The 132,994-nt window shown below is 38.3% G+C and overlaps 2 protein-coding genes across 2 annotated transcripts; one reads left to right on the top strand and one right to left on the bottom strand.

Moving 5' to 3' along the window:
- Positions 1 to 52,545: 52,545 nt before the first annotated feature.
- Positions 52,546 to 66,826, bottom strand: EXD1 (exonuclease 3'-5' domain containing 1). The gene is made up of 11 exons (XM_044662198.1): positions 66,694 to 66,826; positions 63,079 to 63,147; positions 60,161 to 60,215; positions 59,204 to 59,337; positions 58,513 to 58,571; positions 57,135 to 57,221; positions 55,709 to 55,813; positions 55,524 to 55,604; positions 54,501 to 54,644; positions 53,801 to 53,992; positions 52,546 to 53,093 (listed from the first exon to the last, which is right to left on the bottom strand). Exons 1-11 carry the CDS (start codon positions 66,824 to 66,826, stop codon positions 52,578 to 52,580), a joined length of 1,575 nt encoding a protein of 524 aa, XP_044518133.1. The 3' UTR covers positions 52,546 to 52,577.
- A 2,993-nt stretch (positions 66,827 to 69,819) lies between these two features.
- CHP1 (calcineurin like EF-hand protein 1) lies at positions 69,820 to 121,298 on the top strand. Its single transcript, XM_044665119.1, has 7 exons — positions 69,820 to 70,016; positions 80,254 to 80,326; positions 98,355 to 98,435; positions 103,007 to 103,134; positions 112,115 to 112,176; positions 118,937 to 119,059; positions 119,336 to 121,298. The coding sequence occupies exons 1-7, from the start codon at positions 69,950 to 69,952 to the stop codon at positions 119,387 to 119,389; spliced, it is 588 nt and encodes a 195-aa protein (XP_044521054.1). The 5' UTR covers positions 69,820 to 69,949; the 3' UTR covers positions 119,390 to 121,298.
- Positions 121,299 to 132,994: the final 11,696 nt, after the last annotated feature.

The following is a 132,994-nucleotide window of genomic DNA, read 5'->3' as shown; positions in this document are numbered from 1 at the left end:
CTCCAGGAAGTGATGCAGAGTGAAAGGAGCAGAGCCAGAAGAACATTGTACACAGAGACTGATATACTATGGTAAAATCAAATGTAATGGGCTCCTGTACCAGCAGCACTGCAATGACACAAGACAGCTCTGAGGGATTTATGGTAAAGATGCTACCCACATTCAGAGGAAGGACTGCAGGAGAGGAAACATATAAGATAAACAATTGCTTGAATGCATGGGCTGAGGCGGACATGAATGGGAAATAGACACATGTTACAACCAGTGGAAATGTGCGTTGGCCATTGGTGGGGGGAAAGCGGGGGGTGAAGGGGAAAGTAGGGGCATAAAGTATGTAAACAGATTAAAAACGAATATTAATAAATGTCTAATAAAAAAATAAAATAAAATAAAATTTAATACAGAAAAAAAAAGTGAATCATCTATTTTCTTATTGGTTCCTTTTTTTGAAATTGCTTTTAGTTGGGCTTGTGAATTCTTGCCAAACATTATGATCTTTCTCAGAAAAGCAAAGAGTCATGTCATTGATCTTTAAAAGTGCTGGGAGCCATTAAATCGATGCTGTCTGACATGGTCACAGGTGGAATTCTGGCCCACAGGAAGGATGTTAAACACCCACTCAAACTCCCCTGTGTGACTCTTCTCTTACTAACACTCCTTGTTATTGGAATTGTTATGATCAATATCCCTACTCAACCCCAGCTATTACTGGGGCCTCTATAGATTCCCAGGAAAATCCCACTCTTACATGTAATGATACAAAAATTCTCCTAAAAGTCACTTCATAAGGTTTCAAAACCCCAACAAAACTGTACTTAGATTTTTGACTCCCATGTACAAGAGCTTGCATAATAGAAGGCCAGAACTGTTTCCAAGCCTCCTTGATCCCTGAGCAAGAATGCTAAAATAGGGAGGACAATGGATGAAATATAGAAAAATTGCCTTCTTGAGAAGGCTGATACATCCCATTACAGCGGACTGTTTTATTAACTCCATAGCCTAGAGAACATGTCAAACTTGTCAAACATGTCAAACATTGAAAAATGTTGAAAAATGAAAGGCTGTTATTGGAATAATATTTGGACCAGGTTATGGTAATTGCATCTTTTGAAGTCTGATTAATTGTGTAATTGGTTAGTGTAACAAATAACTATTCATTAATTGTGTAATGGTTTAGAATAAAGAATAACCATTCCTAGTTTAATTAGTAAAATGTAATGAACCATTATTCTTGGCTGAAACACATGTCTTATACCTCACAGATGTGTGGAGAAGTAATCTTGGGTCCAGTTACCCCCGTGACGAAGAACACAAACATTTTCTGCAAAGCTTTGCATCTTTTGTTTAAATTAAAGAATATAGGGTAATTATAGATTGCCAATCAAACAACTTTGTATTTAGTAAAAGTTAATGTATGACTTATTCCATTATCTACAAGGAAAGATGTATGTTGAAAATGAAACTACCTGCCAAAAATGTGTGTAGCCAATAGGTGTATAAAAATAAAGTCAGCCCAAGCCTGAGCAGAGCAGTCTTCCTGCTTTGCCTGGTAGCAGGTTAAAGCGTTAACTGTCTCTCATTTTCCTTCTCTTTTCGTTGATGCTGTCATCCTCCAAGGGCCTTCTGGCCCTGTGGGAGCTGGTCTCCTGCATAAAAGATCATGGAGCACCATTTTAGAATAGGGCAAATAACCCGTTTTCAAAAAATAGAAAAGAACAGAATCTGTAAACTGTAAACCAAAAAGTTTGACTTTAGTTCCTGAAAACATTCTAGAGGCAAAAGTATTAAACCCAATGCCTCTAGATTCAAATAGACCACAAAATTCCTGAATGGGTTCAATCAGATTAAAATGTAATTGGGAAATATTTAAATAAATCAGCATATAGTACAACATAATATACATAATGTTAATTCATGATTTTCTAAGTAATTATGTTTCTATTTGAATTTAACACCATTGTTCTAGAATACATTATTAAAGAGTTAGGTAATGTGGGAATTTATTTTGCTGGGTTATATATATATATATATTTATCACATGTTTTGTTATTTTTTTCTTAATGGTGGGTGGAAATGGGAAGAAGAACAAATTGATTCTTGTTAATCAAACAAGATAAAACAATTTTTAAAAGAGAGATGGCCAATGAACATCTACAAAAGGAAGGCATGATAACAAAAGAGTTAACATAGCATCATCAAGATCACCCAATTCTTATCCCTTTTTATTTCTCAGAATTACTAAATGGATAGATTAGGAAATTGTAGATAAAACTGGCCTAGACTATTACAAAGCATTTGCTAAAATTTCTTATGTAATTCTTGGGGGGGGGGGGAAATGAAAGTTTGCATGGCAAATGAGTGATCTAGTGCAGGGGCCCAAGGCATGCCCCACCCCCAGTGGATATATGTTCACCCAAATAAAGGATATGAAGATGGGTTGCATCTCACCCTCCCTATGATAGCTTTTCTTGAAAACAACTATACTACCTCCTTTCTCCAACACAACTATGCTACCTCCTTTACCTCCTTAACTTGAAGGAACTCTGGCTGGGACCCTGAGACTTTGGTGAGTGAAAAAGGCTGATTGACTACCTTAGCTTCCCTGTAGGTACTAGCCTTCAGAAGGCTCCCTTAATTGGGAGAAGCCCTCATGGCTAAACCCCTTGTTAATCGACTTTTAGGCTTTCCGGCTGGACCTCTGGAGCCCTGCCAGAGTAAAGCCCAGACTTGAATACAAATCTGGTTCATTAAGTAAGATATCTTACTCTATCCTCTTGTCATCTCTCTACTTTCACTCTCTCCTATATTTTGTAAATAAATTACTAAAATCATTTTAGGAATTGATAACCACACCTTTAAATATTAATATCCAACCAAAAACCCCTTTTTCCATCTTACACTTTTTTCCATATTAGGCCACATGATTTATTCAGTAGTGTTTATGTTCCCAAATTATAATTTATGTCTATCCATAAGACTACAAAAGTTACCATTACAATTATCTGTACTTATAAAAAATACCAACTTTTTTTTTTGCTGTTATATATACTCATTAACACTAGTCTGTGACAAGTTAACTTAACACTCTGCAACACTACCTACTACCTCTAAGGTTCAATGGCTGTGCATATGGTCCCTCTGGGTGGTTATAACCTGCCCATGACCTATACACCACAGTAACTATGCCAAGATTTCTCCATCATCACCCTCGCTCCAGTGTCTCTATAACCTGCTTCTAAGATCACATGATTGCAGTAGGCACCCCTACTATTTCAGTTTTTTTCTAGGATAGAATATGTTGCATAGGATGAGCAAGAAATGATGGGTCATGGTCTATAGAACAGATGATACACAGTTTTGGTGTCCTATCCTCTCTTCCCCATCCCATATATCAAATCATTTGCTAAATCCCATCATGTCTATCTCACACTCATCCATTTTGTTCTCATGGTCACCACCTTATTCATCTCTTACCTGGACTATTGCAATAGCCTCTGAATTAGACTCCCCTTAATATACTTCAAGCTATCCTGACATAGCTGCCAACTTGGCATTCCTAAAATGTAGGTCTGCCCATGTCACATCTAACTCAACAAACTCCAGTGACTCGCTGTTGGTTCTAGAATCAAATATTATTTCGTCTTTATCTCATCCTTTTTTAATCTCTATTTTTGTGTATATTTTACAATGTGTATAATTAACTTGTATATATAATTTTTAAATATAGCTATATTGGAAATGTTTACTCAAAAATGGTTTACTCATTGGAGGTGCAAATTTGGAGATGATTCTCCTAGATAATACCTACAGTTAGGTAGATTTGGAATATTGACTGCTGATCTGAAAGAGTAATCATTAATGATTTGATCTCACCTAGAAAGTGTTTCTTTAGTAGAGTGCACCGGAAATCTATATTTGACCTTGTGCTGTTTAACATTTTTCTTAGTGATTTTGAGAAAGGCATAGATGGCAGAATTATCAAACGAAATTAGAAGAGTTAACTGAATTTTCATGACAAAGACTACTTTTTTTAACCTTTATTTACTATTTTAGAATAGATATCAAAAGCAGTATGGGCTAGGCAATTGGGATTCAGTGATTTGCCCAGGGTCACAGTTAGGAAGTATCTGAGGCCAAATTTGAACCCAGGTCTTCCTGACTCCAGACTGGACACTTTCCACTGAGCCATCTATCTGACCACTGAAATCTCCTTTCAAAAAGATTTTGTCAGGCTAATATATTAGTCTACATTTTAAAAAAATGACACTTGGGAGAAGTGCAGTTGTATTAAAAAAACTTTACAAGTACAATGTGGTGAGACATGAATTAATTAAGAGATTAATTAATCTACATGTTAATTATGCAATTATAAACTTTACACAAAATAGAGGTTCATCTGAAAAATATCTGGGGAATTTAGTGTGGACTACAAACCCAATATGAGTTGATAATAATGTGCTATGGAAGCCAGGAAAGGAAATTTTATTTTACGCTTCATTGTGTATGGCACCCAGGACTAGGAAGGCGATTGTCTTGCTGTACTCTGCCTTTGTCAAACTCCAACTACTGTAGTGTGTTCCATTCTAGGTGTTTCATTTGAGGAAGAATATTGGTAAATTGAAGTGAAGCCAGAAGAGATATGATAATGAAGGTCTTCAAGTTCATGTTTTACCCAAGTACAATAAAGTAACTGAGGATGTTTAGTCTAGCTAAGAGAAGATCTAGGAAGAATGAGGTAGCTATCACAAGTAAGGGTTGTCATGTGAAAGTGGGATTAGATTCATTCAGACTTTGGGAAGAAAAACAAAGAGCAATGGGCAGAAGTTGCAAGAAGGCAATTTTAAGCTTGATATAAGAAGAAAATTCATGACAGAACTCTCCAAACGTAGAATGGACCATCACAGATCTGTACAAGACACAAGGGAAACAACTGCAAAATTGAGACAGTCTCTGCTTTGAGCTTATATTCTATCCAAAACTATACATACACATATGAGTAAATGCAAAGTATAAAGAAGATGAACAAAGTAATTTTGAGAATCACTAACAATGAGATAAAGCAGGAAAGGCCTTTTGAAAGTGGGATCTTCCTGTTTGAGGAAGTTGGGATTACAAGAGAAAAAAGACGTAAGGGAGAACCATTCTAGGTATGAGGCACAGCTTTTGCGATGGTACAGTGGAGAGAGCTTGAATGTCATCAAAGGTGAGTTGAAGATGATTCCTTACTTGCAAACCTGCATGGCAGAAAGAATGATTTCTTCACCCAAAATAGGGAACTTAGTAAGAATTTTTGCTTTAGGAAGAAAGGTAATGAGTTTAGTTTGGGCTATATTAAATTTGGGATACCCATAGAAAATTCAGGCTATGATGTCCAACATAGCAGTTGTACATGCAAGACTAGTGTTCTGTGGAGAGATGAATTGTGGATATGTAGACTTGGAATGAGATTACAGAGAGAGAGACAGCACAGAGAACGGAGAAAGAAAAGGAGAGGGTTCAAGACAGAGCCCTAGAGTGCACACATTCATCGCAGTTGAGAGATGGATATTGATCCAGCAAGGGAGACTGAGAATGATCAGACTGGAAAGAAAAAACTTGTGAGAGGACAGTGTAATGTTTTAAATTAATATATAATAATTATTATATTTTTACAGTTTATTAATAATAACTAAAGTAAAAAAAAACTAGCTAAACAAGCTGTGGTCACAAGAGAAGAGAGAGAGAGAGAGAGAGAGAGAGAGAGAGAGAGAGGCAGAGTTAGAGCCAACTATATACAAAACATGACCACGCAACATGGTGGAGAGATTAAAAGGAATTTTGGGAAACACTAAAGGAATTCTAGGGAATGTAATTCAAAGGTATCAAAATTCTCTAATTATACATTCCTGACTATGATCCTTTTGGGAGACCAGTCTCCCCAAAGGGATCATTTTAAATATAACCAACTTATAAATTGCAATAATTTGTGGATAACAGGAAAAGAGAACAAAACCAATGATTGCTACATTGACAAAAGGTCAATTTGGGGGCAGTCCTCTTTGGCAGAAGAGAACACATTCAAAACAAAGCATTCAACCCCCCATAGTTCAATTTAATACATCCCAAAGTTCACTCTGGATCTTCTGGTGCCGTGTATGGTTTCTGCAGACATCTTTGTGGCACCTTCTCCAAAAAGTTTGCCTTCTGGATTCAGGGAGGTAGCAAGTTTCTTATCCTAAAATTACTCTCAAAATAACTTAAATTTTGCATTATAGGATAATAATATATTCCCCCTGAGGTGGATAGTGACAAATACAAGGATCACTCAGGGATGCATGGCTGAATTATGAGGTATATGAATCAATTGGCAAGAGAAATAAAAAATTAAAAAAATCCAAATAAAAGAGAAAAAAATAGCTTGTGGATGAAATATAAAATATCTAAGCCTTATGTCTAAAAAAATCTAAGTAAAGGGAAAATAAACTTATAACAGGTCATTGAATCAAGACCCTATTAAAGTGATTTATGTAATAATGCACTTACCCATTCATTAGCCAGGACTACAATAAGTTTGCCACACAATGAAAGACAGAAAAGGGACTAGATTTCAGCAGCAAATTGGAAATAGCATTTCCTGGTCTGACTTTACTTTATCTCTCAGGGATACTGGAGCCAGGATGGCAGCCAAAGTGAGGTGCTTGCTAGAGTTCAAGGAAGTCCGGTCTCTGACATATGTCAAAACAGCCACAACCTGAAGCCCCAAACAAGTTCAAGTCCTCTTGTCTTGACTCAAAATTTTATCAATCCCACTAATTTGGTCTCTTTGACCTTGTGCTCGATTGGTTCTATACAGGTTAGCTTTATGCCTCTTTGGCACTGTGCAGTGGCTCTTTTTATATTCCTTTCTCCTGGAATCAGACAGAATCATTAAGCAAAGTTCCATAATTTTTTAAAACAATCAAAGGCATTAATTCTATAGTCTAAAGCTTTTTGGGTATCCAGAGATATTAGGGTTGATGTACATTTTTAAACTTACCCTAATGCAAAATCAAAAAAAAATTTTAATACTAGTAATATGTGCTTCAAAGTCCAAAAAAGGAGAGAAAAAATAAAACTCAAATATTGTATTGCACATACCAGGAAGAAAATAAGAAAAATGTTTTAAAAACAAAAAATATATAGCTTACAATCAGTGACACAATGTGTCAGCCAAGGAAAGGTAGAATACAAAGGTTTCTCATCCAAAAATGAGATCCATTTCCTTTTTAACTTGGCCATGGATCCACAATGTGAGCGCAAATGATTTTCACAAAGTAACAGCTTTATAAAACAGTAGTACAGTAAATAATGCACATTCAAAGAAAGTACCAAAATTCCTAATAGCCCAGTTAATGATAATAGCAAACAAAACCATTATCATATAGGATTCACATGAGTCTCTATATAGCCACTTGTATATGACATTTTAAAAAACCTATGAACTGATGGACACTTGTTACAAGTTCTACAGGTCTAGCAAATATATTTTTAACAAAGTCTCTTACTGCCATTATTTCCAAATTTGGCAGAAGAACCTAGAAAAAAACAAATCTCCATACTGCTGATTTTGGGGTCTAAAACCATCACCAAGAATGTAGATTGTTCTGGTGGAAGTAGATTAAACTGAAGAGTTAAAATATCATGCAGGAAGCTGTTTTTGGCTTCATGCTTTATATATAAAACTCTTTGGCAGGAACTTCTATTTTGTTCTCTACCTTTAATTCAACATTCTTTATTATGTATATGTCATTCCAGAAGCTCCTAGATATCTAAAAAATCATTTCTGAAAACCCCTTAAAATCAATTAAGATATTTAGCACATTACATTCTCCAAAGCTTGTATATAATTGTAACCAATTTTGATGGAGTTCATCCATCATCATCTATGTGACAATTAACAAAAGCAAAATGAAAGAAAAGGCTATATAAGCAACATGTGACCTTGTTGGAGCTGGTGACAAAGCTAGCATACATAAGAACTTCTGGTTTTGCCACTTAAAAAGGATTTTGCGTAAGGTGTTTTGGGGCTTTTACAGTGATATGTACTTCAGTATAGTCATAGGGAAAAGGTATAAATAAAGATCATGTAACAGAATATATCTAATAGCCAAAAATGCAGTAGTTTAAAATGATTAAGTGTAACAAAGTTATTGATTAGATTAATATATATGAACTTAAAAATAAAATTAAATCTTAAAACAAATAATCAGCAAAATACAATAAGCATGACATTGAAATCAAAAGTCCTTCTTTCCAATTCCAATAGCATTGTTACATAAGATTTCTTCACTATATTTTGAGGGAAACAAACTCAAACAGTTAACATCAATAAATTTCCAGATCTCTTTTAAGATTCCTTCCCTTCCCCCTTATTTATCATCCATTTGCATTTCTTTTATCAGGGCACTGCCGTTCCTCATACCCTCATAGGGCATAGTGTGGACAACCTCTATATGGGATGAGTTGCAGAGTCTGGGCAGGCCAAAATGCCAAACGTGTGAATCTCACCTCTGAATCTTGGGATTATTCAAGCTAGGAACAAGGACCAGTGCATCCAGGAACAGTAATAGGAAAAGACACTCCAAAACTTTGAACTGCTTGAGATAGGTAATACACTGCTCTTTCATAGAGTGAGACATGCTTTTTAACTAGTTTACTCCTTAAATAAAGCTAGTTCAATGGTAAAACAAAAGATAATTTACTTGAAGGCAAAGAGAGAGGAAAAAACCTTTTGGGAGTTTCCCCGTCTCCCTAGGGCAAAACTTCATGGGAGAACAATAGCATATTTGCATATGAAACTGGCTTTTCTTAGTGGTTTTGGGTCTGAGGAAAAAAGCCAAAAGGCAGAGATGAAATCCCAAAACCTCTGACTTCAAACCAACTGATTTGGGCAATCTGTCCTCCTTGTGAAAAAAACCTTCAGTAGGAACCCAAAGTCAGCTTAAAAAGAAAAATTCTGCTTGAAAACTAGAAGGGGGTGGAGCTGAATAGTGTGGGTTTTTTTTGTTTTGTTTTGTTTTCTGTTCCACACTGTGTTCCCCTTCTGAAAATGACTAGGATAGGCTGGAAAATCCATGTTGGGGGTTTAGAGGGGGGAGGTGACTGCAGTTGCAAGAGAAGAGAGAGAGAGGTTGAGTTATAGTCAACTATAAACGTGACCACGCAACATGATGGAAAGATTAAAAGGAATCTTGGGAAATACCAAAGGGATTAGGGATCTCATCCTTCCATGGGAAAAAAGCAGTATGGACAACAGGAGGGTCTGGTCCAGGAGAGTTGTGCGAATGCACTCAGAGAGAGGGCTACCTTGCTCTCCTCTTGATGTGGGCCATGGCAACAGTGGCAACAGTCAGAGGTGGCAAGAGAAAATGCAGTTGAGCTGGGAGAGCACAGGGCACGTGGCTTGCAGAATTTATCTAGACTATTCTTTTCTCAAAGGCTTAGAAATTTTTTTTTAGAATTCTATCCCTTCTGGTTTGCCAAAAATGCAAAGATTAAAATTAATATTGAATAATTAAGTAATATATTTTTTAAAGTGTATTAATAATGACTAAAATAAAAAAGCTAGCTAACCAAGTCTCGGTTGCGAGAGATGAGAGAGAGGCATAGTTATAACTAACTATATACAAAGCATGATCATACAACATGGTGGAGAGATTAAAAGGAATTTTGGGAAATACCAAAGGAATTCAGTAGTTCAAAGGTACAAAATTCTCTAATTACACAACAGTGTAAGGAAAATTTAAGGATGGAATGTCATTCATCAAGATGATGAGAAAAGGCTATTAGATTTAACAATAAAGAATTGGTGAACTTAGAAAAAGAAATTTCAGTCAAGGATAAGAGATAAAAGACTTTTAAAAGGTCTGGAGTGGGAAATATGAAAAGGGAAGCAGAATTGATAGCTTTTTTCTAGGGACAAACGGGTGTGAAAGGAAGGAGAGATTCATAGAAATAGTTTGAAAGTATGTTAGAATCATGCAAAATTTTTTAAAGGATGGTGAAGATCTGGAAATATCTGTAGGCAACAGGAAGGGAGTGAGAGATTGGAAATTAGAAGGTATGATCCAATGGGAAATTCCTGATAAGGTTTGGATAATGCAGAGGCAGGGAATTTATAGAAGTATTTATACTGAAAGGAATCCCTCATGGTTCTAGCTATAATAATGCTGCTGTCTGAACCAGGCCAGTGGAACTATATGCAATACAGCCCAATAGTGACTGGTGTTTGAGGCCAGCCAGCAGAACTCCTTTATTTATAACAACTATAAGCTCTAGATTCCATCCTATAGGTTATCTAAATAAAAGGTACTATCGTAGTTGGTTTTATAAAGCTTCCATTTTTCTCATATAGATAGTTGCATGTCAGAAAAGTTTCTGGGGCTTCCTTCTGCTACTGGAAATGTTAGCTCTTTAATTAATCTTTATCACCTTTACTATAGTTATTTTGGATACCATGTTATAGTTTTCATGTATTAGTACTTAAGATTCAAACTCATATCTTTAGGTGACCAAGCAGAGATAAGATGAAGGGCAATTGGCAATGCAAAGGAAAGCACCAACTCATTTACTGAAAAAAGAACAAGAATCTTATACTCTTCCTTTCCTTTCCAACCCCTCTTCATGATCTATCCATCAAAGGCTGGAATTTGTTTTGCTTATTATTTACTTCCTCTTACATCTATCCTCTTTCTCATTTTCCTCTTCTAATTCCATTTCCCTAAGGACAATATATTTCTAGACCAGGCTTTGTATTTGCCTCATTTTTTCTTTTTTTCAGTGAATGAGTGAAGCAGGTTGAATAGCAGAAGGAGTTCAAGTATATATCATAGTACTGAATACATTCCTTTTTCACCATCCTCTTCTTACTCCAAAATAGGAAAGGGAGCAAAGAAGGAAAAAACATTAGAGAACAGAATGGATGAAAACACACAATTAAGAATTACTCTAAATGTGAATAAGTGGAGCAGCTGGGTAGCTCAGTGGATTGAGAGCCAGGCCTAGAGATGGGAGGTCCTAGGTTCAAATCCGGCCTCAGCCACTTCCCAGCTGTGTGACCCTGGGCAAGTCACTTGATCCCCATTGCCTAGCCCTTGCCACTCTTCTGCCTTGGAACCAATACACAGTATTGGTTCCAAGACAGAAGGTAAGGGTTTAATTAAACAAATAAATAAATAAATGTGAATAAGATGCATAAGAAACAGAAGAAGATAAAAGGATGGATTAAAAAGCTAAATCTTGATAGTATGTTATTTACATGAAATGCTTAAAATATAAATATGCATTAAAAGTTATGCTGAAGCATAACTGAAGCAAAATCTATACTTCAGTTGCAATAAAAAAGGCAGGAATAATAATCATGGCTTTGGACAAGGTAAAAGCAAAATAGACTTGATTGAGATGAACACAGAAGCTGTACTATGCTTAAACACATTGGATAATGATTTAATATCAATGCTTAACATATATGCAATAAAAGACATAGCATCTAAATACTTAAAGGAAAAATTAAAGGAGTTAAAGAGAGAAATAAATAGTTAACATTATAATAGTAGGGGATATCAGAGTTCTACTTTGAGACTTAGACAAATTAAAAAAGTTAAGGACTGGAATAGAATTTAAAAAAAGATATCATAGATCTGTGGCAAATAACAGGAATAGGAGTATGTGCATGTATTATATGTATACATTTCACATATTCCTGGCACCTTTAAAAAAATTGATCAGGTACTAGAGACCCAAAGGCCTTATAAATTCAGAAAAGCAAAAATATTAAACACATACTTTAATGACCACAATGGTCTAAAAATTCTATACAGTAAATAGTCATTGAAAAAAGAATTAAAATTAATTGGAGGGACAACTGGGTAGCTCAGTGGATTAAGAGCCAAACCTATAGACAGGAAGTCCTAGGTTCAAACCTGGCTTCAGACACTTCCTAGCTTTGTGACCCTTGGCAAGTCACTTAACCCCCATTGTCTAACCCTTACTGCTCTTTTGACTTGCAACCAACACACAGTATTGATTCTAAGACAGAAAGTAAGGGTTTATTAAAAAAATAATAATAAAAAATTGGAGACTAACTCCATCTGAAAGAAGGTAGTTCAAAGAATAAATCATTGAAACAAGATAATTTCATCAAAGATGCTGATGAAAATGCAATAACACATCAAAACTTTTGAGATGCCATCAAAGCAGTCCTTAGGGGAATATTTATATCTCTAAACAATTTAATAAGAAAAGAGAGAGTGAACAGATCAATGAACTAGGCACTATTTTTAAAAAGACAACATTTTATATATTCTAAGTACAACTAATTCCAATATTACATAAAATATTTTCAATAATAAATAAAGAAGGAATTCTTTTAACTTCTTTCTCTAGTAGAAATGTGGTCTTGATATCTAAACTAGGGAAAGAAAACAGAAAAAACTACAGAATATTGAACTAAAAAATTTTTTAATAAAATATAAAACAGGCTACAAAAATAGATTTGAGAAGTTTGGGTATATATCAGAGTTCAGGTTTGATCTAATATAAGGAAGATCATAAACAAAATAAATTGTTAATAATGCAAGTTAAAATGATATGATTATATCAATACATGCTGTAAAGGCTTTCATTAAAATTCAATACTCATTCTATTCGAATGCTAAAAACAATAAGAATAGACCTTTCTTCATATAGTAAATAATCTCTATTATATACCTATATGTATTAGAGAAAAGTTTAGAAGCCTTTCCAATAAGGCCAGGGATAAAGCAAGGATTTTTATTACTAGCACTACTCCTTAATAAGGTGTAAGAAATTCTAATGAGTAACAAGATAAGAAAAGGAAATTTAGGAAATAAGTATAGAAAAAAAAGTAATTGCTTTTTACAGATGATATGATAATGAACTTAGGTCACTTTAGAGAGCCAACTAAAAATTATAAAAATAACCAGCAAAATTGAAGGGAATACAATAAATACACATAATCTTCAGTATTCCTATATATTACATAAACAAAAAAACTAACAGGAAGAGAGAGAAATTCCATTTAAAATAGTTGCAGTATGTGTAAACTGTATGGGAATATATCTGCCAAGATTCATTCATGTACAATGTAATAATTAAAATTAAACTTATGAGGCTGATAGTAGCTTTATAACTTTATTAAATCAAAGTAATAGGAGTATTAAAGAGAGGGAAAGGTAGGAAAGAGGTAGAGAGGTACTTAGCTTACTAATCTATTGGCCTCCATAATGGGCCTGTGGCTAACTTCAACAATGGTTCCTCCAGCCTCCACACTCCAGCAAGGAGAGCCTTACTTCCTTCTGGATCTCCCCTTATAAGCAGTTTCTCCACCCAATAGCTCTCACATGTCACATCTCAGGAACCAACTATAGTTTCATTATTTGTCTGGACTACCCAGAGGGGCAGTTCCTGTGGAATTAGTTTCCTGTCACCTTTGTTCCTTGGTTCTTTAACTTCCTTTCTCTGAGGACCTATCTATACCTAAATTTATTCAGTGATCTTTGACCTTCAGGTCACTGAGAGATGACATTAAACAAAGCGACATAATGGAAAGAGAAATTCTCTTCCAACAACTATATAAATTCAGCTTCAAAATATCATTTGTAGAAATAGATCTAAAAAATTGGAGAACCATTAATTGTTCAAGGATAGGTCAAGTCAATGTAATGAAAATTTCAATACGACTAAATTTATTTGTTCAGTGTTATACTAAACAACTGCCAAAATATTTTATAGAACTAGAAAAAATAATAAAATTGATACAGAGGAACAAAAGATCAAGAATCTAAAGTGTAATAATGGAAAAAAGTAAGAAGAAAGGAGGTGATGGGATAGTATATTAGGACTAGACCTCAACTATACTACAAATTAGCAACCATCAAAGTGATTTGATATTACTTTTAAAAACAGGTTGATCAGTGGAACAGATTAGATATACAACATACAGAAAACACAATGTTTTAACAAACACAAAGATCCCATTTACAAGGGGAAGAACTTTAGTATTTAGCAGAAATGGCAAGGGAAATTGACAGTAATCTGGCAGAAATTATATTTAGACCAATAAGACACAAAATAAAATGAGATCTCCAAATGAAAATATGATGTCTATGAAAGGTCACATCATAAAAAAACCCAGAGGAACAAGGATATTATCTTTTAAATCTACGGAGAGGGTAACAGCTCATGACTATATAAGTAATAGAGAAGATCACAAAATAAAATGGACAGTTTAGTCTATAAAATTAAAAAGGTTTTACACAAACTTAATTGAGTTTTAAAATTATAAGGGAGGAGCAGCTAGGTGGCTCAGTGGATAGAGAGACGTATAGAGAAAGGAGGTCTAGGTCAAATCTGATCTCAAACACTTCCTAGTAGCATGACCCTGGGCAAATCACTTAATCCCAATTGCCTAGACCATATCATTCTTCTGCCTTGAAACTGATACTTAGTTTTTATTTTAAGACTGAAGGTAAGAAGTTTGTTTTTTGTTTTTTGTTTTTAATGATAAGAGAAATAACTGGGGGGAAAATCTTTGCAACAAATTTCTTTGGTTCAAATTTGTAAAACTAAGAGCCATTTCCCAATAAGTAAATGGTCAAAGGATATGAGCAAGTAGTTTTCAAAGGAAAAAAAATCCAATCTATCAACAGCCATATGAAAAATGTTCTAAATAATTAATAATTAAAGAAATACTAATTAAAGCAGTTGAGATTCTCACACTCATCAAAGATGACAAGAGGAAAATGACAAATATTGAAAGGCCTATAGGAAAACAGGTATCCTAATCACTATTGGTGATGCTATGGATTTGTTCAATTATTCGTGAAAGCAAATTAGAATTATGCTTTAGTTACTAAATTATGCATACTTTTTAACTTAACTACTCCATAGATAAGCTTATATCCTAAAGAAAGCGATGAAAGAAGAAAACTATATATTCATAAATATTTGTAACAGCTCTTCTCATGGTGACCAGAATTGGAAGTGGTGCTTATCAGTTGGGGAATGGCTAAGTAAATTATGGAATATGAATGAAATAAGATATTGGGCCATCTGGAATGATAAAATGGACAATCACAGAGAAACCTTGGAAGAACTCTAAACTGGTGCAGAGCAATGTGAGCAGAATAAGGGAACAATTTTTATATTAACATTATGAAGAAAAATAATGAAAGACTTTTGAAAGACTTTATCACTCTGATCAACACAATAATAATCCAAAAGTGCAAAACAAAAACAGGGAAACATGTCACTTACCTCTTTCCAAAAAAGTGAAATCCTTAAAATACAAAAAGATATATCAATTTATTTTTTCAGACTTAGATCATGTGGGAATTCATTTTACAAGACTATATAAATGGGTATTGAGCTATTTTTTGTACAGGAGTGGGGAGGAACAGGCCAATTAAAAAACTGAAACTTGAAAGATAAAAATTTTTAAAAGAATGATTTAAATTATGGCCTATAAATGAAATGGAATATTATTATACCACAAGAAATTATGAATATGATAAGTTAATAGAAGCATAAGACTTATATGAACTTATTTGAAGTTACATATGTATCATAAAAATATATGCACATCTGCAATAATATAAATGGAAAAGAGACAAAGAAATGCCAGAAGAGATTCTTAATTTGTGGTGATAGTTGGAAAGAAGAGATACCCATCAATCAGAGCATGCAGCAAGTTATGGTGTAAGAATTTGATGGAATGCTATTGTGCTATAAGTAATGATGAAGGTAATATTTTCAGAAAAACCTGGGAAGATTTGTATGAACTGATGCAGTAAAGTGAGTAGAACCATAAAAACAATTAATACATTAATACCAATATTGTAAAGATAATCAACTTTTGTTTCATATGATTGCAATGGATTACTATTGTTCTGAAGGAAATTTTAGGGGTAGAGGTCAGAAAAACATGGCAATATATGAACTGATGAAAAGTGAAGTGAGAAATATATGACCTGAACTGATGAAAAGTGAAGTGAGGAGAACCAGGAGTTCATTGTGCATGGTAAGAACAATGTTGGAATAATGATCAACTGTGAAAGACTCATCTTTTCTGATCAATACAATGTTCCAAGACATTTCCAAAAGATTCATAATGAAAAATGCTATCCACCTCCACAGAGAGAACCAATGAACTCTAAGTGCAAATTGAAATATTATTTTCTCACTTTATTTTTCTTGCTTTTAAAAAATTATGGCTAATATGAACATGCTTTATACAATTTCACATATATATCATATTGCTTACTTCCTCAGTGGGAGGAGAAGGAAGTGGAAGGGAGGAAGAGTTTGAAACTCAAAATTTAAAAGAAAAGAATGCTAAAAAAATGTTTTTAAAGATAAGCAACTTTGAAAGACTTAGTAATCTCATCAACACAATGACCCACCACAATTCCAAAGGAATAATGATGAGACATGCTATATACTTTCACCTAAAGAACTGATGGACTCAAAATGTAGACTGAAGCATTATTTTTTTCTCTTTCTTTTTCTTGCCTTTTTTTGGCATTGCTAATATGGGAATTTGTTTTGCATGACTATACATATTCGTGATAAGGTTTGTTTTTCTTACCTTCTCAGTGAATGGAAAGGGGGTTTTTAGAGAGACTTTGGAACTCAAAATAAATACAATTTAATTTTTAAAATAACATTATTTGATATGTGGGACGGTTTTCAGGGGACAGAGAAGAATGCTAGGAGAAATATTAGTGATGTTAACCATATATATATTTTTGTTTGTTTGTTTGTTTGTTAAAAAATATCAGGCCAACCCCAGATCTTAGGGACACACCAATGGAAATGTCCTTCAAATCTGATATTAAAGTATTAATAACTTTTTCTTATTTCTGGATCACACAATCACTTCCAAATCTATCCAATAATACAACTATTGAGTCCACAGTTTTCCATTTTTTCATACAAAAATAGCATGAGATTCTTCCTCAAATCTTTGGTAATCAAAAATACAGAGGAATATAATTCTGAGATATCATCTCATCCCTTTAAATATAGCAAAAAAGAGTTAAAAATTAAAAAATTGAACATTGGCTAATATGTAAATAAATAGGCAAGCTATCATACTGCAGATATTTTGAGGAAAATATGACAATCTACAAGAACTATAAAACTGTTTAAACCTTTGACTCAGTGTGCCCAATTTTAGGACATCTACTATAATTATAATATTGAAATAAAATTTAAAAGCCTCTAAAAATAATCACAGCAGCTTGTTTATAAATTTTTATTAATGCATTTTACATCATATGCATTTTCAAGTATATCTATCTTGTTTCTCCTATCCAGCTAGTCCTTGTACAAATACTAAAAAAGAAGGGGAAGGGGAGAATTTGATCAAAACCAAAGAACATATCAACTGTTTGAAGGTATGTGCAATAATCTACATCCATAGTCCCCCAGCTTCTCAGTGATGAGAGGAAGGAGCATTTTCTTAACCATTTTATGGAGCCAAATTTGGTCACTATAATAATAGCATTCAATTTGATCTATTATTCTTTCCATTTACATTGTAATCATTCTGTATATTGTTTTCCTGGTTCTGTGTACTTCGTTCTACATTAGTTCATGTATTCCGATGCTTTGATCTCTTCATATTAATCATTTATTTTGCCAGAGCAATATTTGAATATTTTCATGTACCATAATTTGTTTAACCATTCTCCAGTTGATGACATCTACTTTGTTTCCAATTCTTTGCTAACAAAAATAAAAAGAATTCCAATTAATATTTTAGTAAATATGAAAATTTCTTACTTTTGACCTCTTTGACATACCCAACAATGAGATCTCAGGGTCAAAGGATATGGACATTTTAGTCACTTTAAAAAACTGAAGTCCAAATTGTTTCCCAGAATGGCTGGATGAACTCATAGCTCCACCTTATGGAACCTTGTATATTCACCATATATATCTTCTTGAAGATTGTCTAACATTGATTATTTCTACCTTTTGTCATCTTTGTCAGTTTGCTGGGTGGGAGATAAAATATTAGAATTGTCTTAATTTGCATTTCCCTTTATACTCATTTGAAGCAATATTTCATATGGTTTTAATAGTTTATAATTCTTTTGAGAGCATTTTTTTCATATCCTTTAATCACATCCATTGGGGACAGTTCTCAGTCTACTAAACATGTTATTTTCCTATAAATCCTGAATATTAATTCCTTATTAGAGGTGTTCAATGATAAGACTTCTCTCTCCCCCAATTTGGTTGTTTCCTTTCTTATTATTAATAGGGACATTATGGAAATGGGATTTTAGGAATAAAAAGAATAAGAAGATAGTTATTGTTTATTCTCACAGAAAAGGTCATAAATGGGAAAAGGGACTAAAACAATGTCAAGCCAGAGATGGAGTGATTTTTTCTATTCTAGAGAATTCTTACACCAGAAGGATATGATACTGTGATATACTAGACAGTTGCCCCAATTAGAAAATGAGCCACCTGGTCTTTGTATATATCACCTGAACAGAAGGTAAGATCTGAACTGATGATATTTATTTAACTTTAAGAATTATTTACATTTTATAGATTTTGCTACTAATAGCAATGCAATGATCCAGGACAATCCTGAAGGACTTATAAAAAAGAATGCTATCCACATCAAGAGAAAGAACTGTGGGAGTAGAAATGCAGAAGTAAAACAAATGATTTGTCACTTGCTTATATGGGTATAGGATTTAGAGTTTGGAATTTTAAAAGATTATTTAAAAATGAATAATATAGAAATAGGCATCAAGTGATAACACACGTACAACCCAGTGGAATTGCTTGTCAGTTCTGGGAGTGGGGAGGGAAGAGGGGAGGGAAAGAACATGAATCATGTAACCATGGAAAAATATTTTAAAATAAATAAATAAAATTTAAAAAATAATTATTTACACTTCATACCAAAGACTATTTTAAAAAACTTAACATGAGATTAAAGGAGATTGCCTAATGGATAGTCAACTGATTTAAGTTTCTCTGAAGAATAAGCTTCTCTAGGATTAGTAATGGAACTAATTTTATCTAATATGTCCATAATTCATCCATAAATGGATGTCCACAAACATTTCTAAAATTACAGATGATACAAAACCCTTCTTCTGGGTTATAAAATGCCGCATTCCTTTTACATTCTTGTCTTCATACTTCACTGGTCAACCTTAGGAATTTCATTCAATTGTAATTAAAATTGTAAGAGCTTAAATGAAGGCAGGTATAAAGACTGCTTCAAAAGTGATGGCCTCTGAAGTTATTGACATAACGCAAGATAATTATTTAGAATTACTAGAGACTTTTCACTGAAAACATAAAACCAATGTATTGCTTTAGTTTTAAAGAAAAAGTGCTAGACATTTCCTGCCAGAAGGGAAGCAGGAAGGGGGCCAGAGGCTGGCCACTCTGCTCTTCTCAAAGAAGGAACCAGCCTAGAATTATGTCTGTTCTCTTAAAGTGTTTGTCTAGGGGGGCAAACTATTTTAATGGGGAAGAGAGCTCTTAAGCTTTGCATGGAAGGCTCAACTCCCCACACCCCACTCTCCATCAAATATCAATTCCACAATGAACATGTGTTGTAAATAGCAAAGAAATCAATTTTTCCAAGTTGATAGCAAAATAAAAACCAGAGAATGCATACATATGAGAATATATACCAGATGATAAAGCGAGATCTCAACTCAACCAAGAAAGAGAATCCCAGATTCTTCCCAGAATCTCTCTCCCTTCTGCAACTGGAAAAGAAGTTGGAATGGCAATCTTTCAGAAGTGGAAGTCAGAAGGATACTATATTTCTCTCTCCCCAATACTGGGCCCACCCCTCACACAGACACCAAGCATTGTTCTCCAGCAATAAGTAAATTCATACCAATTGGCTTTGGGACTCATCCTGCATTCATTGACGAACCAGAAAGTTTTCTCAATGGTTAATTTCCAATTAAACAATATTCATCTTTTCATAAATTTCTATTAAAGATATATATGTATGTATTTCTTTGCTTTTTCTTGAAGAGATCTATAGTCCTGCTATATCCATATGTACTACATTATTTTATGGTGACATGAATTAGGCTATGATTAATTGCATAATTCATTCCCCACCCCCAACCCCCCACCCCCGTGTACCAAGATAAGCAGCTATGTTTATTTATTCCCTTTTGTTTATCTTATTGCAAATTTGAAATTACTGTATTACCACACTCACCTAGAAGGCATTACGAATTAATTTCGAAAGTGGGATTTCACAAGATGTTTAATCAAATGCTTTTCTGATATCTCAATCTAGAATATCTAGCATTTCTCTTCTGCCCACTGTTCCTGGAATTCTTAAACCAAAAACTCCCCAGAAAACCAATCAAATCAGTCTGGCAAGGGTTGCTATTTATATAATTTATCACTACTGCTCAAGGATTCCTTCAACCCCCAGAGGTTTTTAGATTTTTCTTTTTAAATATTTATTCCATTATTTTAATCAATGTTGAAATCTTGGAGAGTGGTGGTTTCCAAGAAACTTTTCAATTGAGTGTGTTTATTTTATTTCCTCTTCCTTCTTTGACTAACCAAATGTCCAGTATTTATTCAGCACCTTCTGTATACAGAGGAAAACTGACTATGCCATAATTTTCTGAGTTTTTTTAGATGAGTAGCACTATTAGTAATTAATATTTTGAATTCCTTAGGTTTCTACCAATAACTATTTATGAAGGATATTTATGGCTCCCATCCCATTATGACTAGACCTGATTTTTCTTGCCAAAAGATAAAATGTAAACATATATTCAGTGCCTTAGCTGTTTGTTTTCAATTTCCTGATTCCAACTTGACAGTCTTGTTTCTTGTAATCTCCTGGACATATTTATAAAAACCTTCTCTCTTCTCGTCAGAATGACTTCATTTGAACTATTTTCTCTAGAAATATTTTCTCCAAATATCTGTTTCTTTCAATAGTCTCATATTTTCATTCTAACTTTCTCTTATGAATTTTTTTAGTACCTTCCACATACTAGATGGAAAGCACTAATTACAAAATATAAATATCATGCTGGATCAGACCAATGGTCTATGGAGTATGGAACTTTGAAAGATACAATGAGAGATACTTGTGGAGAATAGAACCATTTCCCTCTATAGCACCATCATTTCCAGAGATCAGAAGTATATTCTAAATTAATCATTGTTCAGTTCTGTGTACCACATATAAAGAACTACATGTTTGCAAAGCCATCAAGATCTAGACAGGTGACAGATCTAGAAATCATATATTTGACAAAAGATGTTTGTCCTGGAGAGAAACCTGAAAAGGGAACATTATAACTGTTCCAATGCATTTAAAGAACTGTCATGTGGAATAAAACAATAGATTTATGTTCCTTTCTAACAATAGAACTATTTTTTAAGGGAACCAGTTGCATTAAAGAATAAAGAGCTTTTCCAGATATAAGAAATTGACCAAGAACCATCCTCTAATAGAAAAATGATCATAGTATATAGTTTTCATAAGAAGTGCAAACTATTAACAACTATAAGAAAAAATGCTCCAAATCACTAATAAGAGAAAGAAAAACTAATTGAAAAGATGATAAAAAGAAATAGTATTGGAGGGGGTAGAGTATAACAACTTGCTTATGGAGTTCTATATTGGTACAACCATTCTGGAAAACAAATTAGAATTAAACGAGACAAGTATGTTTTGTTTGAAGAGAAGATTCTGTGAAGGAAGTGACTGCTGTGAAAAACATTAGGCAGCAATAACAATTTTCAAAAATAAAATACTAGTTAAAAAAGTAGTGAAATCACAGTTTCTAGAAGTATTTAAGCAGAAGTCAGATGACCAGTTTTCAGTGATGTTGTAAAAAGAATGCTTTACATTGAGTTAGAAGTTATATTAGAGAACTCCTTATGCTCACTCTTAACTCTCAAATGATATAATTAACAAGTACTCCACATTAATTCAGGTATATCCAATTGATGATAAGAAAAAATAAAGGCAGAAAAATACATAAAACAAAACATTTAATTACACATTAAATTTGTGCCATTTCCCCAAGCAATGTAAAGCTTGTGTGTGTGTATGTATGTGTATAAATTGTTTATAGAAAATTTATTAAAGTTTATAAATTTTTTGAAAATTTATAAAAAATTTATACAAAAAAATTTGATACAAAGATTTCTTTCCATTTGACCATTTCCCTTCTTATACAAGGTGTGTTAATTTCACCAATAAAAAAGTTTATTGGTTTCATATAACCATTTATTTCATTTTTTTATAATTACCTCTATTGCTTGTTTGGTTAAAAATACATATGCAACCTGTTGCTGTGAGAAGTATATGTTCCACGTCTCTTCTAATTTTTTAATTTTAAGGTCTCATATCCTTTAAGAATATATTATGAAGTTCCCCAATTGATAAATGGATAAGAGACATGAATAGGCAATTTTCAGGTAAAGAAATCAAAAGTCAATAAGCACATGAGAAAGTGCTCCAAATCTCTAATAATTAGAGAAATGCAAATCAAAACAACTCTGAGGTATCACCTCACACCTAGCAGATTGGCTAAAATGAAAGAAGAGGAGACTAATGAATGCTGGAGGGGATGTGGCAAAACTGGGACATTAATGCATTGCTGGTGGAGTTGTGAAATGATCCAACCATTCTGGATGGCAATTTGGAACTATGCTCAAAGGGCTATAAAAGAATGCCTGCCCTTTGATCCAGCCATATCATTGTTGGGTTTGTACCCCAAAGAGATCATAGATAAACAGACTTGTACAAAAATATTTATAGCTGTGCTTTTTGTGGTGGCAAAAAAACTGGAAAAGGAGGGTATGTCCTTCAGTTGGGGAATGGCTGAACAAATTGTGGTATATGCTGGTGATGGAATACTATTGTGCTCAAAGGAATAATAAACTGGAGGAATTCCATGTGAACTGGAAAGACCTCCAGGAATTGATGCAGAGCGAAAGGAGCAGAGCCAGAAGAACATTGTACACAGAGAACAATACACTGTGGTAAAATCGAATGTAATGGACTTCTGTACTAGAAGCAATGCAATGATCCAGGATAATTCTGAGGGATTTATGGAAAAGAACGCTACTCACATTCAGAGGAAGAACTGCAGGAGTGGAAACACAGAAGAAAAGCAGCTGCTTGAACACATGGGTTGAGGCAGACATAATTGGGGATTTTGATTCGAAACTACCACACCAATGCAATGATCAACAATTTGGAAATAGGTTTTGATCAATGACACATGTTAAAACCAGTGGAAATGTGCATTGGCCAGGGGTGGGGGTAGGGCGAGGGGTGAAGGGGAAAGTAGGAGCATGAATCATGAATATTAATAAATGTTTAAAAAAAAGAATATATTATGAAGGAGGCAGCTAGGTGGCTCAGTGGATTAAGAACCAGACATAGATGGGAGATCCTAGGTTCAAATCTGACCTCATACACTTCCTAGCTGAGTGACTCTATGCAAGTCACTTAACTCCATTGCCTAGCCCTTACTACAATACATAGTATTGATTCTAAGGTGGAAGGTAAGGGTTTAAAAAATAATAATATATTATGGAATCTAGTGTAACATGTTGGTCTAAGCCTAATTTCTGCCAGATTGCTTTCCTATTTCCTCAGTAGTTTGTTGTTTTGGGTTTTTTTGCTTTTGTTTTATCAAATAAGAAGTTTTTTCCTCAGTAATTTTTGTCTTCCACTTTATCAAACACTGAGTCATTGGGTTCCATTGTTTCTGATTCTCCTTCATCTAATCTGTTCTTTGATGTATATCTTCATTTTTTAGTTAAATCAAATAATTTTGATGATTACTGCTTTATTACTATAATTTAAGGTCTGTAACATTGGGAGAATATTTTTTTTTGTTTTGTTTTTTTTTGGGGGGGGGAGAATATTTTTTGTAAAAGAGTTCCCTTGGGTAATGGTGGGAAAGCATTTGTTTCAAAAGCTAACATATCAAATTTCCAAAAAACAATAAATTTAAATGCCCATCTAATCTTTTTGCATTTGGAGTTTCTATTTGTGAATGAATGAATTAAAAAAAACAACTAAGTGCAGTAGATAGAGAGCCAAGCCTGGAAACAGGAGGTCCAGGGTTTAAATGTAGCCTCAGACACTTCCTAGATGGGCAAGTCACTTGGCCCCAATTGTCTAGCCCTTCTTGTTCTTCTTTTTTGGAACCAATACTTGGTATCAATTTTAAGACAGAAGGTAAAGGTTGTTGTTTTTTTTTTTAAGAAATAAGAAAGGAAGGAAGGAAGGAAGAAAAAAAGCTAAATATTGGGAATGCAAATGGAAAAAAAGCAGAACAATTCCTGCCCTCAAGTGCACATTCTAATGAAGAAAAACAGCTTATTTAGGAGGTTGCAGCTACAAATAAGACGGAAAGACCTCATGGTACCTAGGGTCCTTTGCAGCTCCAGATGCTGACCAATTTTCTTTTTTCCCTTTTGTTTTTGTTTTTTCATTTGTTTGAGTCAACCATTCATTTTTTTGTTATTTTCACTGATAAACCCATATCCATTTCTTAGGTTGAACCATTTGACAATGCCTGTGGCGACTTTGAAAACTGTTTTCAAGTATTTTAGCAGTTGTATCACCCACCCAGGCAACTTCCAGTTTTCCTCTCCACAAAGGTTGATTCCCTTGATGGTGGCTATGGAGGCAACTATAGGCACATGCTGAAAACCCTTCACTGGTTGGAATAGAAAACTAGGATCGTAAATTTAGAGTTGGAAGGGACCTTGTTGCTATTGTTCAGTCATTTCAGTTGTGTTCACCTCTTGGTGGCCCTTTTAGGGGTTTTCTTTGCAGAGATACTGAAGTGGTTTGCTATTTCCTTCTTTAGTTCAATTTACAGATAAGAACTGAGACAAAGAGAGTTAAGTGACTTACCAACTTCACTTAACTAGTAAATTTGCAAGCCTGGATTTGGACTTGTGAAAATAAGTTTTCCTGATTCCAAGCCCAGTGCTTCATCCACAGCACCATTATCTGCCCTCAGGAAAAGTGACCAACCCAAGGAAACACTTCACAATCAAAATGAAGTACAAATAAAGCAATTTCACAGCAAGTTTCAGGCACTGGGACCTTATAGTAGGAGGCCTCTGTAGAGCAGTTAAGATATGGTGGCCCTCTGTTCAAAGAGTTTTATAAAACTTCAAAGTTATATAATTACTACTATAATTATGACTTCTTAAGGTTGGGTTACAAACAAAAAATTGCCTTATAAACAATAACTGCATTCACTATCCCAAATATAGGTTATACTTATGCTCTGGTAGAGTACATTGATTAAGTTTTGAAGGCATATTGAATTTTATAAATTTTTTATCATATGTATTCTTGATTTATAACTTTAAAATCATGGATTTGGGGGTTAGTATATTCATTCTAATTTTTTTTTACTTTTTTGACTTAAAAAGGAAAATGGAGGCCTCCAATTTATTTAACCCTAATCAATTTTGTACTTTGAACTGGCTTCTTAAAAAGCAAAGTATGGCTATTCTCCAGGCAAGTTTCACAACAAAGGCAATTTCTTCCGCTTAATTCCCAGATTACTGGAATTTGCTGTTTTGGCCATTCCTTAGAAATATTTTTAATAGATTTTTTTCCATTACAAGACTCTCATTTAAGAGACTCAGAACTTGGATATCAGGTGATTTTTAATTTGCAAAGAAGAATGCACTTAAGGGGAATTTGAGAAATCCAGAATAAAAGAGGAAGTATCTTCCATGAGTCAGGGATGCCACTAGTATACCAGATTTAATTTTAAAAGTTTGGGCATGTCATATCTGAGTACATTTTGGATACTTGTCCAGTCCTTCTAGCAGTTCAGTCAGTTTCATGAAGAAACAATACATGACAGCAGAATCAGTTCTAATCCTACTAATTCCATTCATTTAGTGTCTTCTCAGTCCTTATCTTTCTTGAGCTCTCTGCAGCTTTTGACACTGTTGATCACTCTCTTCTGCAAATTCTCTTCTTCCTAGGTTTTCATGACATTGCTCTCTCTTGGTACTCCTGGTTGTCTAACCAGTCCTCCATCTCCTTTTCTGGATCTTCATTCAGGTCACACCAACTAACCCAAGGCTCATGAGCTTCTCTTTTCTCTTTATCATTTGATATTTATCAGTCTCACTTTTACTTAGTGACCTCATCAGCTCCAATGGAGTCAACTATCATCTCTATGAAGATTCTCAGATTTATCAGGCAAGCCCTAACCTCTCTCTTGACCTCATCTCACATCTCCAACTGCCCCCATTAGACACATTTTAAATTCAAGATAGCCAAACTAATCTTTGCACTCAAATCTTTTTTCCTAATTTCCCTATAAAAGGTACTCCCACCATCCTAAAAGTCATCCAGACTCCCAATCTAGGTATCATCCTCAATTGCTCACTTTCCTTTACCCCATAGATTCAATCTATTATCAAGCCTTAACCTTCATAATATCTTGCCCACATGTCCCCTTCTTTCTTCTGACAAAGCAGCTACTCTGGTTCATATACACATCACTTCACACCTAAATTATTACTGTAGTCTGTGATCAGTCTCACTCCCTTAAGTTTCTACCCCTCCTCCAGCCTATCCTCCATTCAGCTCTCTAAGTGTAGACCTAACCATGTCATTTCTCTATTCAGTGAATTGCAATAACTCCCCATTTCCCCTTGGATCAATTATAAAGTCCTCTGATTCGGTCTTAAAATTTCAAAACCTTATTCCTTCCTACCTTTTCTGTCCTCTTACATATCACTCCCTACCACATACTCTGTGAGACATTGCCTATCTCTGGACAAATTCACAGGCTGTCTCCCATGTCTGAAATCTTCCCCTTCTATATATCCACCTCTCATGTATCTGGTTTCCTTAAAATCTTAGCTAAAATCCCACCATCTGCAAAAGAACCTTTCTTCATTCCTTTCAGTGCTATTGCTTCCCATTATGATTATCTCCAATTTATCCTAGATGTACCTTATTTTCTGTAACTGGATTCAGATTTACCCTTTTACCCTAGCTTTGTGACCTTGGGAAGTCACTTAACCCCGCTTGCCTAGCCTTTGCCCTTCTGTCTTAGATTTGTTATTAAGAATTTTTTTTTAAAAATCTATTGAGGTAATACTTTCCCCTTTGGTGAACATTGATCCCTCAATTACTCTTCATCTCCATAAAGAGTAAAGTGGACAGATGCTTGAGAGAAGAGATAGCCTATTTTTCTGCTTCCAACTTAGAGTCAGAAAACGTGCATTTTCAGATTCTCATCAGGGACAGAAACACTGGGAAGAAATCCACTTGCAGAGGGAAAAGGTCCTTGATCACATCCCCAAGCCCATAAACATTAGAGAATTGGGGGTATTACCCTTTTGGTGAGATTTGGGACTCCCTGTACTGGTTATACTAAGCTGTCTTGACCCCAGTGGGACAGTTCATATCCTCTGTGTATTGTATGATATATTTCCATCTGTATATGTTCTTAAATTTATCTTCTGTTTACTCAGATAAATGGGTTTATTTTCTATTTCACTACATGAGTTCTTATTGGTAGGGAGTCAAGCCTTGCATACATAGCTTAGAGCACTCGTTCCCCATTAAGGAGTAGTGACCAGGAGCTCAGCTGTAGCCTACATTTTCCTCTCCACTAACCACTTAGAGGAAGTGATATAATTCTATCCCAGGACCCTTTCTCGAAGAACAGAATGGCCAGCTTCTGACCCCAACCTCTTTCTTCCCCTCCTGACAGGAATCAAGACTCCTGAAGAAAGGTGGCCAGAGGAGACTCTAAAAGATAGCACTTCATGTCTAATTGTGGAGCACATCTAGCCAGACACACTTATGTGGACATACATGTTACACAGGTACATACACATCCCCGCATGGATGATTTGCACTTTGCCTATCCCTATTGGATGGTGAGCTCCTTGAAGACAGGGATTGTTTTTGCTTTTTGTGTGTGTTCTTACCACTTAACACATTGCCTGGCACATAGGAGGTGCTTAAATGCTTATTGACTTCATATTCTTTGACAAATTCCCTAAAAGTGTTAAGGGTCCCCAGGCAAATCTGAAATCCATTAGGAAAGTTAATGTTCCCACAGGTCTTAACTTGCAAACTTAGAGTTAAAGTTCATATGACTCAAGAAATAATTAGTGTTCACTATTCTGGATCCTTCAGTAAATAGACTTACCTTCTATGGGAGGAGTGGGAGAAGAAAAAGATTTACACACTGAATAAGGAGAAAAGGATAGTGTAGGTGATTTGGGAACAGGGAAAGGGATGTATGAACGTAAGAGACTGAAAATGGAAAGAAAGAATTTGGAAGAAATTAAGGAAAATTCAAAGAACATTTTACATGTTTAGTTCCTGCTTCTGGTTTCTGAGAAAAGGTTCGAGAAGTAAATAGGACCAGCAAAGATCAAATTTAAGGAGAAATACTTAAGAAGAAAAAGGAGAAGGTAGCTGGCAAAACAAGGTCCAGATTCTGCTTCTAGGCCTTTGAAAGGAGATTGCATGAAGAATAAGATCAAGAGGATTAAACAGAATGAGGACCTAAAGACAAAGACTCAAGAAGACAAAGAAAGGGATACGTAGGTGGTTCAGTGGAAAGAGTGCCAAGACTAGAGAAAGGAGGTGCTGGGTTCAAATTTGACCTCAGACACTTCCTAGCTGTGCAAGTCACCTGACCCCAGGTGACTAGTCCTCACGGCTTTTCTATCTTAGAACCTATATTTAGTATCTATTATAGGACAAAAGGTGAGGATTAAAAGAGAGGAGGGAGGGAAAGAGAGAGAGAGAGAGAGAGAGAGAGAGAGAGAGAGAGAGAGAGAGAGAGAGAGAGAGAGAGAGAAGGCAACTAAAATGGAAAAAAACTGCAGGGAAAAACAAATCTGTGGAATAGATTGGTGGATAAAGTCAATTAGACAAATGGATAAAAGGTTTGTGCCAGGTGGGTTAGGAAAGCAGAGTGTCAGTATGGACTTGATGTTGAAACTACAATAACAACAAAGGATGGGGCTACCAAGTTAACTCTGTAAAGAATTTCTGGAGGTTTTTAGAGATAAAGGATAATTATCAGTGGACGTAGTTCAGATGAGCCACATCAGTAACTTGATTGAAGTAAAAAACCAAGACTGAAAATATTAGTCAGTATCAAATAGGGTTAATTTTGCAGTGACTTTCATTGAGCATGTGATATTTTTGTTTCTGTCCCCATCAAGCAACTATTTTCTGTGTTTCATATGTAGGCTGCTTTCCCTCTTTATTTTTTATTTTATTTTTGTTTTTTAGAATATTTTTCCATGGTTACATGATTCATGTTTTTTTCCTCCCCTCCTCAGAGCCAACGTGCAATTCCACTGGGTTTTATGTGTATCATTGATCAAGACCTATTTCCATATATTTTTTTTAAACCCTTACCTTCCGTCTTGGAGTCAATACTATGTATTGGCTCCAGTGCAGAAGAGTGGTAAGGGCTAGGCAATGGGGATTAAGTGACTTGCCCAGAGTCACACAGCTAGGAAGTGTCTGAGGCCGGATTTGAACTTAGGACCTCCCATCTCTAGGCCTGACTCTCAATCCACTGAGTTACCCAGTTGCCCCTCTTTGCCTTCTCTTTAAAGAGCCTTGGAGCCTTTGTATTGACTACTTTGAATTGACTCCAAGAGGAAGGTAAGGGATTAAAAATTAAATAAATAAATAATAAAGAGAAAGCAAAGGAACTCCATGAAAGTCTCTCCACCATTCCAACTAAGCACCTATTTGAAATGTTCCTAAGGGAAATAGAATCAGGCATTTAGTAGGGGAAAAAAAGTTAGCAATACACTTAAAGCTAATAAAAGACTCTGAAGAGCTTGTTCTCCAAGGAATAATATGGTAAAGCCACAAAAATTATCAGCTGAGAGATCATCCAGTAATGATCAGAGATCAAAGGAAAGAATACTGGTGGTTTGTGATTGCCTGCTCACGGGTCCTAAGAAAGTGTTTTGTTATCCTGATAAGGATAGGTTTTTTGTGTTTCTGGAGTCTCAGACATATCAGAGAACCTCTAAAGATGCATCAAATAAATAATTACACTCCTGGTAGGTCTGAATGTAAAAAAATGATGTTGCCAGGAGGAATTTAAAAAGTATGGCTGAAGATTAAGTTTTGGGGCAAGATAAGTTTGGGGCAAGAAACCAATGACAACCTGTGTTCTCACTGTTGCCACTTGAAGGCAAAACACACAGAACAGAAAAATAGATTTGGAAAGTAAACAATTAGCTAAGAAAGTAGTTTCCAAGAATGCCATTTTGACTTGTGGGTCATAGCTTTAAATATAAGAATGAAAATTCCTAGTCAGAGATTAATCCACCTAACAAAGATGGGTAAGAACAATTTGTTGAATGTCTTGGAAATTTAGTCACAAGAAATTTAAGCTAGAAGGGATGGAGAGAAAGAAAATTACCAATTTATATCCAACAAACTGGATACCATAGAGCAGGGGTTGGCAACCTTTTTGGCCGTGAGAGCCATAAATGCCACATTTTTTAAAATGTAATTTCGTGAGAGCCATACAGTGCTCACAGTGCGCGCTCCTGTAACAGCGTCTGAAAAAAAAATTGACTTTATGGCTCCTGCAGAAAAAGCCATATCTGGCCCTCAAAAGAGCCAAATGTGGCTTAAGAGCCATACGTTGCTGACCCCTGCCATAGAGAGTAACTACGACGAAAAAAGAACAGCATTTAAGATAGCCAGAAGTTTATAGGAGACACAATTCAAGAAAGGAACTAGTAGTAAAACCAAGGGCAGCTAGATGGCGGAGTAGATAGAGTAATGGGTCTGGAGTTAAGAAGACCTGAGTTCAAATCTATCATCATCTACTCACTGTTTGACCTTGGGAAAGTCATTTAACCCCTATTTGCCTCAGTTCCTATTTGTAAAATGGAGATATAATGGAGAAGGAAATAGCAAGTCATTCCCATATCTTTGCCAAGAAAACCTCATGGTTATATCCATGGGCTCATAGAGAGTCAGACTGGACTGAATACCTGAACAATAGTAAAACACATGGTCTCAAAAGTTTATTAGGCAATAAACAAGAACTAAAGGCCCTAATAGGAGACAAATTTAACCCCTGGGATGAGATATAGAAGCCTATGGCTCTAGATGAGTAGACCATATTCTAAATAAATAGGATATCTAGGGGGCAGCTAGATGGATAGAGAACAAGGCCCGTAGACTTGAGGGCCTTGTGTTCAAATCTGGTCTCAGACACTTCCTAGCTTTGTGACCTTGGGTAAGTAACTTTCCCCCCATTGCTAGCCCTTATTGCTCTTCTGCCTTAAAACCAACATACAGTATCAACAAATTTCCACATAAATTTTCCAAGGTTATATGATTCAAATTGTCTCCCTCCCCTCTCTAAGAGTGGACAAGCAATTCAATCTGGATCATATATGCATTATCACACAAAACATTTTCATATCATTAATTTTTGTAAGTGAATAGTCTTATAAAACCAAAGCCCCAAAACATAGACCCAAGTGAACAAGTGATAAATCATATGCTTTCATCTGCATCTGTTTTCACAAGTCCCCCAGAATTGTCCTGGATCATTGTACTGCTGTTAGTAGCAAAATATATCACATTTGATTATTCCACAGTATTGCAATTACCGTGTACAATATTTTCCTGGTTCTGCTTATTTCACTCCATATCAGTTCATAAAGGTCTTTCCAGCTCTTTCCAAAATCATCCTGTTCATCATTCTTTATAGCACAATAGTATTCCATCATCACCATATACCACGATTTATTCAGCCATTCCCCAGTTGAGAGATATCAATTTAGTTTCCAATTCTTTGCCACCACAAAAAGAGCAGCTATAAATATTTTTGTACAAACAAGGTTCCTTCCCATTTTTTAAAAATCTCTTTGGGATTCAGACCTAGTAGTGGTATTACTGAATCAAAAGGTATGCATTGTCTTATAGTCCTTCAGGCATAATTCCAATTTGCCTTCCAGAATGGTTGGATCAATTCACAACTCCACCAGTGTAATGGAGGGTTGCAGCAAAAGCTCTTGCTTTTGCAAACCAACTGTAGCAGCCCTGACAGTTGGAAAGAATGGAATGTTGACCCAGGCCTCAAGGGCAAAACCTTTGGACCCTAGGAGTATAAATATTCCTGCAGAACCAACTAGGGGGCCTTTTGCTTTTGGGGCATCTGGGGCTTTGTCTGGTTTCCTTTGACCTCTCCCTTGATATCCTGCTATTCCCTGGTTTTCCCCATTGGGCCCTGGGAGGAGGGTATTTTGGTGGGTGGAAATCGTGGAAATTAGCTTCTGTAGGCAGGCAGGTTCAATCTAAAATCAAGCCATCACCTCATCTAGTGATCTGCTAAACCTTATTATCTCAGGGCAGTAAAATTATCCCTGACTGAGGGAGCCGGCCTCCCTCAGTCTGACCCCGCCTTCTGTGACCTTCCCCAGCACTAGCTTCTCCCTTAGCAGCAGTTATCAGACCTCAACCCCCTTTCCCCTCAGCTTACCCTTGGCAATAATAAACCCCTTTGGTTTTATTCAAAGAGCTTCTGGTGAATCATTGTACTGAGCACTAGTAGGGCAAAGGCTGAAGAAGAAAAGGAATTACTTTCTTTTATTTCTTGAGGGCTAAACCAGGCATCCATCTTGGGCAGAAAGTGGCCAGCATTCCTCTTCCTGTACGCTGGGATTTGTTCTCTGGAAGGGAGGGGTTCTTTACTCCTCCCCTCAAGGGAGCTTAGAATAACAGCAGGAGGCTGAATAAAACCTTCAGCCAGGCTTCTCACAATTTCTGGCTGACCTAAGTTGCTCTGTATTAAGAGATAGCCTTCCTTGCCTGAAGAACCAATTGATACCACCCAGAGTGCTCTCAAATATAAGTCTCATTGATTAGCAGCCCTATATACTTCCCTTTTATTCCATAACACCAGCAATGCATTAGTGTTCCAATTTTGCCACATCCCCTCCAACATTTATTGCAGGAGTAGAACTCCCACAGGTCCAGGTATCTAGGAGGTGGGACGGCATGGGCGATTAAGACAAATGAGAGACAGTCAGTGTTTCAGCCAGGCAGGCATCTTGAATACTGCTCTGGTCAGCCTTTGGGCTGTGTTTCTTTTATACTTTTTTCTTCAAGATTACATATATGTTGTTATGATTTTCATTCTCACCATACATCTTTTCTTAGAGATAATGGATTAAGTCATACATTAACCTACTGAATTACAAAATCATTTGATTGACATTTCTTAATTATTCTATATTCTTTGATTATACAAAGGATGCAAAAGCTTGGTAAGAAATGTTCATCATGGAATAACTGGGTTGGAAATCGTATTTTCCATCCATCCATTAAGTGCAATTCATGTATTACAGCCTTAGTACAATAGTTAGATACATTTTGACCAATCAAGTCAGGGATGATTATTCTTTGCTCTTACATAATTAATCAAGCAATGATTTACTGTACTAGCAGATTTCAAAAGATACAATAACTCTAACCTGGTTCAAGAATTGTTTCAGTACCAGTCTTTCATTTTTCAATATTTTTCAAAGGTGAGTTGATGTTTTGGCTAGCCTATAGGGTTATCAAAACAATCCAGTAGGGAGAGGTGTACTTGCTTTCCCAGGTTCCCATATTTCATCCATTGTGCTTTTAAGTTAACATTCTGGATTAGAGATCAGAAAGGGGGGAGACTTGGAGATTGTTCTGGCCTCTTTTTGAAGGCACATGTGTATGGGAATGAGAGATCTAAGTTAGGATTTTTAAATCTTTAACATTAACTCACTATCTGCTGGTTTGTTATGAAGTGATTTTAGGGGAATTTCTATATTATTACATGTAAAGGTGGGACTTTCCTAAGAGTTTGTAGGGGGCTCTAATAATAGCCTATAGCAGTGATGGGCAAACTATGGCCCGTGGGCCAGATGCGGCCCACTGAAATGTTCTATCCAGCCACTCGACATTATTCCTAATCTTACAGATACAATGAGTAGGATACAATACAATGAAATTTCAAAAGAGTTGCCTTAGAAATAGACTGACAGATGAGCATTTCCTTTTCTTTGGCCCTCTCTTTAAAAAGTTTGCCCATCACTGGCCTATAGTATTTTTCTATATTTCCCTGGGGATATTGATCACAATGATTTCAATAATAAGGAGTGTTAGTAAGAGATGAGTCACACAGAGGGGTCTGAGTGAGGGGTTTCCATTCTCCCTGGAATCTACTGTCAGTTCCAGGATCCCCCCTGCAACTTTGTCATTCAAGAAGGGTTTAACAGCCCTGGCAATCTATCATTTTCTTTTACTGTCAAATTGGTCAATCTGATAGGTATGAGGTGATACTTCAGAGTTGTTTTAATTTGCATTTCTCTAAATTGATAGCTTTGATTTCTTCAAGTGAAAACTATTTATTCATATGCCTTTGACCATTTGTCAATTGGGGAATGACCTGGATTCTTACAAGTTTGACTTAGTTCTTTTTATATTTGAGAAATGAGACCTTTATCAGAGAAATTTGTTATAAAATCTTTTCCCCAGTTTGTTGTTTCCCTTCTAATCTTGGTTGCTTTGGTTTTGTTTTTTACAAACCCTTTTTAATTTAATATGATCAAAATTCTATCCATATCAAAAGAAAGAAATCTCTATTGGGGACTTATGAGAAAACCAAAACCCCACATCCAATACCCATATAAACAAGTGAAAAATAAAATGTTTTCCTTCTGCATTTCAATTCCCACAGTTCTTTCTTTCTATGTGAATAGAATTCTTTCTCATAAGTCCCCAATAGAGATTTCCTTTAAAATAACTGCAGACAACATAAAATATCTGAGAGTCTACCTGCCAAGACAAACCCAGAGATTATATTCATGATGAAAAATGCTATCCACCCTCAGCCAAAGAGCAGATGAACTCTGAATGCAGACTGAGGCAAACTTTTTTTTAACTTTATTTCTCTCTCTGTGTGTGTAAATAGGTTTTGCATGACTTCACATGTATAATTGATATCATACTGCCTGCTTTTTTTGAGGGGTGGAGTAAAGACAGGAAGAAGAGAACTTGGAGCACTCAAAATGTTAGAAAAATGTATGTTAAATGCTTTTTACATGTAATTGGGAAATATTTAATGAAATAATATATTTTTTAAATTAAAAAACTAGAAGAAGGGGGCAACTGGGTGGCTCAGTGGATTGAGAGTCAGATCCAGAAATGGGAGGTCCTGGGTTCAAATCTGGCCTCTGACACTTCCTAGCTGTGTGACCCTGGACAAGTCACTTGACACCCCCCCCCCCATTGCCTAGCTCTTCTACCTTAGAACCAATACACAGAATTGATTCTAAGATGGAAGGTAAGACTTTTAAAACAAAAAACTAGAAGTAAAGCGGATGGGAGCTATACTATGTATTAAGAAGTTATCATGATTGGAGGAAATCCAAGAAGAGGAATAAAGTCTTATAGAGAGCACTTAGGTGAAGATTAATAGAGATAAAATAAAGTGAAATGATTTCATCTTTGGAATATACTATAGACCACCTGGACAGAAAGAGAAAAGAGATGAGGAATTTAGGAAACATCTCAACCCTGAGAGGCTTGATATGGGAGCGATAGACTTCAGTAATCGATGTTGAATTTGGATTGCTGGATTGTAGCATTTAGAGATGCTGGAGCTCATCTCACTCTTTGCCCACAGTGGGGCAGGTTGCAATTTCTTGACTAGAATTCTCAATACTTTCATCCTTCAAGAAGTAGAAGAATCGAGGAAATTTTATTCTGGATCTGATTCTCACTAACTTGGAGGAACTAACCACAGGGTGAAAATGATGGAAGTTAGTTAAAGAGAGTGATTGGTACTTCCTAGACAGAGGACCCTGGCTTGATTTTTCAGAAAGCAGATTTCAAAAGGTTCAGAGGAAGGATAGGTTAGATCCTTGTAGTGAAATGACATCTTAGAGAATGGTCCCATGACCCCATGCAAATAGAAGTATGTACATAGAGAGTAATGATGTGTGTAAAAAACTGTTATAGTAGTATACTAGAGTGTATTACAGTGATGGGGGGACCCTGCGTGATGCCCAAGGTAGGATTAGCCAACATTCCAGCCAGGGCAGGCTGCCAAGCGTGAAGCGTGAAGGCCTCACAAGAGACATCCTGCTAGAGTAGTTGAAGCCTAGAGGCCCAAAAAAGAAGCACCCCTCTAATGTAACAGCCTACTGGGCCCAAACTGCAGCTTAAGACTGATGCATGCACCCCACAAAATATACTAATGAGGCAACTCTAAGGTGGCACCAATAAGGGATGCACCACCACTAGGATTCCTTCCAGGTCAAAGGTATAAAAGTTGGCACTGGTGCTCCAGAGCATTTGAGCACTTGAAACACCTGTGCTCTGCCATCTAGCCATCTAGTGCTCCCAAAGGTACCAGATTGCAAGTTGTCTATGTTCTCATCGTTGTACTGTTCAGCAAAGTGTGAGAACATTGCAGCTCCGTCACATCTATCTATTGGCAAACCTTCCTGGCAAGAATCTAGAGAAATGGGGCTTCATTTGCCCCTGCCTGGCAGTACACCCTTCCCTCACAGGCTCTGCCTTCCTTAGCTTATGAGCCAGATACTCAGGCTGGGACTGGGCAGCAGCAGACCCTGTGCCCTTCAGGACAGGAATTTCTTCAGAGCTAGGAGGGTCACCAAATAGCCGGCTCAGAAGCCAGGATTCTCTATGGGCAGCTTCTCTAAGCAAGAGGGCCAGAGGAGTGATACAAGGACTGGGACAGGTCTTGAAAAAGCCAAGAAGCCCATCGAGACATTTGGAGCCCCTCCACATAAGGTTTCTACACCTTCCAAGTTCCAAGAGTTGTCCCTAATGTTGCTAGAGGCCAAGGGAGGAGAAGGCACTGACACAGCAGTGAGAGGAAGATTGAGGCTAAAGATTGTCTTGCAGCAAGATGAGAGTCCCCATGGCACCTAGGATACCCCAGAAGAATCCAGGGGCAGGGCCTGAGTAGCTCAGGGACCAGATGGTGAAGAGCTGAAGTTGCTTAGGGAAGTGAGATGAGAGAGTCAAGGGCACCATCTCAGCGAGCAGGTAAAGCCAAGTATTCACAGGCCTCTGGAAGGGAGGATTCAAGGACCAACTAAGGGCACCCAACAGGCAGCCAGCAAAGTCATTGTTTGCAGGTCTTGGGCTCCTCAAGTTGATTCCCTTTTTAGAGGGGGTAAAGCCATGTGTCTATGCCAGCTTGAAGAAGCAAGCTGGGGTGTGAGAGAAGAGAGAAGATAAAAGGGAGCAAAGACATTTGCCACTGGGTGTAGAGAGCCATAAACAAACAATTTGATCTGTAATTCATATCAGATCCAACTATAATTGATGATTATAACCAATTTTAACTTTTTTCATTATTCAAAGTTTTCCTGTCTAATAAATCATGTTATTTTGAAGAGAAGGGGATATGTCAGGAGCTATTAAGAGAAATTAGAATCTCAAGTAGATATTTTTATCTGGACCCCCCTCAAAAGATCAATACAGACTGGCAGAGCTGTGTATTGCTTTCTCCCTATCACGTCGAGAAATTGGAATGGGATATCTAAGATAAAAATCTGAGATTCCTCTTTTGATTCCTTTCATAATTCTCACCTTCCTTCAAAATGCATTATAGTCTTATTGAAAAAGCTTTGGGCTCTCAGCACTCCAGCAGGAGGGGGGCTAACTCTGTTCCCCTTTGCCCAAGAATACAGATGGCTGGCATGGCCAAGGTCGAACCCATGGCAGGGCATTTTGCCCAGAATTAAAGTAAAATAATGAGGCTCAAAAAATTGTTTAATACCATCAAGGCTGAGAAAATGCTGGGGCTTTCCGGCCTAAGGAGATGTCCCAGGCTCCACTTAAAGATAACACATGTAGTTGATAGTTTAGCATAGGTTTTTTTATCTACACCTGGAGGCTTCTAAGGCTTTTGTTTTGACTATAGTAAAAATCTTGCTCTCTGTAACTGTGGGAAACTTTCTTGGGTTTTTGGAGGAAAGGGATCTTTAATTTCCTTTATAATAAGTGGCTACTTCAGTATTTTTTGGAGTACTATAAGCTAACAAGCCATGCTTCCAATCTGTTTCATTCTTTGCGTCCGAAGACCACCCTAGGCCACTCAGATTAGTCTGTGGTTATAGAGCAGGATCTCTATAACTGGGGACACCTCTAGAGGTAGCATAGACTCCTGGAGAGAAGTATCAGTAGCCACCTTTAGGTGGCTTTAGGCAGCTGGGCTAGCAAAGACTCTAGGGCCAAGTAGCCCAGAGAGAGGCCATGTGGTAGAGACCCCATCACGCTCTGCGAGGGGGCCAGCATTAGTATGGTGTCTACCCTGGAGAAGGAAGAAATGTAGGATAGGTTTAGGAGAGGGCAGTGTCCATGATGAGGCCTGCTGATGCCTCTGTGGCTCTTCTTATTTGTGCTGGTGCCCCATGAAAAGCCTCCATCCCTGGGGTAGCTCTTTCCCAGACCCTGGTCCACACTCACCAAAAGCCTTCTGAAGAGTGTGTTATTGGAACTATTGGGGTCCTTGAACTACATTTCCCATGAGCCCACTGGCTCTCTGTCGTTATGCAATGACAGACAGAGGGATAAAACTGAGGGACTGGAGTTTTATTTCCTCTTTGCTACCTATCCGGGCATGGTGAGAGCTGGGAACAGAGGGGCTTTTGAACTGCCCAAGCTAGCATGGCATGTGGCTTTTTCTAGTGGTTACTAATAAACCTTAGAAAAACCATAATGCTTTTAAAGTTATCATTTTTATATTAATTTTATTTTTTACAAGAGGCCAGCTCGAGAGCACTGTACTCCCCAGAAAGCCGTAGCCAGGTTGGACAAGGGCAGGAACCTGAAGATGAGTTGGCAGCTGCCACCACTCCTGCCCAGGTTGCCAGGGCCCAATAGTCTCACCACAGGAGTCAGTCCCACCCCATCACCTCTAGGATGGTTCAGAAATAGAGGATTGAGAAGGAAGAAGGGAAAGGAAGAGAGACAAAATTAGATCAAAAACAGACCAGAAGATTCAAACTATTCTAAAAGACCTCCAACAATAGGCAGAGGAAAAGGCAGCCACATGGGTACATAACCTGTTTGACAGGTGAGGGTCTAAACCTCACAGCCAGGGAAATTACAGCAATTAACCTCCATCTGTGGGGATGAAGAGGTCACCCCTCAGCTCAAAAGTCTGGAAGAGTTGGTACAGCTGGGTGGCTCAGTGGATTGAGAGCCAGGCCTAGAGATGTGAGGTCCTGGGTTCAGATCTGACCTCAGAGACTTCCTAGTTGTGTGACCCTGGGCAAGTCACTTAATCCCCATTGCCTAGCCCTTACAGCTCTTCTGCCAAGGCACCGATACTCAGAATCAAGATGGAAAGTGAGGGTTCCAAATTTTTTTCTCTTTTTAAATCTGGAAGAGCTCCTCTCAACATGAGGCCCCAAATAAGGGGGGAAATCCCAGCATAGCCCCCCAAAGGATAGCTAATGTGAGATACCCATGCTCTGCCATCTGCCATGCTCCCAATGGCATGGAAAGTGCATTATCTAGGATCTTGCTGTTGTAACAGTGTCCAATAAAGTGTGTGAGCATTTGCAACTCTGTCATCTTTGTCTACTGGGGAACATTCTTGGTGTAAATCCAAAGAACTAGGGTTTTGCTCACCTTTGCCCTGACAGGGATTTCCTTGAGGCCTTCCCTTTGCTTGGGAAAAAAGAAAGACCATGACAGAAACCCGTGGCCTTCTGGGTAGTGACTGCCTGACAACCAGCAACATGATAGTATAATCCCAGGCACTCCAATTTACAGGAAGCATGAGAAGCCTTAAATCAAATTTTGAAGACACAAAAGGAAATTATTTCAATGAGAAAAATGAACAAGGGTTGCTGAATGAACTTATTCATTTGGAAGTCATCAACCAAATTTTTATCGTTATTTTTCATTTATTTTTAAACTCTTATTTTCTGTCTTAGTAACAGCTACAAGACAGAAGGTAAGGGCTAGGCAAACCAGTTAAAATGACCTGCCCAGGATCACACACCTAAGAAGTGTCTGAGGGCAGACTTGAACCCGGGTCTTACTAACTCCACACCTGGTGCTCTATCCACTGAGCCATCTGGCTACCTTATTTTTTTTTTTCAAACAAATTTTAAAAAGTCATATACAAGGGGCAGCAGGGTGACACAGTGGATTGAGAACCAGGTCCAAAGATGGGAGGTTCAAATATGAACTCAAGACATTTCCTAGCTGTGTGACTCTGGGCAAATCACTTAAGCCTCATTGCCTAGCTCTCACCACTCTTCTGCCATCAAACCAAAACCCAGTATTGATTCTAAAATGGAAGGTAAGGTTTTTTTTTTCTTTTCTATTTAAATAAAAAAAGAAAATATGTTTGTAAGAAGTCAGCATGGCTTCACTGAAGACCGGTCATGTCAGACTTTTAGTTTGGGTTATTTTATAAGATTAGTAAAAGATTTTAGCAAATCTTTGGACAAATTATTGTATACTATTCTTGTGGAGAAGATGGATAAATGGACTAGAAAATAATACAAACTGATTCAAAACAAGTTGGATGTTCAGACCAGAGTAGTCCTTAAAAATAAAAAATTCAATATCAATGTGACAGGAAGTCCAAGTAGGATATCTTAGGGAGGAATCTGTGCTTGGCCCTGTGCTGCTTTAACCATTTTATCAGTGACTTAAATAAGGGCATGGATGCCATCCTTATCAGATTTGCAAAGGACACGAAGCTAGAAGAGATAGCTAAGCTTACTGTCTGAGAGTCAAGATTCAGAAAGATCCTGAATGGCTGATACTGGACTAATTCTATTAAGGTGAAATTCAGGCAGGAAAAATGTAAAGTCACATGGGTACAAAAATATCCGTCACAAGTACAAGATTGGGCAGCGGGAAGGGGGGAAAGGCTAAACAACAATTCTGGAAAAAAAAAAAACCTGGGAGTTTTAGTGGACTGTAAGCCCAATATGAGTCAGCAGTTAGATGTGGCAGCCAAAATAGTTAATGCTACATTCGGAAAGATAGAGTTTCCAAGAATAGGGATGTGATAAACCTACTGAGCTCACTGAATGAGAGGTTTTATTAAACACTTAGTATGTTCCAGGTATCGTGTTTTTTGTTTTTCTTTGTTGTTGTTGTTTTTACCTTACCCTCCATATTAGAATCAATAGTGTGTACTAGTTCCAAGGCAGAAGAGCAGTAAGGGCTAGGCATTTTGGGTTAAGTGACTTGCCCAGGGCCACACAGCTAGGAAGTGTCTGAGGTCAGATTTGAAACCAGGACCTCCTATCTCTAGGCCTGGCTCTCAATCCATTGAGCCACCCAGCTGCCCTTCCCAGGTACTGTGTTAATCTGTAGAAATACAAATACAAATGCATGAAGGTCCCTGCCTTCAAGGAACTTGTATTCTAGTAAGGGAAGTCTTCACATATAAGGAATGAAGAGCAGGAAGGGTGTTTTGATCTGAGAAGACACAGAGCTGTTAAGTGAAGACAAAGGACAATTGTCTTTTCAGGAATGGCAGTGTAGATTTAATTACTGAACCCAGTTCTACACATTGAAAGGAGGAGGGAGAAGAAAGGGGCACTCAAAGGGACATGGCATGAAGATAGCTAGAAAGTAAAAATAGAAAAAAAAAATTTTTTTAACTCTTAGCTTGTCTTAGAATCAACACTATGTATTGGTTCCCAGGTAGAAGGATGGTAATGGCTAGGCAATGACAGTTAAGTAACTTGCCCAGGGTCACACAATTAGAAAGTATCCGAGTTCACATTTGAACCCAAGACCTTCCCTCCCCAGGTCTGGCTCTGTCTACTGAGCTACCTAGCTGCCCCTTGAATTTCCTTTCCTTGAAGGTTTATAAGCAGGAAACAGATTATTATTTCTGTTACATTATAAATATTCCTTTCTAGTATTGATTGGACTAGATAGCTACTGGGGTCTCTCCCAATTTAGAATTTAAGACCAGACCAGTTTGAGTTTTACTTCATGATATTTTTGAAAGTATTGAAAAACATAGGGGTCATTAACTTTTTTTTATGTGTGTCTTGGATGGTTTGCGCAGTCTAGTAAAGACTATGTTGTTGTTGTTATTGTTGTTTACCAATTACATGTAATAACAAATTTCCACACAAGTTTTCCTAAATGATATGATCTAACTTATCTCCCTTCTCTTCCCCATCCCAGTGCTGGCAGACAAATTTATCTGGGTTATACATGTATTATTGTGCAAAACATATTTCCATATTGTTCATTTTTGTGAGTAATCTTATAAAACCCAAGCCCCAAGACATAAACCCAAATAAGCAATTGAAAAATCATCTGCTTTCATCTGCATTCTGACTCCAACAGTTCTTCCTCTGGAAGTGGAGAGCATCCTTTGTCATAAGTCCCTCAAAATTGTCCTGTATCATTGTATTGCTAATAATAGCTAAGTCTATATCACAGCTGATCATCCACAATATTGCTGTTACTGTGTACAATGTTGTCTCGGTTCTGCTTATTTCACTCTGCATCAGTTCATGTAGGTCCTCCTAGCTCTTTCTAAAATCATCCTGTTCATCATTTCTTATAGCATAATAATATTCCATCTCCATCATATGCCACAATTTATTCAGCCATTCTCCAATCAATGGACATCCCTTCAACTTCCAATTCTTTGCCACCACAAAAAGAGCAGCTATACATATTTTTGTACAAGTAGGTCCTTTCCCCTTTTTTATTTTCTTTCTGGGATACAGACCTAGTAGTGGTGTTACTGGATCAAAGGGTAGGCATTGTTTTATAACCCTTTGGGCATAATTCCAAATTGCCCTCCAAAAAGGCTGGATCAGTTCACAGCTCCACCAGCAATGCATTAGTGTCCCCATTTTGCTCCATTCCCTCCAACATTTATCACTTTCCTTAACTGTCAGACTGGCTAATCTGATAGGTGTGGGATGGTACCTCAGATTTGGTTTTAATTTGTGTTTGTTTAATCAAGAAGGATTTTTAGAACTTTTTTTCATATGATTATTGATGGCTTTGATTTCTTCTTCTGAAAACTGCTTATTCTTATCCTCTGACCATTTAAGACTATATTTTTAAATGCATAAAATAAAATGCAATCAGATCACAATGGAACCAATTATATTGAGATACATTTTTCAGAATAGTAAAAGAAACAAGATCATAAGCCTCAGATGAAGAAACCCTGGTCTGGATCATCAGATGCTGTTCTACAAAGAATGTTTCCTTCCTTAGTATTTTTCTTCTTGCTTTTTAAACCTTTACTTTCCATATTAGAATCAATACTATGTATTGGTTTTAAGGCAGAAGAACCATAAGGACTAGGCAACTGGGTTCATGTGATTTGCCCAGGGTCACACAACTAAGAAATGTCTGAGGCTACATTTGAACCTAGGACCTCCTGTTTCCAGGCCTGGTTCTCTATCCAGTGAGCTAGCCTAGCTGCTCCCTTACCTTTTCTAGTTTTTGAAGTGCTACAGTAGTCACCTGCTTTATGGAGAATTTACTATTTAAGGGGAAAAGAGGAAGTTTAAATTTTAAATAATGTCTCTATTATTAGAACTCTAAAGTAATTAAACAAAGAACTTCTGCCTCACCACTTGGATAAGGTCAAGGTTTTTGTTCTCTTTTTCTGATTCCACTTTACCCACATTATCAGATTTAAGGGACGTAAGACTAAGTACACTATGATGTCAATTACATTGCCATCATTCTTTTAACACTTCTTTGTGTAGAGAAATTTCATACTTAAAGGAAACTTTCCAGATTTCTGGATTTAAGAATTAGGGTTTTGAAATTTACACTACCCATTAAGTTTTTAACTTCTCCCTAATAATGCCCAGCTCTGCCCTTTATAGCTTCACTCATAGACATCATCAGCAGAGGAACCCTCTCCTGGTGAAAAGGAAGATTCATAGCTCTCCCAGAAAGGCTAATGACAGTCCAAGCCAAGATATTTGAGAAATATAAAACACTAGGGCCTCTTAAACTGAGCTCCTTTTAATTTAAGATTATTTTTTTTTCTTTTGGGGCACATTTCTGAAATGAATCCTTTCTGCATAATTTGTATACTTAGTACAATGGTTTCATATTAATTTTCAAAATCTCTAGAAATAGTTCTGTGAAAATGCATCTTAAAGCTTTTAGCATAAAGGTAGATGTTGTGGATAATTATTCTCTGTACAAATAATATCTTATTGTAGTCTTTTAAGGGTTCTAGTTACCAAAGAAACAATAATGATCATTATTCTATGATTCCAGTAAATGTATATAGATTCTAGAGTCCAAATAAACTAATGTATCAAAACAAACACAAAACTACAATACATATAATCAAACCATTTTTAGGAGCCCAAGAGAGATTAAAAGATATGTATATTAATTAGGGAAAAAATGCTATCTGGTTTAATTAACAATATAAAAAAAGGAAAAATTTTCTGAGGCTTGGTGATACATTTTATTTTATTTTAAACCCCTTGCCTTCCATCTTAGAATCAATACTGTGTATTGGTTCCAAATGTAAGAGATAGGCAATGGGGATTAAATGACTTGCCTAGGGTCACAAAGCTAAAAGATGTCTGAGGGTAGATTTGAACCCAGGCCCTCGCATCTCTAGGCTTGATTCTCAAATCAGTGAGTCACCTAGCTACCCTGGAGTGATACATTTTAAATGAGGCTAATCCCTAGTAAATTTGGGATATTTTTGTTGTCAGAATGATTTTCTTCTGAGACATTTCAAGTCATTAAGAAACGATATGGTACTAAGATTATCTACCATGACACTCCTGGGACCACAAAAGGAAAAGGCTGCAGGCCAGGAACCAAAGTTTGGCTGGAAAGAAAAAACACAGCCGTAAGTCAGGCAATCTAGAGCTAAAGTCTAGACCGTGGGCCCCAAAAGACAAAGAGCCGGTTCTATGGAAGTCTATGAAACAAGGAGGCACAATCAAGTATTATCTACAGTATTCATGGGAAAAGTGCTTGACTGAGTGAGATCTAATTTCTAGACCCAACTCTACTACTGGCTAGTAGTATAACTTAGAATAAGTCACTTTCCTACCCTCAGTTTCATCTCTTCAGTGACATCTCACATGATCTTGTGAACGGGAATTCTTTATTCTCTTTGTCTATTTTAAGGGGAATGCCCCCTAATTGGCATTTTGTCAATGCATCCATCAATCATTTTTGCTCTCTCTCTCTCTCTCTTCTATTTCCCTCTTATCTCTAATTATTGTAGTTTCCTCTTAGAAAGTGCAATATTGTATGCACCTATAGCTAGAAGACCTTTAGAGGTATAAGCTGGTTATGTTAAATGATTCACTGGGGAGACTAGCCTCCCAAAGAATCACGGGGGGGATTGTGAACAGAAATTCTTTATTCTTTCTGTCTATTTTGAGTTAATCAACCAAAAACTTAAACACCTCTAATTAACACTAAGTAAGGGAGTTCCCAAGTTTTTGGTTGATTAATTTAAAATAGACAAAGAAAATAAAGAATTCCCTTTCATAATCTCTATGAGAGATCACAATTAAAAAAAAAGAAACTAAAACAAGTTTATTTACTCTATTAAGGCTCATTAAAGTAGTCTCTGAGTTCAAAGAATAGCTTAATGAATGCCATGTATCCAGGGCTAGGGAAGTGGGCAGAGGGAGGGTAACCCAAATACCAAGGGAGAGGCTGATGGCTAAAAGGGAAGCACTAGCTTTTCACCTTCCTGTAAAGAACTAGGGATATAGCTCTAGAGTGAAGGATAGGGGCAAACAGAAGAGGACAGGCCCCAGAGAGGCCTCAAGATATTGAAAAGATCAGAGGAGACATGACTTATGCAGAAAAGTCTTTGGTCATCAATGGGAGTTCACTGGAGTAAGGGTTGCTGGAAGCACACATTCCCTGAGAAAAGGGTGTGTGGGGCATTTTTCTTTCCATGTTTAAATAAAAATAAATGTATCCTGCAGTCCCCTCCCCCGCCCCCCCCAAAAAATTGGGCCTTTGGTCCAAAAAATCTAAGGCCCAAGAAGGTGTGAAACCCCCTGCCCCAAGGATAGATAAATTCTGTTTTCTGGAACAGGACCCAAGTAATTCTAGGCCTCTATGAACTGTTAGGTACTATTGTTCTCTGGGTATATTATGATCTTAGAGGTTAAAGCCATTTAAGAGAATATGCCCCAGAAGAATTTGCCACCTACTTTTACTGGAAGGCAGGAGAAGGGGACCTTTCCTTTTGGAAAGATTCCTTTCTTAGATTCAGTGAGGTAGGAAGATCTCTATAAGAACACAGGCCAAAACCAATCCAGAGGAAGTCAGGCTAAAATGATCAGAAGCCCCAGAGACTAAACAAAGGCAACACAACAAACTGGGAGTCTTGGCTTTACATTCAGGGAAATAAAAAATCAGGGTCTAGAGCAAGAAGACTGAGAAACCCACAGCACCCTGGCAGCAAGAATGGAGCATGAACATGAGCAATATGGAAATAGTCATTGCATGAAAATACTGGTATAACCTATATCACACTATTTACCACCTTGGGTGGGAGGGGGGCAAAGGGAAGGAGAAAGGGAGAAAATCTGAATCCTAAAATTTCAGAAAACAATTGCCAAAAATTGTTTCTACGTGTAACTGAAAAAATTAATTAAAAAAAAAATAACAGAGCATGAAAGTCAAATGGGCTTTCTCTGTGGCAAGAATTCCTTATAGATTTCCTGCTCAGGAACAAAACCATTCTAAGAGTCAAGGGGCCTGAGTCTGAAGGTAGAAGGGAAGCCCATTTGACTTTAGTAAGGAATGAAGACATACATAAAAAGCTGTTTTCAGATGTACAGTCAGGAATATATATGGTCATCTAAAAGTTTCATTCACAATAGTCTTTTTAAAAATATTTTAATTTTTTTACCAATTACAAGTATTAACAAATTTCCACATGAGTTTCCTAAGTTACATGATTGAACTTATTTCCCTTCCTTTCTTCCTCTCTGTGCTGACAAGTGATTCTATCTGTATTATCATGCAAAACACTTCCAGTGTTCATTTTTGTAAGTGAATAATCTTATAAAACCAAAACCCTAAAATATAAATCCAAATGAACAATTGAAAAATCGTAAGCTTTCTCTGCATTCCAACTCCAACAGTTCTTTTTCTGGAGGTGGATAGTATTCTTTGTCATGAGTCCCTCAGAACTGTCTTGGATCATTGTATTGTTAGTCTATCACAGTCAATCATTCCACAATATTGAAGTTACTAGATATTATGTTCTGCTGGTTTTGCTTATTTCACTCTGCATCAGTTCATGTAGGTCCCTCTGATTCTTTCTGAAATCATCCTGTTCATCACTCCTTACAGTACAATAGTATTCCATCACTATCATATAACACAATTTATTCAGCCATTCCCCAATTGATGGGCATCCCTTCAATTTCCAATTCTTTGCCACTACAAAAAGAGCAGCTATACATATTTTTGTACAAGTAGGTCCTTTCCCCTTTTTATTTTCTCTTTCTGGGATATAGACTTAGTAGTGGTTTTATTGAATCAAAGGGTATACATTGTTTTATAACCCTTTGGGCATAATTCCAAAATTACCCTCCAGAAAGGTTGGATCAGTTCACAGCTCCACCAGCATTGTATTAATGTCCCAATTTTGCCACATCTCCAACATTTATCATTTTCCTTTATTATCATATTGGTCAATCTGCTAGGTGTGAGGTGATACCTCAGGCTTTTTAATTTACATTTCTTTAATGAAAAGGGATTTAGGATATTTTTTCATATTATTGATAGCTTTGATTTCTTCATCTAAAAACTGTTTATTCATATCCTTTGACCATTTGTCAATTGGGGAATGACCTGGATTCTTACAAATTTGACTTAGTTCTTTATGTATTTGAGAAATGAGACCTTTGTCAGAGATATTTGTTATGAAAATGGTTTCCCAGTTTGTTGTTTCCCTTCTAACTTTGGTTATATTGGTTTTGTTTGTATAAAAAAATTTTAAATATAATCAAAATTATTCATTTTACATCTTACAATGTTCTCTATCTCGTTTGGTAATAAATTCTTCCCTTCTCCACAGATCTGATAGGTAAACTGTTCTATGCTCCCCTATTTTACTTATAATATCACCCATTAACCAACAATTTGGAAATTGGTCTTGATCAAGGACACATGACAAAACTAGTGGAAATGTGCATCGGCCATGGGTGGGGGGAGTGCGGGGGGCAAAGGGAAAAGGAGGAGCATGAATCATGTAACCATGTTAAAAATGAATATTAATAAATGTTTGAAAAAAAATATCATCACCCTTTATTTGAAACCATATACCCATTTTGACCTTATTTTGGTAGAGGGTATGAGATATTGATCTTTATCTAATTTTTGTCATACTGGTTTCCAATTTTTATATCAGTTTTTGTCAGATAGTGAGTTCTCTTCCCAAAAGCTGGGATCTTTGGGTTTATCAAACAAAAAAGGTCATTTACTCCTAGGCTATTCCACTGATCCACCCTTGTATCTCTTAGCCAATACCAGATTGTTTTGATGATCACTGCTTTATAATATAGTTTAAGATTTGGTACTGCTAGGCCACCATCCCTCACACAACAGATAAGTCTTTTGCTAAAGGTCTGTTGAAAAGGATATGATTACTAAGAATTGCATGTGTTCCTGTGGGAATAGTTTACAACATACTACAATTGAGATCGGTGACATTAGCAAAGGTTGTATTAATTAAAACTTGACTTGTTCCCCTCCCCCTGACTGTAATTCATTTTGTTGGAACTTCAAAAAGCCCAGGATTACTGAAATTTTGATTTTTTAATTTTTAACTGGAAAGGCAAACAGCAAGTATGAGCAAGCTATGACATATGACTGATGCAGGACTGCAACACAGAAGTAAAGGGCCTCATCATGGGGCATGGACATCAAGAAGAAAAGATGAGCTGGGGGGGCAGCTGGGTAGCTCAATGGAGTGAGAGTCAGGCCTAGAGACAGGAGGTCCTAGGTTCAAACCCGGCCTCAGCCACTTCCCAGCTGTGTGACCCTGGGCAAGTCACTTGACCCCCATTGCCCACCCTTACCAATCTTCCACATATGAGACAATACACCGAAGTACAAGGGTTTAAAAAAAAAAAAAAGAAAAGAAAAGATGAGCTGGATCCCATGGCAAGAATGAAAAGTGAATCATGCAGTTTCAGAGCTCCATTGACCTCTTTTGATTTGGGGGGAAGCCAAGGAAGACTCCCTCTGGGTGGATCCTGGGTCCAACTCTAAGGAGCACAGTGCACAGGATGAGGAAGCACAAGATAGCCTGTGATAGGCTTCGCCAAGGGGAGCTCCTGCATCAAAAAGATCATAGGTCTGTTTGTCTAGAACCCTACAGTCCTGCTCTCTTCTCTATCTGCATCAGATGCATGGAGAAGGTCTGTGATTGGAATGTTCCTAATGAAAATCAGACAGGACAATTTATAAAGCAGAAGGGCAAAGACTAGGCAAAGGTTAGGTGACTTGCCCAGGTCACACAGCAGGAAGTGTCTCATGCCAGATTTTTACCCTGGCCCTCCTGACTTCAGGTATGGAGCCACCTAGCTGCCCCTCCCACTTCATTCTAGAATAACCTTTACTTGACCCTGCCATCCCCATAAAGCAATTATCCTTTCTTACTCTCTCTCATCATGTAGCTATGAACCCAGTTCAGGTTCCCATCTTGTTTTACTGGACTATTGCAAAAATCTCAGGATTTGTCTCCTGGCTCCCACTCTCTCCCCATTTCAATCCATTCTCCACAATCTGCCAAATTAATATCCCTAAAGTATGTGTCTGATCACATAATTTTCTTTTTTTATAAATTTATTTAATTTAGAATATTTTTCCATGGTTACACGATTCATGTTCTTCCTCTCTCCCTTCCCGTAGCCAATGAGCAATTCCATTGGATTTTACATGTTTCATTGATCAAGACCTGTTTCCACATTATTAATATTTGCATCAGAGTGATCATTTCGAGTCTACATCCCCAATCATATCCCCATTGAACCATGTTCACATAATTTTCTTAAAAGACCCTTATTGTCTCTATGATTTAAAACAAAAACCAAAAAAACAAAACAAAACAACCAACTCTCAGTCATTTAAAAGTCTCTAGATATTTCTGGCCAACATCAAGTTTTCACACTTCTAGGCCTTATCCTCTGTTTTCCAATGAAATCAGCCTCCTTGTTCCCTGAACAAGACCACAGGCCACCTCTCTCTGTTTGCACAGACTGCTTCTCAGGCCTGGGACTGCTCTTCCTCCTCATCCTACCTGGGAAACTCAGCCTTTTCTGACCTCTCCCAGCCCTCCAGCCATTAGGCCTAGCCACAATGTTAAATACTTTGTACAAAGTATATATTCATTTGTATATGTTGTAATACCTCCCCCTGCCTCCCGGTAGAACATAAACTTCCCAAAGGCAGAGATTGTTTTGTTTTTATTTATATCCCCAGGGCAGGTTGTCTAGCATGTAGTAGGAACTTAATAAACTTACTGACTTGAATAAAGGATGGCTCTTTTATTTGTTATATTACATACATTTTACTCATCCATTCAGTTTTAAAGCCTTGTCAGTGCTACATCTATAACATCATCCATTTGTCCCCTCTTCCACTTCCCTTATCACAGTTTGGATTCCTATCACCTCTAAACTGAACTATACTAAATTTCTTTAGGTATGTCCTACATGTATCTATTTTTGAAATAAGTTTTTATACATCTTTTGATTCACACCATCTGCTTTTTTCCATTACATTCCTACTCCCTTCCTCTCCCAGAGAGTCATGTCTTTTGTTATGATAGAATTATAAAAAGATATTATGTAAAACTAAAAAGACTTTTGTAATAACAAAACTAAGGACACAAATTAGGAGGTTATAAGAAGAGTATAAGAAGAAAATCAGAAGGACTGGGGGAAAAATTCTTTGCATAAAATACCTCCTAAAAGAATAAGATATTCCATTCCCCCAAAACTAAAAACTCAGAGGATACAAATTAACAGTCCTCAAGATAAAAAATGTAAACTAGGAACAACCATATGAAATGCTCCAAACCACTAGTAACAGAAATGTTAACCAAAACGATTGTGAAGTTTTACCTCACAGGAAACAAACTGGCAAAGATAACAAAAAACAGGAATAATCACTATTGTAGGGCTTGTTGAAAGAAAGGCACAAGGATGTTCCATGGGTGGGATGTGAATCAGTCTGATTATTCTGGAAAGCAATTTGGAATTATTTACTAGTGACTAAATTGTCCTTGGTCTTCCCAGGTGTCATCAAAGGCAAGTGCCCTAACTATATGCCTTCTGCTCCAATCACTGGAGTGGGTATGAGATACACAAAGTACTTTTCAAAATACCATGTTCTAAAGATACCTGGCTGGATTATTTCATAAAAATCAAATCCTGAAAATCCTGATCCCCATAGCAAACTTTTTGAGAACATTCAGTACTAAAATAAGCTTATTAATCTTTAATAAACAAAATTTTGGAAAAAAATTTTAAATGCCAAACTGCACAGACCCAATAAGCAAATGCTCAGCATCTAAGGAAGTACCAGAGTCCAAGCATGAGGACTTTGCCTAAGGGTCTAAAGGAAAAACCATCCTGTAGATTTATGTAACAAAAACAATTAGTCAAATCCTTCTGGTAAACTATTTTCACAGTGTATTCCTTCAAGAATAGGGATAAATGAATCAAGTACAAAGAAACTAAAATAATTTCCTTGGCAGGAAAAAAACTTGAAATCTAACTCACTAACACTTGTTTATGGCACAAAATAGACAAGTCATTCAAAACAAAGTAGAAAAACCAGGTTAAAAACGACAAAGGTTACAATATGCCAATAGCAAAGTGCTCTAGGAAGTAAATGTAACTAAAATGAAAATTTACCACCTCTCTCAAAACCTACTACAAGGATAGAGACAACTTTCTGATAATAAACATAAATTTTTCTCTCTCCAGACATTTTCATATGCAATAAGAAATAATAATTATTCCTGCCACTGGGAACCTTGCCATGTAATGATATATATGAGTATGTATTTGCTTTTCCATTATTTAACATGCCTGTTTTCCACCCTCATCAAAAACAAAAACTAAGGAGTAGGAAGCAAGGAAGAATGAAGAGAGAAAAATATCACCTAAGAGTTGTTAATTACGTACACTGGGGAAAAGAAAGTCTGTCTTCATTTGCAAAACTAGGAAGATGGTAAACTCTGGCTAGTAGAAAGACTAACCCCAGATCCACTGCTGAGGTGAGAGCCAGTTTCCAGGTTTGCAGAGCAGCCACTTACAAGAAGGTTTCATACATGGATTTATCAGGCTTCTCTTAAAGTGGGACAAGGAAACTACAGATCTCTCTAAAAGCTGAAAGGAATCTCTTGGAAGGATCAGTATCCTACAGAAGTGAAAGATATAGTCATTTTGTTTTTTTTACATTCTCAATCATCTTCCTTTCCCCCCATCAATAGCAGCTCAATTTTCTCTTGCAAGGACAGGCTAGATGGAGTCTGTTTTGGTGTATCAGTTTGTTCCTTCCGGGTTCCTTTGATATCCTTTGACCCCTTCAGGCCAAAACAACTGGGCCCAGCCTTAGTGGCAGAGTCACCCGTTTCTGGCTCCTCTGAGGAAGATGAATGTTGATGTTTCATCCTCACCTGTTTAGTGTCATATTTTGCTTCTTGTTTTTGCAAAGACCTATCTTCCTGAGCCTGCTGAGGTTTGAGATAGCCTAAATCCAAAGCTTTGGGAAGCATGGTTCCTTCAAAGGGCAGAGAACCTCTAGAGCTCTTTGGCTTCCCTTCCTCCTCCACTGCCTTTTCCTTGGGATAGATGAGCTGGGATCTAATTAGAAGCCCCTCTGCATTTGTCTCATAATCTTTCATGGCCCGTTCTCTTCGAAGTCTCTGGAAGTCCATCAGCTGACGCAACTCCTCTGGCAGCTCCATGCATGATGGCTAAGGAGAGAGAGTGAAACATTCCTGCTTGGTCAAAACTCTTGAATACTTGAAATCATCTACTTGTAAGCAATTGCCTCTCTTAAATGATGTTAACACAGTGTCCTCTGGTGGTACCATCTAGTAATGAGGATGGAAAAAATTAATAGATTCATCCAAAAATTAAGATAAGAGCTGGTATGGTATGAGTATGTATGTATATGGTATAGTATATGGTAGCAAATAATTCCAGGATGTGGCCTCAATGAGAGTATTTGTCCCCCATGCAATGCCATCAATATAAAGGTTGCTATAGCCAGTAGGGAACAGCTCAATGTAATGATAAGAATACTGGCCATGGAGGCAGGAAACTGATGCTCAATTTCTGGTGCTGACTCTTACTGTGTGATAAAGGACCAGTCTTTTATTCTCTCTCTTAATTTCCTCTTCTGAAAATGGAGATAATATTTGCACTACAAGTCTCACAAGATTATTGTAAGGAAAGAACTGGGGTTAAGTGACTTGCCCGGGTTCACAAAGCTAGGAAATGTCTGAGGCCAGATTTGAACCCAGATCATCCTGACTCCAGGCCAAGCACTCTGTAAATTAAAGTGCTCTATAAATGCTGATTTAGTAAACCTCTCATGTAGTCGGTCCCACTGTTTTCCTTAAAAAATGAAGACTACTAAGGTCTTTTGTCATCTATTCATAAGCAAAACTGTGCCTACCTCTGTGCCTCCTAATAGATCTCCAGACCCTTCCCGATAGGTATTTAAGTATGCATCCACCAAGGTAGTCAGGTCAGACATCATCTCATCCAGAAGTAACAAACGAAGGGGCAGCAAGTATGTTGTCTCCAGGGCTAGCACTTTCAGTAAGGAAGGTGGAAGAGGTCGAACAAACCATATTTCAGGATTCTCCTATAGCCACCAAAACAATGTCTTGAATTATAAGCAAATATTTAGGGCTAATATCTTACTTTTGTCCATGTTTCCTTTTCTAAACAGGGTAGCAGTTTTATAATTTATTAGTCTATGCTTCTTTGATAATTTTGTCAACAATTTCTGAATATCTGCTTATAGGGAAGTATACCATACTTTGTGTCCTCAAATTTCTTAAGAGGAGAGACTTCTTCACTCAGAGCTGGGCCCAGGAAAGATAACTAAATAAACCAGACTTATTAGCAGTAGACTTCCCCACTAGCTGAAGAAATGATCAGAGAACACCTCTTCAGAAATTCAATAAGACTGGTCTTAGCAAGATTACAAATAAATCTTTTCCCAAGTAGGAAAATTAAGGATTTGTATCATTCACACTTTCAGCTTACATTTAGCCTCTTCCCTATATAATAGGCTGATCACCTAGTTCAGCAAATACTGGAAAAAGCAGTACCATCCAGAATATTCTATTAAAGCCTTTATTAATCACCTGAACCATCTTTTGCTTGTCATCTAGGAAGGAGACACATTTAGGGGACATTTTAAGGTGTCGAATTAAACTCTCCTGCAAGGTGCTGATGCAATGTGGAAGAAAGCCACCTGTTTCCATGGAAAACTGAAGGACATCAGCCACCTGTTATATTAAAAAAACAAAAATAAAAAAAATCCAAAAGTATTTGTGCAGTGTGGAAACATTGTAAAACAGAATTACAAAAACACAGTAATGGAGTTAATGGTTATGTGAGCTGGTGCAAATCATTTATCCTCTTTGGGCCTCAGTTTTATCATCTGTAAAATGGCAAGTTCTGACTAGTTGGATACTATAAGGTCCCTTCCAGCTCCAAGTGTATGATCCTAATTTTATTCCATCACGGCATAGCTGGTCTATACCTTGTATTCATGTAATACTCTCTCCAAAAACTATCTAGGTCACGCATGGGCTGAGGAGGACATGATTGGGGATGTTGACTCAAAACTACCACACCAATGCAACTAACAACAATTTGGAAATAGGTCTTGAACAAGGACACATGTTAAAACCAGTGGAAATGTGCATCGGCTATGGGTGGGGGGAGAGCGGGGGGTGAAGGGGAAAGTAGGAGCATGAATCATGTAACCATGTTAAAAATGAATATTAATAAATGATTAAAAAATTTTTAAAAACTATCTAGGTCACAATTATCTTTGCCTAATACTTCTTGTTCTTCCGCTGTTTTCTATGGATACAAAACAACAAAAACCACATATTCCAATATACTTCTATATGCCAGAGGAGGTATACAGTGAAATAGGGGCAAGAGTAATGAACTGAAGAATACAAAGGCCTGTACTGGGGTTCTGGATCTGACACTTACTATGAGGGTAATCTCAGGCAAATAAATTCCCCTGCTGGGCCCGAGTCTTACCTGTGCAATAAGGACAGTGCGAGTACACTGGTTACCTCCTAGGGTGGTGGAAAAATGTTTTGTATATGATAACACTACATAAAGCCAGCTAGTATTACTGTACACACCTGAGTATCAAAAACATTTGAAAGAACAATTCCATACTGGTGAGAAAGGCAGTCAGAGAGCCAACGGCAATCATGAATGACCTGAAGAACCAGAAAACAAAGTGATTAGGACCCAATTGCCACTACAAATATTTTCAGAATCCTTATCTTCATTCTACATTATCAGGAGTGGTACTTCTACTCACCTTCAAAATCTTTCTATCTTCTAACACCATCTGAAGTCCATTATTGAAAGCTCGACTTCCCAGAAGAAAAATGTCAAATAAGTAAACTCGACTACTTGTTGCCACCTATTAAAAAAACCATCCAGGCACACAGACCCCAATAATGAGAGAAGTTGTGGAGGAAAGCTTTCAAGGATTAAATAATGGGGAGATTGTGGTAAATTGTTTGACATCCATGCTTTTGTGCTATGGAATATGTTTATAAAGATTTTCAGGGGGCAGCTAGGTGGCTAAGTGATTTGAGAATCAGGTCTAGACATGGGTAGTCTTGGGTTCAAATTTGGCCTCAAGACATGTCTAGCTGTGTGACGCTGGGTAAGTCACTTAAACCCCATTGCCTAGCCCTTATCTCTCTTTTCTGCCTTGGAATATGCAACACTGATTCTAAGACAGAAGGTAAGGTTTAAAAAAAAAAAGAATTTTCAAAGTAGGTTTATAATTACGAGTCAAGAACCACAAAGAATCCACCAAAAATATGTGCTCTTTTCAAAGTAGAGAGAATTATAGTGCCTATATACATAATCTTTTCTCTGTAAAGATTCAAATCCCATCTATATTTTGACTACTTTCAATAGTATTTGATTTAGATTTATATTTAAAGATTTAGAAATAATGAAGAACAGTATATAATTTCCACTAAATATTAACCATATGCCAATGTGATCAAAGCATTATGCTAGATATCTATTCCATAAAGTTTCACGAGATAAAAACTCTATGCACATACTTACACTTTAAATGGGCAACAAAAATTAGACAAATCTCATGTCAGCTTATATTTCTCTGAAGTAGATAGGTAAAAAAGAGGTAAGATAGTAACCAGTTTGGAATCTGGAATTATACCTAAAAAGTTTAAAAACTGTGGATATGTTGGCTCAGGATGCTCACTATTAGGTTTATTTCCTAGGGTGGTTGGTAAAAAAGGTAAAGAACCTATATGTTGTAAGATATTTCTAGCAGCTCTTTTTGTGGTGGTAAAGAACTAGAGCCTGAAGAAAAGCCCATCACCTGGGGAATGGCTGAACAAGTTATGGCATATGATTGCGATAAAATACTACTGTACCATAAAAAGCAAGTGGGTTAATTAAAAAACAAACATGGGAAAAACCTACATGAAAGTGAAATGAACAGAATCAAGAGAACATTATATACAGCAACAGAAATATTGTCTGAAGAATGACTTGTGTGTGTCCACTTCCAGAGGTCTGATGAATATAAATAAGCAAGACACAGTTCTATATATACATATCTTTTTGTCAAATGATGCTTTTACAAGAACAAGGAGGGGGGAAATACCTAGGAATTTTAATATAACACATAAATTAACAAGTTAATTTTTAAAAAAGAAGTGAGATGGCAAGCAGTTTGAAAGAAATCTTTTCTTTACCTGCAGCCAACAGAGTTTGCCATGACGACATAAATTAACTCCTTCAGCTGCAATGCTCAGGACACTCTGTTTCTTGATATGTAGCATCTAATAATAATCAAAAGAAAACACTTCCTAGAAACTCACAGGCTAACCAAGGAAGCATGGGGACATTGGCAGGACACAGAGAAACTTCATATTAAATAAACATTCACATTTTGATAAGTCTGCTCTTTTATAAAATTTGCTTTACCAAACATGCACTTATTTCCTTTACTAGTAAACTCAGCAAAGAAACCCTAAACTAGGAAATGAGCCACAATTATAGGTCAGGATGAAAAGGAACATAATATAGAACAGCTCCTGCTACCACAAATGCTATAGCTGTTTTTGCAGAAAAATTGCAAGATTCATCAACATAAAATTCTACAATGCTGTTACTTCTCTCTGTAGAGGGCATTTCTTTGTTCCAAGGGACCAAAATGCTCTACATGAAGGTAATATGATGCTGTGGAGAGAGAACTGGGAAATGGAGTGAGAGCACTGGAAGTCTAAGCCTAGATTCTGCCATTTATTCTCTGGGAGATGGACAAGTCACTTATAGTCTCTCAACAATTTTCTAACCTATAAAATAGATGGAGGAAGAGAAGGCAGCAAGATGATTTCTGAAAGTCTCTTCTAGCTCTGAATATATTATGATAGTAATGAAAGGGCACCTAGCTGGCTCAGTAGGTAGACAGCCAGGTCCGGAGCTGGGAGAACCAGGCTTCAAATCTAGCTTCAAACACTTCCTAACTGTGTGATCCCGAGCAAGTTATTTAACCCCAATTGCCAAGTCCTTGCCACTTTTCTGCCTTAGAAGTAATACTGAATATTGATTCTAAGACAGACACTAAGGGTTTTTTAAAATAGTAACAATAATAGTAAAGAAAAGGACAGAATCTAAAACATCTTATTAATAATTGAAGACAACAGAATTGAAAACAGACAAATTTTTTTTTAGAAAATTTTTCCATGGTTACATGATTCATGTTCTTTCTCTCCCCTCCACCCCCACCCCCACCCATAGCTGACATGCATTTCCACTGGGTTTTACATGTTTGGTCAAATTTCTTCAAGTCTAGTATGCTACAGATAGGACTCATATTTCAGGTCTCAGGGGTTGGACCTCTAAGATCCTTTCCAATGATAAGATTCTATGAATTTCAGGTTCCTTTTACTAATCATTAAACCAAAATGACTTCTTTGACACTTAAATTTTCTCAAATTAACAAATTCTTGAGAAAATCAGAGCTAACCAATGGAAAAAAAAGTCTAAAATATTGCAAAATTTTGACTGGTAATGTTAACAATCTATAGGTCATAGAAGAGACGACAGTGGATTTTAAGTAATACTTACAGCAGAACCAAACTTTTGTTGAAACTGATTAACTACTGTGTACATCACATCTTCTTCTTCTGCATGACAAGGATAGTATTACAGACAAATATCTCAACAATGGAATTTTAGCCATATTCACGAATCCTCCCATTTTGCAAATCAAATGCCTAAAGAATCTTCATTACTATTTACCAAAGTCTATCTATTATCACCACATCTGTATTTTGAACACAGACAGAGAAAACAGGATAAAAGTGAGTTCATGGTATGTGCTAGTTCACTTTTCCCTCTCCTATTTCAATCATGGTTTCATCCTGATAAAGAAGTCTAAAAAATCCTCTCTGGTTCTGGTCCCAACAACGTTAACTTCACAATATTTTTTCACAGCAACAGAAAATAATCTAATCTTAAACAAATTTGGAAACTACATTATTAATTTTTTAAAATTCCATATCTTGGACAAATGGCTATCCCATCCATCCTCCACTATTTGTAGTATATAGTTAGCCTATTTTCAATACTGTGTTATTTTATTATGTAGCTTCCCAGAGGAAATGATGCAAGTTAAACTTTTTTAGGTGTTACCTTGTTTTCATTGGGACAATCAACACAGGGTTAAATCCTAAAAAGTTTTAAGTCATAACAAACCTCATTATGAAAAATTCATAGTACCAGATTCTACCTTCCAGGCCCACCATCAATTAATTACCTGATGGACTGTATTTTAAGTCATTCAGCAAGGTGATAGTATGTGACTCAAGGGAAGAAGAAGCTGAATCATTTATACTCTGGTCTGCTTCTTTCACTTTGTCCATCCTTGTTCCTTCTGTATTTAGGCAATCCCTACATTAAGACAACACTCAGAGGTATTTATTCTTTACTGCTATTGACATATATAGATTTTGTCTTATCTCAATAGTATAACACTGCAGGCCCCTACAAGGATAATCCTGTACTTAGCAAACCTGGCATACAGTAGATGCTTAATAAATGCTTACTGACTCAGTGAACAGAGAACCAGGCTTAGAGATGGGGGGGTCCTGGGTTCAAGTCTAGCCTCAGGGGACATCTGGGTGGCTCAGTGGACTGAGAGGTAGGTTCAAATCTAGCCTCAGACACTTCCTAGCTGTGTGACCCTAGGCAAGTCACTCAACTCCCATTGCCAAGCCCTTACTGCTCTTCTGCCTTGGAACTAAATACACAGTATTGATTCTAAGACAGACAGTAAGGGTTTTAGAAAAATTCTAGTCTCACATCGTTCCTAGCTGTGTGACCCTGGCAAGTCACTTAACCCCAATTGCCTATCCCTTATCACTCTTCTGCTTTGGAAATGATACGTAAGACAAAACATAATAAATATATATAACATAAATATAATAATGAGAAATAAGTAATCTTTAAAAATGCTTCTTGACTGACTGAATTTAATTTTTTTAAAAAGACTTTGTTATTCCAGTTTAGCCTCTCTTAAGAAAAATTGCCTACAAATAGAAAAAACCGTCCCTATATCGTTTGTAATTTCTCTTACCATAGAACAACTTTTCAGAAAAGTTAAGGAAAAATTTGGCTGATAAAGAACAGGAAAAACTTTTTATCCTGACCAGAATTACGTTAATAAACATATTCCTGAAATACCATAATTACAAGAATGATTACTTCTCCATACCTGATAGAAGGTGGCTTTTCTCCTATTCCTTGCTCCATATCATCCAGCAGTTCCACTGGGGAAAAAAAAATCCATTTCCAACAGTTCTCCACCTAGAAACCATAGCAACCCCCTCTAAAACAGACCCCAATTTTCCAACCTACACAAGAAACACACATTGAGAAATATATTTAAAAGTTTTTTTGATGCCTTTTGCTTTTATATCACTTCTCCCTCTATAGACATTCCTTCTCTCTCCCCAATATATCCTTCCCTTCAAACAAAGATTTTTTTAAAAACTCAGAAAAATCAAGGGACATTTGTCTGTTATCATATATAACAGGCCACACCCATAGCCCTCAACTATACGATGAAGGGAAGGAGGTAGATTATTCTCTAGGCCAAAGCTGGTTATTATAAAGATAATGTTCAGTTTCATTTAAGAATCGCATATTTAAATATATTTATTGCCAAGTTAATTACCAGAAGGAAAGAACTAGTCACAATATAGTTGGCTCCTAATTTTCCATATAGTCCAAGAATCATTTGCTCCCTTTGATGCTATGTTCTTGGGCAGTTTTGCAGCTGCCCCAACAAGGGCTGGGATTACTTTGTCCTTTCCTCGTTCTGGCTCCTGTGTCCTGCCACTGAATTATAAGGCCCTTTCCCTTTATTTCCCTACTACATTTGCTAAGTTATCCTTCTGTCATATTACTTTTCTGTTATTTTAAGTTATCTATGGCAAGATTTCTCTCCATTAATATGAACCAATGAATCATCTCTATTGAAACTGATCTGCTAAAGCCAATGGCCTATTCTCAGTCTTCCTCTTTCCAATTCTTATTTTCTGAAGTTATACCAATTCCTCCTCCTAGATTATTTTTCTTCCCCTTGGTTTCATAACTTTGCTTTCTCCTTGTTCCCTCCAATCTATCTGATCATTTCTTCTGCCTTTCATTTATCATTCTGCTCTCACCTCTGAAACACAGGTGTCTCCTAGGGTTTTCTGCTCACTACATATTCTCACCTTTTAAGTGATCCACTCTCAAGGATCCACATAACTTTACTATCTCTCCTAAACTTCTGTCTTGTATCTTCAAATGCCTACTGGCCATATCAACCACTAGCACTTCAAATTCAGCGTCTTTCAAAATGAATTCTTTATTTCTCTACTCTTCTAAACTCTCCTGTTGGTAATACCAATAATCACTCAAGTTCAAAACCTTAGTCATCCTTGATTCTTCTTCCTCCCTTACCTCTCATATGTAATTGGTTGCCAAAACTTATGAATTCTAGTTCTACAACACCTCTTATCTCTCTCCCTTTTCTACACTCATACAACTTTTATCTCTTCTTCTTTCACCCTTGTCCCTGGTCAGGATAATTACAAAAGCCTATTAACTAGTCTTCCTACTCTCAGGTGCTCTCTTCCCTGATATATAATTGACAAAAAAAAAAAAAGTTCTTAAGCCACATATTTTTAAGGCCTAACCATGTTATTCTTCTAGTCATAAATGTTCGGTGAAAACTCTGATACTGCCTTTAAGAGAAAATGTAAAATTCTTAGGTTGGGAATTAAGACCCCATCACTATCTACCACAAATTACCTTCCTAGGCTGTTTATCTTCATTTGTATACTGTTTGGGGCAAAGACTACTTACTATTTCTCCAAACTCAACAGACTGCCTCCCACCTTTGTGTAGTCACATAGGTCATATCCTGCATAGTGGAATGCACTCCATCTCAGTTTTTTTTTTTTTTGGAATTCTTATCTTCCTTTAAAGCTCATCTCAGGCATCACCTCTTCTTGTGAAGCAGTGTCTAATCTAGACAGATGCAAATGTTCTCTTCCTCTTCAAATTTATCTTTGATCACTTTGCTATCTTTCCCAGTCTGGTATCATATTCAATCTGTGTACAATATTCAATTTCCTCCAGTAGAATGTAAATTCCTTGAGGGCAGGGCAGGTCTCATTTCTGCTTTTATTACCTATAGTACTAAGACACTTAATAAACTTTTGTTGAATTGAATTTAATAAACAAATGTACAGTGAGATATTATGGGTCAATATTTCAAAAAGTATGAAAAATGAGCAATATGGAAATACATATTACATGAATGTCTGAGTATAACCTACATGAGACTTTTCACTACCTGAGGTGGGGGAGGGTGGAGAGGGAGAAAAATCTAAAATTTAAAACATCAAAAACAATTGCCAAAAAGTGTTTCTACGTGTAACAGAAAATTTTTAAAAACAATTTTTTAAATATGAAAAGCTAAGTTAGAAATTCCAGTGACCTTATGAGAAGAAATACTATTTAATGGCATTTCCTTGGGGAATATGAAAACATTTCTTATTCTTTCTTTTACTTTTTCCATATTATTCATTTTTGTGAGTAATCTTATAAAACCAAAACCTCAAAACATAAACCCATATAAACAGGTGATTAATTATATGCTTTCATCTATATTCTGACTCCAACAGTTCTTTCTCTGGAAGTGGATAACATTCTTTGTTCTAAGTCCCTCAGAATTGTTTTAGATCTTTGTATTGCTGAGAGTATCTAAGTCTATCACATTTGATCATTCCACAATATTGAAGTTACTAGGTGTAATGTTCTCCTGGTTCTGCTTATTTCCCTCTGCATCTTTTCACATAGGTCTTTCTCAGCTCTTTCTGAAATCATCCTGTTAATTCCTTACAGCACAATAGTATTCTATCACCATCATATACCACAATTTGATCAGCATTTCTTTACTAATGGACATCCCTTCATTAATGTTTCTTTTTAAAATATATTACTAAAGAGCCTAAAAAAATAATTCTCATTATAATAAAATAAAGCAATTCTACCTCTTTATTCCAAATAATGGAAAACCAAAATTCAGTTTACCAACAGGGCGAATATCAGCCTTACTATTCAAGATAAAATACTCACCATTCACAATCTCATGGCCAAAAAACATCTTCACTCCTGGGACGCTTCGACCAGTCTCCAAATTCTTGACTATGTTTTTAAAAAATTATGTTAAAAGATATCATATATTAACAAGAATAATGCCCCAACTCGATACCTTGCATTTTAAAAAAGCTTAAAAACTTAAATTTAACATAAAAGTACTATCCTGTTATCTCCCAGAAAAATAAAAAGTTAAAAATGAAAATTAAGTTATGATAGCTCTGAAACAGAAGAAATGGTGATAGAATATACCAATAGGAACTAGACAGATTGGTAGTATTGCAAAAATTATAAGATCCTTTATTTTAGACTTGTTTCTAGGTCAAAAACTCCTTAAAGACAATAATCTGTGCTCAATTTACAATATTACCCCATTTTACTCTTTGCTAAGTTTGCACGGTGCAAAATGCCCTTTGGGTACACAAATATTAATTTTTATGAATAACTGTCAAGCCAAATCACAGGTCTGAAATGTGGATGGGTAAAAGGAAGAAACTTCAATATCAGTTCTAAAATATTTAATTTTTTTTTCAGGTGGAAGAGTAAATCATAACAAATAATATTAGCTGACACTGATAATTCCCTTCCTCTACCAATAACACATCTGGGTATAAACTTGAAAATTCAGACAAGAAGTCTGCCTCTATTTCAGACAAAAGGAGGCTTTAATCTTAGAACTGTCTTTCCTGATGTGGTAAATAATACAGGCAACTGCTTTGACAGTAGAGATTAGTTTTACAATAAGATTTTTAATTTGAATATAATTATATAGTTTTGTTTCTTTAAAACCCTTACTTTCCATCTTAGAATCAATATTGTATATTGGTTCCAAGGCAGAAAAGCAGTAAAGACTAGGCAGTGGGGATTAAGTGACTTGCCCAGGATCACATAGCTAGGAAGTATCTGATGTCAAATTTGAACCTAGGACCTCCCATCTCTCTGGGCCTAGCTCTCAAACTACTGAGTCACCAAGCTAAGCTGCCTCCTATATAGTTTTTAAAGTGATTTCACATCTATGATCCCAATCGAAGGCCTTAATAGCCATATAAGTTTATCATAAACTTCATGTTGCTAATTAGAAAAATAGGTCTCAAGAACATTAAATGATTTACCCAATGTCATACAAATATGGCCAACGTATTAAAATTCAGATCTTAAAATGCTAATTTCAAATCTCTCCCTACCATATTACCCTTCAGAGAAGAGGCATTTCTCCAGCTCAATAATAATAGTTGATATTTGTAAATTTTGTAAATATTCTGTATAAATAAATAAAAATTCTATTTCATATAGATTGAATAGTTCATATCTATGGATTAAACCTTAAGGTTCACAAAACACTGGTAAAACTAGTAAGGCCTCTTTATCTGAGTTTTGCTTTCCTAGGTTTCAGTTTTCCTCTGGTGGCCTGATAGGCTCTTCTGCTTCCACTTTTTTAGGGCTTATTTTATTTTCTGGTGAGGTAGAGGGAGGCTGTGGGGTGAGGAAGGAGTGAAGTGAGAGCAGATAGATGGGGGGAGTGTATGCTTTTATCCACATTTTTAGCCATTTGTGGTAGGTCTAGAACAGTGATTCCCAAAGTGGGTGCTACTGCCCCCTGGTGGGTGCTGCAGCGATCCAGGGAGGCGGTGATGGCCATAGGTGCATATCTTTCCTATTAATTGCTATTAAAATTAAAAAAAATTAATTTCCAGGGGACTAAGTAATATTTTTTCTGGAAAGGGGGCGGTAGACCAGAAAAGTTTGGGAACCACAGTGATTCCAGAAAAAATATTACTTAGCCCCCTAGAAATTAATTTTTTTTTAAATTTTAATAGCAATTAGTAGGAAAGATAAATGCACCTATGGCCATCATTGTCCCTCTGGATCACTGCAGCACCCACCAGGGGGCGGTAGTGCCCACTTTGGGAATCACTGGTGTAGAGGCATGGTAGGCAGACACCTCAATACAAGGCCCTCCTATTCAATATCTCCTTTTATAAAGGAGATACTGAGCCTCAGACCAGTTAAGTGATATAGCTAAGATCCCCAAGCTAAGAGTTAGGACCAGGATATAATCCCATGCTTTCTGACTATGAGTTGTGCTCCCCTATGCTTCTTGCAAATGGACCATATTCAAAAAATTAATTTGTAAATATACTTTGAAATCTGAATTCACTTTTTCACAAAAATCATGTTATAGCTAATCTGGAAATTAAAGCCTTATTTAACCCATAAATGGAGAAGAAATTAGCAAAGCACTCCAGTACCTTTGCCAAGAAAACTCCAAATGAGGTCATAAAGAGTCAAACATAACAAAAACAAATGAACAACAAACACAAAACACAGCAGAACCCATAACTAAATGTCATTAACCACACCATCCCTACAGGAACTTATGTTCCAAGTAGCAACTTATAACCCAAAATACTCAAGGACAGCCAAAAGGGGCTCTCCTTCCCCTCAACCAACTCTTCAAATTCAGCTTCCTCAGAGATAGTTTCCTAGTTATAGAAGCACCTTGGGGCAGGAAATCCCATAAAATAAGTGTTTACATAGTAAAATATATTCAGATGCAATAGGTATCTGAAAGCTGATTTCTAGAATATCTGTGACTTTCCCAGGAAGTGCCTTTCCTATATAATTTTTTTTTTTAAACCCTTAACTTCTGTGTATTGACTTATAGGTGGAAGAGTGGTAAGGGTAGGCAACAGGGGTCAAGTGACTTGCCCAGGGTCACACAGCTGGGAAGTGTCTGAGGCCGGATTTGAACCTAGGACCTCCCGTCTCTAGGCCTGGCTCTCAATCCACAGAGCTACCCAGCTGCCCCCCTATATAATTTTTGATAAGAGTGTTTCCTAAAAAATCAAGAAAAGTCTCATAGCAAACTAGTCAAAACGAGACTTAAGGGATTTAATATTATTTACCAAGTCGTTGCCTAGATTTGCCATTTGACTAGCTGTGTAAACTTGGCCAAATCAATATCTCTTCATCTTACATTTCTTATCTGTAAAAGATTGTAATCAAACTAAATAATTTCTAAGGTTGGGCAGCTAGGTGGCCCAGTGGACACAGAAGTAGGCTTGGAATCAGGAAGACTCATCTTCATGAGTTCAAATCTGGCCTCAGACACTAACTGTATGATCCTGAGCGAGTTGCTTAACCTTGTTTGCCACAGTTTCCTCATCTGTAAAATGAGCTGGAAAAGGAAATGACAAATCACTCTAATATCTTTGACAAGAAAACCCAAAAACAGAATCACAGAGAGTTGGACATGACTAAACAACACATTTCTAAGGTTTCCAAAGTTAAATTTTCATTCTGTGAATTTAATATTCTAGGCAAATGAAGTGTGTAAATTGAAATAAAATTTTCACTCTGATGGAACAAAGGAATATATAGCAAAAGGAAAGTCATATAAAGTTATAAAGAACTGTGCAAATCATTATATACTACAATGGTTCTGTGTTGGGAAAAAGACTTTTAACCTTCGAATTTCTCCCCAAATAGAAAATGCCTCGATTCCCAAATGATCATAATGGACCTATTTAAACCTTAATCATGGTTGACTTAAGAAAATAACAAGCAGGAGACTAAGAACAAACAGATTAAGACCTTTTTTCAAAACAATAATCTTGCTAGGGTCCACATGTTGAAGCACTCCCTGGAAGATGCCACAGACTAAAGTGATTTTCACCCTTCTCCCCAAAATCTGGTTTAAGAAATGGTAATCACTGCTGGGATCCATTCTGTCTGATACTAAAAACAAGTCTTCAAGCCTTCAGCTTCTTTAAATTTCTAAGCAGTTGATAATCAAAAAGAAAATGTGATAAGAGTGTTTTGCTATTGGCTTGTCCTTTTCTTATATCTGAAACAAAAAAAAATAAGAATTATAAATTTGCTACAGTTCTGCTAATTCATTTAACAAATACATTATGAAGTTCCTTTTGCATGCCTAAGAGCTACGCTAGGGACTTTCTCTGGAAGTACAGAGAGGTTCTTTGTAAGAAAAATAATAATCTGACATTTAAAAGTTATAACATTGTACAATACTTTTCAAAAAACTAAAAAAGTTATCTTTCAGCCTAATATAGTCAGGATTGCTTAAATAATGTTGAATGAGTTTTGACATTGAACACAGAACATTATATTCTATTCCAGCATACAACAGTCTCCAAATCCACGTCAAAACATATCACAAGCCCAACACAAAGCAAAAGTGCATAATCTCCAAGCAAATTATTTTTCCATTCCTTTTTTTTTCTACGTTAAATAGGTAAGATTTACAAATATGGAAAGAAAAAAGAAGCTGGGCAAAACTGATTCTAATAAAAACAAAACAAAAAAGCAGTTTCTTCCTATAACTCCCCCCACAATTTATTTGGTCTATTCCAAAACTTTCCTTTAATATGGCTAGAGCAAAAAAAGACAAATAATAAAAATAATAGGCTTTTACAATTATATATTTCATCATGCAAAAATCTACATGGAATAAGGATGTTATTAAGCTGGTGAACATAATTCAAACTCAACACCTTGAAAAAGTTACTGATGGGGTACAAAAACAAAAGATTAAATGTAAACACATACTTAATACTTTAAGGAGCCATAATGGTTTTGTTGAATATTCCCTCCACCAATAGAGTCTACAAACTCTTAGTCCTAAATAGGACATAAAGAGACTAAGTAGTCTCTTAAAAAAACAACAACAACAACAACAAAAAACCTTTTACCTTCTGTCTTAGTATAATTTCTAAGACAGAAGAGCAGCAAGGGCTAGGCAATTGGGGATAAGTGATTTGCCCAGGGCCATACAGCTGAGTGAGGCCATATGTGAAACCAAGTTCTCTGGAGTCCAAGACTAGTGCTCTATCCACTGTGTTCACACCAAGCTACCCTCTTAGTCATCTCTGACGATGCTGTAACTGAAAAATGAACCACTCTATTGCTTAACTTTCTCCTTAAAATGATAACCACATAATCTGGAGGCAAAGGTAGTACAACATTCCCAACTTGGTAGGGTCTTCTAGAACTTTTTTTCCAGCCTTAAAAACCTCCATGTTAGCAGTGATATACAACATAGTACTAAGGGGGAAAAAAAACGGCAGCCCATTTTCTCCTACTATCTAGGCCAAAAGGTAAATAATTCTAAATATACACAAAACTCCTATTAGTTACCTTCTCAAAATGGTTTAAAGAATGTCTCTTAAGTTTTCTATGCAAATATAGTACTTCTAAAAACAAGGGAAAAATAAAAATATGGTTAGAGAATAAAAATAATCCTATAGTCTGATGGATTTACTAGTAAAAAGTAAACAAACCTTAGGAAATATCAACAAAGCTAAACTAAATAGAAAGCTACAATCCCAAATAATCATGATTGAATAGGCTAAGGACTGGGAAAACAGATCATAGGATTGAGATTTTAAATATGAAGATGATGGATACAATCTAATCATTTTATGGATGAAAAATTGGAGATTTACCAGTAATGAAGAAAGCTTAAAACGAAATGTCTCCCTTTTCTAAGGCTACCATAATTTTCCTAGCCAACCATCAAAATCTGCAATGCAAAAAAAAGGGAAATCCCTTGGTTTCTTCAGAGGCCAACATGTTATTTAAGGGTGTTTCATCATTTAAGAGGGTGGGGGCGCCAAAAATGGCATAGACAACTCTGGGAGATAAGGTTTTTAAGTCCTCCTACATAGAGCTAGCATTTCATTATTTCATCAGTGAAATAAAGAAAATAAAGACGCCTCAGAAACTCAGTTCCATTTGGGTAAAGGAAAAAGGATTCCTACTATGGAAAGGAAGGATGGGGGCAGGGACGGGTCCTATCTGAAGCCCAAATCAACTCCTTGAGACCCAGCAAGTGGGCACTGGAGAGGTCAAAAACAAAACTATGGGAAGCAGGAAGAAAAGGGGACACCCTCTGGGACCAAGTGGACGATTTCTCGAGGCTTCTGAGGGCTGGGACCTAGTCAGGGAAAAGCTCGGCCTAGGGCGGCGTTACCCGGGCCGTCGAAGATACCAACGCCCGGAGAGGCAAAGGAAAAGAAGCTGTAAGAGAAGTACGGCGGCCTAGAAGCTCGGCGTCGCCGCGGCCCAAAACTCTGGGCTAAGTGGGGAGGTGCCGCGCCTCGTGCCTGGGAGGGACGCGGCCTGTTCCCGGCTAGCCCGCCCCCGTTCGCTGGTGCCGGAGCGTGCCCGTTTCCTCACGAACCAATCAACGCGAGCCAATGGGCGCGCGCCCCCGTGAGGTGGCAGAGTACGGCCGTACGACACCAGAAATTAGAACCCTTTAACTCCCGGTTTGTAATTCTCTAGCGAGCTGGGTCTGGAAAGGTTCCAGCAATTTTTCATGTCAGGACCCACAGTGAGAGTTTTTTGAGACGATATAAAGTTCCAGACCTTGCGAGGGTGGGGAAAAAAAAAGGTTTACGCTAGGGATACCTTCGATCTCATTTTTGAAGTCACGCTGTCAAGCCACAGCCTTTTGGATTCCAGGTGGCTACGCGCCTCTGGCATTGCCCCTTTAAGGCCGGCCGCCGACCTGGTTCCGGGGGGCGGAGTTTCTCCTGCAATAGATCAGACCGAGAAAGGCGCTCAGCTATTCCCACAAGGGGTCAGCGGCCGCAAGGCGGACGTCTGTTCTGTGCGCGGGGCTCTTGGAACGCTTTCGATTGGCTGACACGCTCGGGCCGCCCTCCTCCTCGCGCCCGCCCACAGTCCTCCCTCGGGTCGGCCGAGAGTCTCTGCCTTTCCCTTCCTGACCCCTATCCCTTCCTTCCCTCTCCCTCCCCCCTTTCCCCGCTGCCGCAGCCGCTGCCACTGCCGCCGCCGCTCCGGGAGGAGCTCATCCGTTTCGGCGATGGGTTCTCGGGCCTCCACGTTACTGAGGGACGAAGAACTCGAGGAGATAAAAAAAGAAACCGGCTGTGAGTCGGGGCTGCGGGTGGGGACGGGCGGGTCGGGCCGCCAATGTGGGAAGAGCACCCGCGCTCCCTTTTCGGACCCCGGGGGACATTTGCGGCCTCCCCGGGGCCAAGCTTCCGGAGGCCATGAAGAGATTGCCTCCTCCCCCTCCCCAATACATCCCCGATCCCAAGCCTAGGCAACCCTCGACAGTGGTCTGGGGACCCTTTCCACTCCTTGGTCTGCCCGGCTTCGCGCGACACGTCGCCGCTGTCCACCTCACGGGCGTGTTCGGGCTGGAGGAAGAAGGGTGGTGGATGTGGGTGAGGGGGCAGGAGTTCCGACCTCGGAGTGCGGGCGTCCCTCGACTTTGTACGGGCATCCTTTATCCTGTTCGGTCTCCCGAAGATAACGAGGTATAATTCCCAAACTGAGAACCTCTGCTTCTTTAGACCCAACCCTCCCCATATTTCAGCCATTCTTTAAACTGAGCAGTGCCCCGGACCCTGCCAGGTAAGCTGGATCTTCTTAGAGGAGACAGCCGGCTCCTGTGACGTTTCTGAGCGGGGACCTCAACTGCCACCAGCTGGTGGAAATCAGAGATCATTACCAAACACAGGATGAGTGTCCACAAATCAGAAGTAAAGCTAGGGGATCCGAGCTCAGAGGAATGACCCACGACCAGGAACCTGGCCAATGCGATGATCCTTCACTAACAACCCCCACCTCCCCCCAGAGATCACCTTTGTAATAAAAGGCTAGAATTTGGAAGGAAAAAATCAGTAGCTAAATCATTCACGGGACTGTAACAATGAGATATCCAAACCTGTTAGCACTCTGATGCTTGCTGCCCTAATTCCAGACATATTGACTTCCACAGCCATGGTGTACCTTATGCAATTGCCTTTCGAAATTGGATGTGTTCTAAAAAAAACTCTGAGAATTTTTACTAGGAACTGAACCAATATAAGTATGCCTCAGCCTGGTCCTAGGGATAGTACAGGGCTTTTAAATAAATCAATAGTAATAATAATGATGATGATGATAGCTGACATTTCTTTACTACTTTAAGATCTGCAAAGATTTAGAGCTTAAAAGGCCGTTTGAGAGAGACAGTTGTAGCATAGTAGATGGAGTGCAAAATTTGGGATCAAAAAGATCTAGGTTCTAATCCCACTCTTCATGAGCCAATCACATCATCTTTACCAGTGTTTCCTTTCTTATGAAATGAGGGTAATTTACACCTGTAATACCACCCTCAAAGTGGGTGGGGAGGATAAAATGAAATAACCTATATAAAATACTTTGCAAACTTTTAACTGCTATCTAAATGCCAACTATTATTATTATTCAATTCAATTCCTTCATTTCATCTTAACAGCAACACTTTGAGGTGATTACTTCAGTTATTCAATCATTTTCTAGCTGGAGGAATTAGGATTCAGTGAGCCAGGGGACAGCTAGGTAGCACAAGCCTGGAGCAGGGAGGACTTAGGTTCAAATCTAACCTCAAACATTTCCTAGCTATGTGAAATCTGGGCAACTCATTTTACCCCAGTTACAGTGCTCTTCAAGAGGAATGGCTAATATTACAAATCTATAAGAAATAATGGATGTTTTGAATACAGAGAAACCTGGTGAGATTAAATGAAGAAAAGAGAACCAGGAAAATAATATACACATTGGTGACAACACAGTAATGGGAAATTACATATGTTTATATATGATTTTCAGTTTGGTTTGGTTTTTTAGGTGGAGATGGGTTACCAATGTAGCACCTTAGTTGTCTCTCTGATTACTCTTTCTTCCCACTACTTTATTTGCCTTGTGTTCCATTTTGTAATTTTTCATGGGTATGATTTTGCTATCAGTTCTATACAAGTCATCATTTGTGATACCATCAATAAAAACTTTTAAAAGCAAAAATAGTTGTAATTCCCCTTTAAAAAAAAAATAAAATAAAGCAAACCCTTTTACCTTCCCTCACAGAATCAATACTGTGTATTAGTCCCAAAGCAGAAGAGTGGTAAGGTCTAGGCCCATGTTGACAAATATGTGGCTCACCTACCCTGGTGTGCCAGAGGGGACTGCTCTGCTCCCCCACTCCAATGCCCCTGAAGACAATGTTCACATGCTTCACCCCTCTGTCCAGCCACCCAAGGTGAGCACTTCCTCCCTTCACTGTCTGGGGTCACTGGGGGTGGGGGGGGTGTCAGTCAGCTCGAAAATGCTATTTGGGCACATGATGTCTAAAAGGTTTTTATCTGAACCCAGATTTGAACCAGGACCTCCATCTCTATACTCTCCTGAGTCTTACCAGCCCCAGTAAGCTTTTTTGATATTCCCCTTACCTATCAGACATTTTAAGGTCTTTGAAAAGCACAAATTTGAAATAGTCTGTCAAAGCTTTGCATTGAAATTAGAACTCATATTCTTTTTTTTAAATAACCCTTATCTTCTGTCTGAATCAATATTAAGTACCAGTTCCAAGACTGAAGCATGGTAGGGCCTTGCAATTGGGGTTAAGTGACTTGCCCAGGGTCACATGCCTAAGAAGTATCTAAAGCCAGATTTGAACACAGGATCTCCTGTTTCCAGATCTGACTTCCTATCCACTGAGCCAGCCAGCTTCCCCATTTCTGTTTTATACATATATATTGAATACCAAATCCTTATTAGAGAATTTTAATACTGATTTTTCCTGCAGTCTACTGCTTTCCTTTTTATCCCAGATGTGTTCACTTTGTGCAAAAGCCTTTCAGTTGCATGTAATCAATATGACCTATTTTATCTTTTGTAACTGCCTCTATGCCTTGTTTTGTCCCTTACTAAGAGTTGTAAAGGGTACATGATCTGTTTCTCTTCTAAATTTTTTATAGTATGATTTTCAATATTTAGGTCATCGATCCATTTTAAATTTATTATGAAACATTTTCCTCTTATATTTTCATTGATTTGCTGTCTTCTCTTCCCTCACAGTGCTTTTTTGTTGTTGTTGTTGTTGTTGTGTTGTTTAAACCCTTATTTTCTGTCTTAGTATCAACTCTAAGACAGAAGATCATCAAGGGCGAGGCAAAAGTAACCTGCCCAGGAAGTGTCTGAGTCCAGACATGAACCCAGGTCCTTCTGACTCCAAGCCCAGCACTGTATCCACTGTGTAACTTAGCGCGCGCGCACGCACACACACACACACACACACCCACACACGATTTTGTACATTGCAAGAATTTAATAACTAATTGAATAAATGTATTTCTCTAGGTTAAACACTCTCGGGAAACATACGTAATTAAGGTGAAAGTTAATGTTAAATTATTCTACAAATTGTATAATTTCCACCTACCATTAAGGCATAACTTTATAGCAGTATTCTGGCTAGAAGTAATGCTATTAATATTAAAACAAGAATGTGAAAAATGTAAAAGAATGCAAAAAGTCATTAATATAAATAGTTTAATAAAGATTGCAGGCTTATTTTGCTATATTCTAATGAAAGTAGAGAATAGTTTAAACAATTAGGAAAAACTTTTTTGGTGAGCAGCTTGATAGCTCAGTAGATTGAAAGCCAGGCCTAGAAACAGGAGATCCTGGATCAAATTTGGCCTCAGACACACTCTGGGCAAGTCACTTAACCCCCATTGCTAGCCCTTACCACCCTTCTACCTTGGAACCAATATAGAGTATTGATCCTAAGACAGATGGTGAGGTGTTTAAAAAAAAAACCCAACAACTATTTTTAGGCTGGCAAAGTTTTTCTGTGGCAGTATATAGAGGAATTATAAAATTTTGCCAGCAGTACTTATGTATTGTATTCAAACTGGAAAAGTGGAAGCAATGGGTGTGGGGGTGGGGGGTGGGATACAGGTATTGAGATTCTTATCCTTTCTACCAGCAATGGGCTTTACATTAGCCAAAGCACTTGAATGGTTGAAGAAAAACCCTAGCTCCAAGTATTATTTCCCTTCCCTTCTAGGATATCCTTTTTGTTCATGTTAGCATAGCAACCCATTTTCATATTAGCAGGGTCCTCAGGGTAAAGGGTATTATATAAATTTTGGAATAGCAACATGGTGTTATGAGGAGAATGCTCATTGAAACCAAGAAGAGCAGGGTTCAAGTTTCAGCTCTTATACTGGCTGTGGAGCCATGAACAAGCCACTTGATCTCTCAGCCTCAGTTTTCTTATCTGTAAAATGGAAAGGGGGAGGGGGGTTGATGTCTATTGATACTTAAGGAGACTGTTGTAAGGATCAAATGAAAAACTTTGGAAATCTTAAAAGTGCTAGATAAATGCCAAATATTTTGTTCCTAAACGTGAGATCTTAGAGGCAAAACTTTGAGTAGATTCAGTCATACAATACATTTTTATTGAGCTACTTGGATGTATAAGATAATATATTTTTTTAAACCCTTGTACTTCGGTGTATTGTCTCATAGGTGGGAGATTGGTAAGGGTGGGCAATGGGGGTCAAGTGACTTGCCCAGGGTCACACAGCTGGGAAGTGGCTGAGGCCGGGTTTGAACCTAGGACCTCCTGTCTCTAGGCCTGACTCTCACTCCACTGAGCTATCCAGCTGCCCCCTATAAGATAATATTTTAAAAGGGTCCTTGCCTCCAAGGACCTCATCCCTTATTAAGGAAGATGAAACAGCCTATAACTGTAAGGCCATAGAGCATCATTACTTTGCGAGTGGTAAAATTGCAATATTAGAGAAGTTAGGGTAGAGAAGCTTTCTTTCCAAGGACTTGAGTATTATTCATTATAATGCATTTGTGTATTAGTTCAGAATAATTGTAGAGATAGACCATTTTTATTCTTGCTTTCTATTGCCCTATATTTTGTTTTGTTTTTAAATCCTTATTTTCTGTCTTGGTAACTGTAAGACAGAAAGGCAAGGAGTAGGCAAATGGAGTTAAGTAACTTGCCCAAGGTCACATAACTAGGAGTTCTCTGAGGCCAAATTTAAACCCAGATCCTCCTGACTGCAGGCCTGGCGCTCTATCCCTGTGCCACTTAATTGCCCCCCTCTCACTTTTGTTTAACTTCTTTATACTTTATGCCTGGTTGCCTCCTACTACTTTTACCCCTTCCCTTAAAAGCAACTCAGCGCATTCACTTTTTTTTTAGAGAGGAATTTATTCATTTATTTTTTAAACCCTTACCTTCTGTCTTAGAACCAATGCTGTGTATTGGTTCTAAGACAGAAGAGTGGTAAGGGCTAGGCAATGGGGGTCAAGTGACTTGCCCAGGGTCACACAGCTGGGAAGTGTCTGAGGGAAGATTTGAACCCAGGACCTCCTGTCTCTGGGTCTGGCTTTCAAGCCATTGAGCCATCTAGCTGCTACCTTTAAAGAGGAATTTAAAAGGGCATGCAATAAAAAAAATGACTGAAAAGTCTATATATCCTTTTACCCATGAATTCCACTGGATTTTCCCTAAGGACATTAGTGACAGAGAAAAAGGCTGCATATACCTCCCAAAACATTTATGTAGCAATAATTTTTGTGCTACCAAAGGACCGGAAACAAAACAGATGCCAACTCTTTGGAAGTTAGACAAATAGTAGTCTACATATATAATGAAATATACTATAAGAAATAATGAATGTGATTAATACAATTAATTATGTAATAAAGATCTATATGAATTGATGCAGAATGAAGGAAGCAGAAACCAGGAGAACAGTGTTCACAATTATTCCAAGAGTATAATTGGGAAAAACAACAAAACTGAATTCTGGGCAATGAAAATGACCAAGATTGGTCCCAAGAAAGATATATAAGAGGATAACTCCTGCTTCTTTAGAGAAGCAGGAAACTATGAATATGAGGTGCCTTAGATAACATCAGATTTTTAAAATATATTATTAGTTTCATGTAGTCTTTTTTTTTCTTCCTTCAAACTTTATTATAAGACATGGAATATAATGAAAAATATAGGTGTTAAAATATATCAATAAAATGTTTTTAAGTATGCTGTGTGCATATGATAAAAGATGTATGTATGGTATAGTGCAATGATGGTGAACCTTTTAAAGATGGAGTGCCATGCTGCTGCCCCCCACCCATACACACACAGGGGAGGGAGGAAGTGCTCCCATTGGACTGCTGGGCAGAGGGGTGGATCATGTGGGAAATGTCCTCAGGCACACATTGAGAGGGGAAGAGGAGTGGCCTGAGCGCTCTGCTCCCCTCCGGCTCTGTTGCCTATGAGCTGCCCATCTTACCCCCTGTGCACTCTCAGTGGGCTGCTGGGCAGAGGGGTGAGGGATGTGAAAAAAGGCATTCAGGCATGGTGGAGAGGGGAAGGGGAACAGCTCCACCAAAGTCCCTCTGTCTTTCTAGTAATGAACTCTGGGCAGGGGAGGACAGCTGAATACCCACAGAGAATACTCTGCATGCCATCTTTGGCACCTGTGCCATAAGTTCGCCATCACTGATATAGTGGTTAGTTTTGCAAATTATTTTTTTCTTTATGATGGTTCTGAGGAAGAGAAGGGAGGGGAGAATACAGTGGGAAATGTATATAATATCAAAACAAGATAAGAAATTTTTTAAAGAGACAAGTCCATTCCATGTTAAATATATGTCAGGAAGATTTTTAGGCTCCAATTTCCTTCTTGAAATGAGCAAAGGACCAGTATTTGAGTCCTATTTTCTCTATTTTTTTAATATGATCATGACCAAGTTTCTTAGCTGAATTTCCTCATCTATAATATGAGGCTAATAATTTTTGTCCTTCTTATTTCCCAATAATGTATGTGAAACACTTTTTTTTTTAAACCCTTACCTTCTACCTTAGAATCAATACTATGTATTTGTTCCAAGGCAGAAGACCAATAAGGTCTAAGCAATGGGAGGTTATGGGACTTTCCCAAGGTCACACAGCTGGGAAGTATATGAGGTCACATTTGAACCTGGGACCTCCTGTCTCTAGGCCTGGCTCTCAATCTACTGAGCTACTCAGCTGCCTCCCTTGTGAAGTGCTTTGTAAGCCTTAAAGTGTTAAAGATATGTGAGCTATTATTATTTTATAGCATAAAATAATGTTTTATTAGAATATATATAGAAGATATCTTTCCCTCAAGGATCATGAAATTCTCACTTGTATTTTATATACTCCTATTTATGCTTCATAAGGAAGCAACTTGAAACTACTGAGGGTCTTCCTTTGGTCACCAAGAATGGTGTAGATGTCAGACAGTTGTCCTTAGCTAATTCCTCCCAAGAGAAAAAGAGTTAACAGGAAACACAATAGAGATTGAGTTGATGCCAGTAACTTCCTGAACTTTAGCTCCTTTAAGGGTAGTTTGGAGTTATGCCCATATCCACCCCTCCCCCTCTTTACCCTCCAAGGGTGTACTTTGTGTTCACATTAGAGTAGACTTGGCAACTAGCTCAAAGCGTAGTACATATTATCATTTAAGTCCCCAAAGCCCTTTGTAACAGTTTCAATAGTGAACTGCCTGTGGAATCCAGGAAATAGGGCTTGGATGACACTACATTGGAGAATGTTAAATATTGACTTTGGATCATGTATTTCCCCAGTGTTCCAGGACCTTTCACGTAGTAGGTAATCAATATTTGTTGAATGAATGGCTCTGATTGAGTATGAATACACCAGTTCAAAGTATTAGTGTCTTTCCAAAAAAATCTTTTGAAGTTATTCATAGGATCCATTTTATAAGTTATAATGGATGTTGGTTGCCCTTCAAAATGCCTTAAGGTGATCTTAAAAGCATCATAGAGAGATCTGTTTCAATTATGAGAGATTTATACAAAAGAATGGTTTTTTATGTTCCATTCACCTTCAAAAGGGAAAGCCGCCTGAGATGTTTAATATTGTGTTTGGGATATTAATATAAGACTGAGTCCTAGTGGCAGTTCTAGGATAAGTTACTTTATATATTCCAAACACTTGTAGACCTCCGAATTCTAGGGGTGGTGATGATTGAAGAGTTAGAGAGGAGAAATGGCATTGTTAGTGGTGAATAACCACCTTTCTGAATCCTTCTAAAATGGGGATAATGCCTGCTGGTACCTCACCAGGTTGTTGTAAGAATCTACTCAAATACCATAGACTCTTCTGGTTTTGCTTGAGAGGCCACTATGTCTGTTTAGATTTGATTAGCGGGGTATTTCTGTGCAGGTAAGGGGCTATATTTTTATGTTAATTTCACACATAGGCAATCCCCTGATCTCTCCAAATTGCTGCACAGAAGAAACAGCCTATTAGAATAAAAGCAAAGGAATCCTGATTGAGATCCTGAGATTAGCAGCAGTTTTGTGTTCCCCCTGCCAAATTTTACCCTATTCATTTTTCAACATCCCCCTATTTCTCATCTTCACGTTCAGCTGGGATTTTTGTTTGGTTCGGTTGTTTTTCTTCCGGACACTAACTAGATATTCTTGAACTTCTGGCTAAACTGTCTTAGAGAACTAATTGTACTACAGACCTTATCTGTTCTTCCCCAACTTGGCCACCAGTGATACATCTCTGGTAACATGTAGCCTTTCTGGGACTGTAACAAAGTCCAAACTCGCCACACCCTCCTTTTCTCCTTTATTTCCCCTACCTTTTCTGCTATCTTTTTTCTCCTGCGCAACAACTGAGTGTCTCAAAAGGGTCATTTTTAGGTGGCTTAGTGGCTAGAGAGCCAGGCCTAGAGATGAGAGGTCCTGGTTGCAAATTTGGCCTCAGACACTTTCCAGTTATGTGACCTTGGACAAGTCACTTAACCCCAGTTGTCCAACCCAAACTACTTTTCTGCCCAGGAATGGATACTTAGTACTGATTCTAAGACATTAAATAAAGTTTTATGATTTTTTGTTACAGGTCATTTTTAGGGATTAGTTTTGTAAAATACTTTGCACTTTTGTCATTTCATGGTGATATACTTTGTCCATATTCTAGGTTTACTTTTCTGTATATTTCTCCCCCTTCCCCTAGTAGAATATAAGCACTTCAGGAACAGAGATTTCTATTTTTATCTTTTATTTTATCTCCAATGCATAGTGCCTAAGCCAGTGATGGTGAAACTTTTGGCAAGGATGCCAAAGATGGCATGTAGAGCACTCTCTGTGGGCACTCAGCCACCTTCCCTCCCCACTCACCCAAGAGTTCCTTACTGGAAAGGCAGAGGGACTCAAGCAGAGCTGCTCCCCCATCCTTCTGCCCAGGAGCCAATGGGCGTGCACAGGGAGTAAGGTGGGAGGTTCACAAGTGGCTTAAGCTGGAGGGAAGCAGAGCATTCAGGCCACTGCCCTCCCCCTCTCTGCACTTGCTGAGAACATTCCTACTTCAGCAGCCCAATGGAGCTTTCCTCCCCCACCCCCCCATGTGGGATGGGGGAGGCACTTGGTCTCTGGGGGTGGGTGAGCACAGCACTCAGTCGGGAGGGAGGGGCTGGCATTCTGTCTCTAAAAAATTTACCATCACTGGCCTATGTCAAATTGCTTATTGTTGGGGTAAAGATAATTTAGAACTCAAAATTTTAGAAAATGAATGTTTAAAAAATTGTTTTGCATATAATTGGGAAAAATAAAGTATTTTTTAAAGGCTAAAAAATAATAATAAAATTTGTGAAACGGGGGGAATAACCCATATGTTCAAACCTATAGGCTTACAACACAAAAACTCTTTAAGTTGATCTGTTGGAAGTTAAGCTCTTGACCAAATGAGGGTTTTTTTTTGTTTTGTTTTGTTTTTAAAACCTCTTACCTTCCATCAGTACTGTGTATTGGTTCCAAGGCAGAAAAGCGGTAAGGGCTAGGCAATGGGGTTTAAGTGACTTGCCCAGGGTCACACAGCTAGGAAGTGTCTAAGGCCAGATTTGAACCCAGGATCTCCCATCTCTAGGCCTGGCTCTCAATCCATTGAGCCACCAAGCTGCCCCTCCACATGAGGTTTTAACACAGAAATTTTAGTTAAGCCCAGCCTTTTCCTTATTTGTGGTCATATTTGATTGCATTTAACTTAGCTTAGGTTTTCTCATTCCTTTCATTCAAAAATCTCTACGCATCTAAAAACTTAGTTATTAAGTGATTAACTGGTCAACATACAGTGGCAAATTAGATGCAAGAGGTTCCCTGATAGAAAAATGAGGCTCATAGTTAGTAATTATAAAATGGTGGAATCAGGAAGAACAAGTTAACTTGGTCCTAAAATGTTATGTAATACAACATTTTAGCTTTGTGTTCAATGTTGTGGAGGGGAAGATGCCTGCCATATTAATCTGAACCAACTTTTGTATTCTTTAGTTTCCCACAGTCAAATCACCCGTCTCTACAGCCGTTTTACTAGCCTGGACAAAGGAGAGAATGGTACTCTCAGGTAAGCACTGACTTTCTTCATTCACCAGATACCATTGCCAGGTGTTCTCTTAATAGCCGCCATTATAGCAAGGGCAGATGAGGCACTCATTCATCATACAGAGAAATGCCTCTTCTTGGACAATAGAGCTCTGGTCTCCTTTAGTTCTCTGCCTCCTTCTCAGTGATTTCGTACACATTCTTAGCCAGTGAGATGAGCTAGTAAAAATCATCTAATTTATTGTCTTTGAATTTTTTCTTCTGTTCAACTCATATATTTATTTGATCTACATCAGGGCAAGAAATATGTGATGAGTCACTTAGATAGGTATCAGACAAGCTTGCTTATGAATTTTCCCCACAGTAGGCCTTCGGTATCCTGGCGCTGACCCATGTTTTCTTATGGTAATGTAATGTTGTTATAAGCTGTTTCATACTGATGTTTGTCTTCTGAACTCAAATGAATGAGCACTCCCTCCAGGTGCCATTCATCTTGTTCCCAAGCTTCGAGTCCATAATACAATGAAACTGATCTTTTTTTGTAGACTGGCACAAAGAAAGTCCCCTGACTTTTATGCGCCAGGCTTCTGGCACCATCTATGGAATATAATAGGGGACTGAGGGTGGGGACAGAATTATTAATATTATAATCTCTGGAAATAAGTCATGACTGGGCTGTGGAGGGAAGCCCAATCCAGACTATACTCTCAGAGGAATATCCTGGTATCCAGAGAAAGATATAAGAAATTCATTAAAACCTAGCTTCAGAAGCTAATGTTCATTTGCATTTGAGGAGTCACCAGTTTAGAAATCCTGGCTTGATCTTCTGTCACAATTTAATAGCCTTTTTAAATGTAGAGGTTAGGTAGCATTCCTAAATTAAAATATAAACCACTTTTAAAAGGGCTAGCCTGCTTCAAGCTATTTTCAAACTAATTTATTCCTTTTTCCTTCATAGGAGATAAGTTAATTCACTGAGAGGATACATAGTTCCTGTCACTAATTTGCACCACTCCTAACTAAAAATAGGAATACAAAAACTTTTATTTTTAAAACCAAAAAAAAGTGGAAGGAACACTTCTCCACTGAAAAGGGTGAATAGCTTAGCCTTGTTTTTTTTTTTCATCTTAGTATCCCAAGATCTTCAGTGTTTGGCTTTTGATTGGGAAAAAGGTTCCAAGCAAGGAAGTATAGTTAACTCTGTCCATGGTATACTATCAGGAGCCAGCTCCAGTAGGACCTTCAGTCTTCCCCTTCTGTGTCATCAAGTTCAATTGTATCTTGAATTCATACAATTTATATTAATCCTTTTTCTCTGCTCCTTGCCCTTTTTTCCCTTCCTTCCTTCCTTCCTTCCTTCCTTCCTTCCTTCCTTCCTTCCTTCCTTCCTTCCTTCCTTCCTTCTTTCTTTCTCTCTCTCTCTTTCTTTCTCACAACAATCCTAATTGACAGGTAGCATAAGGATTATTTTCTCTCTTGCGCAGATTAGGAAACTGAGTCTCAAAGAAATCTGGTGACTTTTCTAAGGCTGGATAATAAATAAGTAACGTCAGGGCTCTGACACCAGGCCCAGCACTATTCCTAAAATCAGCCTTTCTGAAATGTTGTTAAATTCAGTAGATAGTAAGTATGTCTTTGTTATAAGTGAGACAACTCTAGAATATAAAAACAGAAAGGAAAAACAGTTCCTGCCCTAAAGGAGCTTATAGTCTTCTGGGAAATAGAATATATAAAAATATAAGTAAATAGGGAGTAATTTGATCAAGGAGAAAGCACTAACTAGAGGCATCAGGAAAAGCTTCCTAGAAGAAAAGCATCAGAGCTGAGCCTTAAAGAAAGCTAAGTATTTTTACACTTGGATGGGGTGGGGGCTCAATCTGGGCCTGGATAAATGCTTGGAGGGAGCGTAGAATATCAGGTTTTGAAGCCCAGCAAGTAGACTGCTTTGGTTGGGACATAGATTACACAAAGGGGTTGGGGGCGGGGAGCAATGTGAAATTAATGAAAAAGTAAGCTAAAGCTAGGTAGTGAAGGGCTTTAAATTCCAGGCTTAAAAGAGAAGTTTGTGTTTTTTCCTAGAGGCAATAGGAGATAACGGAAGATATTTGAGAAGGAGAATGACCTGGTCAAACTTGTGCCTAAGAAATTTATTTTGGCATCAGGCAGGGAGAGCAATTTAAGTGGCTGTTATAAAAATCCAAGTGAGGAGTAATAGCTGTTGGCTCTGTGAGTAAGGATAGCTTAAGGGGGTGAATTTGAGAGAAACAGAAGTAGTCATTAAGTTCTGGCAACTGATTAAATGGGATAGGAAAGAATTGAGGGTGACAGAAATTGCAAACTGAGGTGACTGAAAAGCTCATGGTACCTTCAGCAGAAATAGGAAAGTCCAGGGGCAGCTGGGTGGCTAGGTGGTTGAAGAGCCAGGCCTGGAGACAAAATGTTCAAATCTGGCATGAGATACTTCCTAGCTAGGTAACTACACAAGTCACTTAAATTTTAGTTGTCCAACCCTTAACCACTCTTCTGCTTTGGAACTGATATTTAATAAGGTACAGGTTTAAAAAGATTTTTAAAAATAGTTCCTTGGTAAACTTGGAGAAACCAATTTGATTTTAGTAGTATGGGCAGAGGGGGCAGCTGGGTGGCTCAGTGGATTGAGAGCCAGGCCTAGAGACTGGAGGTCCTAGGTTCAAGTCCGGCCTCGGACACTTCCAGCTGTGTGACCTTGGGCAAGTCACTTGGCCCCTATTGCCCACCCTTACCACTCCTGGGCCAAGGACAGTCCCTAGACCGGATGAAAAAGGAGGAGGGTTGGGCGTGGGGCTAGCAACCCCACCCTATAAAAACTACATCTGCTAAAGAAACTGCAACCTAAAAGTAGGGGCAGCTGGGCTAGCTCAGTGGATTGAGAGCCAGGCCTAGAGACGAAAAGTCCTAGGTTCAAACCCGGGCTCAGACACTTCCCAGCTGGGTGACCCTGAGCAACTGTGTGACCCATTGCCTACAGGTTGTGGCCCTATGCTCCTAGAATGGAGTCCCAGGATAAAAAAAAAAAAACTATGGGCAGAAACTAGATTGCATGGGGTTGACAAGGGAATGAAGGATGTTGCTGTTCAGTTGTTTTTCTGTCCAATTCTTCATGACTCTATTTGAGATTTTTTTGGTAAAGATACTATAGTGGTTATTTCCTTCTGCAGATCATTTTACAGATGAGGAAATGGAGGCAAACAGGGTTAAGTGACTTGCCCAGGTTAACATAGCAAATGAGTCTGAGGCCAGATTTGAACTCAGGAAGATGAATGTTGATTGCTTCATGCCACATACTGTACCATTTAGCTGGAAACAGTGAGTTTAGATGGCTGCTTCTAGTTTGGTTATAAAAGGGAAAAATGAATGAACTTAAATGAATTTATTAATTGCTTACTATATGCTAAGGACTAAGAGCTAAAGATACAGATACAAAATTAAGAGGCTCTGCCCATAAGGGGCTTATATTTGAGTGGGCAGAACAACAGATATATATCTAGATATGCAGGGGGGGATTACATACCTATACATACATGTGCGTGTAAGTATGTATGTGTATATGTATATATGTATATATGAAACCTTTCCTGTTGCTGGTGCTTCCTCCTCAATCATTATAGTAAGGAAGAACCAGCAACTGGCAACAGGAAAACCTTCATTTAGGAGGTAGTATAATCTGGAGCCAAGATAACAGAGTAGAAGCAGAGAAGCTCAAAGTGAGAATCCTCTCCAACCAATCTTAAAATAACACCACAAAACAAATCAGGAGTGAAAGAACCAACAAGGAAACAGTGAAGCAACTTTCAAAAAGAGAAAAACCTAAAAGGTAGGCAGAGAACATCTGGGACACTGAGGTGAGAGGGGAGCTCAGCCAGCAGGAGGCTTCAGCAAGGCATGAGGAGCAAGCCACACATCCCCACCCCACATCAGCTGTGCCAGGTTCTGAACCTGAGCCTAAGGAAACATCAAACTCTAAGACCCTGCTTGGGCAGCTAGAGGTCCAAGCCAACATACACCTCTTGAGGTTCCAAGAAAACCTGCACTGGGGTCTGGAATTCTAGTCTAGGGCAGTCTGTGGGGAAGCAGCCTGACCTGTGTGGGCCCAGAGTGAGGCCAGGAGTCCCAGCCAGGGCTGGTGGCGAGGACGTAGATCCCAGTTTGGGGTAGTTGGTGGACCCAAAGCTGGGCCCCCTAAGCCTCTCATCAGAGGCTCAAGGGCAGGGCAGTCTGCTATGTGCATGACCTCATCAAGCCCAGAGTGAGACCAAAAGCTTCACCCAAGTCTAAGGTGAGAATTTCAGCTATCAGCAGTCTCAGTGGCTCTCAGAGCCCCTCAGGCCATCATATCATCTTGGTAGAACTGAAACTGGCAGAAACCCAGAGATAAAGCTAAAGGTAGCATTAAGGAAGGACTGAAGGTTAAGAGGGTACCCTAACCTCTCAGAGAACAGAGCCTATCTATAAAAAGGTTAGAAAAATGAGCAGACAACCAAAAAAGCATCTAACTAGAGCAGTGATGGCGAACCTTTTAGAGATGGAGTGCTGGGCTCCGCCCCCACCTTACACCACACCACACCCAACTGCTTTGCCCCTCCCCCAGAGACCATGTGCTGTGCCTCTTCCCATCACCACATGCTGGGTACACCCCCCACCCTTACCCTACACATGGAGAGGAAGAAAGCACTCCCATTGGGCTGTTGGGTGGAAGGGCGGGTGAAGTGAGGAACATACTCAGCACAGGTGAAGAGGGGGAGGGGAGTGGCCTGAGCACTTTTCTCCCCTCCAGCTCTGCTTCCTGTGAGCCGCCTCCCTTATCCACTGTGTGTTTCCATTGGGCTGCTGGGCAGAAGGGTGGGGGATATGAAAAAATGTCATCATTCACACTGGAGACAGGAAGGGGAGTATCTCTGCCCAACTCCCTCTGCCTTCCTAGTTAGGAATTCGGGGTGGGGGTGGGAAGGGAGAGTGGCTGAGTGCTCACAGAGAGCACTCTGCGTGCCATCTTTGGCACCCATGTCATAGGTTCACCATTATTGCTATAGAGAATTTTTATGAGACAAAGAGCAAGGCACAGACACAGAAGGGGACAGTGAAGGCAAATCTAACACATGCAATGTCCAAAAGAAAAATATGAATTGGACACAGATTCTGGAAGAGCTCAAAGAGGATTTCAAAAAGCAATTAAGAGAGGCAGACAAAAAATAGGAAAGAGAAATGAAAACAATGCAAGAAGAAATAGGCCAAATGGAAAAGGAGGCTCAAAAGCTGATGGAGAAAAATCATTTCTTAAAAACTAGAATTGGGCAACTAGAAGCTAATGATTTCATGAGACATCAAGAAGCAATAAAACAAAAGAATGAAGGAAAAAACTATAAGAAAACATGAAATATCTCATTGAAAAAACAACTGACCTGGAAAATAAACCCAGTGGAGACAAGTTAAGAATTATTGGACTACCTGAAAGCCTTGATCAAAAAAAAAATCCTGGACATCATAATACAAGAAATTCTTGAAGAAAATAAAATAGGAGGTAGTGTATAAGGAAAGGAAGCTAAGAATTTCTGAGATGCAGAAGTGAGGAAAGGGGAATACATTCCAGCCATGGAGACAGCCAGAGCAAAGTCATGGAGGTGGGAAATGCCAACGCTTGTGTGAAGAATTACAGAAAGGCTAATTTGATTAGACCCATAGAGTGGGTAAATAAAGAGTAATGTATAATCTAAAAATGTAGGCTCAAATCAGATTTGTAAAGGGCTTTAAATACCAAACAGAAAAGCTTCTCTGGCAATTAAATAAAAGATGAATTGGCATGGGAAGATTTGGGGTGGGAAGACAATGCAAAAATATGCAGAAATATATAGGCAAGATTGTCTGGGATGAGTTTTGTGGGAACTTTATAGATAAGTGTCTTCTTGACTTAACTAGTTATCTCGAGTTTAAATATCTTCCATTCTGAACAGCTTTCAGAGAGTGTATCCTTGCTAGATAGATTCCTCCTTATGCTTGCTCATTAGTTATTTATTTCTGAACCCTTACCTTCCAAGGCAGAAGAGTGGTGAGGCCCAGGCAATTAGGGTTAAGTGGTTTGCCTAGGGTAACACAGCTTGGAAGTGTCTGAGGTCAGATTTGAACCCAGGACCTCCTGTCTTGCTCCTTTTAATTTACTTTTAAACTCTCTTATTTTCTGCCTTAAAATCAGCACTGTGTATTAGTTTCAAGACAGAAGAGTGATAAGGGCTAGACAAGGGCTAAGCAATTTGCCCAGGGTGCTAAGAAGTGTCTAAGGACAGATTTGAACCTAGGACCTCCCGATTCTATCCACTGTGCTTCCTAGCTGTTCCTTTAGTCATTTTAAAAGCCTCCTAAATGTTAAAACATTATGCAGCTTAATTTGATTGCTCCTAATGATCAGCTGACTCCTACTGGAAATGTCTAGTTGCTATGTTTTATATATATATATTTATCTGCTAGGTCAGATAATCTTAAGTTTCTTATAGTTCTACTTTTTTTTATTCTATTCTATGGTCAGATTTATTTCAGAATCCTTTTCAGCTTTGGTAGAGTTAGGTTCCACTCAGTTACCAGAACAATGATATGGAATAGTAATAATGACTTCCATTTGTAAAAGTTAATAAAAGATGAGTTAACCCACTCAGCTTTGGAATTCCTCCCTGGGGCTGAGCTTATTTGGCAAGTGAGTGTAAACTCTTCTAACCATGTATATCAGTATTCTCCAATAGGGCTTCATATCCATGCACTATGAACATCTTGGGACATCTTGCCATCTCCCTTTAATTTCCTCCCCTGCTTTCTACCTCTTGCTGTGGTAATAGTCATCAGATCTATACTACTGTTGTTTCTGGAAAGGGTAAGGTAACCTGCTGGCTCCACTCACCACCATCCCTGATGAAAACTCAGCTTTCCTCACCAGCCCTCCCCATGTGGGTTTTCTCCCCTATTAAATTGTCAGGTACTTGATAACAAGATCTGTCTCCCTTTTGTATTTGTATTTCCAGCACAATACCTTCCAATTTTGCCTTTTGAGAGTTTTTTCATTCATTCATTCAAATCCAAGTATTAATAAAAATTGTGTAAAACTTCAAGAAAGGTCAGTCATTATGGCTAATAAACTTTCTATACTTAAACTTGAGGATGAAATATAAGTGAGAAGAGCACTGGATTAGGCAGGTCAGAAAAGCTACCATTTCATTCTTTAATAGAAGTTTCCATTACCTTGAGCCAGTCATTTAATCCTTCTGTGACTTAGGTTCCTCATATGTAAAATGAACATAATACTTGGTCTCCTTATTTCGACAGGGTTATGGGAATCAAATGAAATGACATAGCCATTTAATAAACTAGAAAATGTTCTTTAGGTATTAGTACATTTTATTGAAATGCTGGAATGCTGTGCAAATGTAAGGTATTACTACAATTGTTATGAACAATATAGAGGCTTGGTTTTCTTAGCCAAGCGTGACTCTTAGAGGAATGGGAGGAAAGGAGCTTTACCTTTTCGTTGAGTATAATAACCCTGGGAAGTAGATGCTATTATTAGCCTCATTTTTACAGCTGAAGAAACTTAAGACATACAAAGCATAAGTAATTGGCCCAGGGTCACACAGCTTTGGATTTGGGCTCAGGTCTTCCTGGCTCTGGACCCTCCATTCTTATCGACTAGTTCACTAGCTACATCTAATAAGATACCAACTATTGCACCATAAGAATTGATGAACAGGATGAGTTCAGAAAAACCTGGTAAGACTTATATGAACTGATGCAAAATGAAGTGAGCAGAACCAGGAGACCAGTGTATAAATTAACAGAAATATTATATGATGATCAACTTTGAAGGGCTAAACTATTATCAGCAAAACAAAGTTCCAGGATACCCCCAAGGGACTCATGATAAAAACAAGCCATGGGGCAGCTGGGTGGCTCAGTGGATTGAGAATCAAACCTGGAGACTGGAGATCCTGATTCAAATCTGACCTCTGGAACTTCCTAGCTGTGTGACTCTGGGCAAGTCACTTAACCCCCATTGCCTAGCCCTTACTGCAGGGGCAGCTGGGTAGCTCAGTGGATTGAGAGTCAGGCCTAGAGACGGGAGGTCCTAGGTTCAAATCCAGCCTCAGACACTTCCCAGCTGTGTGACCCTGGGCAAGTCATTTGACCCCCATTGCCCACCCTTACCACTCTTCCACCTATAAGCCAATACACAGAAGTTAAGGGTTTAAAAAAAAAAAGCCACAGAAGAAACTGTTAGAGTCTTATTACAGACCAAAACATGACATCCTTCACTTTATTCTATCATGAGTTTGTATGAAAATTCTGATATAACTTCTATCAGACTATTTACCACCTTGAGAAGGGGAGGAGGAGGAGGAAGGGAATGAATCTGAATCGTAAAAGTGTCAGAAAACAATTGTCAAAAATTGTTTCTACATGTAGTTGAAAAATAAAAATGTTTAAGTTAAAAAAATAATGCAAGTATAGGATTAGGAAGACAAAGACTAAAAACACAGTTTGGGTGGAATAGACTAGAGGGTTTTAGTGAATTCCAAACTTAATATAAATTTGCATTTGGTGCCACAGTTGAATCCCCACCCCATTGTAGGATATGGGGAGTGGGTACACTGGTATTCCAGAGCAAGTCCAAAGCGAAAGAACTTTTTTCTTTTTTTTAAGAGAGAAAAAAGCTGTAAGCTGGAGTGGGTAAACAAGTTATAAATACCAGAGGAGTTTGCTTGGTGAAGCCAGAATTCATAGAATAAACTGTAGCGGCTGAACATGAAATCATCAGTAGTCAGTAAACATTTGTTAAGTGTCTCCTATGTGTTAAGCATTCTGCAAAGCACTTGGGATACAAAAAAGAAAAAGATAGTCCCAGCCCTCCAGGACTTTATAATCTAATGGGGGAGGGGGAGATTGCATTTAAAAGGAAACTAAAGTGGGCTTGCCAGAGGAACAGGACATGATGTGTTGAAAACCATAGAAATTGAAGTGAATTGGCAAGTTCTAAGCCTTCTCCCAAGGGAAGGCTATAGGAGCAGAGGCCACAGAAGGCTCAGAAATGTGCTGAGCATTAATGTTGGGTTATTCTTCATGCCAAGAAGATTCCAGGTGATAGAGCTTCTCCTGGAGGAGGATGGAAGCCAAACAGAGCTGCTATGGGGAAATGGAAACTTGGTAAAAGAACTAATTAGAGCCATGATGGAAAACTGCATCAGTCAGTAGGGCCAATCTGTGCCCTCAGGGAGCTTATGATCAATCAGGCAAAACAATGGGTACACATCTAAGTAGGGGAGAGATGGATATGTCTCTAATCTGGATAGATATAGAGAAGGCAGTAGCAGCCAGTGGTCTGGAAGGCCTTCATGTAGGAGGTGGAATTTAAAGTCAGTATTGAAGGAAGCTAAAACTTCTCAGATGCAGAGAACAGGAGGAAATACATTCCTGGAATGGAGACAGTCAGAGCAGTCACACAGATGGGAAATGGAATGTCTCATGTGAACAGCAAGAAGGCCAGTTTGATTAGAGTGTAGAGTTGGGAAATAGGAGATAGTTTTAATCTGGAAACATAGGTTTAAATCAGGTTGTAAAGGGCTTTAAATATCAAAGAATTTCTGTGGAAGGAAGAAGTCAGGAGTGACAAAATAAAAGTTTCTCTCGCTCACTATCTCTGCTTGAGACAAAGTTATTACATATTTTGATATTCCATACACCCCAACACCCCTGTCTCTTCCCCTTTGGTGTGGGTGGATCCATACGGAGGAAGCTAAAAAAATTTCAATGCACTTTTTGTTCATTAATAGCAGTCTAGGAGCAGCTGGGTAGCTCATTGGATGAAGCACCAGACCTGGGTTCAAATTTGGCCTCAGACATACTTCCTTACTGTGTGACCTTGGGCAAGTCAATCAATCCCAATTGCCTAGCCTTTATCACTCTTCTGCCTTGGAAACAGATACTTAGTATTAATTCTAAAATAGAAGGCATGGGTTTAAAAAAAAAAATCTAGTGCTTAGAACAAGGGAAGTGATATATCATGCTCTATTCTGTCCTAGTCAGACCATATCTGGCCTGTTCTGAACCCCACATTTTCCCTGCTCTAGAAAAGAATAAAAACAACTGACATTTATCCAGTTCTTTTAAGGTTTGCAAAGCCCTAGTACAAGATGCATCTCATTTGAGTTTCACAGTGCCCTTGAGGTGGATGGCTATTTTCCCTTTTTCAAATGAAGAAACTAAAGCTCCAGAGAGATTATGTGTCTTAACTAGTAACAAAGTGCAACGTGTCAGATCTAAGATTTCCTCATGCCAGGCTCATGCCAGGCCCAGCAGTCTCTGCTGCGGAATGCAGCTTTTCTTGTTTTGACATACTGGATATTTCTCAACAAAATTCTTTTGCAAAATATATTCGCTCCCAACACAATTATATTTATCAATTGGTTATTATCCTCCATCTTTGGCTGTTTGATATTAACATTGGCTTATATTTGACTAGAGTTTTGTTGCTTCTTCATGTTGACTTTATTAACTTTGTTGTCGTCCCTATATATGTTGTTCTTTTGCCTCTAATTTCTTCCCCCAACGTCGCTTCACATGTCTTTCCATGTCTTGCTTCTTTGTATTTCTTTTTGCAACTTGGTAATTCTTGTAAAATACAATTATTTAATTACACTAATATTTCTCTTACATTAATAGATCATAATTTGTTCAGCCATTTCCCCTATCTTGGGATTTTAATGGCTTCTGAGCTTTGAGGGGAAGATATCTACTTCCATCTAGTCCACTCCCTTTCCCTCCTCTTTTATTTTTTTTAAAGCAGATAAAGAAACAAGCCCCAGAAAGGTTAAGTATTTGCTCACACAAATAATAAGTAGCAGAGATTGGCTGTAAACTCAGGTTTTCTGCCTCCAAATCTGTTACACTCTTTCTCTTCTCCCTCCCCTCCCAGTTAACACTGTACTTACTGTTGAGTGCATTTGATTTCTATATTTCTGTCAAAACAAATAATACCACTCATAATATTTTTGTACATGGGTCTTTTGTAAATGTCAGTGTCTTTGGGGTATAGTACCAATGGGGAAATCTCTGAGTCGAGGGGAAAGAACAATTTAATAGCTTTTCTTTCATAATTCCAAATTGTTTTCTAGAATAGTAAAACCATTTGCAACTTTACCAGCAAAGAATTATCATTCTTGACTTCTCAGAACCCTTCGATATGCTATCATGCTATCTCTCTTGCAATATCATAGTATTTTTAAATTTTTTATTTTTATTATCATGCAAAACACACTTCCATTATGGTTGTTGTAAGAGCACATTCATACAAAACCAAAACCCTAAAACAAAACCGTAGATACACAGAATATTTTTTTAACTACTTTAAATAATTTTTTTTAAAACCCTTACCTTCTGTCTTGGAGCCAATACTGTGTATTGGCTCCAAGGCAGAAGAGTGGTAAGGGTAGGCAATGGGGGTCAAGTGACTTGCCCAGGGTCACACAGCTGGGAAGTGTCCGAGGCCAGATTTGAACCTAGGACCTCCCGTCTCTAAGCCTGGCTCTCAATCCACTGAGCTACCCAGCTGCCCCCTAAATAATTTTTTAAAGAGTTTTTTTTCTAATTCTTACCTTCTGTCTTAGTATGAGTTTTAAAATAGAAGAGCTGCAAGAGCTAGGCAATTAGAGTTAAGGGGCTTGCCCAGGGTCACATAATTAGGAAGTGTCTGAGGTCAGATTTGAACCTAGGACCTCCCATTTGCAGGCCTAGTTCTTTATTTGCTGAACCACCTAGCTGCCCCATTTTCATAGTTTTCTAATGCTTTAAGAGTTGTCTTGTGGCAGGTGATTAAATTTATTCTCTAAAAAATTCCCTAAAAAAGAAGTAAGACTAATTGGTAGAAGTTACAGCAAAACAGATTTTTGGCCCTAGTTAAGGGAAAACTTTATCAAGTAAAGACTATAGTAAGTAAACATTAATTAAGTCTACCATGGGCCAGGATACAAAGGCAAAGGATGGCCTTGTTCTAAAGGCACTCACAGTATAATTGGGGAGATGGCATTCAAACAGCCAGGTACAAACAAGATATTGACAGGATAAATTGGAAATAATCAACAGAGGGAAGGCACCAAAATTAAGGGGGTATGGGAAAGACTTCAGTAGAAAGGGGAATTTTAACTTGGACTTGGCAAAAAGCAGAAAAGCAGGGAGGTGGAGATGAGGATCCCTCTCTTGAGAATTCCAGGCAAAGGTTACAGCCAGTGAAAATAGCCAGTAGGGAAATATGGAGTAGCTTGTTTGAGAAACAGTAAGAAGAGGTCATTGTTACTAGATTGCACAGTACAATATGTATTGTAAGACATAAGAAAACTGAAAAGGGGGCAGGTTATAAAGAATTTTGAATGCCAAACAGGATTATATATTTGATTCTGGAGGTAATAAGGACCTACTAGAGCAGTGGTTCCCAAACTTTTTTGGTCTACCGCCCCCTTTCCAGAAAAAATATTACTTAGCCCCCGAAATTAATTTTTAAAAATTTTAATAGCAATTAATAGGAAAGATAAATGCACCTGTGGCCATCATCACTCCCCTGCATCGCTGCAACACCCACAAGGGGGCGGTGGCGCCCACTTTGGGAATCACTGTACTAGAGTTTATTGCAAAGGGGGATGATAGACCTTCTTTGGAGTTGTCATCTAGCATGGTGATTTGGTGATGATTTGGTAATTTCTCCCAGGGATCAGTAGCCAGAGTAGCCAGTCTTGGGGCTCTGTGGGTTTTGAACATCGGACTCTGGGTGGAAGCCTAAGAAATTATGCCAAATTCCTCTCCTGATTAAAGAAGTGGTTTTTCTGACTATTTACTGGTTCTGTGTTTTTTTCCAGTTTAACAAGATCCAGCAAAGGACATTGAAAAGGAATGGTCAGACAGGCAGGAAAAGATTCAGGAGAGAGTGGTGTAAAAGAGCCTTTTGACATCAGCATAGGCTGTCAAGGATAAGGATTGAGAAAAAGTCATTCGATTTCATGATTAAGAAATCATTTCTAATTTGGGAGACAGTAGTTTCAGTTGAATGATGAGGTTGGAAGTCAGGTTTCAGAATTAAGACAAAAGTAAGAAGAAAGGAGTGGAGGTCCTTCTCTCAAGGAATTTAGCCACAAAAAGGAGAGGTATGAGACAAGAGCTAGTACATATGGATGGAGCGACTGAAGTTTTTTGGGGAATGGAAGAAATACAGACATGGTTGTAGGCAAGAGGGAAACATCCAGTAGACACAGAGAATGAAGAAAAAGTAAGAAGGTAAGTAGAGATGATAGAGGAGGCAGTCTTCTGGCCAAGATGGAATGGAATTAGTATCATTTGAGTTGAGGTGGAAAAGAGAATTGGGAGCTTAAAATAACCTCAGTTTCTTACGGTGAAATATGAGGCAAGATTCTCAGCTGAGAGGATGGGAGGAAAAACAACTATGGGCAGTTTGAGAAGGAATGAAAAGGGTTTGGGAAAATCATTATATTGAATGGGAATAGGTCATCATAAAGAAGGCAGAGGGAGTAGTCAAAAAAAAGGAAGCAAATGTCCTAGAGAAGCTGTGAGTTTTCATCATTACTGATGATCACTTGTTGAAGATGGGGGGGAGGGGGGCGGGGGGGGGGGGATGATTTATGCTTCACATACAAGTAAAGACTAGATAACTTCTGAGATTCCTTTAAATTGTAAGAATCAATGGATTTTATGGAGAAGGTTTTTTTTTTTTTCTTGTAAAGCAAGAGAAACAACTCTCAAAGTAGAGATGACTTGCACAGTAAGAGACTATACCCATAGTGGCTTTATATCTGGTATTTTACCCTCTCACTAAGGATTTTTTCCCCAAAAGGGATACAATGCGTGGCATAATTAAATCTTTTTTTTTTTTTAACCTTTACCTTCCATCTTACACTCAATATTGAGTATCATTCCTAAGGCAAAGGCAATTGAGGTTACATGACTTATCCAAGGTCACACAGCTAGGAAATGTCTGGGACTAGATTTGAACCTAGGACTTCCCATTTCTAGTCCTGGCTCTCTATTCATATAGCCAGCTAGCTGTTCATCATAATTAAATCTTAAATTTCACCACCTTAATCCATGATGGCTTTTGGCTTTCTAATAAATCCATGAGAAGCATAAAACTGATGGGGCTTTAGAGCTCTCATATCCCTTTAGGGAAACTGCCCCTGAGCAGAGGCGCAAAAATCATTAAAACAAATAACACCCCAGGGTGCTTATGCTCCTCAGTCTAATAACTCACGCTGAATTGGTTCTTTGACCCCTATGCTAATGATGCCGTTGAAAAGTGTCAAAGTACAAGGTTTAGATTCTCATTCACATTAGTACATGGGATAAACTGAAGTGGAAATCCAAAGCCAGGGCCCTTTTTCAGACTGAGTTGAAAGAAAATTGCTCACCAACTACTTAATACTAGACTTGGTATTTAAACTGCACCTTTTCTCAGTTGAAATTACTTTAAGCTGGTTAGAGATTAAACTGAAGTTTATAACCCTTGCAGTTCAAATTAGCTTTAGTCCACCAAAGGACAATGCCCATCTCTTTTCTCAGCTTCCTACTATCAGAGGGCAGTAGCCACCCTTTTGGAGATAGTGTGACATCTATATTATGAATTTTACAAATTACATACAAGGCTCCTAATAATATACTCTATATTTTGTATACCATAATTATATATTATAATATAGAATAACTTGCTGAATTAACTGCATTAGGAGCTTTGTCTTTTAAACCCTCTATTACATTAAGAAAAGCAACTCATCGGGGCAGCTGGGTAGTTCAGTGGTTTGAGAGGCAGGCCTAGATACGGGAGGTCCTAGGTTCAAATCTGGCCTCAGACACTTCCTAGCTGTGTGACCCATGGCAGGTCACTTGACCCTCATTGCCTAGCCCTTACCACTCTTCTGCCTTGGTAAGGGTTTTAAAAAAAAATTAAGGAAAAAAAAGAAAAGAAAAGCAACTCATGACTTAACTTCCTCTGATTCATTCGTCAATATTTTTAGAAACTTTCTTGCCAAAGGGTCTAGGGTCATAACTTAGTGACCCCCCCCCCATAATAGCGTCAAAGAGCTAGAGTAGAAGGAACTTTGAGGTCCAACTTCATTTTATGGAATAAGGATTGAGACCCAGAAAGACTGTCATTTGACTAAGGTTACACAAGCTAAAGGATCAAACATGTAGGTAGCAGCCTCAAACTAAGCTTTCTATATACCTCCTCCCACCCGTAATCCTTATTACACTATTTCCATCAATAGTGTTACTAATCATTCGTTCATTCATAAGTTAATTTTTATAGTTTTGTTTTTTTACTTATTCGTTTTCAAGTCCTTTCAGATCTCTCAGGAATATCTTTCATGTCCCTTCCCTTCTCTGCTATTATGGAAACCATCTTAGTAGTGGTTCTTTTACACCCTATCAGGAGCTCTGTCTGCTGGTGGAAGAGGGGTTGTGTTTACTGTACTTTCTTCCAGAGGTCAGAAATAGGAACCGTGGTTGAAATTTGCCAGAGTCAAATTTCCTATTAGTACTATCTAAAAGTAGAATGAGCTATCCCCAAAGATAAGGAGTAAGTTCCCCAGCCTTGGAGGTCTTCAAGTAGAGTTTAGGTCACCACTTGTTAAATGTTGTAAGGGGGCACCTAGGTGGGTCAGTGGATAATGAACTGGGCCTAGAGATGGGAGGTCCTGGGTTCAAATGTAGACCTACACACTTCCTCGCTGTGTGACCCTGGGCAAGTTACTTAGCCCCCATTGTCTAGCCCTTACCGCTCTACTGCCTTGGAACTGATACTCAGTGTTGATTCTGAGACAGAAGGTAAGAGGTTTGAGTAAAAAATGTTGAAGTAATTCTTGCCCGAGTGGGTGTTGGACTAGATGACTATATGAATGTTAGTCTTTTAACATCTTTATCTTTCTGACTTTGAGGTTCTATGGTTCTTCATGTCTACCACACAAAATAAGGTGAAGAGAAGTTTGATTTAATCAATCACTAGTTAAAATTGGAGCTTCAAAAGAAATGGATTAAGGATTCACCTTTATGTGGATGTGATACAGTCTGTCCTCATTAGCAGCATTAGGTCTTTTGATTGAATATTTTGTATTCAAGGATTTTTATTTTCTAAAGAACTCAAAATTCTTCAACTTCAGAGCATCCTTAAAGAAAACAATTATTGTCTAGTTTTGCAGACAAAAAATGGAGTTCCAGAAGGACAAAATGCTTTTTCTAGAAAAAGCATTCTTACTTCACTTTTTCACTCAGTATGAATTATATTTGACTCTACCTAACATTTTATTTTCTTAAATTCTTAATTTACACTTAAAAATGCCTCTTTGATCTCAAAACTTTACACTGAATGGAAAGTATATATAATTTTTTTTTGACCTTACCCTCAGGTCTCAACAATTTGCTTACATTAACCAGTATATTTTAAATACCTATTATGGTCAGGACATGGCATTACTCAAGGCTCTGGAGGAGCTACACAGATTAAATAAGGTACCTACCCTTCCTCTTGGAGTTTATAATTTAGATAGATGCCACAAAAAATCAACTATAATATAAAATAGAACAAGAGAAGTGCTTCACCTAAGTCTAGAAACCAAATGTGAAGTCCAGACTGGGTGAAGGGTGACTTACTAAAACCAGGATAGGCATCATTGGCGGCTTTAGATAGGTGGCTCAGTGGATAGAGAGATGGGTCTAGAGGTGGGAGGTCCTGGATTCAAATGTGACCTCAAACCTTGGACAAAGTTATTTATTGCTCTCCTGCCTTGGAATTGATACTTAGTATTGGTTCAAAGACAGAAGATAAAGGTTATTTTGAAAGGGAAAAAAAAGGGAAAGGTGTGATGACTGTTGGTAGAGGAGGCACTTGAGTTGGGTTTTTGAGCAAGACAGTGATTCCTAAAGTGGGCACCACTGCCCCCTGGTGGGTGCTGCAGCGACTGGGGGGGGGGGGAGCCGATGGCCACAGGTGCATTTATCTTTTCTATTAATTGCTATTAAAATTTAAAAAAAATTAATTTCCAGGGGACTAAGTAATATTTTTTTCTGAAAAGGGGGCAGTAGGCCAAAAAAGTTTGGGAACCACTGGAATAAGATTTCAACAAGCAAAGATAGGGTATGAGTAGTAGAAGAGATGACATTCCAAACATAGAGTAGCATAAGCAAAGACAGTTTGCTTGGAGCATAAGGTTATGATGAGGAGCCCTGTAAAATAAGGATGGAAAGGTAGAGTGGTATAAAACTTATGGCGGGAGGGGAAAGGTTGACTACCAAGCTAAGAAATTTGGTCTTTTTCTAGTAGGCTCCAGGGAACCATTGAACAGGGCAGTGATGCAACCCGAACTGGCTCTAGGGTTTCATAAAACACTACATTTTATGTAAAATACTCAGGACAGCCAAGCTAGTTGGAGGTAATTACTATTACTCAGTTTTTTGAGGATTAATTATTCTCTAATTTGCAAAGAACTAGGCTAAGATAAAACCAGAGCAAGGAAAACTGCCAGTTATCTAGAGAATGTTCTTCTTTCTATACCTATAAACATTGCCTAAGGAGTCCTACATTGTCATGGAGCCAGATTTCTGCTTCCTTTGCTATTAATTGAGGGTAAGAAGACACTTGTTTTTTCTTGGATACTCCAGATTTCAGGTTCTACCATCACTTTTGCTGTAAATCGTCCAGGTTTGACTGGAAACCAAATGGGAATGCCTAGGGAATCATTTACTTCTAGGGATTAGCATTTGCATGGGAATTGGTTTCCTTAATAAAGCAATGTGCTGAGTTCACTGGAGTGTAGCATAATCAAATCTGACTTCTTCCTGCTTCTCGGGGTAGTTGAAAGAACCTTTGGCAGCTAATAGATTGCTATATCCTGCACTACATTTGGCAAAGAAGTAAATTTCATAAGGTAGAAAGTGTGGTGAGGATCAATGGCTTCTTACTGAAGGTGGTTTTCTTTCTGATTGGATAGCCGGGAAGACTTCCAGAGGATTCCAGAGCTTGCCATCAACCCCCTGGGAGATCGGATCATCAATGCCTTCTTCCCTGAGGGGTGAGTTTTTCCTCCAGATTCTCCTTTTTTTTTTTTTCCCTTGTAAGGTAGTAACTGCTTTAACTTAGACACACTGTACCTTGACCCCAACATAGTGATGTCATTTTCATCTTCTTCAAATAAGGACAACAACCAACCAACAGCCTCAGCTCGTGTGAAGGTCTAAACTGAAATGACTTCGTTGGCTAGAAACTCACTAGAGTTGCTCCCTAATTTCAGACTTCTCTTAAATTGTTGTTTTAAGTACCACAAAGCCCAAATTTCCAAGAATCAAACTAGGTATAATTTTACCTCTAATTTTTTTTAAACCCTTACTTTCTGTCATAGAATTGATACTGAGTATCAGTTTCCAGGCAGAAGAGTTGGTAAGGCCTAGGCAATTGGGGTTAAGTGACTTGCCTAGGGTCACACAATAGGAAATGTCTGAAGCCAGATTTGAACTCAGGTCTTCTCTCTAGATCTGGCTCTATCCACTGAGCCACTCTAGCTGTCCCATTTGCCTCTGATTTTTGCAGGAGAAAGCATTCAGAGGGAAACTGCAATAGATGGATGGATGGATGGATGGATGGATGGATGGATGGATGGATGGATGGATGGATGGATGGATGGATGGATGGATGCAGCTCTTCATATCACAACACAATATCACAACACAAGCTCTAAAATAGCTTTTTTATTGGTCCACTCTCTATGCTGACAAACCAAGCTTTCCTGGTTTCTTAGATATGTAATTATCCTTTTCATGGCAAAACTTTTCCCCATTGTGGTTTCAGTCTATCATGGATCAGCATAAGAAATCAAATGGGAATTTTAGAGAACCTTTCCAGAAACTACAGATGACATACAAAGGCCAGCAGACAACACAGAAAAAAATTTAGAAACTCAAAAATGCATAAAAGCTATGTATAGTACAATACTTTTTAATTACCAAAAACATACTCAATTCCTTTGTTAAAGTTAAAATAAGTAAAAAGCTAGTTTGCAAAAATAACACAAAAACCAGGAGACAACACACAAAGGCTGGAAATGTAGAGATCTCTTTAAAAGTTTAGTAACTCATAAATCCATTTAAGGTACTATAAATACCCCATAAAAGAAAGATTTCTCTGGTATGAAGGGAGGACCAAAAAATTTTATGCAGGTTTTCCAGATCAAGGAAGTACTGTGCCTCATATCTGTGATGTGGAAAGGATACCTGGAGAGAGGAAGAGAGAGAGCCATTCGGATCATTTTAGTCTGCTTGTCCTTTGGCCCACTGTTTTCTCTACCTACCAACATTGTATTACTTCAACCCTTCTCTGAACCAGCATCCTGTTTAGCTCAGATAGGGGCAGCATTTAGTGCCCTTCATAATAGTCAAACAGCTGATGTTTCTAAATTGCATAGCTCTACCCACCTTTTTTCATGTAATCCAACTCTTCTTCCTCCCCCACATCAGATAGCCTGTGGCAAACTAGAAGTTTCTTGTCTGTCACAGGATGGGAAATATTAGGAAGTAAGACTCCACGTTCCTATCCTAATCCTCATCCTGCTCAGTTATCACCCGTGCCCTTGTACTTCTCAGTTGAGATACTCTCAACAGTGCCCTCTAGGATTCATCTATGCAGATGATCCCAAAATCAAAATTATGGTTTTGTGATTTACAATAAGGCTTTCACTTAATAGGTGCTCAGTAAATATTTATTGATTTGATTATGAAACTTTCAAATCTTTCACATGTGCCTCATAGCTGGTAATTTGGCTGTATTCATAAGAATAAAGACTAGAATGTAACTTTATACTGAACAACCCCTTACACAATCCTTCTTTGTCTCATGTCCCAAGTGAAACTGGGACTATGAACAAAAATTCAGGTGAGTGCCAGTTCTCAATTGTGAAACCAAAATCAGGACAGTTAACACAAATGCTCAGCCTGGAGGTTTCCATATCTTGGACTGTCAAGAAAGGAACTTTTGAGTTAGTGAGGAGAAAGAAGAATGGGAAAACTAGTAGCTATCTTGTTTAAACAGATGCCGAATCTCAAAAAAGTTAAACACAAAAGAGTGATTCAGGCTGGTGATACTTTCCCTAAGCTTCATACTTCACAACCTCTTCTCCACATACTACCTCTACACATTTCATTCCAGCTTCCGTCCCCTACACACAATCTTTCCATCTCCAACTTTTTTTCTCTAGCCTCTACAGTACCTTAAAATTCCTGCAGAGATAACATTGAATGCTAGGTTTGCCCAGTTTTCAGGCAAGTTTTCATTACATAAAGAAAAACTTAATTCAACTATCCTTATCTCAGCTTAAATCTTCATCCCTTGTAAGACTCCCCAGATATAGCTGGTAGGTAGCTTGTAAATAGATAATCGAGTCTAAAAAAAAGTCAAACCCAGAGGGACTGATAAGTGCTAATAATGTTTTCACTAAACCTTTAGTTTGTCTACCAACAAGCTTTCTCCCAAATATTTTGCCAGGCCAGATCAGTTTCTACTCTGAGTGTGTAACATCATCTGAGTGTAAAATCACTTGCATTTGTATCTACTGATTTCCCATTTTCTCGAGTAAGGTAGAAGTACACTGTATACCTACCTGAGTTCATGGTCAAGCTACAGCTCACTCACTGCCCGATGATGCCCTAATCAGAATAATATTAGCCTTCCAAATTCTTTTCTTATCTTTTTGACTACATGTGAAAAATCAGATTTGGAAATGAGTTTTTAAAAATGGTTACTACATTTTGCTTTTTTAATAATTTTTAAAAATATTTATATTATATGATACCTGTGGTGGCGAACCCATGACATGGGTGTTAGAAGGAGCATTCAGCCCTCGCTGTGGGCATGCAGGCTGTCACCCTAGCACAGAGTTCACCAGAGTTTAGGAGAAAGCTAGAGGGAGGTGGGGCCGGGCTGCTCCCCTCCCTCTCTCCATGTGTGCCTAAGGACGTTTTTCCTATCACCTACTCCTCTAAAAGGTTTGCCATCACTGTTCTATTCTCTCTAGCATGCTACCACCATCCGTCAACATCATACAAGCACATGATTGAGGTGTAAGCTTATTGAATTCGGGGATTGTTTCATTTTGTCATTTTTTTAAATCCTTAATTTCTATCTTAGTAACAACTCTGACAGAAGGGCAAGGGTGAGGTAAGCTGGGTTAAATGACTTGCCCAGAATCACACAGCTAGGAAGTGTCTGAGTCCAGATTTGAATCCAAACCTCTTGTCTCCAGAACTGACTCTATACACTGTACCACCTCACTGCCTTTCTTTTTGTCTTAATATCTATATCACCTAAAACCAATAGAAGGTGCTTAATAAATGATTTCTGAAAAAAAGAATGAATTGTTTCCCTACCTATCCTCACATTTCTTTAGTTCTTTTTTACCTTCATTGTTATGTTGCAACCTTATTAACAAAATGTCTCCTTTTTGAGTAGCTAGCAGTCATTTTTTTGGCCGCGTCATGAAACAAAAAGTGTATTGACCTTTGTCTTCTTAAAACCCTTATTCCATCCCTTGCTCATGCTGACTCTCCTATCACCTAATATATATCCCACATAGCATATCCCTAGGCCCTGGGATTTACTAAGCAACCTGATATTCCCATAATTATGCTAGCTGAGAGTCTAAAATAGCTTTGCAAAGTGTTTCATTAGTCTCTTAAAAAAAATTAAGACTACTTTGGAGAATTATTTCTTTTAGAGTTACTGTATGACCTAGAGACCTGCATCATGAAGACATTTTAAAGTTTTAATTAGTAGAAGATGCATGTTAAAATAGTGACAACACACAGCTAACATGTCAGTGAGTTGAAGCAATTGTCCTTAGTTGTCACTAATTATAGTTATAGGACTTTTCAGGCTACTAAATGAATGTGAGTTATCACAATTTATGTTTAGTAGCAAACACTTTATATATATATTATCCTTCATGAGCTTAACAAGCCTGTGAGGCAAGGGTAATTATTCCCATTTCATAAATACTTAGAAGAGTTTCAGGGGCAACTAGGTAGCCCAGTGGACAGAGAGCAGGGCCTGGAATCAGGAGGTCCTGGGTTCAAATGTGGCCTCGCACATTTCCTAGCTATGTAATCCTGGTTAAATTACTTCCCTCCAATTGCCTAGCCCTGACCACTCTTCTGCCTTAGAATGGATTTAGAATGGATACTAGTATCCATTCTAAAACAGAAGGTAGAGGACAGCTGAGTAGCTTAGTGGATTGAGAGTCAGGCCTAGAGATGGGAGGTCCTAGGTTCAAATCTGGCCTCAGACACTTTCCAGCTGTGTGACCCTGGGCAAGTCACTTGACCCCCATTGCCCACCCTTACCACTCTTCCACCGAGGAGCCAATACACAGAAGTTAAGGGTTTAAAAATGTAATAAAAAAAAAAAACAGCAACAATAAAACAGAAGGTAAAGGTTAGAAAAAAAGTGTTTCAGAGAGATTAAGTGACTTCATCCATGGTTATACAGTTTCAGCAATGGAATTTGAACCCAGGGCTCCCTTAGTTCTAGTATTAACTACATAGAAAATAGCCATGCCAATCCATCTGCACTGTTGTGTTTGTTATAACTCTTATTCAGAGAGGACCAGGTAAACTTCCGTGGCTTCATGAGAACACTGGCTCACTTCCGACCAATCGAAGACAATGAGAAAAGCAAAGATGTAAATGGACCAGAACCACTCAACAGCCGGAGCAATAAACTACACTGTAAGACACTCTCATCTTTTTTGTTGGAGCCTTTTACTTTCTTGCCTACTTTTTATTTCCTTTATCTCCTCAGGGTTCAGTGAGACTCAAACCCCATTCCTTCTAGTCACACCTACTGCCTAATTGTTTTTAATGGTATTTTAGATTTCCAAACTTTTAGGAGTTGATACTCTGTCCTTGTTTCTTTTAATGACATCTCCCTATTTCCCAACTCCCATCTCACCTCTTCTCCTGCTATACTGCAAAAATAGTTTATGGTTTGTGTTTTTTGATTAAAGCATATTAAAATTGAGGAAAACCAAATTAGCCTATAGATGGAAACTTAAAACCAAAGTCACTACTGTCTGAAGCAAGAAAAGATCACTGAGAAATTTCATTAATGAAAATTCTGTTTATTATAGTTCCATAAGGGATAATTATTTTGTAGCTTAAAAGATTATCTCAGTTGACTAGAAGTATAAGAGAATATTGACTTGACCTTCATATTCCATACTTCCACTTAAAGTAGAAATCCATGAATATTATTTCTATATTATTATTCACCAATTCAGCCTAAACATGATTAGAATGGGCAGTATAGTTAAAAGATCCTTAATTAGCCTTCAACATGTTTCCATTCTTCTTAAGTTAAATTATTGATCGAAGGTATTAGATTAGCACATAAAGTTTGGCTGACCTTGATTGTAATTAGCAAATGAATATTTGTCTGGAAAGTTTCTTTCAAAAATCTGCTTCTTAGGACTGTGTGCAGAGCCTCTTACTTAAGCAATATAGTTTTGAAAAGAAAAGCATAAAGAGAAATCACAAACATTTTTCCCAGTGCTGGTTTTTATTTCAGTTTATTGTGAAATGAGTAAGTAAGTAGCACATTCACTTTTATACTTGAATATCCAAAGCAACAGAAGGAAAAAACTTGGATAATCCAAAATTTTGGATGCCAGAAGACACTTAAATTTTGTTTGAGAAAGTGGATTTTAAATGGATCTAAGTGGTTTTCCCACTTCTGATACCTTAAACATAGCTGATTTTTGGCAGGTCACTTAACTTCCTGGGCCTCTGTTTCCTTCTCTGTAAAATGAAGGGTTAGACTAAATGGACTCTTGAGACCACTTCCATATTTATGACCTAGGAATTCTTTGCAAACAGAGTAATGAAACCATATTCTGTAAGGCTTGAGAAGTAGATCAAGCTAGCCTTTCTTTGTGTTCTCTTGCTGATTCTGAGTAGATGTCCTCTCAAATGTTCCTTAGAGCGGGGTCATGGTATAACAGATTCCAAAGATCTTTCCTGAATGAGAAGAGTAAACAGAATATGGTCTCACAAAAGGAGTTACTTTTTGATAGGAAGAAGGTAAAGTTAGTTTTAACTTTTAGAAAAGTTAATTTTTTTTCTTAATCAGTAAAAATCACTTTTTACCCTCCTATTCCAACCCACCTCTTGAGAACTAAAGGAAGATAAGCCCCACTATGAATATGTATAGTCGATCAAAACAAACTTCCAGATTGGTCATATCCCCTTTCTCCCCATCCCCCCAAAAGTTTCTTTGTTCTGTACTCTGACTCTCATCACTTCTGTATCAAGAGATGGGGAGCATATTTCTTTAGCTCTTTCAGAGTTGTTTGCCTTTACCTTATTGCTTTCCCTGAATAGATTTACAAGGGGAATTTGTATAGTAAAGATACCTTCTTCATCATTAAGAAAAATATTCTTCCAAATCCTCTTATGACATAAATATGATACTGATACCTAAACCAGGAAAAGCTAAAACAGAAAAAGAAAACTATAGACCAATCTCCCTAATGAATATTGATGCAAAAATCTTAAATAAAATACTAGCAAGCAAACCATAGCAAAATATCACAAGGATCAAACACCACAACTAGGTGGATTTTATACTAGGAATGTAGGGATAGTTTCATATTAGGAAAACTATCATATAATTGAGATATTTGAGCCTAATGCAATTAATTCTGCCTTTATTCTTCATAATAATAATGGTTAGTTTATTCTGAATTCTCAGCAAAAATGTAAGATGTAATCCTATTTATTTTCAAAGTAAATGAATCCATATCTCCCTTTGTCTATAAGGGCTATTTAGGTTTAAAAAATCTAGGTATTTTATGGAAATTTAGAAATCTCTAATTTCTTAATTTGAGCATTTTTAATGTTTAAGTTTATTTTACTCAGATGGATTATTGTTATAGTTATTCATATATTCCTGTTACCTGTGTCAACTTGGAATCTAGTAACCCCGAGTTTATAGCAACTTGAGATCCTGAGACTCCCAAGTTTGACCTTGTCACATGAGAGTTTCTCCTGGAGGGAGATCCCAAACTCCGAGTTTCAGACTAACAATAGGCCTTAAAGTATTTTAGGTGGGGTTAGCAGACTCAATCAGATGTTAAGTACCCTTTTATTCTTAGAAGTTCTCCCACTGTATCAAAGTCCTTTCTCAGGTAGCCCAGCCTTTGGCTGGATCTTTCCCTTTTGTGTTCATTGTTGGGCATCAGCCTCTCCCTGATAACCCTATCTTGGACTTCTCATTTCCTTGTAGCCTTTGTAAAGCCAATCAATCATACTCCCCAGTATCAGTTCATGTAAGGGTTAAAAATTAAAGGGTTGGACTAAATTTATGAGAAATGTGGTCACCAAAATTATTACTCAAGTCAGAATGACTTTTATGGTAGTTTATTTACAAAAGGAGAAAGAGTAGAGAAGTGAGAAAAAGGGGAAGCAATTACTCCAGCCCGGTCTGAACTAGGCAGGGCTTCAGAGGCCCCAACAAAAGGGGTCCCAGAGGTAAATTAAACAAGAGTTCCAGCCATGAGGCCTCTTCTAAGAGGAGGGGCCTCTCCAGAGGCTAGTACCTCCAGAAAAGTCAGGGAAAAGGAGTTAGCCTTTTCACTCACCCGCATGGCAGTCCTAAGGGAAGATCCAAGTGTAGTCTGAGGGCCCAAACCAGAGCTCCTCCAAGGCCAAGAAGTTACCACCATTTTTAAAGACAATTCTTTGCATCACTTCCTGTGCCTTCCTTCCACTTTTACATGGACCAATTGCAGCTTAGCTTTGTTTCAGACTGCCCAGGGGGCAGTCAGTCATTTTTGATTTGTCACTCACTAGCACATGTGGGTCATAGACCCCCAATTAAGGAGTAAGTGGGGATGTATATATTCCTGATAGCTAAAATCAAAATAGGCAGGATAGGGTTAATCCCATCTTCACATTCCCTAGAAGGTATATAAGTTCCCCAGTTTTCATGGCTTGTTGGAGCTATCATCTTGGGTGGTGGTATTCCCAGGGATAGTGTGCCAGAGTGCTAGGGCCTTTGGCTTTGTGTGGAGGCTTGACTGTTTGAACACTATCCCTCTCTTGATTAAAGACTTCGTTTTTCTGACTTTAATAGTTCTATGTTTTTTCCAAGTTAACACCTTATATCATATGAAAGACAGTGTGTCGCCAGTAGTGGAGAATCCTTATTAGGAAGGCATGGATTTCAGGCAGCTAGGTGGCTCATTGGATAAAGAACCAGGCCTAAAGAAAGGAGGTCCTGATTTCAAATCTAACCTCAGAAACTTTCTAGCTATTTGACCTAGGGCCAGTCACTTAACCCTGATTACCTAGCCCTTTCAGTTCATCTGCCTTGGAACTGATACTGTGAGAAGTTATTTTTCAAATATTCTATTAATTTCTGTATATTCCTCTTGTCTTGGGTCTGGGTCAGAGATACCACCTAGTCTGCTACTTTTTGCATGTTCTTTGTCCTTGGGATTTCAAAGAATGTCTTCATTTTTAACAGAATTTGGTTACTAAATGAAAGAGACAATGATTCTTTTCCTATGAATGTCACCTGCCTACCTGTGAGGATGAGAAGGGATGGATAGGTTGATGGACCAACGCTTAATTAACTATCACCAATTTAAGATGTTTTAGGATGATCAAGGGAATGGCTGAATAATGAGTCCTAAAAATCAGTTTATCAGGCTGCCCCCATGTGGTCCCTGGTAATGAGAGACAACCATGGAGATATCACTTTATCAGTGACAATGCTGACCTAACCAACAAACGTGATATAATCAATAAATTCATATTGTTACCCAAAAATCAATCTCTCAAGATAATTTTAATCATAATAATATGTTTGATCACAGGAGTAATAGGGACTTTCTGGTGCTTTTTTTTTTTTTAAATCCTTACCTTCCATCTTGGAATCAATACTGGCTATTGATTCCAAGGCAGAAGAGCAGTAAGGGCTAGGCAGTGGGAGTTAAGTGACTTGCCCAGGGTCACAGAACTGGGAAGTATCCGAGGCCAGATTTGAACCAAGGACCTCCCATCTCTAGCCTCAATCCACTAAGCTACCCAGCTACCCTTCTGGTGCTCTTTTTGAATGGGGGATTAGGAAGCTTATTTCAGAAGCCCAGGCATAAAGCGATGAGGGCCTATGCCAGGGTGGCAGCCATGTCCGAAGAAAGAAGACAGTGTTTAGGAAAAACATTTTGAAGGTCAAAAGAAGATGACGTCAGATTCAGTGTGTAGGGTAAGGAAAACTGAGAAGTCAAGGATGACACTTAGGTGCCTAGAAGTATAGTGATGTCCTCAACAATGATATTGAAATTTGGAAGTGGGAAGAGTTTGGAGGAAGAAGGAGAATAATGAATTCATTTTTTGCATATGTTGAGTTTTAGTTTTCTATGAGAAATCCAGTTTGAGAAGTCCAATAAGTAGAGGTGAGACTGAAGATGAAGAGAGAAGTTTGGGCAAAATAAACCTGAGAATTATTTGCATAGAAATGATAATTGAATCTATGGAAGCTGATGAAATCAAACAAGGTAAAATAGAGAAGACATAAGAAAACTGAGACCCATTGAGTGACTCTCCCAAGGTTTTTTTTGTTTTGTTTTGTTTTCCAACTGTGAAAGAGAAGAAAAGAGGATAGATTTACTGCAGTTTTGGACACCTGCTTTTCCAAAGCTATTAGATATTTACTTTGCTGAAAATAGATAACTTAAAGGGAGAGGTACTTGACCCACCATATCTGTTGCACCATTTTACTCTAGCAGGACAATCTGCTGAGACTTTAAGAAGTCCTTAGAGCAGTTAACATCATGCCCCTATCTTTTGCCCCACCATTTTTAGTAGAGGGAAGCATCAGCTAGTTGAGTCAGGTTTTAAATTAAAGGCTAATGTCCATTCATTCTTAGGACTAATATAAATATTTAAAATGATAAAGGCTGCTATAAATATAAAAATTAGTATTTTAATTAAAGCCATGCTGATAGATAAAGTTATTAGACCACGCGCTTGTAAGAATTCAAAATCGCCGCCTAGCCATAATTGTCTCCTGTCTCATCCCGAGCCTGCTGGCCAAGAGGCCACTCCCTCCTAACCCAGGTGATTATAAACTCTTCTCTGCGTCGAGACGTAGGCCTCCCCACGCCCAAAGAACTGGAACCGGAGACCCGTTGGACCACGGGAAATGTAGTTTGATAATTTCCCCGTGTCCAGAAAATACATATATATATATATATATACTTATAGAATGGCATCTCCCAAATTTCACTTTTACAATTCCCCGTGAGGTCCGGCAAAAAAAAGGTTAGTCCTTTTTCTTCGCTGGACCTGTAAAAATAGACAACTTCTAAAATTTAGGAATTTGGGGGATAAAAGAAATAGATGAACAAATGGTTAAAATTAGCCGCATTGACAAAAAACCAATTTCGGGGCAGTCCCCTATTGGTATAACAGTGTACAATATATATAATTCAATTTCAACTCCCCATAGTTCAACTTCACCCCAAAGTTCAAAATTTTGTATGGTACAGTGAAGGCTTTTCAGACATCTTCATGTGTCTTCACCAAACAAGTTCGTCGTCTGGATTCTGGAGAGATGGTAGGATCCTTATCCTGAAATTATTCTCAAAAGAATTTAAACTTTACATTATAGATTACAAAACATACATTTTCTTCTAAGATTTATACAATTCCCCGTGAAATTACTCCTAAAAGAGTTAAATATACATATATTTTTACATTATCAAATTTTAAAAAACTTAACAGATATCCCTGTGAGGTAAATCTTAAACACACCTTTTTTTCTAAAAAGGGGTACCTCAGGTCAGCTAAGGATGGCAAAATACAAAGAATAAAATTCAAGAAAAAAGAAGAAAAAATTAACTTGTGAATGAAATGTAAAATGTGCAAAAAATCTGGGGAAAATAAACTTAGACCTTTGAATGAAGGCCTAATTAAAGTGAATTCAACAGTGTGCAATTACCCATTCAGGACCAGGACTTAAGGAAAATGTCTCTCTCTGATCTGGCTTATCATCAGCTTTTCAGGGAACTGAGCCAAATAAATAACCAATCTTAGGTGCTTTCTAGGAATCTAAGTCAAGGGGACCCACGTCCTCTAAAGTTTTAGAAAAGACTGGGACTCCAGGACTCAAACCCCAATTTCCAAGCCCTAAAGTATTGGCATAGAACTGCTGCAATTATGCAGATCTTAGTCAGTCAAGTCTCTGACCATGTGCTTTCTTTAGCACTATTAACGGCTTTTCATATTCCCTTTTCATAGAATCAGACAGAAAGGCATTTAATCACAGTCCTATAGGCTCAGGTATTTGCTGTAGAATCAGAAAAAGGATAAATAATGATTATATATGTACTTCCAGTACAAGATGAGAAAAGGAAAAATCAATTGCTCTCATTAGAAAAATGTTTTAAAAAGTCAAAAATATATATATAGCTTAGAACTAGAAGGGTTATGTTACCCAAAAATGAGATTCTCTGTGAGAGAAAGTGGGTTTTACAAAACAGCAGATTCACAATGCACATTCAGATAGAGTGCCATTATTTCCAATAGCACATTTTAAAACAATAAACAACGTTTAAAATCATTTACTTGTTACAACTTTTAATCTTGGCTAAGAGTTTCTCAACAAACCCTGTTATTACTTCCATAGCAAAATGTGATATTTAAAAAAGAAACCTTCTGGTCTAAATTATCCTCAGATAAGAATATACAGGAGCTCCTAGACTCTCTGTATTTAAAAAAAATCCTGGGTAGGAATGTGTCTACCCATTCCAGGCAATAATGCCTCTTATAATAAAATATATAAAAACTTATCCTTTAAGACAACAATTCTTTTTTTTTTTAATTAATTAATTTATTTTTTAAACCCTTGTACTTCGGTGTATTGTCTCATAGGTGGAAGAGTGGTAAGGGTAGGCAATGGGGGTCAAGTGACTTGCCCAGGGTCACACAGCTGGGAAGTGGCTGAGGCTGGGTTTGAACCTAGGACCTCCTGTCTCTAGGCCTGACTCTCACTCCACTGAGCTACCCAGCTGCCCCCTAAGACAACAATTCTTAAGGATTTAAAGTAAAAGTTAAAAAATACCTCTTGTAAAATTACAAGGTAATATTCAAAGCATGGAAACTTTCAAGGTTCTTTGCAATTACCAAGACAGAATAAAATTTAAAAGACATGTGCTTCTATAAGATGTTCATAGGTGGTACATATAACCACATTGCTTCTGATACAGTAAACTTTAAGTAAATTAGGAAATATAATAACATCATAAGCAGAAACTTCATTAGCGTAAAATGATTCAGTGCAACAGGAAAATCAACGAAATAAGCAAGATTAATTTACAAAACTAATTAGCAAAATACAGTAAGATACAGTCTCTTTAAAAGTCATTCAGTTCTGAAAGGTTTTTTTGTTTTTTATAATCAGTCTTTGCTCAAAGTTCTGAGCAGGTATGGGGTGAAATTTCTTCCCCTGAGTTCAGTTTTTAATCACAAGCAAGTCTGAATAGGCCATTCGGCCCCATTAAAGGTAAACGCTAGGTCCATGTGGGGTCAGGTCGTAGTAGAAAATCCCACGTGTAGAGCTTGTGTGGGTGGCTAAATTAGGTCTTTAGAGAAACACGTGGAAGGCTAGAAATAGGGAGAAAGGGGAATATACTACCCAAATTGTTAGCGGCAGAGCTGAAGCAGTCTCTGGAGATTGAGATCTCGGCTAATCAGGACTGGGTGAGCTGTTGGGGCTCGGGGTTCTGGACTCCAGCAGCACCAGAGAGTCAGGATCGGAGATCACAGGCACTGGGAGGCTTGCAGGCTTTCGGCGCGGCAGGAATGGAGATCAAGTCAGGAGTCAGGAGATCGGCTGCGAGACGAAACTGGCTGGGCACCGGCAGTCCATCAGTGCCAGCAAGGGCCACCAGGCCCGGGGCATTGAGCAAAATAATTCGCAGCCCAGCGGCAATTAAAACCATTGTCTCTCTTCCCCGTAAAACAGCCTCTAGGCTGGGGAAAACTTGGAGAGGACTGGGCAAGGAAAAAGATTGTTTCTGAGACTCTGGGTCCCAGAGCCGCATGGCTTCTTCTTAGGCTATCTAGAAAATTGAGAATTCGAATTTCGACCTTCTGGCTCGCCAAATTATAAATATAAAAAATAATAAAGGCTGCTATAAATATAAAAATTAGTATTTTAATTAAAGCCATGCTGATAGATAAAGTTATTAGACCACGCACTTGTAAGAATTCAAAATCGCCGCCTAGCCATAATTGTCTCCTGTCTCCTCCTGAGTCTGCTGGCCAAGAGGCCACTCCCTCCTAACCCAGAAGATTATAAACTCTTCTCTGCGTCGAGACGTAGGCCTCCCCACACCCAAAGAACCGAAACCAGAAACCCGTTGGACCACGGGAAATGTAGTTTGATAATTCCCCCGTGTCCAGAAAATACATATATATACACTTATAGAATGGCATCTCCCAAATTTCACTTTTACAGGAAGAGTCATCATTTTGGAATTAATTTCTTTTAGTCTTTAGAAACCCTTCAGTAATATTGCTCTGAGAGAAATGTACTATTAATTGATACTCAATGTTACATTTTTCCTTTATAAATTCATTTCCTTGAAGAGGGGAAGAACAAAATGCCATTCATTTGAAATGACTTTTATCTTTTCTCTTCTAGTCGCTTTTCGATTGTATGACTTGGATAAGGATGACAAGATTTCCCGAGATGAATTGTTACAGGTATGTGGGACTAGAAGTGTGAATTAACTTCTGTTTTAATTCTGCTTGCTAGAAATCTTTCATTCAGGTAGCCTCTATGCAGAAAACTATATAGAGACTTGAGCTGCCAAGTATTTTGGTAGGAAGATAGCAAAAGATTGTACTCAGGGCAGCTAAATGCCCAGTGAATAGAAAGCCAGGCCTAGCGATGAGAGGTCTTGCCAGGCCTAGCGATGAGAGGTTCAAATCTGGCCATAGACATTTCCTAGCTGTGTGATCCTGGGCAAGTTCCTTACTCCAATTGCTTAGTCTTTACTGTTCTTCTGCCTTCTAAGACAGAAGGTAAGAGTTTAAAAAGATTGTCCTTGCCATATAAAGTACCTAACAACTCTCAGGCAAGCAAGCACACAGGAAATAACAAAGCTCAGACAAGTCAGGTTGTTGGCAAATCCCCTTTTGGGCAATAGGGAAGTTTCCTGAGTGGACAATTAAAGTGACTACCCACACCCAGAACCCAACCTCAAACATAGCCTAGGATGAGGGCAAAGGCAGTGCTGTAAAGGCCTCCTGTTGTCAGCTGGCTTTGCTGCCCAACACTCCTGGTATAACCCGTTTGCCCCACCTGCACCCTCTACCCTATTCTTTCTTCCTTTAGTTTAAAGGAGAGGAAGAGAAAAAATACATAGAGTGAGTCTGAATGATCTTCTGGGACCTTACTTGACTTAGGGCCAATCTCATGAGTTTATTCAAGTCTGATCTGTACCTGCTAGTCTGAGGCTGTGGAACTTAGCCCAAAGTAATTTAGAACTGACTTCGTATCCAAAGAAGGGGAAATAGAAGACAATTCAGGCCATGTTAAGGATTATCTCAGTTATGTGTCAATCTGTATTCATAGGATAAGACACTTATTATAGTTTGTCTTCTGGATGAAAATATCCTGTCTTGAATGAGATGTTCATTTTTTTTTTTTTTTTGTAACAAACTCAGAAGCCCATGGACATCAAGAACGTTCATTTCTATAAACAATTCACTAGTAGGATTCTCCCGTTTTTTTAATCCTTTGACTTAGACCTGGCTATAGGAGAAACTTCAGTTAATTCAGTTTATTTGATTTTCACCCAGACCCTTATTAGGTTAAGGAAAGCAGAGAAGGACATGTGATTAGAGCACAGTTCTGGACCTTTTTTGTAGCATGGATTCCTTTAGCACTCTAGAAAAGCCTTTGGACTTCTTCTCAGGATAAAGTTTTTAAATGCATAAAATACGTGGAATTACAAATGGGGGGCGGGGGGTCCCCATCCAAGATCACAGATCCCTTGAAATCTATCCACAGAGTTCTTAGAGATCCATGGAACACAGGTTAAGTACCCCTGGACTAGTCTGTCAGCTACTTTTCCAGTCAGTGGCATTGGGGTGTTCCCAGAGCTGAGATTAACTGTATGGTTTATTCCTTTTTAATATTTTAAATGTTTTTGTTTGCTCCAGTAGCATGATCACAACTCCTGCTTTTTAAAAATTCATGCGATAATGCAGTAAAAATTTTTCTAGTCCTCTTTTTTATTCTGTATGTGCCTTTGCCTTTTTTTTTCCTAACATTTTCCTTGTAAGCAGCAGATTGTGAGTTTTTGTAGTCTTAGCCAGTGTGTCACTTTTTCTTTTTTTTGGATTATTTAATCCATTCATGTTTAAAGGTATGAGAATTAAGTTTATATTTTTCCTCCAATTGTCTCTTAATAATTTTTTCCACTCTCTACAAATGCAGAACTATGTCTCTTTGGTTCCTTAACTGATCTGTTTTAAGTGAACCCTATTTCTATAGCTCTCTTCCCCTTATTTCAACCACTCTCCTCTTGATTGTTACTCCTTTCCTTAGTGTGGGAGTTTTACTTAACTTTTTACTCCCTTTTTCTTTATTTTTTTCTTTATTTAGAGGCAGTTGATGTTGCATTGAATAGAGCACTGGGACTGGAATCAGGAAGAGCTAAGTTCAAATCCAGCCTCAGACACTTACTAGCTGTGTGACCCTGGACAAGTCACTTACCTTCTCTTTGCCTCAGTTTTCTCAATTGTAAAATGGGTATAATAATAACACTTACCTCACAGGGTCATTGTGAGACTTAGATGAAATATTTATAAAATAGCATTTAGAACAGTGCCAGGCACATAGGAGATGCTATGTAAATGCTTATTCCTTTCCACCTTACTGCTTTTAGCTAATTATTTAATTCTTCTTCCTTTTTTTTTCACAGACTTAAGTAGTCAAGTAAAATTCCCTTTCCTTTCCTCCACTTCAACTTGTTTTATTTATTATATTTACTATAATATTCATTATATATAAACAGTATTTCCTGTTACAAATATGTATAGTCAAGCAAAACAAATTTCTGCCTGGCTGGGCTCTACCACACATCCGGAGGGAAGGTCTGAGCCAGTCCCATTGATGCTTTCTTGGGGTATCAAGTGTTGTGTTATTCCAGAATCTCAGGAACAGGCTGGGGACCTATGAGCTTTTGGTGCCCCAGAGCGGTCTAATCCAGGACAAAGTCTGAATATTTCCTCTAGGTCTGAGCTCCATGAGTTCCTGACCTGCTTATTTAGAGTGTGATAGAACTGCAAGCTTCCCTTTGGTTTGAGATCTGCACTGGTTTTTTTCTTTGCAGGTGTTAGACTGGGCTAGTCACACCACTGCTGCTTACTTTTGAAGTCGTTCCTCCCAGTAAATATATAACCTAGGTCCTGCAACCATTGTTTTACCCTAGGCCACCCCTAGATTGAGGTTCCCTGCTCAGTCCATCAAGATCTGTGACCTGGTCCTGGTAGTAAGCCATGAAGCTTCTTTATGTCTAGTATGGGTCTTGTCCTTGGGCACAGTTCCTGTGGTTGGAATGTCCCACATGGTACCCTGGGCCAGACCCGTTACCTAATATCCATAGACTTCTCTATTTGTCTCTCTCTGATGACCTGGGCTTGAAAAATGATTCAGTAGACCTTTTTCTTGGATTTCCCAATAAGGATTTGGTCTAGTGTGTTTTCTAGATGTGTTTGGAGGAGTTTGGGGAAGGAACCTTAACAGTACTTTCTGCCATTTCTCCATCTTGGCTGTGCTCTTGAGCCTTTTTTTTTTTATCTGAAATTTTTCTATTTAATTAATTAAAGTATTTTTCCATGGTTACATGATTCATGTTCTTTCTCTCCCCTCCTGCTACCACTCCCCCATAGCCAATGAGCAATTCCCCTGGGTTTTACATGTGTCATTGATCAAGACCATATTATTTCCATATTATTAATATTTGCATTAGGGTGATCATTTAAGAGTCTACATCTCCAATCATATCCCCATTGACTCATGTGATCAAGCAGTTGTTTTTCTTTGGTGTTTCTACTCCCACAGTTCTTTCTCTGGATATGGATAGAGTTCTTCCTCTTAAGGCCCTCAGTAATGTTTTGGATTATTGCATTGCTGCTAGTAGAAAAGTCTATTACATTTGATTGTGCCTCTGTGTATAAGGTTCTCCTGGTTCTGCTCCTTTTCACTCTGCATCAATTCCTGGAGGTCGTTCCAGTTCACATGGAATTCCTCCAGTTCATTATTCCTTTCAGCACAATAGTATTCCATCACCACCAGATACCACAATTTGTTCAACCATTCCCCAATCGAAGGGCATCCCCTCATTTTTCAATTTTTTGCCACCACAAAGAGTGCATTGAGCCTTTTTTCTTAAAAAGGATTTATTTCCCTCATTCTTTTCAATATTTATGTTCTCTTTCTATTCTAGACTTTTATTCTTTGATTCATGGCCCTTCTACTTTTTAATCCTTCTTTAGTCTACATTTCTCATAGAATTAATGCTTCCAGAGTACCTATTTGGGGTTCTTTCTTCTAAATGATTTCTGTTACTGCCCTGCAGATTTTGCTCCCTCTTTTTTTCTGTTGTACCTCACTCTTAGAAAAAAACAATTCTTTCATGTGATAAGAGAGAATATTGCCTTGTGGTTGGAATTTTCCTGTATTCCCAATTGTGTCATTTATTATTGACTTTTTCCTCTCCCTGTGGTAATTTTTTTTTCCATTCTCCCTTTCTTTGAAATCCCCTCCCTAGATCCATGCCTCCCATTCTTCTGGGCGTCAGTTGCCCAGAAGAGCTTTAATTCCCCCTCACCCGAGGCAGGTTGAATGAGGGGTGTCTCTAAGCCCCAAATCCCTGTAGATTTTAAATTCCCTATCTTCCTTAATAAAATAGCCCTTTCCCCAGGGGATCATTCATTGTGGGGGGTATAGAGTTAAGTTCTTGTACTAGCCTTTTGGTCTCACATAGAACTGACCTACCTTGGTGAATAGTAAAGGAGGTGGTGCTACTTGACCACATTAGGGGCTATCAGGTAGCCTCCTCTATTGTTAGTTTATTGAATTGTTACCTTGTTTGGGTTCTTGGTGTCCTAGATTGTAGAGACAGTTGAAACTGCACAATTCTTGTTTGGGGGAAGTCTGAGAACTTTTGTGAACTAGAGAAAAAGTCTTAGTTTTCCATCTTGTTGGTCACATCTGAGATTAACTGTAGAAGAGTAATTCCCAGGGCACCTTGAGCCAGGTCTGAAGACAGGAGGTCCTGGGTTCAAATGTGGTCTCAGACACTTCTTAGCTGTATGACCCTGGGCAAATCACTTAATGCCATTTGCCTAGCCCTTACCACTCTTATGCCTTGGAACCAATGCTTAGTATTGATTCTAAGACTTCTGTCTTAGACACTCTTCTGATAAGTGCTATTAAAAAGAGAAAAAGAAAAGTGGTTTCTAAACTGGGCTGAGGGACCCCCAAAGAAACACTGAGTTTACTGAAAGAAGTTGTTTCTTTGAATCTATATGCATTCCAAGCATTGTCACTTTAATCTTTATTTAGCTCCAACAGAATATGCAGCCTGAGCTAGTATTATAAATAAGCAAATATGACTTCTGTACTCTGATGACTCACACAAATAGATATTGCTATTTTGCATAAGTATAGAGATGCTGCTAAGATTACACAAATTCATTTTAAAATATTCTCGAATTCATAGCTTTTTATTCATGTTTTTCCTCAATCGATAAATCTTAATAAGATGAATGTAGATTATCATTTTGGGGATCTATGAAATTTTTTATATTAAAAGAGATCCTCATAATCAAAAACATTAGGGATTAGTGCTTTGGAACAAATGCTACTATATATTGCTCAGTTGCCAATACTGTTCACCATCCCTAACAAGAAGGAATTGTCATAAATGGCAGATAAATTTTCTCCTCCTTTTTCTATCCATAAAACATTGTGTAAATGTACTTGAATACCTGGTTATTATTTCCACTTTAATTAGGGCAGCCAACATTTATTAAATACTTAATATATGCCAGACATTGTGATAATTGCTTCCCAAATTTTCCTCTGGTACATCCTATACCCTATATCTGTTCATCCCAGCAACTGATTCAAGTATAAGTTTCTTTTTTTTTTTAATAAGTTTTTTATTGAGATCTTCTGTGTTTTTTTTTTTATCATCACAATTATCCCCAGTATCTCTTCCTTTTCCCCTTCCATGTAGCCATCTCATATAGCAATTTTTTTTTCTGGGTTATACATGTATTATCATGCAAAACATATTTCCATATTGGTCATTTTTGTAAGAGTATAATCATGTAAAACAAAAACAAATAAATTTGAGTGAAAAATTATGTGCTTTGACCTGTATTCCTATTCTGATTTAGCCCTTTCTCTGGAGGTGGATAACATTCTTTGTCATAAGTCCCTCAGAATTGTCCTAGATCATTATGTTGCTGTTAGTAGACACAGTTGATCATTCCATGATACTGCTGTTACTGTGTACAATGTTCTCCTGGTTCCTCAAGTGTAAGTTTCTTGAAGGCAGGGATTATTTCATATATAGTCTTTGTATCTTTGATATGTAGTAGATAATTAATAAATCCTTATTGATTGAAGTCACAGTGATGCTGAATGATTGGTATAGAGTTTGGCCTGCAGGGAATCTCAGTAATGGAAGCGTTCCTGTGCTTTTTGAGATGTCTGTCATAACACACTAAAACAGGGCAAGCTAGGTGGCTCAGTAGACACAGAGCCAGTCCTGGAGACAGGAGGATCTGGGTTCAAATTTAGCCTCAGATACTTTCTACCTATGTGACCCTCTGCAAGACACTTAACCCCCATTGTCAAGCCCTTGCCACATTTCTGTCTTGAAACTAATACTTGTATTGATTCCAAGTCAGAAGGTAACTCAATTATAAACTCCTCCAGCCAGTACAGAACTGTGCAAAAAGACTGCCAGAATCTTGCAGAAACAATGAGAGGATTTTCTTTGCTCGATTATCCATATTATGAGAGTTTTCATTTTCTTTTCTATTGTAGATCAATTGGGAGAATATGAGAGAAAATAAATTTTTTTTTGGAAAAAAGAATAAAATTTAATTTTTGAGAGTATATAAGAAACCAAAAAATAGAACATAAAAACAATAAAAGTAAGGTATCATGGTGGACTAGTATTTGGAGATCTAAATTCTATCCCTAGCTCTGCTGCTTATAACCTTAGGCAAATCCTTTTCAGCCTTTTGTGGCCTCACTTTTCTCCTGTAAACCGGCAAGTTCCTTTATAGTCAACTTGCCAATGACGGCTAATTAGCCTACTTGATTATATTTGACTGAGGCAAAATTTCAGATTCCCTTGGCTTACCATTTTCATGCTAGTAAAAGATTTCCCTCTAAAGTAACATGTAATTCCTGGACTTTTCGTGTTGATAGGTACTACGCATGATGGTCGGAGTGAATATTTCTGATGAGCAGCTGGGCAGCATTGCAGATAGGACAATCCAAGAGGCTGACCAGGATGGGGACAGTGCCATTTCTTTTACAGAGTTTGTCAAGGTCAGGAAATAATTTCTTTTATCCTAGAAGTTAAATTTGAATCTCTGGGAGGGAGAAAACACATATACTCAGATATTTGCTTGGGACAGAGCCAGTGAACCTAACTTTCTACAGTATTGGATATGGGGTTCCTCTCCTTCCCTTTTCTTCTCTGAGATGTGGCTTCTTGTCCCAGGACATGACTGATGTGTGGCTGGGGTGCTGAAGCGGGGAGGGTGGCTTTGGCACTTGCAAGAAAAAAATTGTCTCATGGCTCTTTTGGATTTTTTTCCCCAGGTTTTGGAGAAGGTGGACGTAGAGCAGAAAATGAGCATCCGGTTTCTACACTAATAGACTGGGACCAAATTATTCCTGACTGTCCTGTATTTAAGAAGCAGAACTTGAGTTTTTCTCCCTTTCCCTTCAGAGCCCCTTCTCTCCCCAAGCGCTGCTGCTGTTGCATGACAAATCCTGCCCTGTTTGTGCCAGCACACACCTGCCAGCCTTGGTGTTAGAAGCAGGGCACTAAGGAATGAATGGTACACCTGGGCTTCCTGCTCTCTTCTGTTTCCCCCTCCACGGTTCTCCATTTATCAATATTGCCTTTTTTCCCTTTTGTGCTGCCGTCAGCTAGAAATCCATCCGTCTGAGAAAGGGAGAGAGGGAATGTACTCCACCCCCATCCCCAAAGAGCCAGCAAAGCCCCTTCCCTTGATCTCTGGAGACTGGAGCCATACATGTTCTAGTCAGGTTTAGCACGCCTCCTCAGCTTTCTTTATTGTCTCCACCCGCATGAACGTAACTGCACAGCCAATCCTTCAGTCTCAACGTTGCTTTTATTGAGCCTCCCCCTCCCTGCTCTTCCTTCCCCTGTTACACTCACACATCTCTAATGTCAGGGCTTATAAGGTTGGTGAGATGGCTGGATGGTTCTTACCCACCTTCCACTCTTTAACTGGGACTCTTAAGACATTGTCCTCCTGGGAACTTTTGTATGACTATCCTTGGGCTCCTTCCACTCTTGTTGTAGTTGAAGGGCTACAGGATGGGGACATCCTTCCTGAAATGGAGTGGCCAGGGGGAGAGGTGGAGGGTCAAGCCCTCTGGGTGTGCTTGCTTAGGTCACCTCACCTCTGCTCTTTGACCTACACGATTACTCTTGTTAGTACAGTATTTACCCTTCAGAAACTAGCCACCTACCTGGAAGCACGCTTGATTTCTGAGCAGGTATTACTGGGATGGTGCCTGTGGCGATATGTATGAGATTCTCAAGACTCCTTGGAAAGGGAGACAGGCTAGTGTCCTCCAAGGTCCTCGGTATTGACACCTTCAGGCAGCATGGTTGTACTTCTCTATTACCACACGGAAGTATCTGTACTTTGAGTGTCCAAGTAGACAAAACTAGTGTTAAGGAAGTGCCTAACTTATCCCAGACTAAGAGATTTTAAGATTGTCCTCAGTATCTTGAAGTTTTGCACACAAATTCTCTTTAAAATTGACACTTGCAGATGATTATGCTGGAACGCCTAGCCAGCTCATGTTACAGGTCCAAAGAGATGAATGTATTGTGAAGTTAGCCTCCTGGTTAACTAGCTTCCTAGTTCCTCCTACACTCCTGCTGCCTGTTCTTCAGGGTGGGTGTGGGGGGTCTGGCACTGAGATCGCACATCCCAAGGTGGGTTTGTAGGCCCTTCAACAAAGCCAGAGGGACTTCCCTGCCAAAGTCAGCTTAATTGAGATAGGTTCCATGAATCAGGCTGTGCCATGCTAATCGTTGTATGAGTTGATTCATTTCTGCATCTGCCCTGGACTGGCTTTTTCCTACTCCTTGCTTGCTTGCTTATTTGCATCAGAAAACTGATCAAGGTGTGCGTGGGATTCTTTGGGAAGGTACTTTGCTGACCTGTCCTCAATCAGAATGCCAGCTAAAAAAGTGGGATGGGGTAAGGAAGTGGTCAAGGGGAGGGGGGATGTTGGAGATGCAAATTGCCAGTGACTTTCTCAGGAGGGAATGAACCTAGCTTATTGCTCAGATGATGTAATATAGGAATTGTCGAAAAGGGAAGAATTGTCTGATGTGATCTGTTAGAGAGGTACATTAGTGGTTTCACTACTTGCATATTTAAGGTTCTTAAGGAAAAAAATGCATTTTCCCCTTTTGGCTGTATAGCAAACTGTTTTAATCCACGGTTGTGCCTTACTGTTCCATTAAAATTGTATTCTTCGATCCATCAATAAATACTTGTGGTTAAAACAAAAACTCTTTGCTTTAAAATTTATTTCAAAGCACAGCTCTTCTCTCCCTTCCCCCCCATCAAAACACACACACACTCTACCTGTCTTCCCTCATGTCCCATCAAAAGTTGATTGTACATAGTTTATCACTTACCCACACCCAAGGCTGCTCCTATTTACATGGATATGGATATTGGGCAACTCACTGGAAAGCTATAGTTTTTTTTCCCCCTTTTTCAGATTATTATTATGAACTTCACACAGTCATCAGTAAACATGAACATTTCCTTATAGAGAGAATAGAAAATAAGGATTTTTTATGATATCATGATTCTATTACATAAAGCTTTAAACATATACAATATGTGTATATAATTCAACATGGTAGTTCCAACACTGCCTTAATTGTTATCTCTGTTTCCTTGTTGATCTTTTCATCCTTTTGGGAATTATCACTACCACTCTTACAACAATTCTCTCCCACAACAACAAAAACCCTCCTTGTAATAAGTAAAATCATGCAAATGAATCTATACCTTGGCTATTTCTGAAAATGTAGATCTCATTCTACACCTCTCTACACCTCCTCATTAAACATCTGGAGTCCTGATTGGTCATTTCTCTTTCATGACTACTTTGTTTCACAATGTTATCATGCATAAATTGTTCTGATTCTGTTCAGGTCACTTCCTCAGTTCACACAAGTCTTCTTGGGGTTCTCTGACAATAGCCCCATGTAGCATTTCTTCCAGGACATTCCTTACTTTTTTCAACACATTTCCAACAATTCAAGCATTTTTTTGAGCATCTACATTACAAATGCAGGTGAAAGAAACAAAAAAAATAAAATATTTCCTGCCCTCAAAGATTACAATTAGTTTGGTCATCTGTTTCCCAACCTACATCATACCAAAAACAGAAAAACAGAACAAAATGGGAGTGATGTGAGAATGACTGCTGATACAGAGCAGATAACTGACCTGGAAGCCAGGAAAACTGGGTTCAAATCCTGCCATCAATACATACAGGCTATGTGGCCCAGGGCAAGTCATTTAACCTCAGTGTCTTAGCAATGTTCTAAAAATATAAACTGCAGATAATGTGGTAACCTGCATGGGCACAGGGAATTTATGAAATTGCAAGTAAAAAAAAAAGTGACAGTTGAAAAAGAAAAGACCCCCACCACAAAAAAATTCCATAAAAAAGTTATAATGATGTCCTCTGTAGCTATAGTGTCACATGATATAACTATTCTGTTCATATTGATAAGCATGAGTCAATTACATTCCAGATATTCTGTTTAAGAAGTCAAAGAAAAGGGGCAACTAGGTGGCTCAAAGGATAAAAAGCCAGGCCTAGAGACAGAAAGTCCTGGGTTCAAATTTGATACTTCCTCAGAAACTTCCTAGCTATATGACCCTGGACAAGTCACTTAACCCCCATTACCTAGGTCCTGCTGCTCTTCTTTGGAACTGATATTTAGTGACAATTCAAAGAAAGGGTTAAAAATGAGAGACAGACACTTCCTAAGAAACATTCTGTTCAAAACAATTTTAATAGAAGGGAAAAAACTTTTTTTTAAACCCTTACCTTCTGGCTCAGAATCTGTATTGGTTCTAAGGCAGAAGAGCAATAACTGGTAGGCAGTGAGGGTTAAATGACTTGTTTCGGGTCACACTGCTAGGACATGTTCTGAAGCCAGATTTGTACCTAGGATCTCCCATCTCTAGGCCTGACTCTTAATCCACTGAGCCACCCAAAAAAGTATTCTTAAGGAGCAAACCTCACTTATCTTGAAAATCCTTTTATGAGGAACAGAGTTGTCATATTAATAGCTCCAGCTAACTGAAGTGTTTCTATATGTGGAAGCCCATTGTATTTGGACTTCAAGAAACTAATGTTCCAAGCCCTACACGGCAGCTGTAAGGTGATTTTTTTCTCCCCCAAGTTAATTGGGAAAATCCATTGTGAGATCAATACAAAACAAGGATGGTCCTCCCAAGCTTAGCAACAAAAGCCTCATACCCACAAAATGGTTCTTGGGATGGCAAGAGAAAAGTATCTCTGCCTACAAGCTGTTCCCTGAATATGTGCAGGCTATGTTTTCCCATTGAGGATTGCTTTAGTCGAATCCCCAGAAATGTTGCCTGCCAGCTAATGTTATATCAGAGTATGGTGACTGCACATGCTATCGCTTCTCAGAGCCACAGGTGAACGTGAGGTGACAGGTGCACACCAAAGGTGGATGAGCAGCCCCGTAAAGGGCTCAGCAAAGCAGTCACCCCGGAGATGCTAGTCTGCCCTGAAGATCTCATACATCTCAAACCCATTCCTTGGTGAATTAGGGATGTCCATCCCGAGCATGTGAAGACTTCCCCTGGCAGAAAAGGCAGATGAGAACAGTTTGTTCTGACAGCCATGAAAGTGGCTGAAGCAGTTCTGTGGGGCACTTAGAGCTTGGCCAGACATGGAAGACTCCATGGTCATCCACTGTATCCCAGGCCATTGCCAGTCATCCTGACTTCTGTCTTGCCACTAGACTTGGATGACTCTGGAAGAGAGAGTGAAGCCGATGTCTTTGTGCAACTCTGCCTCACTTAAATGCAATTCATCTCCAAGTCAAGACATCACCCCAGGATGTCATTGGTTCTCTTCAAAAACAAAGGACAAGCAGGAACAAGAAGTTGTTTACATGTAACTTGGGCTCACGTGAAAGGGATAGCTAATTTTGCTTGTGTACATGTGAACATTCCTAAAGCCATATGGCATTAAATACTGTCTGAATTCTACCTTATATGCTATGAATATACACATGAATCTCTTGAATGTTTATTTTCGGAAGAGACAGAAACCATGTTTTCTCAGCATCTGTGAAAGAAAAATTTAAGTTTTGGACCAATTTGAAATATTAGTTTTTAGGGAAGAAGAGGAAGTGTTATCAAAGAGACTTTCACCATCTTATGAAATAGTTTCACAAAACTGAGTGGCAATATCACTTCCTGAATAAAACTATCCTTTTTAGGAAAACACCCTCACATTCTAAGGGATCTACGTGCTCCTTATTGGAGATGTTTCCTTCAACAATACAGATTGCAATCCGTCTGTGCTTGCACATCCTGAACAGTTCTTGTCCATTTCCTTCCATAAATTTTCAGCAAGGAGGCTGCCTGCCCAAAATTTTTGGCTTAGTGGCAAAACACAGATATTCAATGTTGGAATCTAAATCCAAAGGTGCTTTTTGCCCTCCTTCCTATTCACTCCTCATTTCCAAAGCAACTACAGAACAGGACTCTGGAAGGCAAAAGAGGACAAACTGGTTACTAATAAAGAATACTTCCTGTACCCATGAACACAGAAGGCACTACTAGTGTCTTCTTGGATATGCCAAATAATTACTGTCTAATTTTAGGAGATTTTGGCTCTGAGGGAAGTTGTGTTAAAAATTTTTTTTAATTATCCACAAAGCAATTTCAAAACATTTAGAGAAAAGATTGGTGTAACTAGAAACCACAAAAAAGGAAGATGGTTTTTTAAAAGGATAGGAGATGCTAGAGAGCCAGGCCTAGAGTCTGGAGGAACTAAGTTCAAATCTAGCCTCAGAAACTTTCTCACTCTGTGTCTCTGGGCAAGTCACTTAAACTCCATTGCCTAATCCTTACCACAATTTGCCTTGGAACCAATACATAGAAGATAAAGATTCAAAAAAAAAAAAAGATAGGAGATGTTAAAAGATGAAATTTGACTATATAATCATAAGTAATATTAGTGAAAAAGACAGATGAGGAGGCAGCTAAAAAAACCACTGTTGTTACACAGGGAGCTCTCTGATGAACTTTTATATTATAAGGTTCGAAAGATGAAAGGCATTGAATATAAGGGTGACTGAATCTGGGAATTCAATTTGACAAAAACTGAGTGCCTATTATGCATTATGCCCAGGCCAAATAAAAAGCTTATATTAAATATAGTGCTTGTACTTGTGGAGCTTCTAAGTAGAACAATGTTATACATACCTAAGTAGATATAGTATAATAATAATAGTAATAGTTGATAATTATATAATGCTTTCAAGTTTGCAAAGTCCTTCAGATTTATTATTTCATTTAAGCCTCACAATCAGTCAATCAAGGATGACACCAAGGTTCCAGGTTTGTGAAGCTCCTAACAGAAATGGGGAAGCTAGGAAAAGAAGAGAATTTGGTGACCAGGGAGGGGCAATGAATTCTGTTTGGGACATTTGGAATTTGAAATGCTGGCATCCAATTTGAAATGCCCACTAAGTATTTGGAGATGCAGGACTAGAGCTCAGAAGAGAGATGACTATGAGAATTTTGCTAGAATCAACAGGATTGTTGCCATCAATTAAGATATCTCAAGATGAAACCTGCTACCAGTCCCCTGACAGAAGACTTCAATGGACTTCAGAGTGTAGATTTTCTCTTTTTTTTTTTCTGGCAATGGCCAATGCAAGAATTTATTTTGCTTGATTATATATATTTGTAATGAGATTTTTGCTTTTCTTACTTTTTTCAATCAAAGGTTGGGATTGGGGGCAGGGAGGAGAAAAGGCAGATTTTTGTTATATAGACATGGAATCTAGAAGCCCCAAACTTGTAACCTAGTAAGATCTGATGAACCCGAAGTTTTAGGACTAGTTTGTAAGTTGGAAACCCCAAAGCTTGTACTTTTTCCCTGTTCCCGTGAGAATCCACCCTGAAGGAAATCTCAGGCTAGCAGTTTCAGACTGAATAATGGACCTTAGGATAAAGACAATCGCCATTAGGTGGGGCTAAACCCAAACCCAAGCCAAGTGACTTTTCTTGTCTCCAGAAGCCTCTCCCAGTATATCTCACTCTCCTTCCGAGGATCAAACTTGGGACCTTCAGCTTAGGAGACTGACATGCTACCTACCTTGACAAAGTCACGTGGATTGGGTTTGGGATTGTCTTTACCCTAGGATCCATTATTCAGTCTGAAACTGCTAGCCTGAGATTCCCTTCAGGGTGGATTCTCACGGGAACAGGGAAAAAGTACAAGCTTTGGGGTTTCCAACTTACAAACTAGTCCTAAAAATTGGGGTTCACCAGATCTTACTAGGCTACAAGTTTGGGGCTTCTAGATTCCATGTCGACAGCTAACTAAAATGTAATATTTTTTACAAGATCAGTCCCTCCAGTGAGGCTTCCAGAGCTGTCCTATGTTCTCATGCTACAAAATTAGTTGGTTTGTTGTTGACCTTTGTGCTTGAAGAGGACCAAAACAGCATTACTTTGATATCTTTTGTCTTGTGCATGAATTGGATTTAAGTGAGGGAGAGTTGCACAAAGTGTTATAGAAATAATGTAGATATTGTAGATGGATGGAGAGGGAGAGGATGAACCTAAATTGGATACTACCACTGATAATTGTGTGACAACAGTGATAGCCCAGATAGGTGGCTAGAGCAAGATCAACTGAGGCTTGCTCTAGCTAGATGATATGACATTTCCCTCCTTTATAACAGTGCCCAGGCAGGATCCTTCAGGTCAATGGATGATATCCCTTCAGGTCCCACCTGGGGTTGATTGATAGTGTATAATGGGCTCTTTTAGCTTGGTAATGGTTTGTCTCTGAATGCGTATCTCCCTTCCCAGAGAAGCTATAAATAACCACTTCAGGAAGGTACTTAAAAGGCTTTGACTGTATTTAACAAAGATGGGGTATTGGGATTGGATAGAGGGATTGGGAAACCCTATCTACTTGGATGATGATAAACCCTCAGATCTGTAGGCAAGTAATGAGTCAGGATGGTTAGCTCCTCTGGTCCAGCCTGGCCACAGCCAAACCAGAGTAGGCAAACTGCTGCTTGATGTTTCATCTTCTTCTTCTTTTCTAGATGATATGCCTAAACAGTCTTTAGGATATCCACCCCTTTCCACACTCTTCTTCTTCTCCTACCCACTTCCCGGATCCCTCCCGGGCCCTGGGAAACCTAGATAACTATAGATGATTGATTTCCTAATATCTAGGGGGAGTAGAATCAGAAGATGATGGTCTGGGTACAGGTTGATGATGTTAACAGGAACAAGACAGGAGGATCTTTCAAGGTTGAGCCCAGCAAGTCCCAAACCCAAAAGACCAGGATCCACAGATCTCCAGTCCAAGGGAAGGAAAGGAACCAAGAGTCAGGTCTGCCAGGGAATTTATACCACCCTGGGCCAACCGCTCTCTCCCCTGTCCTCACGGCCCCCTGGGAACATTCAGATATCCAACAGACCCACCTGTCAATCAACAGTGTGGCCTCTTGGCTCCCAGAGATTCAATATAACAAAAGTCACCAGCTCTTTCTTTCAGTTTTTGAAGTCCAGAGTAAAAGCAAAGAACAAGAGATTGTGTGTCAAGTATCAGGAATAATAAGGCCAATTTGGATACAGAGCCCATCATCATCACTTTCATAATGCCTGTTATGGGGTTACAACTGGGTGTTGTAGGGTACAATGGTGAACCCCTGGGTTTGGGAAGGATACCTTTTGCAAGAATGCAAGACTCCAAAACTTAGCTTAAAAGTAAAGAGAGATTTATTAGTAAGATAGGATTAATGGCCAGCAAGACAGCATGAGTGGAACAACCCTGGGGGTTGCTCCCAGAATGCCTTGGTTCAGGGGTTTTTATACCCTTTACAACTGTGAGTACATGAGGTATTATATTGAATCTCTGGGAGCCAGGAGTCCACACTATTGATTGATCCGTTGGATATCTGAATGTTCCCAGGGGGCCGTGAGAACAGGAGAGAGAGCAGTTGGCCCAGGGGAGTATAAAACACCCTGGCAGCCCTGGCAGAGGTTCCTTTCTTTTCCTGAGACCTGAGATCTGTGGATCCTGGTCTTTTGTGGGATTGAGACTTGCAGGCTCAACCTTGCAAGCTCCTCCTGTTTGTTCCTGTTAACATCATTAACCTGTACCCAGACCATCATCTTCTGATTCTACTCCCCCTAGATATTAGGAAATCAATCATCTTAGTTATCTAGGTTTCCCAGGGCCCGGGAGGGATCCGGTAAGTGGGCAGGAGAAGAAGAGGGTGGAAAGGGGTGGATATCCCAAAGACTGATTAGGCATATCATCTAACAAAAGAGAAGAAGCTGAAACATCAAGCAGCAGTTTGCCTACTCTGGTTTGGCTGTGGTCAGGCTGGACCAGAGAGAAGCTAACCATCCTGATTCATTACTTGCCTACAGTTTAAGGATTTATCATTACCAAATAATTAGGGTTTCCCAATACCTCTGTCCAATCCCATTATCCCCTCTTTGTTTAAATACAGTCAAAGCTTTTAAAGTACCTTCCTGAAGTGGTTATTTATAGCTTTTCTGGGAAGGGAGATAGCAGTCAGAGACAAACAGTTACCAAGCTAAAGAGCCCATTATACAATATCAATCAACCCCAGGTGGGACCTGAAGGAATATCATCCTTTGACCTGCAGGATCCTGCCTGGGCACTGTTATAAAGGAGGGAAGTGTCATATCATCCTCTCCCTCTCTCTATACAACATCTACAACATCTAGTATTTTAATATAACAGAGGTTATGTCACAGTGTTTACGTGACTCTAGAGTGGTAAGTGCTTAGGTATTCGGTGGGGTGTGGAGTCTGCCTGGAGACCCTCATGGTTTGGGGAACAGATGGATGCCTGAGATATAGCCCAATGGTATCAAGGTGTAGCCTGGAGATGTATTTCTTTGTCCATCTCAACCTAAAGGACAATCCAAGGATGATAGTAATTCTCAGGGTCTTATAGACACTATCAGATGTTCTTGGCTTAGAGTCACAAGGACAGAAAGGAGCAAGGGAATTTCCCTGTTTACAGTTTGCCTGAGTTAAGGGGTACAATGTCCATGCCATCTCCCTACCATGCCCATGCCATCTCCCCCTTTCATGCCCATGCCAATGCCCACCATTTATATAGCACCTATTATGTACCAGGCAGTGTGCTATACAATTTACAAATAAGTATTTAATTTGATCCTTGCAACAACCCTGGAAAGTAGGCGTTTCTATTATTTTATTTTATAGCTGAGGAAACTAAGGCAAAGAGAGATAAATGACTTGCCAGAGGTCACACAGCTGAAGGGAGGCAATGTATAGTAAATCTAGAAAGGTCAGTTTTGAAGGGTTTTATATGCCCAACAGAGGAACTTATATTTGAACTTGGACTCAATAGGGAATCACTGGAGATAACTGAATAGAGAAGTGACAGGATCACTTTATTTTTGTGTGTGAAGATATTTTTATTTTACCAATTACATGTAATAACTTTCTACATGCGTTTTCTGAAGTTATATGATCAAAACTGTCTCCCTCCCTCCCTTTTATACCTCTTCCCTGAGCTGGTAAGCAATTTAATCTGGGTTATACATGTGTTATCAAGCAAAACATATTTCTATATTGTTCATTCTTGTAAAAGAGTACCACATAAAGCCAAAACCCCAAAATAAAAACCCAAATAAACTAAAGTGAATAATTGCATGTTTTCATCTGCATTCTGACTCCAACAATCCTTTATTTGGAGGTGAATACCATTCTTTGTCATAAATCCCTTAGACTTGTCCTGCATCTTTGTATTGCTGAGAGTAGCCAACTCTTTCACAGTTGATCACCCCACAATATTGCTGTTACTGTGTACAGTATTCTCCTGGTTTTGCTTATTTCACTCTGCATCGGTTCATGTAGATCTTTCCAGCTTTTTCTGAAATCATCCTGTTCCTCATTCCTTATAGCACAATAGTATTTATAGTATCACCATCATATACCACAATTTGTTCAGGCATTCTCCAATTAATGGATATCCCTTTAGTTTCCAATTCTTTGCCACCACAAAAAAAGCAGCTATAAATATTTTTGTACAAGTAGTCCTTTCTCCTTTTTGTTAATCTCTTTGGGATACAGAACTAGTAATGATATTACTGGATCAGTGGGTATGCATTGTTTTGTAATCCTTTGGGCAAAGTTCCAAATTGCCCTCCAGAATGGTTGGACCAGTTCTCAACTCTATCAACAAGACAGGATCAATTTAGAAAAATCATTTCAATAGCTGCCAGGAGGTTGGATAGCAGCAGGGAAAGACAAGACAAAGAGACTAATCTAAAGGTTATTGTAATAGTCTAGGTTGATGAGTCCTGGATCTAGTTAGTGGCTCTGTGAGTAAAGTGGATATTAGGAGATAAGTTGTAAAGGTAGAAATGCTAAGATCTGGGAACTGAGTAGATGTGTATGGTGAAACTTAGAAGTCACAGATGATACAAAATTTATAAACCTGGATAACTAGAAAGATAATGGTATCCTCCACAGAAATAGAAAAGTTCAGACGATAGATAGGTTTGGGAGCTAAAGATGAGTGCTATTTTAGATGTATTGAGTTTGAGATGTTTATGGAACACCCAGCTCAAATTGTTCAATGGGTCCACAATAGGTGATGTGGGACTGGGCTCAAGAGATATATGGTTGCAGATGTCATCAGCATAGAAAAGATTTATACATAAGGGAGCTGAGAAATCACTGAAAGAGGAGTGCCTGGAACAGTGCCTTAGGGCACACACATGCAGTTAAGAGAAAATGATATAGGTGAAAATCTAGCAAAAGAAACTGAAAAGGATAAATCAGACAGTAGGATGATGACCAGCAAATTAAAACAGCAATAAAAACCCAGAAAGAAGAGATTATCCAGGAGAAGCAAGTGTTCAGAATGTAAAATTGATGTTGTTAAACAGGAAAAAACACAGAACTATTAGTCAGAAAAACCATTCTTTAATTAAGGGGTTCAGTGCTTTCCTCAAGGCCTCCATGCAGAGTTGCATGCTACAAACCCACACAGAGCCCCGAGACTCTGGTTGCTCTGGCCACTGACCCCTGGGAGTGACACCATGCTAGATGATAGCTCTGAGGGACAAAAAAAAATTGGGGAACTTGTATACCACTTGGGGAACCTAGGGATAGGGAAATATGATTGATTGATACTACCATGGCTACAAGGAAATGGGAGTGCTCAAACTACACTGAAAGGCTTGGGAAAGAAACCATAGCTAGAGCCTAGGGTGTAAGGGAATTAACTACCTACAATGGACACTAAAAGGGTGGTCCCTGCACAGGTATGGGTCTTCTTGGGAAAGGATCTCTGGTACAACGGAAGAAGCTACTAGGATAAAATGATATTTTAGCCTACCTCCACCTAAATCGATATTATAATTTTCTTTAAGGTCTATTGTTCAGTCTGAGACTAGCTAAATCTGAAACACCCCCTTCCTCATGATGGACTCTCATGGGAACAGGGATGAACTTGGGGTCTTCAGTTTATAAGCTAATCCTAAAATTTGGGGTTCTCTCAGATTTCACGTGGACACTGAAATAGTCAAGAAAGATGAAGATTGAAAAGAGCCAAATGGATTTGGTAATTAAGAAGAATTAATACTCGAGAGAGAAAGCTCTCTGAGAATGGGAGGAAAGCAGTATGTTTTAAAATGAAGGTGATACAAAAATGAGAAATAGCAATTAAGAAACAGCAAATTAAGCATTCCAGAGTGGGGTAGACATTCACAGAAATATCCAATGGAATTTTCTACTTGTGTTCTTTTTCTTTTTAAACCCTTCTCTTTCTTCTTAAAATCAATATTGCTTATTGGTTTCAAGGCTGAGTGGTAAGGGGTTAAGTTAAGTAAGGTTAAGCCCAGGGTCACATACCAAGGAAGTATCTGAGGCCAGACTTAAATCCAGTTGTTGTAAGATAAATTAATGAAATGTTTAAGATTAGTTATTTAGGAGGCTTAGCAAGCAGGGCTGGAGAATTCTAAATGGAATGGGGAAGCAGGAAGTGTTTCTCTCTCTGAGATGGACTCCATGTTGGCTGCGGACAGATCGTAACTGATGGAGTGGGAGACCTCAGGGGAAGTGGAGTGTGTATCCTAGTGTTCTGGTATCCTGAAGGAAGAAATCATCTGCCTGTGGGAAGTTAGGTTGAGACTATAAAACCTAACCTGAGTTGCTGGTCATCTCAGGTTGGTGTAGCTCCCTGATTTACCCACCTCAAGGATTACTGGCTGAGGACCTGGGAGAGAGCTGTATCATCATTGGATTTTGACAGGCCTCAGCAGTGAGGATCCCACTTCCATTCCTGATATTCCTTGTGCCCTGCTACAGTCTAAAGCTTAGTGTAGATAAGTTCATTCCCTGACCCTGGGGCTTGCCCATAGATTGGTAGAATAGAAACCCCTTTTCTCCTTTCAAACTTTAGTTTATTGAATTAAACCTGTGTTTATAAATCCTTTCGTCCCAGTATTACTCAGTTATTTTGTTGATTTCATAGACTCCCTGGTTAGGTGGATCTGTGAGGCAGTTGGGATCCAAACTGTCACTTCCTCCAACTGCCAAACCCATTCTTGAATTGTATTTCCCCAACTTGTTGGGTCCCAGTCTATTGCCCTGTCTGTTTTGTCTCCTTCTCACTCTTTCTCTGAACCCAGATAATATATAAGTTACCCACCAGTTTTCCCCATAAGAAGGACCTCCCAGTCTCTGTCTGGCTCTCCATCCACTGTACCACCTCCCTGCCCTCTGCTTGTATTCTTTTTTTTTTTTTTTTTTTTTTTTTTTAAGTGTCTTTCTTTTTTTTTTTTTAACATTTATTAATATTCATTTTTAACGTGGTCACATGATTCATGCTCCCCTTTCCCCTTCAACCCCCCCCCCCGCCCCCCCC

Source organism: Gracilinanus agilis, chromosome 2, assembly GCF_016433145.1.
Source record: "Gracilinanus agilis isolate LMUSP501 chromosome 2, AgileGrace, whole genome shotgun sequence".
Lineage (NCBI taxonomy): Eukaryota > Metazoa > Chordata > Mammalia > Didelphimorphia > Didelphidae > Gracilinanus > Gracilinanus agilis.
The sequence above is the reverse complement of the archived record's forward strand: the minus strand, read 5'-3'. Positions and strand labels throughout refer to the sequence as shown.

What these genes read in the sequence shown, in the direction of transcription:
- EXD1 (XM_044662198.1), bottom strand. Translation starts at nt 66,826, where the DNA reads ATGGATCCCAGCAGTGATTACCATTTCTTAAACCAGATTTTGGGGAGA. An exon ending in TGGCCATGAGATTGTGAATG is followed by an intron (nt 60,216 to 63,078) that starts GTGAGTATTTTA and finishes TTTTTTCCCCAG; the next exon opens with TGGAACTGCTGGATGATATG. An exon ending in ACAAGCAAAAGATGGTTCAG is followed by an intron (nt 53,993 to 54,500) that starts GTGATTAATAAA and finishes TGGTGGCTATAG; the next exon opens with GAGAATCCTGAAATATGGTT.
- CHP1 (XM_044665119.1), top strand. Translation starts at nt 69,950, where the DNA reads ATGGGTTCTCGGGCCTCCACGTTACTGAGGGACGAAGAACTCGAGGAG. An exon ending in GGAGAGAATGGTACTCTCAG is followed by an intron (nt 80,327 to 98,354) that starts GTAAGCACTGAC and finishes CTGATTGGATAG; the next exon opens with CCGGGAAGACTTCCAGAGGA. An exon ending in CCCGAGATGAATTGTTACAG is followed by an intron (nt 112,177 to 118,936) that starts GTATGTGGGACT and finishes TCGTGTTGATAG; the next exon opens with GTACTACGCATGATGGTCGG.